The sequence below is a fragment of the Vipera berus genome, assembly GCF_964194415.1.
Source record: "Vipera berus genome assembly, chromosome: Z".
Classification (NCBI taxonomy): Eukaryota; Metazoa; Chordata; class Lepidosauria; order Squamata; family Viperidae; genus Vipera; species Vipera berus.
Genome location: NC_138205.1, coordinates 55,656,091 through 55,757,358, shown reverse-complemented (window position 1 = coordinate 55,757,358; position 101,268 = coordinate 55,656,091). Strand labels below are relative to the sequence as shown.

Sequence of the window (101,268 nt, the reverse complement as noted above, 5' to 3'; positions counted from 1 at the left end):
TATCCCCGTACAAAGAAGTTCCCTGAGGATAGGCTGCAGCACAAATCTGAAAGCTAGGAAAACTAAACCTCCAGTCCCAGTGACCAACTCAGATTGGATCCTGCAACATTATCCTGGAATACATATATTTGCTTTCATTCGTGATTAACTTTTCAATAGAATTCTTGGGGGGGGGGAAATCAATTTTAATGTTTAGCTTCTTGCTTAAAATTTGTTGATATATTCGCCAAGTTCAACTTAAGACTCCTTTTATCTTCACATTAAATGAATTGTCTGATACATAAGTTATTAGTAATTTTAGTAAACTATGCAATAGATAAATTGAAGGAAGAGAAAATCAGAGACCCAAAGAAAATATTCATGTACCTTTCAGCACTATAAATGTCAGGTTTGCCATCTTCAGCTTTTTTGCTTTGCTGGCATCCTGCCATAAAATGAAAAGTGGGAGAAAGGAATTTGGGGAAGTAAAGCTTGGGTATGGAAAGGAGAAGACAAATGTGGGGAGACAAGCTGACAAGAACCAGAGGTGTCAAACCAGAATGAGCCAGCCGCCAAAGAAATGGCTTGGGAACAGAATGAGAAACTACATCAAGATGTGCCAGCATCAAAGCAGTTCCCAAAAATTCAAAACTGAATAATATTGGACATTGTTGAACTGGTCGGGGGAGAGGGGGAGCAGGGAAAGGGGAAAAAGTAACCTTTGTGCAGGAATACCCAGATCTAGCTTTACTTTCACTACAACCACTTAACTTTAGTAAAAGAATCTATTGATGGCTGTTTGCTAAAAGGAAGCCAAGCTATGGCATGCGCTTGAAAGAAAACTGGGATGCCTGTAATTGTGGAATCTGGCAAAAACAAAGAATGTCTATTCACAGAGAATATACACATGTAACACTTCTAACAATTATGGGTGATTAAAGAACTGATAACAGTAACAAAGAGTTAGACATCCTTTTACTTCAACTAGAAGTTAGAAATAGGGGTGGCCTGGAGTAAATAGAATGTGTATTAGGTAACTCCTGGAGCATTCATTAGCCAAGGCTTAGGAATAGGGACAGCTAGAGACCAATAGGACATTTTTAGATCACTAGTAAAATGTTTATTAGATGATATTCCTTATGTATCCCTCCTGATCCTGCCTTCTGCTTTTGTAAAATTGTATAAAGCTTTCTTAATCCTTTGTTTGGGGTCTTTGCATTTTGTTGGCTGGGATCCCTTTGGCTGAAGTGCTTCAATAAAAGGAAACAAACCTGCAACTTGTGTCTGGTGTTTGTTCTTCATTGACTTTCAGCAACAAACTTGAATTGGGGACAACAATCTGGGGGCTTGTCCGGGATTCCATGCCTGGATTCAATTGGAAGACACCAACTACCGCTGGAGGAGGGCACCCGGACAGATAAGACTAGTGGCTGAAAGGTGTGTGATTACTCTGAAATAAAACTCATGGTCGGTGACCAGGACTGTGTTTCTGCATGTGTCATTCTACATGGGCCCTCAAGGCCTATGAATCTTGACGATGACTGGGTACCTTGAAAAGTAAGGGACTTTTCAGAAATTCATAGACTTTGTAAGGGACTTTGCAGAAATTCAATGTACAGATTGAATGCAATAAACCACTGTCTAAATGAACGTCTGGTCTTGGTGACTTCTTAGTCAAACTCAAAGGCTGAAGCCTTAAAGATACCGAGCAGGAGGAGGAAAAGAAAGGCAAAACTTTGGGAGAAGGTAAGGACTGAACAGGAGATGTCCTAGGCGATAAGGGGTATCCGCTTGAGATCCAGCCCTAAATAAAATGCAAAGACTGGGCAGGAGATATCCCAGGGAATAAGGAGAATTCACCTGAGATCCAGCTTTCAAACGGGAAACTAACAGCAAAAAGGCATCCTGTGAAAGGGTGATAGAGTTGCTAAAGGGAAGCTGCCCAAAGACAAAACTGGGTTGTATTTTGGCTAATTTTGAAATATTGGGGGTGGGGTTAGATATGGGGATCAAAGGCAGACTTTCCTCATTATTGTATGTCTGGCCAAAAATTTCCTTGGGCAATATGAGGTGATTTTTGCCCCCTTAGGAATCTCATAGTATAGGGCTTATCGAGCAACTAAAAGCAATTTGGGAGCAATGAAATAGATAAAATATTTGGGTTTATTATGAAACTCATTAATAGTCCATTCCTGTTAGAGGAGTGTGGAGGTAGTGTATATGTGTGTGTTGCTTCATTTCCAAGACTTGGGAAAGCGGCAAGACTCTAATAACAATAAAAAGGCCTTGTTTAAAAAAAGATTTGGAAAATAAAGCTTATTGGCTTGTGAAAACTTCCTAAAATAATAATAATGATTGGTTTGCCTGGAGAAAGTATGAAACAAAATATTTGTATATGGATTTTTTATGCAAGCAGTTTGAATGGAGGACAAATATGTGAGTATGCTGATGTGTAAATGCCTGTGTATGTTGACCCCCCCCAAACCCCAGACTCTGAAAGGGGCTAGTTATTTTGATTCCCTTTCTTACAAAGAAAAAGTAAGTTGCAGGTTTTTATGGTGAAATAAATAGAAGGCCAATAGCAAGTGTTTGCAAGGAAATGGAAAAATGAAATGAGAAAGGCCCTTGGAAGATGTGGGAGTTTGGAATAATGCAAGTGATTTACTGAAGAGAGAGGGAGAAAAAGAGAAAGAGCTATTTTGTTAAAAAAAATGCTGAGTAGAAAAAAGGGGGTGAGATTTCTGTGTAGTCTTTTAAACATTTTTTCCCTATCTTCTCTCGTTGTTTGTTACTTTTCTTTTATTCAAGGGCTTTCTGCCTTGCAAAAAAGAACGAAATTTTTCTGTTCATTTTAACCATTTTTTCCTCTGCTTACTTAAAACTTTGAGCTCTTGCCTGAGAAAGGTGGGGTAAATGTGTCATCTGATACCTGCTTTTGCATTTTCAGTTTGCTTTCAATCTGTATATGTCTGTTCTGGTCAAGTTAGAAAATAACTTGGGATGCCCATCTCCCAATGAGTGGAATCTACTCTAAAGTTTAAGGAAAGTCAGTTTTGCAATAAGGCAGTTGGAAGAAGTAGGCAAGTATTTCAATTCAGAAGAGAGGTGAGGAGGCACTAAAGATAATTGTATTAATAGACAAAAAGAAGTCTTAGTTGAGCAAGAAGAAAATAAAAAATCCAGAAAGCTTGTTGAAATGCTGTCTTCCCTCAGGCAGGAATAGTGGGGAGGACAGGGGCTACAATCCAGGAAAGATGGTGAGGAGGAGGAGTTCAGGGAATCTTAAGTAGTAGAGGGCATGGAAGAGGAAAGGTCACTTTGGGACCCAACCAGTGTGCTGGAGGCAGAAAGGAAGGATATTGGAAGAGTGAATGCCTGGTGGCTTATAACTATGCGAGCAGAAGAATAATGAAGAGGCCATGGGCAAGGAGCCATTGTTCCCCCTAATCCCAAACCTCTGGTGGAAACCCAAATCGGGGGATCTAAACACAAGAGGTTAATAGATACAGGATGAAGTGAATCTATCTATTGCTCCTCAGACTACTGGTGAGATACCTATTCCTGGGGCTTCAGGAAATGCTTTAAGGCAGGCATATCAAATTGCTGGCCCGTGGGTTGGATGCGTCACGCCAAAACTGCGCCCACCCCATTGCCAGCAATGGGGAAAAAGTCGCGATACGTTGTGTGATGTCACATGACATTGCAAGTTTGACATGCCTGCTATAAGGTGTCTAAAACAGCAAAAGCCCAAATTGCATAGCAGGAGATTAAATACTTAGGGCATAGCATCTCCAAGGCTCAGACCTGAATTGGGGACAACACTATCACTTTAACCAAATGGAGTCAAGGGTCTTTCTTTTCTAAATGTCTAAGTTGGGGCAGTAAGGTGCAATAGCAAGTGTTAGAGATGATCAATATATATAGGAATCAGATGTTATTAAATAATTTAAAGAACATAATTATAGCTTAATTTCAGAAAAAATATGACTTTATCAACAAACTGATTTATTTTCTTTCCCATTAAAAGATCTAAAAACACTCAAAATGTCTGCATTGCTACTCTTCTTCAAAAAATATGTCCAAGCAAGGATATTATGTTAATGCAAAGTACATTCATTCAAGATACATACGATATCATGGAAAATTTGAATATTATTTATAAACGATTACAGTTTTTGAGTTAATTCCCCCCACTATTAAAGAAGTTACCTGATTAATATGTTGATATTTGAAACTCCATTGCATCAGTTATTCTGGAACGACGATGTTGTGCTTTAATTAATCTCTTGTAAGACTTCTATGGTCTGTGTAAGCAGATATAATTAACTTTAACAGGTCTCTCCAGATAGTTTAAACTCGTAGAAACACCTTTTATATAGAAATACCTTTATTGCAATTCAGATGACGTTGTACAGCATTTCCAAGATATTCCCGAGGTGTCTCCAAGGTTAGAAGATGATAATGCTCCCAGGGTCTGCATATTGGGACCCCATGTTTTCTGCTAATGAAGCATGGCTCACTAGGGAAGAGGGAGGAGGAAGTCCATCCCAGAAAGGGGAGGGGAAAGGAAATACATCATATGGTAGGAGGGTCTGACTGCCTACATTGTGATTTCTCCACCCAGCCACGTGGTGGCAGCACACTCCCCGTCTGGTATTTCATAATACCACCATATAAATCCCATAACGGTAGTTATGCAAATGCAAATACACGTTTGTGGTTTGTTGTTGTCAGAAAACGCCTAAGAAATATAAGTAATACATCTGAGAAAAACATATAAAATAAACATGCATACATATAAATGTAAACTTGAGGAATATATAAAAAAAATAAACATGATATATGAGGCATAAAAACCTGAGAGATATAAGAGGTAAACATGCGTCCATATAGGACATAAAACCTGAGATATATAAGCAAACATGCATACATATTGCAATAATAAAACTGCCATTTCAGGCTGAGGTTTTGCTTGTTGCGTTCAAGACCTGAAAGATATAAAAGAACATGCATATATATTGCAACAATTGCCTTTTCAGGCTTCAATAGTCTGGATCAGGTTGAAGGCACTTTTCTTCTTGAAGGCAGGATTCAACAGGGAAAGCAACGAGTTCAGTGTTCAAGGGTTAGAGGCAAGACAAGTTCTTTGATAGTCTTATGGAGGTTTTAGTGCCTTTCCATTCTTGAGCTCGTTGGTCCTTAAACAGAACAAGGTCTCTAGCTTGGAGATTGGGTGAAGATGAAACGTTGGTGACTGGAGCATGACATTGATGCTCCCCGCCATGCTGCTCCCCGCCATAACTTGAAGCAGGGTTGGATACAGGTGGTTGCTGTGGATTGCCTGGAAGTGGATCAGGATGCGTAGCTGTATCGTGTTTGTTGCTATCGCATTCTGTGCACTTGTCAAAGGCTTTTCAATGTTTGGCAAAATGGCCATATGAAGCACAGCACCTGTAGCATATTCGTCCCCACCACCTGAATTGCTCCATTTAGGAGGAGGTGGTACAGGATGTGAGTTGCCACCACCTGAATCACTCCAAAGAGGAGAGGATGGTACAGGAAGTGAGATGTCCATCTTTCTTGTAGACACAGCTCCACGTGAGTCTCTGTGTTGAGCTGCTGTGTTATCATACCTTGGTGATGGTAATGGAGCAGGCACACTGGATTCAGCGAAGTCGAAGCTGGGTTCATTGTTCGTCCAGGCATGATGACTTATAAACCTGCAAAAATATGAGAATAGGGGAAAGGAAAAGAGTAGGTCGAGTTCCTTTCTGCCGGTAAGGTTGAGATCACCAACAACCGCTTTGAAGATTGTTTTCCAGGATCTGAAGTCTTCTGGATGGTCATTAAACTTTGAGAGGCTATTGGCAGTGAGCTCTCGACGAGTCGCGTGTTTGGCGTACTCAGGGAGGTCTGATCTCTCACTCTTTGATGCTGAAGAAACTTGTGGGACCTCTTGGGTGTGAGAGTTCTCTGGTGAATAAGGATCAGGTACACCAGGATAGAATGATGTTGCAGGAGCATTTAGCTGTGGTGTAATCTCTAAAATTTGTGCTGGTTGTTGATTCAACCATTGATCATTGCTTGTGGTTACGTAGTCATTGGCAAGAGGTAATGCAATTTGAGGTGTTGGCGCACCTGTTTCTAGGCGTTGAAGAGGTGCTGGCCTTGGCAGGCTTGGGGCTTCAGTGCTGTCTGTAGGAAGCACGGTTGATGCACCTGTGCTGCTTTGTTGAAGAGGTGTAGGCCCTTGCAGGCTCGGGACTTCTGCGGTGGTTGTGGGAAGCACAGCTGACGCACCTGTGTTGTTTTGGAGGAGAGGTGTAGGCTCTGTCAGGTGCGGAGCTTCTGTGCTGTTTGGAGGGAGCATAGCTGACACACCTGTGTTGTTTTGGAGGAGAGGTGTTGGCTCTGTCAGGCGCGGAGCTTCTGTGCTGTTTGGAGGAAGCATAGCTGACGCACCTGTGTTGTTTTGAAGAAGAAGTGGTGTAGGCCCTGGCAGGTGCGGGGCTTCTGTGCTGTTTGGTGGGAGCACAGCTGACGCACCTGTGTTGTTTTGGAGGAGAAGTGTAGGCCCTGGCAGGTGCGGGGCTTCTGTGCTGTTTGGTGGGAGCACAGCTGATGCACCTGTGTTGTTTTGGAGGAGAAGTGTAGGCCCTGTCAGGTGCGGAACTTCTGCGGTGTTTGTGGGAAGCACAGCTGACGCACCTGTGGTCTTTGACTGGTGAGTGGGAAGTGCCAAAAATGCACTTGTGCTGCGGTGTTGAAGGAGTGCAGGCCCTTGCAGTTTTGGGATCTCTATGATGTTTGTGGGAAGTGCAGAAGATGCACTTGTGCTGCGGTGTTGAAGGAGTGCAGGCCCTTGCAGTTCTGGGGTGACTGTGATGTTTGTAGGCAGTGTGGAAGATGGCTTTGCATTGTTGCAAACATTTTGCTTTAACACATATTGACTGGTGCGCTCCATCAGAGCCTTCACTTCTATTGGGATGGAGCACTCCGCATCGGTGTTTTTCTTCGCTGCTTGTTCATAGATCTTCAGCTTTGCTAGGGCAACGGCTTCTTCTCCTTCAATTCGCAGAATCTTTATTTTGGGTGCCATCTCTGCTTGACGGGCTTTCTCCTTTGCTTGACAGGCTTTCTCCTGTGCTTCCATCGCTGCTTGACGGGCTTTCTCCTGTGCTTGACGGGCTTTCTCCTGTGCTTGACGGACTTTTTCCTGGGCTTCCTCCTTTGCTTGGAGGATTTTCATTTCAGCTTCCTTTCTGGCTAAGGAAAGAAGCACGCCCTTTTCTTCTACAAGCGCACGGGTCTCTAGTATCTTGCGATATATCGTTGAAGACCTGGAACGAGAGGATCTAGCAGGGTGTAGTGTGTGTCTACTTGATGTGGACCTATGAGATTTGGTCTCTTGCAGGTTGGCAATACGGTCTACTGTGTGTCTACTTGATGTGGACCTATGAGATCTGGTCTCTTGCAGGTCAGCAATACATTTTTGTGCCTTATACTTTGCCCCTTGCACCAGGAGATCTCTTTGCTGGTTCAGATCCTCAATTTTAATTAATTCTGTTGAGGAATCATCTACATTAGAGTCATTCAAAAAACTTATGTATTTTGTAGACAGCCGCTGGTAACGTTCATAAGCTGCAGATAAGCGATCTTTAGAGTCTTTTAATACAGCAGGATTACCATCAACACTGAGCAAAATTGTTATGGCGTGTGCGGTTCTGTCCCATAACTGTGACAGATTACTGGAAAATTCATCTTTAGATGCCTCATATATTTCTATAAGTTTTTGGGATGGTTTTATTGTACGCTTGGGTCTTCCAACTTCTTGATGCAATTCAGGGTTGTTTGGCTGAACCGGTTCTTCAAAATCAATGAGACATTCCGCCATGGCTAAGACAGATACAGAAATTTTCTAGATATTTTCTGATTAAATTCGGTGAACTTCGCTATTTGACCACCAGGGGGCGCCTTCTGTGTGGTCAGAAACTTCAGGGAAGTTCGCCTGTTGGCCACTAGGGGCACTTTTTGTGTGGTTAGGGACTTCAGGAAAGTTCACCCTTTGACTACTAGGGGCACTCTACACGTGCCTGAGGACAAGCCTTTTAATTGCTGAGCAGCCACTGGAATGCTGCTTGTGTAGGTGAGTACTCCAATGAACTTCACCTCTTGACCTCTAGGGTCGCTGTTTGGATGCAAGCCTGGTACCTTCCCTAGCTTAAGTTGGGACATTAAATGAAGCAAGTGCTCTGCCCTATGACCACAAGCTGTGAGCCGTTTGAAACCCTTGGAGGAACTGCCTCTCCATGTTGAGAGCTAAACCGTAGGCTGTAACTTGTCACTGACAGCGGTTAATTGCTCCCTCATTCCTTTGTTTAAGCTAGTGGGGCTGGGGCACTCTACACGTGCCTGAGGACAAGCCTTTTAATTGCTGAGCAGCCACTGGAATGCTGCTTGTGTAGGTGAGAACTTCAATGAACTTCACCTCTTGACCACTAGGGTCGCTGTTTGGATGCAAGCCTGGTACCTTCCCTAGCTTAAGTTGGGACATTAAGTGAAGCAACTCTTCTTCCCTATGAGCACAAGTTGTGAGCTGGTTTGAAACCCTTGGAGGAACTGCCTCTCAGTGTTGAGAGCTAAACCGTAGGCTGTAACTTGTCACTGACAGAGGATAATTGCTCCCTTCCTTTGTTTAAGCTAGTGGGCTGGGTAGGATTGATTTGCTTACTGAATGATCTCCTTTTTGGAGATTTAAAACATCTATTTTACGATTTTAGATCATTTGCCTATCATATAAAAAATGCTTGCATAGCTTGCTATAAGTGTGAATCAAAGTCTCTCTCTGTATACAAGCTTTTAGATGTGTTTCAAATTTGCAGACAGTTTAAGCATTTCGGATTGGCCACGAGGACTCCTGGACTGTCACTTAGCAACTAATTGCTTAATGGCCCTTTTATTGTTGTTTCTCAGCAATCTTTATTTTGCAAAAGAGAGAGGAAGAGAAAAAAAATTGCTAGCTGGCAAAATTTTGTTTGAGAAAAATTCAACTCTGAAGACAATGGCTATCAATGAATGCTTTTCTCTCTGTATAACATCAAGCTTACAAGCTGTTGCACAGCTCGCATTCCTGAGGTGGGGTTAACCACCAAGAGCTGGTTACCAGGACAACAAATTACTTTATTGTCTATCCTTCTGACCAGTTAATAGCTGGCCAGAGAAGCAGAGTTCTTTTTCAAAAGGTGAATCTCTGAAACTTCTAGAGGAAGACTATTTGAAATGCAGGCAGGAAATTTCTTTAAGCTTTCTTTTGGTTTCACAAACTTGAAGGTGCAAACAGTCATTCTAATTGCAGGCAAGAACTGGCAGAGAGGCAATGAGATGTTTACTAGCCTTTTCAAACAAGAGTTCACAGAATGTTATCTACAAATCCTTTGTTACCTCTGTCTTGCTCAAAACGACATGCACATGAGAGATGCAGAAAGAAGGAATTCAGATTGCATTTCCTGACTGTTTAAACTTGATTGTAGAAACGTTACAGACTTTAAATTGCAGATTTTAGAAATTAAAACACATTTCTCACTGGACTTTAAACTTGATTGAGGTAAACACATGCAGCCAGTAAGGATTAATTGCTGATTTTTTTTTTCACTTAAGCTTTGCAGATAACATGCATACACAATGGATTGCAGGCAGTAAAAATTAATACTTGTCTTTTGACTGAGCAAGGATGCAGAGAGAAGGAATTCAAATTACTTTAAACTTGATTGCAGAAACATTTTCTAACTTTTTGTTTGTTGAGCAACATGCAGACAAGAGAAATTTAAAATCATCTTCTAACTATTCTGGAACGACGATGTTGTGCTTTAATTAATCTCTTGTAAGACTTCTATGGTCTGTGTAAGCAGATATAATTAACTTTAACAGGTCTCTCCAGATAGTTTAAACTCGTAGAAACACCTTTTATATAGAAATACCTTTATTGCAATTCAGATGACGTTGTACAGCATTTCCAAGATATTCCCGAGGTGTCTCCAAGGTTAGAAGATGATAATGCTCCCAGGGTCTGCATATTGGGACCCCATGTTTTCTGCTAATGAAGCATGGCTCACTAGGGAAGAGGGAGGAGGAAGTCCATCCCAGAAAGGGGAGGGGAAAGGAAATACATCATATGGTAGGAGGGTCTGACTGCCCACATTGTGATTTCTCCACTCAGCCACGTGGTGGCAGCACATCAGTGTATACAAGAACTAATTTTACTTTAAAAAAGTATACAATAATGTTATTAAAGGCTATACATGAGGCCCTGGAATGGGTAGTCTATATTTGATAAGGACCCTGATGTATGTGATTCCCTAAAAAAGTCCTGGTAGTAGTAGTATTGTCCTCCTGACAGTGAGGACAATTAACCAGTGGAACAACTTGCCTCCAGAAATCATGGGCACTCTATCATTGGAGATTTTTAAGAAGAGGCTAGACAGTCACTTGTTTGAGATGGTATAGATTCTCCTGCTTGAGCAGGGGGGCTGGACTAGAAGACCTCTCCAAGGTCCCTTCCAGCTCTATTCTATTCTATTCTATTCTATTCTATTCTATTCTATTCTATTCTATTCTATTCTATTCTATTCTATTCTATTCATTCCCTTTTAAAATAAAATTATTTGTTTTTGTTTTTTAACTTTGCCTGGATAAGTAACAAAGAATGAAGTACTTGGGATAAGAGGCTGTCACCCAAAAAAGAAGGGAATATCCATTGAGTCTCTTCTAAATAGGTGGACAGGATTATGGGGAGGCTGAGCTCTACCACCTGTTTATTGGACCCGTGCCCTTCCTGGCTGGTTTATTCAGCTCGGGAGGAGACACGAGGCTGGTTCCAGGCAGTGATATCTGCTTCTTTGAGCGAGGGTGTCTTTCCCGCCGCCTTGAAGGAAGCGGTGGTGAGACCCCTTCTCAAGAAGCCTGCCGAGGTAGGTAAAATGAAGACCCAGATTGTTGGGGGCAATAAGCTGACTTTGTAATAATGCCGCTTGGGGGGGGGGGCGAAAGCCCTAATAAGCAGGCATATACATAGAATGAAGGCTATTGCTAAACACATTGGTTTGTGCTTTAAATTGTAAGCCACCCTGAGTCTTCGGAGAAGGGCGGGATATAAATGGGATTAAAATAAAAAAAAATGGGCTACAGACCTCAGGACTGCCAGCTGAGCAACCAGGGCCAGCAGCTGCAGAACTATTGGAAGAAAAGGTTTTTACCCATCACAAATTTACAGTGACTGAAAAAGAAATACTAATCTGTTATTACAGATCAAGTCTAACAAGAAGAGGATATTTGAAACAAACATACAGATCTGGAAAGAATAACATCCAGAATCAGAAAGAACAGAGTCTAACAAATCAATTATAATCCAAAATAAAGTATTCACAAAAGCAGAATTGGAAGATCTGCAAAGGTCTGCCCAGAGCAAAGAAATTAAAGTCTTGCCAGAAGTAACTCATACTGTAAAGGCAAACCAGCAGGAGTTGACAGTAGAGGAATCCAGCAAAGACATAGAATTGTTTTCATTTGGAAACCAGGCACCCTTTCTTTTGCCTCTAAAGAAGTATAAAATTGAAACAAAGAATAACTGAGCATGTAGAACAGCTGTCTGCAAGGAATATAAATCCCTCTGTTCCCCACCATCCAGTCAGAGCTGAAAAAGCTCTTTGGATGAGAAGCGAAATGTCTTCAAAGAAAAATAAGAAAGTCCAGTTGTCTCCTCAGCTCACCACTCTGCCACTGGTAAAATATGTGTGCTTTCTTGTTATCAAAGCCACATTAGCATAATTACAAAAGTAAAAGTTTGGTTTTCCATTGTACAATCTGAATAGTTGCCAGTAAAGTGCTTGAACATCAGGAAGTTTGGTATGTGTGCACTTGTGAAATGATGTTATGCTGTGATTAAGGAAATGCTGGAGATCATTCACACTGAAAGCTATGCCCAACTTGCTTCAACTTCCCCCACTCACCTATGTATGCCCTTTTAGCCCCTGCACTCTGTAGCTCCACCATCCTAGCTGACCTTCATTGTCTTGCTCCTGTTGATGAAAAGGCATGCCCACTCCAGCTTTTCAAAAGCAGTTTCTAGCTGGTTGAGGCCATTTCCCCCTGGCTGGTATCATGAGGAAACCACTGTGAACAACCTTGGGAAGAAAGCCTTGTGTAGTTAACATCTGCCTCGCAAAGAGCCAAGTGAAGCATGCTCAGTCAATAGCAGGAGCAAGAAGACAGTAAAGGTCCGATAGAGTTGTAGAGCTGCAAAGTGCAGTGGACCAATTCACATAGAGGGAGGAGTTAAAACATCCCTGCAGTTGTAAGTGAAGGTAGACTGCCAACTGCCCAAATTTTGATCACTTGATTGCAGGAAACCATATCAGCCATAACTTACATATAGAAAATCTTTATTTGTATACCTGTGTATGCAGTATCATTGTTTTTAGTATGTTGTTCATAGATCATACTTAAGTAAAAACAATTCATATTGGCTCTTTAGATTCAATTCTGTCAGTGTCTTGAGGCAGAGACTGCAACAATTATTCAATATCAAGAGTTTCCCATTTTTGGTTTATTGTTTGCTATGAAAATAAAAGTTTAATTTTCTTTTGGCTGGGCAGTAGATACCATTCAGCATGGACCACCACTATTTTTATGGCTATAGGAGAAACATGGAAGGTAGTCCTTGACTTAAGCCATTTGTTTAGTGACCGTTTGAAGTTACAATGGCACTGAAAAAAGTAACACTGAATCCTTACACTAAGGATTATTGCAGTATTCCCAGTCATGTGATCCAAACTTGGGCAGTTGGCGACCAGCATGTATTTATTTATATGTTGTCCATCTCACTGTCCTGAGTGGCTCTGAGTATTGTTTCATTGAAACATGAAATAGTCAGAATATTCCAATTGAATTGATATGCCCCAACTTATGAATCATCTTCAGAAGATGATAATTTTAGAAGATTGGACATGAAGAACAAGTTCCAAGCATCAACAGAGAGACACAATCATGAGTTACTGCTCCTGACTCTATCACGGATGATTTAAACACTGAGCTTTCAATGCAGTACACAAAAATGCCATCATGTTCATATAGGAGCTAGAGGGCAGATAAGAAAGGGAAATTATTAAAGAAAGCACACCATACAGGCTGATCTACACAGGAATAATCTGATATCTCAAGTATGCTGATTCTAATTGATCAGTGTTAGCTGGAGTCAGCTGAATGTTGGAAACCTGGAATAGATAACCTGTTCAGATTACTTTATTATACGCTGCATTTTAAACATAATATATATCTGCCTAAAAGTCCAGCCAAATGAATTGGCAATTATAGAGTATATTTAAAGTAAATTAAATGAAGGAACAAATAAAATCAATATTCTTGTTGTTTATTATTATCTGCACAACTATGGAGACATAAGTGATGCCTTCCAAAATCAAAATATAAATCTTTTAAAGTTGCATGAAGAATTGCAATGGGGAATCTGCTGGGAGATGACTTCTTCCTAGCATAATCTTACCAAGAAATTCCTAGCTGAATTTCCATTGCTGAAATTCTCAGAGTGGAGGAGTATCAACTGTTCTTTAATTAATCCTAACCAACAGAATAGATTTGGAAATGCTACAGTAAAACAAATAGCACTATATGGCACAAATGGTGCCATGCCTTGCTACTGGCAAGGGATAGAGTGAACCTCACAAGCAATGGAAAGAATATATTCAGAAAACGACTGGCTCATCTTCAGAAGGGCTTTAAACTAAAACTGAGGGGGGGGGGGCAATCTTCAAGAACTTTAGAACTTCATTCCAACCAAAAACCACTAGATAACCAATCACTGAAGGAAGTAGGGAGTAAAGAGAAAGAATAAGAAAAAAAGGGAAAAACACAGTGAAGTAGAAAGTGATGGAAAGGATGGAAAATCAAGATACAAAGTAAGAGACATAAGTAACATACCCAAGATGCATAAAGAACTCAAATGCCTATACATGAATGCTCAAAGTTTAGGAACAAACAAGGTGAACTTAAAATACTAGGGCATGAAGGTAAATATGATGTAGTTGCCATTACTGAAACATGGTGGGATGAAACTCACAACTGGAATATACTGATGGAAAGATACAAACTATTCAAAAGAAACAGGCCTAAGAAAAGGGGAGGTGGAGTTGCACTACTGTATATATAAAAGATCACTACATCTCTACCGAAATCCACAAAACCAAGCATGAAAACCTCCTAGAATCCGTATGGGTCAATATAAAAGGAAAAAAAGAATGAGGTTGCTGTAGGTGTATACTACAAGCCACCCAACAAGCAGAAGAAATAGATGAACTTTTTGCTAAACAACTAACAAATGTATATAGGAAATATACCATAGTAGTAATGGGAGACTTTAACTACCCTGATATCAACTGAGAGATAAACTCTGCAGCAAATGAGAGATCAAACAAATTCTTAACCAACCTAGCTGACAACTTTGCCATCCAAAAGGTAGAGGAGGGAACTAAAGGAAAAGCTATACTAGACTTAATTCTTACTAACAGAGAAGAAATGACAGAGGGACTTGAAGTTGCTGGAACTTTGGGCAAGAGTGACCATGTCATATTGGATTAAATGCAAACACAAGCAATAGAACATAATTCAGCCAGTGTCTTAAACTGTAAAAGAGCTGATTTTAACAAACTCAGAGCCTTAAAACAATTCCACAGCTGAAAATCTTAAAGGGGAAAACAACTCAAGAAGCATGGGAAACTCTGAAAAATATGGTCACAAAAGCCCAGTCCAGCACAATACCACTGAAAAAGGAAATCCAAGAAGAAGTCAGCATGGTTGTATAAAGATCTCTCTGATAAACTGAAAGGACAAGTACAAAAAATGGAAAGAGGGACATATAACTAAGGCAGAGTATCAGCCCAAATCTACAAAGATGAAGTCAAGAAAGCAAAGGCTTAGAATGAACAAAGACTTGCAACTAAAGTCAAAGATAATAAGAAAGTTTCTTTCAACATATAAATAATAAGAAAATAACAAGAAAAAGGTCAAGGAAACAGTAGGTCCACTTAAGAGAGAAGATGGCAAGGAAGTAACAGGCAGTAGAGAGAAAGCAGATCTGTTTAACTCATTCTTTGTATCAGTCTTCACACAAAAAGAAACTATAGCACAACCTACCAAAAACCAAACTGTAAAAGAGAGACTAAAAATAAAAAGTAAAATAAGCAAACCTATTTGATCTTCATGAATGTAAATCACTGTGACCTGATGGACTACATCCAGAGTTCTGAAGGAGATGACTGGAAGATGAGTGGCTAACAACAACAACAACAAAATAACAGCCAGAAAACAAAATAAAATGTAAAACAATTTGTATAGGTTAATAAATAGAATGCAGAACTTTTATAGAGCAATGTGACTGCAGAAAAGTCTGAAAAAAGCTAGATATTTAGGGGATTTCTTTCATTAGAGGTCCCCAGGCAGAGTTAGAGAGCCATCTGATAAAGAATATTTGTAGCTCAGGGTTTAAATTAGGAGTCCTTTGTGCTTTGTGAGATTGTTTCATTATCCAAAATAAGTAGCATCATCAAAGAGCCATTTGTCTGACATCTTCTTTACTTCCACTTTACTGCTTCTGATGTCAAGAAAGATACAAAGTTCGGGTTCTTGCTCTTCTGGTGGTTTCAATCAATGTTATTTAATGATGCTGTAATGTGTCTTTGATGTTGTCTGTCCATCTTCTTCTGGGTTGTCCCATATTCTTTGATCTTGAAGGGTTCTGGAACAAAGGGAAATTGTTTAGTCTAACTGTTGCTTTCTTGCTTTTTGTAATCAGCTTGTGCACCAGAGAAATTTCATGCAAGCTTGGAAAACGTACATAGACGTGATATACTGAAGGAGGGAATAAGGGAGTGTAGCGAAATGATTCATGTCTTCTTTATGATGTAATGGCTCTGCTGTTTAATTTTCATTGGCTAACAAAGTTTATAAAGCAATGCTACTAACTTTCTAAGTCGTGGCACTTCTGGACATAACTTTGCCAGTGTTTCAGATTGTTGGCCACCCAGCTGCTTAATTTGATCAAGTAAGGTGCTGCTTGATCAAGAAGTCTCTGATTGGGTTATCTGATTAGATTGATATGGTATCTCAAGTTTAAGTAAGGGACTGGGACCTTATATTTCTGGCGAACCAAACAGGGACTTGAAAGGTTTTTTTTCTTCAAGGTTGTTTTTCATTAAAACTCTATGAATGAATAACGTTGTAACTCACAACCTTCAGGCATGACATCCAGGAAAACTGGTGTGACCAAAAAATAAAGTCAAGAGCGCTCTCAGACCCATTGTGTCTGGTGACTTTTAAATTAGCCAGCCCAGCAGACCTGAGTTTGTCTGAACCCTGAATGTTTAAGGAGACTTCCATCTCGTCCCAGGGAAGGTAGGAGGAAACAAGAACACAGAAGAAGTAGAAGTAGAAAAAAACATTCTGGAATTAGGGGGAGGTGGGAAGTGCTGTTTGCATGAATGAAAGAATGAGATGGACAAATTGTTAGAGGTCTGCTCTGGAGCGACAGGGAGAGTGCTTGTTGAGTTTCAGTCTGTTATCAGGCAGGGTCTGTCTGAGATAAAAAGGGGGGCCTAGGTAGCCTCGATCTTGCTAAAAAGACCTAGAAACCCTTTAAGGAAGAACCTTAGGAAAATGATTCTGAATTGTTTTGCTTAGATTTGTAAATATTTTCAAAAGGTTTGATGCTCTAATTTCAGTCTTTGCATACACACACACACACACACACACACAGAGACACACACATATATATCCAGTACATTAACTTAGAATACCTTATTAAGGTTTTCTTTTCTTTTGTGAAGCTGTACTGAAAAATAAGTTTTTTAAATCTCTTCATGAATGTTGATTGTGGAATAACAAAAGGACTGAGCTAGGGGGGAAAAATCAGCTGATTTGAAACCTGCCCAGCTGTTAACAGCACTAAACTAATCTGATTAGAACATGAAGTGATAGAATTCCAGATAAAGGTTCAGCCTGATTGTTTATGGATGGACATAGCAAAGTTGATAAGAGAGACGTGGTGGATGTTGGATGGAGAGAAGAGAATGTTAGTGGAAGCTGGGAGGAGGGTGGGGTTTCCCTCCCTGTAGTTAACCGAATTTGTTAGTAAGAAGGAGAAGAGACTTATGAATAATTTTGGAAGTTGGAAAGAAAGATTAATAGTAAAAGGGGAAAAATTACTCATAAAGTTGATAGAAGAGAATGCACATGGGAGGCTGAAATGGGGCAGGCAGGTACACGAAGGAAATGAATGTTGAGAGGGGGAGAAGTTATGTGTTTTGGTTTTGGCTGATGTTGTGGATGGTACACAATGCCTGGACAGGTTGTGACATCTAGTGGTGAGGCCATTTCAATACAGGCCTCAACTCTGGGAAATTTGCCTTGTCCTGTTTGAAATGATGGATGGGAGGCTTTTGTTACATGAAGGTTCAAAAATGTCAGTGTAGAAGAATGTTACTTAGTATTTGCATAATCTGGAGCAGGTTTTGTCTTCTATTCCAGTACAGGCCCAGGCTGCCCTACTACCTGTCTCTGATCATTGTTCCTGGAGAGTGGGTAGAGGTGAAAATAACTTGTCACCTATAAATACCAGTCCTGAGTGGTCCCAACCATGCCAGTCTTCCTGACCTCAACTGCAAGCCAACACACGACTTAGGATTTTGTCGACTGCTGTTTCTGCAGCGACGTCTCCCGCATGTAGGGGAAACTCTAGCAAGTCTTTTATTGCTAAAATGTGTGCAGCTGGAGCCAGATCGGGCTCCACGTGCAGCAAGGGCAATTTGCTAAGGCCGTCTGTGTGGCCCATTTCTTTGCCGGGTTTGTGAACCAGCCTGTCGTCATAGGCCGAAAGGAAGATAGACCACCTCAACATTCATGGCAACAGAATTTGAGGTGTCTGCTTGTCCATTGTGAACAAGCCTACCTCCCATATAGTCATGGAACTTCTTAACCCCGGCCATGATGGCCAAGGCCTCTTTGTCAATTTGCGCATAATTGCAGTCCACTGAGGACAAGGTCCTCGAGTAATAGGCGATGGGTGACTCTCTTCCATCCGTGACTACCACAGCTCCAACCCTGTATGGGGATGCATCACACGCGATGCAAACTGGCAGCTTTTTGTTAAAGTGCATGAGCACCGAGTTCAAGGACAACAACGCCTTGACTGCCTGGAAACTCCTTTTGTGGAGCCAGTGAATATTTTTGTCTAAGAGCCAGTGTAGCGTCTCTGCCACTGTGGCCTTGTAAGGAAGGAAGGAATGATAAAAGTTTAGGAGGTCCAAGAAGGCTTGAAGCTCTCCCTTGGACCTAGGGCTTGGTGCCAGCTGAATCGCTTTCAGCTTTGACTCTGCAAGATGGATGCCCTCAGCATCGATCCGAAACCCAAGGAATTCTGTGGATGGAACCCCAATCTTGCATTTGTCTTTTTTTAGTCTAAATCCTGCAGCGCGGAACCACTGAAGGATGGCTCTAAGCCGCTCAGCTAGAACTTCTGTGGACTCCCCGGCGATGAGTACATCATCGAAGTAGGGGCAGACCCCCGAATACCATTGAGCGTGCGCTCCATGATCCCTTGAAAAATCCCCAGAGCTACACTCACCCCAAATTGAAGGTGCTTGACCTTGAAGTCCCCCTTGTGCGTAACAATAGTTTAGGTGGCTGCTGTCGCCTCGTCCACTGGCAACTGTTGGTAGGCCTGTGCTAAATCTAATTTAGCGAACATGCAGCCTCCTTGCAATGACACCAGAATATGGCTGACTGGGACAGGGTATGTGTGCTGCTGCAGTGCCCTGTTAATGGTACACTTGTAGTCAGCACATATTTGTACCTCTCCATTGGCCTTGAGTGGCGTTACAGTGGGGGTCTCCCACTCCCCACTGTCCACGAGCTGCAAAACCCCCTGACTAACAAGCTTGTCCAGCTCTGCATCGATTTTATGGTTTAATGCAAACGGCACACAGCGGGGCTTAACCTGAATTGGCACGACCTGGGCATCAAGTTTAAAAGCTATCAGAGGGCCCTTGTACTTTCCCAAACCTGGGCCGAAAACATCTGCGAATTCCTTGCAGATGGAAGACAAATCTGTTGTTTGAGTCCGGTGAATGCCGGTCACTTGGATGCCCAATCCATCGAACCAATTGAGCCCTATGAGGCTTGTATGCTGGCCATCTACCACAACAACGTCTAGTGGGCCTGAAAACCCCTTGAATTTCACTGCAAGGGTGGTCTTGCCCTTGACCGCCACCCTGGAATTCTGGAAATCAGTAAGTAGAATATTAGATGGTCATAGCTTGACCCATCTGTTGCTATGGTTGCAAACAAGCCAAAAAGTTCTGATGGAGATGATGGACACAGCAGAGACTGTGTCCAGTTCCATTTTACATGGAACCCCTTGATGTTTGACCTGCAGTAGCATCTTCTGTTTCAGAGGTCCATGGCACCGGTGCGGAAAATGTTCCAGCAGCGGGAGCAGAACCATAGTTGGTGTTGCCCCAGGGCCCCTGTACCTCTCCTGAATCACTTGTCTGGCTGGCGGTCCCTCTGGCGCCCTCGACAGAGTAGCAATGTGGCCTGGTTTTCCACACGCCTGACACGTGGCTGTTCTGAAACGGCAATCTGCGCATTGATGGCGGCCTCCGCAGCCATCTTGGGAACAGAACTGCCTTGTCAGCTGGCCTCATTCCTCTTTCGTGGTGCTGCTGAATCTTGCCGACTTTGTGGTCGGAGTTGGTGTCTTCCACCCATTCAGCGTCCTCGTGGTGGACTGTTTCTGTAGATGGCGCACTTTTGGAGGGCCACAATGCCTTCATAGCCCCTCCAGTGACTTTGTCCACCATGACCTCCTTTAAGGCCTCTTGAAGTGAGAGAGTCTCCTTCGCAAAGAGTTTTTGTTGGAGCTGTCTGTTCCTGAGTCCACAGACTAAGGGGTCTCTTAGTCGCTCCTCTAGGTCGGAGAAATTCAGAGTTGCAATGCTTGGCAAAGTGCTGCAATGAATTCTGTCACTGACTCACCGGGTTGTTTGCGTTGTTTGAAGGCATGCCTCCACACTATCACCGATAGCTTAGTCTCAAAATGATTGCGCCATTTCTTCTTGAAGTCAGCATACGTGACGGTTTCTAGAAGCGCCAGGGTGACCAAATTCTCAGCAATATCGAAGGTGGCTGGGCCGCACACACAAAGGAGGGTCGTGGCCTTCAGCCCGTCTTCGCTGACTTGATCTGCACGCAGCTACCAACTTTCTAAGGCGTGGGACTTCTGGACATAACTCTCCCAGTGTTCCAGATTGTTGACCACCCAGCTGCTTAATTTGATCAAATAAAGTGCTGCTTGTGTCAATGCTGTGACAATGGATGTTCCTGCTCTGACAACTAAGGGATATCGCAACCATTTTTACTCTGCTTTCAGTGTGCTTTTTCTGTTGTTTAGGAATCAGATGTAGAAGGGGGGATGGGGTGAATGCTTGAGCTCAGCTAGCAACAATAATAATGCAACTCCGTGGGAATTCAAGGACACAAACTTGTAATGTACTGGGCCTTTTATTTGAACTGTTCCATGTGTCTTTGAATACTGTTTGAGATAGCTTAATCAGGGAGTCTATGTAACGGTTGCAGGCTGCCCAGACATGCAGTCTCCAGGACCACCATTGATTGGCTCTGGGGCGGGAATAGGTTCCTTCAAACCTATTGGCCGCTGCCTTGTGGCCAGCTGCATTAAAGAGCTGCGTAGAAGCCTTGGTTACTAGTTCTGTTCCTATTACTACAATAAAGCAATGTTCCTGTTTGAACCTTCTTGTCTCGCCTCCTGCTTCCAAGAAACCCACTACACAACACTGGTGATGAAGGTGGGATCCTGCTTCTTCGGAAGAGCTGAAAGTCACTAGGGGGTGAGGCCAGCCAAAGCGCCTGGCAGGGAAAGCATTCTCCTCCCTCGGTCGGCCTAGCACGCAACGCTAGCGACCACCAGCCCTGCGGACCAGTCCCAGGGCCTACGAAGAAGCAGGAAGAAGCAACGAGAGGCCCAAGCCACAAAGACTTCCTCAAGATGGCGAAAGTCGGAAAGCTTGAGGAGTTTGATGTTACTCACCTGGAGAGATGGGCATCATACATCTCGAGGGTCGAAAACTACCTCCATGCCAACCAGGTCACCGAAGATGGCCTGAAGGCCGCAACGCTTCTGTGTGTCTGCAGGCCTGCAACCTTCAATATCGCAGAAAACTTGGTTGCACTGGTGCAGCTGGAGTCTGTTATGTACGTGGACCTGAAGAAACGGCTCGGCAACCACTTTCAGCCCAAAGTTATCGGTGATAGCTTGGAGGCATGCCTTTGAACAAAGAGTTCAGTAGCCTGAAGAAATGGCAACGGAATTCATTGCGGTGTTAAGACAAGCTTTGTGCCTGTGTCAATTTTTGGACTTAGAAGAAAGGCTTCGAGACCGACTCGTCTGTGGACTTCGGAGCAGAGAGCTGCAGCAGAAACTCTTTGTGAAAGAGACTCTCTCACTCCAGGAAGTTTTGAAAGAAATCATGGCGGATGAAGCCGCTGGCGGGACCGTGAAAGCCATGTGACCCGCCAAAAGCACTCAACACGAGGAGGCCATCCATCACAAGGACGCCAAACTTGCAGAAGACGTCAACTGCAAGCACAAAGTTGACAAAGTCCAATGGCACAACAACAAAGAACCAAGGACTAATTACAAGGCAGTTTCCTTTCCTCAATGTCCGGGTTATGGCGGCCACCACCAACACACAGACTTCAGGTTCCAGACAGCCACATGTCGAGCCTGCGGGAAGACTGGCCACATTGCTTCAGTCTGTAGAGGTCAACAGAAGGACCGCCAATTGGACATTCTGATCAGGAGAGGTCCCGGGGTAGCTTAGTGTAGGGTTTTGCTCAAGCCGTCAGAGCATTTGCCGTACAGGAGCTCGCCACCCTCTTAAGCCCAAGCTGCGACTTCAAGTCAAGCTGCAAGGCGTCCCTTGCAGGATGGAACTGGACACTGGTTCAGCCGTGTCCATCATTTCCCTCGAAACCTTGTTTCGTCTGCAACCGCAGCAAGAGGTGGGCCAAGCTTAGGTCATCCAACATAATCCTGACTGATTTCCAAAACTCTCGAATTGCCATCAAAGGCGAGGCCACATTGGCCGTTAAATTCAAGGGGTTTTCAGGGCCCCTGGATATGATTGTGGTGGAGGGCCAGTGAACGAGCTTAATTGGGCTTGATTGGCTTGATGCTCTGGGCATCCAAGTCACTGGAATCCACTGGACACAAGTGGTGAACTTGGCGTCAGTATGCGAGGAGTTTGTGGACGTTTTTGACACTAGCGCTAAGCTGCCCCGTGATTCAGGCTAATTGGAGAATGTGATTTACGACTGCTTCCAGGGGGTGGGAATTGCAACTCGTTATCTGGGGGAAGGGAATTTAGTTTTGGGTTCAACTATGTAGTGCTGATACTTTGTTTTCTGAATAAAATGTTCTTTATGGAAGAATTCTTACCTTGAAGTTCTTTAATGGGACTCATCTATCAGAACTATGACAGCTTGCTCAAGAAGTCTCAGCTTGGGTTATCTGATTAGATTGATATGGTATCTCAAGTTTTAAGTAAGGGACTGGGACCTTGCAATCTTTTCCTATTTGATATACAGCATTTTAATTTGCATTCCATTCTTGCACTGAGCAGAGAGGAAGGTATAAAAACCTCTTCCAACTCTGCAGTTCTAATTTAGCATTTGTTGCATCAAATCGTCGATCTCTAAAATCAACGTACTGCGGATTATTGAACTCTGCACTAGACAAAAAAAATGCACTCCAAGTGTGCACGGAAAGAGGGGCAATTGGCTTAATAGTACTCTATTTATGTAGAGTCCTTTTCTTTTACACACCAATTAGATTACCGCTGGAAAGCCCCGGCTTTGATCCTCTTGAATGATTCGAGCGTTGCCACGTAAACCCGCCTTGGCTTCCGCCTGTTATCCTAGAGTAGACATTTCGGGATGTTCTTGTCTTGTTCTTGCCGAATGGAGCAAAGCAACATAAAAAGTTGGCTGTTTCCAATTTCATCTAAATCTAATTTTGGAATCCTATACGTGCCCATGTAATTTAAAAAAAAAATTTCAAAATGATTCAAATAGAGTAATTTTTAATAATGGAGGGGAAAGAAATACTTTTTTTCTATTATGAAGTTCTATTTGGTGTAGTTTTAAGATGCGTATGTATTAGAATAATATAGGATAGGATAGGATTAAGATAACGCTGCCTTACGATACGCCCCCACGAATCTACCGTTCCGGCTGCCACCTCTCCCAACTTTTACTCTCTTCAGAGACAGCCACTCGAGCTGGATCATGTGACCAATACATCCGGTCATTGTGGGCGGGAATAGGATGTTCTCTCAAATGGCAGGAGGCGTTGCTGGTTGGGTTCAGTGACTCTGAAAATGGTAAGTTTGGTCTCAAGGCGATGAGCTGTCGGAGCTGACAAACGTGCTCGTTAGGTGGGGCTGTTAACGGCTTTCCCGCCCTGTGGTCGAGAAGCAAGTGGCTGCCAGCTAAATAGAAGCGGTGCTGAAGAAAAGGAATCGAGTTAACGGTGAGGCCTGGGCAGGCACCTGGTGTGGAACAGTGATGTTCGGATGGCACCTAAGGAGTCAGCGTAGATGTGCATCACCCTTTCTGAGGCGATCCTAGTTATCTCTCAGTCGTTGAGCTCCAAGTCCCCATAGCATTTGAGATAGCGAGACACAACCTGTGAGTGGAAGCCTCTGTTAGCGCTGGCGTTTACAAATTTTGGAGAAAGCTGATTCTGGAGCCGTTCTTATTTCCCTTGCCCGCCGCCTGGAAATACTACTTGGCGGAATAGCAGTGACGAAGTCGCTTCTTGGCGACAGATCATCTTGGGTAGAATGAAAATTGATGGAGGTGAGTTTATTTGCATTGTCCCCTGTAACAGTCTCCTTTTAAATATGTTTCTTCTTCATCACAGTAAAAAGGCAAGCTCAAGTGCTTCTAATATACCAAGAAGCATTGTATGATTATTTTTGACAATATATGTAGAAGCATTTGGAGGGTATTTAAAGTTACATCCCTTAAAACTGAATTTCTTGTCACTATGAGTTGGGGGGTGGGAGCACGAAGGGAGGCTCAGCTAATCTCAATGTATACATGGTTGTACTTTGACAATAAAGGTTCATTCATTCATTATATATTTAAAGTCACTGTATGCACTGAGATTTCCATTTGAACTTGAAGACAAGATTTAATAGAGAATGCCAGGACTTGTAAATTAGACTAGGCAATTGAAAAATATCCTGGGAGAAGACAGCAGTAAACCACTTCCTATTGTTGCCAAAAAAAGAATGTGGTTTGTGTCCATGTAATCACTAGTGGTGACTAGTAATTAGAAAGTTTTTATGTTTAAAAAAATAAGATTTCACCTTTAGTCAATTACATGTTTTGTCTCATGTATGGATGGGCAGAATCCATTTAGAGTCCCAATTTTGTAAAATTCTGAATTTGTTGATTCTCATTTTTTACTTGTCTTTGAAGTATATTTTTCATGAGAGTAATCCCATAGGAACATATTTATATCTATATTTATTAAATTTTTATACCGCCCTTCTCCCGAAGGACTCAGGGCGGTGTACAGGACAATAAATATTAAAAAACAAAGTAAAAAAGTTAAAAAACAATTAAATATTATGCCCGATATACAATAATTAAAAACCATGTTAAAACCCCAACCCCCAAACCCATCAAACCAGGCCGGATTGCTCAAATAAATAAGTTTTTAGATCCCGCCGGAAGGAGCAAAGGTCGGGGGCCATCCGGAGCTCGACCGGCAAGCAGTTCCACAGGTCTGGCGCGCCCACAGAGAACGCCCTCCCCCTAGGGGCCACCAGTTGACATTCTTTGATCGGAGGCACCCTGAGGAGGCCCTCTCTGTGGGAGCGCACTGGATGGAGGGAAGTTGACGCCGGCCGCAGGTGTTGCCGTAGGTAATCCAGACCCATGCCATGTAGGGCTTTGTAAGTCATTACCAACACCTTGAATCTCACCCGGAGGGCAACCGGCAGCCAATGCAGCTTGTGGAGCAAAGGTGTAATATGGGAGTATCGGGAGACTCCCAACACAACTCGCGCGGCTGTATTCTGCCCCAGTGGTCTTCAAGGGCAGCCCCATGTAGAGAGTGGTCTTCAAGGGCAGCCCCATGTAGAGAGCATTACAGTAGTCCAGACGAGAGGTCATGAGCACATGAGTGACTGTACGCAAGGCATCCCGGTCCAGATAGGGCCGCAACTGGCACACCAGGCGAACCTGGGCAAAGGCCCCCCAGTCACAGCTCCAATATGATCTTCTAAAGAGAGCTGTGAGTCTAGGAGGACCCCCAAGTTGCGCGCCCTATCTACGGGGGGCAATAACTCACCCCCCATGGCAAGAGATAGAGTAATCTGAATTTCCCGGGATGCAGGCACGAACAGCCACTCAGTCTTGTCAGGGTTGAGCTGAAGCCTGTTCCTCCCCATCCAGACCCGGACCGCCTCCAGGCAACGGGACATCACGTCGAGGGCATCACTGGGGTGGTTTGGGGTCGAAATAAAAAGCTGGGTATCATCAGCATACTGATGATACCCAACTCCAAAATCACGAATGATCTCACCCAGCGGCTTCATATAGATGTTGAACAGGAGAGGCGAGAGGACCGATCCCTGAGGAACTCCACAAATGAGAGGCCTCAAGGTCGACCTCTGCCAACACCGACTGCGAATGTCCCAGAAGGTTGGAGGAGAACCACTGAAAAACTGTGCCTCCCACTCCCAACCCCCTGAGACGTCGCAGCAAGATACCATGGTCGATGGTATCAAAAGCCGCTGAGAGGTCTAATAGGACTAGGACAGAGGAACAACCCCTGTCCCGAGCCCGCCAGAGATCATTCACCAGTGCGACCAATGCCGTCTCCGTGCTGTACCCGTGCCTGAAAGCCCGATTGGTACGGGTCTAGATAATCAGCTTCATCCAAGAACAAAGGGAGCTGCTGCGCCACCACGCTCTCAACAACCTTTGCAAGGAAGCGAAGGTTGGAGACCGGACTAAAGTTGTTTAATATTGCTGGGTCCAAGGCAGGCTTCTTGAGGAGGGGTCTCACCACCGCCTCCTTCAAGGTGGCGGGAAAACTACCCTCACTCAAAGAAGCAGTTATCACTGCCTGGAGCCAGCCTTGTGTCCCATCCCGGGCCGCATAAATCAGCCAGGAGGGACACGGGTCCAACAAACACGTGGTGGAGCTCAGCTTCCCCATGATCCTGTCCACGTCTTCAGGAGTCACAGGGTCGAACTCCTCCCAGATAACATCGACAAGACTGCCCGTGTCCTCATCGTCAGACTCTGCCCAGTCGGAGTATTTGCCTTATTCATCCACCAAACCTTATTATACTTTAATTTACCAATATTTCATTTATTTTTAATCAATAGTAGTAGATTATATCTAGTTTTTAATAAGAGTATTTGCAAGAATTTGCAGTCTTGCTACTAGAATTCATATACTCTAACCCTTAAGTTATAGAAACTTTTTGATTTTTTTTTTAACACTACAATACTAAATTGTGAATTGTACCTTATTTATGAGTAAAAAAAAGAAATTCATTCTTGGATCTTCTACAATAATCTATATGAACTTTATGTCGTTTCAAAGATTCAAGGCACATATATAATTACAGTATGAATTTAAAATTATATAAAAAGAATAAATTATGATTTCACCAATTTGAATTCAATTTTGAAAATATATTTTCTTCTGCTTGCACTTTATTTGAGTGAATTATATGAGTGTATTGTACTTTGTATTTATAATTATTTTCTTCTCTGTTCTAAATTGTGGGTCAGTTAACTGAAAGAAAAAAGTTCCTGGCAGCTAATTCCATTGAGATTGATGAACTAAATTCATGTAAATTAAAATTGTCTTGAGAAAAAATATCTGAAAGTAAAGAATAAAAATTAAGGGTGAGAAAATTGACTTTTGCTGACTTCCAGTGAGGACATTCCAAATTGTCTGAAGAAGCAGTGATGTTACAACTGAAATGATAGAATCATAGGGTTGGAAGGGACCTTGGAGGTCCCTAGCCTGACCTCCTGTCCAACACAGGAACACTCACATCATCCTGGACAAAGAGCTATCTTTTCTTGAAAACTACCAGCAATACAGCACCCACAATTCTGAGAAGCAAGCTGTTCCATTGGTTAATTGCTGTCACTGTCAACAAATTTCTCCTTAGTTCCAGGAAAGGTACTTTAAAAAGCTTCCACCTGTTGTTTCTTGCATTGCTTTCAGGTGCTTTGGAGAATAAGTCAACCCTCTTGTCTCTGTGTCTGCTCCTCAAGTACTGGAAAACTGCTATCATGTCACGCAACTAGAACTAGACTCAATAGTCCAAGTGTGACCTCACTAGTACAGTATAGAATTGTATTATCACTTCTCATGATTTTGATGATATTCCTCTGTTATTGCAGCTGAAAACTGCATTGGCTTCTTTGTCATCTGTGGCACACTGCAAGCTCATACTGAAGTGGTGGTACACTAGGACACCTAGACCCCTCTCACAGCTACTATTGTTGAGCCAGGTACTTTTTCTTTTATACATGTGCATTTGTTTTTTTCTGCCTAAGTACAAGATCTCACTTTTTCCACTACTGAACTGCATCTTATTTGATAGGGCTCATTTTTCTATGCCAGGATTTTTCTGAATCTTGAGTGTCTTTCAAAGTATCTTCTAATCCTTTCTGAAGGAAATTTAAGAATGTTTAAGAATGTTTTTAAATTCAGAATTAACAGCAAAGAGGTAGTTTGAATGTTGATTTTAGAATGTTTTAAAAGAATGAAGGGTCCAAATAGATTTAATAAAATAACATTTTGAAATTAAATACAGCTGTACCTTGGTATTTATGGTTAATTGGTTCCAGGAGGTATGGCAAGTACTAAAAATGATGAATAGCAAACAAACCACCTAACGGTGAAGGGGCCTAGAGAGCATTTGGAGAACCAGTCGGTCCGAGTCTGACCGAGCACAGTTAAGATCCTTTTCTAGATCTTATCTTGTGGCAATGGAGGTGGCAAAGCACGCTTACTTCACCACCCTCATTGCGTCCGCAGATAACCGCCCAGCCGCCCTGTTTAGGGTGGTCCGCTCCCTTTTAAATCAAGGGATGGGAGAGGACCCCTTACGAGGACGGGCCGAGGAATTTAGTAAATATCTGGTGGACAAAATTGCTCATATTCGGGCTGGTCTGGACTCTGACTGGGCAGTATCTGACGAGAGGAAAATGATTAGTTTGGCCGAGAACATTTGGGAAGAGTTTGATCCTGTGACTCCAGATGAAGTGGACAGGATCATGGGGAAATTAAGTGCTGCCACGTGTTTGTTGGACCCGTGTCCCTCCTGGCTGGTCTATGCCTCTTGGGAGGTTACACGAGGCTGGATCCTAGCAGTTATCAATGCCTCACTAAGTGAAGGGTACTTCCCTGCCGCCTTGAAAGAGGCGGTGGTAAGGCCCCTCCTTAAGAAACCTGCATTGGATCCAGCTATTTTAAATAACTTCCGTCCTGTCTCCAACCTTCACTTTCTTGCGAAGGTCGTTGAGAGCGTGGTGGCACGGCAGCTCCCTTTGGTTCTGGAGGAAACTGAGTATCTGGATCCGTACCAATCGGGTTTCAGGCCCGGGTATAGCACGGAGACGGCATTGGTCGCGCTGGTGAATGATCTCTGGCGGGCCCGAGATAGGGGTTATTCCTCTGTCCTGGTCCTATTAGATCTCTCAGCGGCTTTTGATACCATCGACCACGGTATCTTGCTGCGTCGACTTGATTTGGGAGTGGGAGGCACCGTTCTGTGGTGGTTCTCCTACCTCTCCGGCCGTTCGCAGATGCTGTTGGCAGGGGGGCAGAGGTCAACCCCTAGGCCCCTTAGTTGTGGGGTGCCTCAGGGGTCAGTACTCTCGCCCCTCCTGTTCAACATCTATATGAAGCCGCTGGGAGAGATCATCCGTGGCTTCGGGGTGAGGTATCATCAATATGCTGATGATACCCAGCTTTTCATCTCCACCCCGAACTAACCCAGTGATGCCCTCGATGTGATGTCCCGTTGCCTGGAAGCGGTACAGATTTGGATGGGAAAGAACAGGCTCCGGCTCAACCCGGCCAAGACTGAGTGGCTTTACGTACCGGCATCTCGTTTAGTCCAAGAGGTTCCATCTTTGGTTATAGGAGGAGAGATGTTACCTCCCGTTGATAGAGCATGCAATCTAGGCATCCTCCTGGATTCACGACTCAGTTTTGAAGATCATATTGGAGTCGTGGCTAGGGGGGCATTTGCCCAGATTTGCCTGGTACACCAGTTGCGCCCCTTTCTGGACCGAGATGCCCTACGCACAGTCACCCACGCACTCGTTACCTCCCGTATAGATTGCTGCAATGCTCTCTACATGGGGCTGCCCTTAAAGACCACCCGGAGGCTTCAGCTGGTGCAGAGTGCGGCTGCACGGGTAGTGATGGGAGCACCCCGATACTTCCATATTACACCCCTCCTGTGTGAGCTGCATTGGTTACCGGTTGCCCTCCAGGTGAGATTTAAGGTGCTGGTACTTACCTTTAAAGCCCTACATGGCTTAGGCCCGGGATACTTGCAGGACCATCTGCTGCCGGGAACGAATTCCCATCGCCCAGTACGCTCACACAGAGAAGGCCTCCTCAGGGTACCGTCGGCTAGACAATGTTGGCTGGCGACCCCCAGGGGGAGGGCCTTCTCTGTGGGAGTGCCAGCCCTGTGGAACCAGCTCCCCCATGAGCTTTGGATGGCCCCAGATCTCCAATCCTTTCGCCGCGGCTTCAAAACACTCCTTTTCCACCTGGCTGACCTGGACTGACAGGGATTTTAATTATGTTTTTAATTTTTTAACTCTAATTTTTAATTTATTTTAATTTTAATTTTAATTTATTGTACAGAGGCCTTTAATTTTAATTTTATCTTAACTTCTGTATTTATTGTATGTTATTGTTGTTAGCCGCCCTGATTCCTTCGGGAGATAGGGCGGCATATAAGTCCCAATAATAAATAAATAAATAAATAAAATAAATAAACTTATCATGTGACTCTTTGTTTCCACTGGGAAAAGCTTCCTGTCTGGCCCTTTTCCTATGTCAATTACTTTCCAGCATGGTCAATTTCCTGTCTGCCCTTTGTGGTTGGCCCCCACTTCCTTTTGCAATGATCTTCCTTGCACTATCAACTTCCTATCCGTTCCCCTCTTCCTATTGTAGTACATTGAGCACCAAATCAAAGTATTCAAGTACTCAGCACATTTGAGTACTGGGACAACATTTTCACATCAAAATGTGTCAAGTATCAAATTTGACGAGTTTTGAAGCAATTGAGTACCAAGGTACCACTGTATAAGGATCCTTCCCATGGGAAACTATGTTTTTGCATTTAGAAGAAATGATAAGATGGGGCTTTGAAGATTGGAGACTAGAGAATGCCAGAAGCCAAAAATGATTATAATTAAAAAATGGAACTATAGTTGAACTTGATCTGATTATGCAGAACCTTTTAACAATGGATGCATTGAGAGAACTTTGCATTTATTGCCATTATAGATAGAGTAGATGTTACCAAAGAGGGACAAATTTTACTGGACAAGGGTGATATTGATTTAAATGGTTGATTTTTTGATAATGTAAAAAGACTTTTTCTTAATAATGTAAAAAGACATACAAATAGTAGGCCAAAAATTGTATTGGATAATTTTATTTTATGTTGGATGTACAAAAGGGATTTCCTAATATTGTCAGTCAGTTCCGTGAGAAGAAACAAAGAAAAAATGAAAAGAAACCAAGTAGTTGGACACTATTTGAGAGGACTAAAGATTAAGTTAGGAGCAAGGGGAGGGAATGTAAATTGTTTGACCATGGTTAAAATGGAAAGGTTGCTATTTCTGGGAATTTTTAATGTATTTTTATTCTGACCAGGAAGAGATAATGAAGTTTAAATAGATTTTATTTATATATAAATGAGACCTGTGAAAGAGTTCATTTGCTCTATTTTAGATCTATCTGATTAAGGTTAAAACAGTTGTGTTGCTATCCCTGGTAACTTTTATTGGATTTTTCTGAATAGATTTGAAGAGGTATGGGGGATATATTGAATAATGAAATATAAACATAAAAAGGAATTCATGTGGTTCTATTAAATTAAGCTTATAAAGGATGGGTAGTTATTTCTGGTAACACTTAATTGACTTTTATTGATTGGATAGATGAGGTTTTAAAGATCTGTTTATAAAGAATGAGATGAGATATCAGGGTGAAGAGATTCATTGTTGTATTTTAAGAAATTTTGATAATACAATTTATACTTGCTGGGACAAGAGGGGAAGTAACTTCTTTTTCTATTTTATCGTTGCACTTTTTACTTTTTTATATTTTGCATTAGTTTAGTTAGTATAATGTAATATTAATAAAGTTATAAAAAGAAAACAGATTTTTGTTAGTGTAACAATGTATTAAAGAAATTATATATTATTTTTTCTGGTTGTTTTAGCATTTTAAATGCAGGATATTCTTTTAATACCTGGCATCAATATGTGTTTTTTAATAAGGAAAAATATGTCACCTTGTATTATTTAAAAAATAATACTTGCAATTTTCATTACTGGTTCTAAAACCAAGATTAATAAAACAAAATTTAGCAATAAAATTACAATTCAGAGTAGGCATTTCAAATTATTGTTGTTGTTAGCTGCAAAGTTGTGTCCGACCCACCGCGACCCTATGGACAACGTTCCTCCAGGCCTTCCTGTCCTCTACCATCTTCTGGAGTCCATTTAAGCTCACACCTACTGCTTCAGTGACTCCATCCAGCCACCTCATTCTCTGTCGTCCCCTTCTTCTATTGCCCTCAATCTTTCCCAGCATTAGGCTCTTCTCCAGTGAGTCCTTCCTTCTCATTAGGTGGCCAAAGTATTTGAGTTTTAGCTTCAGGATCTGGCCTTCTAAAGAGCAGTCAGGGTTGATCTCCTCTAGGACTGACCGGTTTGATCGCCTTGCAGTCCAAGGGACTCGCAGGAGTCTTCTCCAGCACCATAGTTCAAAGGCCTCAATTCTTTGGTGCTCAAATTATAGACGCATGTAAGTATTTAGTATTTGAGACATTATGAGTTCAAAATTGGCCAATCTGAAGTTACTGGAATTTTTTTGATAATTTCAAAAATATTTCAAGCCTAAAATAATTTCATTTGCAGCTCAAAACAAATATTTTAAGCTTGGATGACTTCTAGAATTTTATTTTTATACATTTTATTAGATTATAAATACAAAATACAAAGCAAATAGGACACGGTGGGGAGGGGAAAGGAAAGTGAGGGGGAGAAGGGAAAAAGAAAAAAAAGACATTGACTTCCAACTTCCTCTGTTGTAGTAGAACAATGCATTAACATCAAGCCTCAACTTTTTATTTTTCCATAATAGTATAAACTAGCCATTTCTATAACAACAAATCAATCTAATCAGTAGAACCCAAAATTAGGTTTCATTTTTTCCACCTCAAGCACGAAGTCCAGAAGTTTTTAGAATGATTGGAACAGCATCATAACATTTCTTAAGCTGGAACAGAATTTATCTTAATGTTTTGCATTCAGAATGTTTAACATTTAAAATTAATTTATTAATTATTTTAATTACTGTTAAAGTTCTGAGCTATATGAATGTTACAATAGCTTTTACAAATTAAACTCCATTTAATTCTTTGCCTTAATCTTTCAGTTTATTCAGGAGGGATGCATTCAAGCAGACTCTGAATTGATGCAGTTTTTACAAGGCATAGTTCTTCCCCAAATCACATATTCTGTGCTACTTTATAGATTTCAAAAGGAGGCAAATTCATTTTTTTCCATGCAATCTAACATCTTATACTTTTATTACTGTAGTGGGAGGGTGGTTTCAGTGCCTTGCATCTTATTGATCACCATCAGCAGAATGGCATTAAAAAACAAATTCAAGTTTCTGTTCAAGCAGGCAGCTGTTTAGAAAAGCTCAAGACAGGCTTGAAGTTGTTTTATGTCCTTTCTTGGCAGGAAAAAAAAGATGGAGGCATATTGAAGAAACAACTCTCTGAAACTTAAATAAACATAACTTCAAAGTAATACTTAATATTTATATCCCGTAGAGTGATGACTAATTCATTGATTTCCAGGGAAATCCAGAATGTTTTATCTCTCCCTGGAAATGATATTCTGGTGTGATTCATTGGAATCTGGAAGCAGATTCTGTAAACCAGAAGCAATTAAAAGCACAGCTCCTAAACATGGTTGCTTCAGCTTGAACCACTTTTGGTTGGAGAATATAAATGTGGAAACCTCTGAAGGCCCCTGGATTTTCACAGTTCATGAACAAGTTCAGCGCAAACAGAACGTTTAATCTTGTATATCTCTTCTGCACATTTCCTTGTAAAAGAATTCCTTTAAAATTAATTGTGGAGAGTCCAAATGTGGGGTAATATGCATAGGAAGATACTACTGCATTGATTTATAGGGTAGGCAATGAAGATCTGAAGTAATAGAACTCTGTTATAATTTTTTCACTCTCTTCTGTTAATTTCTAATGTAAAATATACTTTTATTTCTACATTGAGAATTTTTTTTTACTTTTATAAGGAAACAGCAATTTATTGGTATGATAGAATGCAAGTAAAAGATTATTATTATTATTATTATTATTATTATTATTATTATTATTATTATTATTATTATTATTATTATTATTAATTTTATTTGTATACCGCCCTTCTCCCGGAGGACTCAGGGCGGTGAACAGGGCAATACATATTAAAAAACACGATACAAAAATTAAAAACGATTAAACAAATGCCCATGAATAAGTTAAAACACATTAAAAATAGATTAAAACAGATTAATACAACCCAACCCCATCCCATCAGGCCAGGCCAGCTTGTTCAAAAAGGTAGGTTTTGAGATCGCGCCGGAAGGAGCGGAGGTCAGGCGCCATCCGGAGCTTGACCGGAAGATGGTTCCATAAATCTGGCGCGCCCACAGAGAACGCCCTCCCCCTGGGGGCCACCAGTCGACATTCTTTGACTGGTGGCACCCTGAGGAGGCCCTCTCTGTGGGAGTGTACTGGGCGGAGGGAAGTTGAACACTTGTTTATATTGAAGGCAGCTGGAAAGCAAAAAACATGGAAATACAGAAGGCATTAACAGAGGAGACCACAATCCAATTAAACAGACAGAAATAAGAAAAAAAATAGGAATATCTAGTATTTATGCAAAAAGAAAAAGAAACTTTTACCAAAGTGTATGATTGGGACGCGGTGGCTCAGTGGGTTAGGATGCTGAGCTTGTCGATCAGAAGGTCGGCAGTTTGGTGGGTCGAATCCCAAGTGCCGCGTAGCAGAGTGAGTGCCTGTTATTCGTCCCAGCTTCTGCCAACCTAGCAGTTCGAAAGCACGTAAAAATGCAAGTAGAAAAATAGGGACCACTCCGGTGGGAAGGTAACAGCGTTCCATGCGCCTTTGGCATCTAGTCATGCCGGCCACATGACCACGGAGACATCCTCGGACAAGCGCTGGCTCTTCGGCTTTGAAACTGAGATGAGCACCGGCCCCTACAGTCGGAAACGACTAGCACGCATGTGCGGGGGAACCTTTACCTTTACCTTATGATTGTTTTGTAATTAAGTATGCAGGATTTTATTAATTCATTTTTTAAAGAGAAGGTATATCATTTACTTATCTCATTTAATAAATTTGTTTGCCACCCATCTTGTTGGAAGGCATTCTGGACAACTTACAACATCAAAATAAGACCATGAATATATATACAAATCTGTAAAGTCACAATAAAGTCATAATGAAGGGGAGGGGTAAGGAGGGAGGGATAGGGGTGGGGTAGGGGGGTTTGTTAAAGATAAAATGTATGATAAAACTTTTCAATAAAAAAAAGTCATAATGAAATATAAATTATAACTTAAACTAAAAGATGGGGAGGAAAGGAGCAGAATGTATGGGGGGAGGTGGGAACTGCTATTAGTAGATGCACCATCTCCAATATAATACTCCCTCAGTAGGACCCCAAGTCAACTAGCAAAGCTAGGTCTTTTGGCTCTTGTGGAAGTCAGGAAGGTGGGAGCCAATCTCACCTCAGACTGGCAAGATATTGTACAAAGCTTTCGTAGCAGTGACTGCCATTTGCTCTTTGAGCAGGAGTTGTGAGCCCAGGAGAATTGCCAAGTTGTGGACCAGGTCTGGCTGCGATAGTGCTACCCCATCAGAGCAAAGGATGTCAGACTCCCAGATGTTGACGGTTCATGCATCCAAAGTTATTAGGTCTTGGTAGAGTTCAGTTGAAGCCTGTTGTTCCATCCAGGCTCCCACAGCCTTCAGCCATGGTTAGAAGGCAGCTATAGCATTACTTGGGTTACCAGGGCTAGAGATATAAAATTGAATATCATCCATACACAGGTGATACCTCAGTCTAGGAAAGGAGAGAGTACCGAATCATGTGGCTGGATCTCTCACTCCCTGTCACCATCAACTGGTTGTGGAGAAACGAGCTGACCCAGCATAAGACTTGTGTTAGAATAGAATATAGCTGGAAGAAACCTTGGAGGTCTTCTAGTCCAACCCTCCGCTCAAGCAGGAGAACCTATTCCATCTCAGACAAGTGACTGTTCTCTCTTTGATCAGTTTCTTGTCCTGCCCTCTGGTGCTTTAGAGAATAATTTGAGCCCCTTTTCTTCGGAGCAGCCTCTCAAATACTGGAATACTGCTATCATGTCACCCTTCTTTCTTCTTTTCTTTAGACTAGCCAAACCCAAATCCTGCAGCCATTCTTCATATGTTTTAGTCTCCAGGCCTTTGTTCATCTTAATTGCTTTTCTCTGAACCTTTTCCAAGGTCTCAACATCTTTTTTGTTGTATGGTGACCAATTTTTTTTGCAGTATTCCAGGTATGGTTTCACTAGGGTTTTATAAAGCAGTACTAATACTTTTATTTGCTCATCTAAGTTATTGATGAAGATATTGAAGAGTACTGGGCCTAAGACGGAGTCTTGTAGTACCCCAGTGCATACTTCTCTCCATGTGGATGTAGTACCATTGAGAATTACTCGTTGAGTATGGTTTGTCAGCCAGCTACAAATCTATCTGATGGTGATGTTGTCTATTCCACCTTTTTTTAGCTTACCGGGAATAAATTGTGGTTTACTTTTGTCAAGGTAAAAATCACCTTTGTAGAGGGCGAAGGACCGTGCTTCAGAGAATGCATGATGTGCATGCAGGAAGGCAATAAAAACACGACGCATAATCTTACTAAATACCTTTTACTTACAAAAATATAAAAACTAAAATATATAAACTAAATATATATTATAAAAGAGCTAGCTCACTACATCCTAACGTAACAGACAGTAACAGCAAAGTGAATAAAACAATAAAGATAAACACTGGGAACTTTTTCTAGACATGCGCACTAAACAGACTGAAACCATAACATAACTAGTCATATGGGATTCACTATGGTTACCAGATAAGTTATCACAACAGGTGCAGAGAGCAGGGGAAATGTACAGTTAGAAATGAACTTTTCTGACGAACAAAAAACGTGCAGTGACATTCCCCTTCTTTCGTCAGCAAAGTGAAGACTCAAGTAAGGCACATCTTCTCACGCAGATACTCATGCTGGGCTGTAGGAAGTGGTTTGTTCAGCATATCAGCAATTTGATCACGTGTAGGCACATACTGTAATGTCACAAAACCTTGTTTAACCAGTTGCCTTATGTTTTGATATTGGATGTCAATGTGTCTGGACCTTGAACCTGTAAAACGTGTTTCAGAAATATAAACCACAGATTCATTATCTTCCATCACTGTGATCGGTCGAATCGGATGTGTCCAGATATCTGTGATTAAAGCATCAAACCAGGTTAAAGAATTGCATGCATCAGACACACAAGCATACTCAGCTTCTGTAGAGGAACAAGAAACAAAATTCTGTTTACGCACATGCCAGTAAACAGGACATCCATTCAAAAACATCATATAACCTGATGTACTTTTCCGTGACTTCTTATCACTCGCCCAGTCTGAATCTGCAAAACAACATAACTCTGCATAGTCAGTATGTGTTGGTTCCAACAACAACTTCATGTCTTTAGTGTGTTTTAGATACCTCAATAACCTTTTAACACATGTCCAATGAAACTGTTTTGCCTTGCCTACATGTCGTGATAAAAGATTAACACTAAGTGCAATGTCGGGTCTAGTCCAACTACTAATATATAGCAGCGATCCAATGACTGAGCGATATAGTGTTTGATCTTCGAACTCAGGACTTGGTTCATGTGCCAAAATGTGAAAGTCAGTTTGCATGGGTATACTCACAGGCTTAGCGTCCTCCATGTTACAGTGATGTAACAATTGTTCAATCTTCTCTTCTTGTGTGAGACTAAACCCCTTCTGAGTTTTGGCAATTTGAACACCTAAATAAGTGTTAATACATCCTAAACACTTCAATCTGAAAAACTTTTGTAAAGCTTTAGCAAAAACCTCACTCATCTGCTTATTTGGACCAATATAAACAATATCATCGACATAAACAAGAATTATCTCATACCTATTACCGGATCTTTTAGTAAACACGCATTCATCTGTTTCGGACTTAATAAAGCCCATTGAATTTAGTTTGTCAGAAAGACATAAGTACCACATTAAACCAGACTGTTTCAGACCATAAAGACTTTTGTGTAGAAACCAGGTATCCCCTTCTTGCTCTCAGAAACCTGGAGGACCTTTCACGTAGATGTCCTCGTCAAGATCAGCGTGTAGATAAGCCGTTTCAACGTCGAACTGGAAAACCTCTAGGCCAGGGGTCAGCAACCTGAAACAGTGAAAGAGCCACTCGGAACCGGTTCCCTCACAAAAGGAAAAACTGGGAGCCACAAAAAATGTGTGCACATGCACGTACATACGTGTATGCGCAGAACAGAGTTTGACTGAAGAGTGGAGCCAATGCGAGATATGCACCTATCCTGCATATTTGAATTGATTGGTTGAACTTTTTTAGTCCCACTTTGGGAGCCGCAGGAGACGGCTGAAAGAGCCGCATGCGGCTCCGGAGCCACGGGTTGCAGACCTGTGCTCTAGGCCAAGGATAGTTGCAGTGGCTAATGCAATTTTCACGCTTTCAGTCTGCACTGTGGGTGAGTATGTATTTGTATAGTCCTCAGGATAACGTTGAGCGAAACCCTGGGCTACCAGTCTGGCCTTGTACAACGACTCACCATTCGGCTTCTTTTTGATCCTGTAGACCCATCGAGTACCAATAACTTTCTTGTTTGCTGGAGGGCTTGCAGGCGTAAACACTTGAAGTTTCTTTAGACTGTCCATTTCAGCCTGCATCGCCTCAAACCATTTATCTTGTTCTGATTCAGGAAGATGTTTGATCTGTGTGAACTTCTCAGGTGGAAGTGTAACATTACAAATCAAAGGTACAGGTGTTTTTGTTACTTGCCACGAATAACGTTTTGGAGGAATTCCCTTTGTGGACCTCTTGGAACGTCTCGGGCCAACCATCCATTCTTCTTCCGTGTTGTCCTCGTCTTCATCATTGTCGCCAGCAGCAACATCGGCGGCTTGCGAAGACGGAACAGTAGGTTGAGAAGAACTCGTGGAAGGAACATTATCCTGTGAATCTTGATCATCAGGTTGTGTGGCATCAGCAACATCATCTCTAGGAAAATAAACTCCAGGATCATTAGAATGGATCCTGGACCAGTCAGCATCTTCCTCAAAAGTAGCAGATTGTGAAACCACAATAACATGATGAGAGTCAATGTATTTGCTCCATTTTGAATTATCATCAATGCCCATAAATCTCATCCTTTTTGCTGCAGGACCCCCTTTCTTTCTTTGGGCTAAAGGAATATTGACCATAGCATAGGAACCAAAAATATGGAGATGTGAGAGATCAGGCTTATGTCCATACAACATATAATAAGGGGTCTGGTTTATCACACTACTCCAAGTGCGGTTGATGATATGATTAGCATATTTGATAGCTTCACCCCAGTATGGAAGACTGAGGTTAGCATCTTCAAGGAGGCAATGCATCATGGTTTGCAAAACCCCATTTCTGCGTTCTGCCACTCCATTTTCAGCTGGAGTATAAGGAGCAGATGTCTGATGTACTATCCCATTCTCACGCATCCAGTCCTGGAAACGCCGAGACATGAATTCAGCACCACGATCACTCTGGATTCTGGCAATGTTGACCTCGAATTGGGTATAGACAAGACTAGCAAAGTCTTTAAAGATCTGAAAGGTCTCAGATTTTTCTTTCATAGGATATACATATCCATATCTAGAATAATTATCAACGATTGTCAAGAAATATCTTTTACCACCAAGTGTGGGTGCAAAAGGACCAACTATGTCAGTGTGTACCAAATCAAAAATGCGTGTTGACAGGCGTGTAGCGCGTTTTGGAATTGCTGCTGCCTTAGATTTGGCTTTCTTGCAGACAGCACAGTCCAAGAACACCTTACACCCCTTTAGATCCAAACCTCTTGCGAACTCTGGCATCTTCTTCAGAACACGGAAACTGGCATGACCCAATCTTCTATGCCACTTATGGATACACCTGGAATGCAAAGGTTTACCTGTTAGTGAATTCTCAACATTAGCATTTTTATTAGGAACCTCAGGCTTGCTGTGAGCAACCTGTGTCTTATTTGTCCTTTTATTGGCTTTAGGAGCCTTTGGAGTAGCAGCAGGATCTCTCTCTGGGACGTCTCTCTCTGGGCCTGTGCTTTTTGGAACGTGTATACTTGCCTGCTCTTGCTGCTTAGACTTTGGTTTTAAGTAATAAACACCACCAATCAACATGGTTTCAGCAACAATATCTCCGTCTTTGACTATATAACTTGCTTTTTCAAGATGGTGGACCTGAAAATGAGAAAACCTAGACAAATGACTCTGACTAAGCAAATTACTACTGGCAGACAGAACATAGTAAACATTTGGAATGAGAGCACCGAGCTCTTCAATATAAACAGTTCCTTTTCCCATGACCTGAACAGGATGATTGGAAAAAGAGTACAGTTCACGAAGTTCAGGTTCAGGCTCGTGCATCTCTGTGTAAAGCTCTTTTCTGTAGGTAACATGTAATGCTGCTCCACTGTCCAAAGTCCAAAGTAGGCGTCTGTCATGCTCTGGTTGAGGCTGTGGATCGTTGGTCACAACCAATGTGACAAGTGGAGCTTGTGGATCACGCCTGGAACCACGACCACGGCCTTGTCGTCCGCCTCTACCTCTGCCTCCTCTGGAATCTGTTCCTCTGGGCTGGTACGTGCAGCATCTGTCCACGTTTGAAGTTTGCAAAAGAGCACCTGGATGTTCCACAGCACTACTGGCAAAATATACTGTGGACAGATGAAACCAAAATTGAGTTGTTTGGGAAAAACACACAACACTATGTGTGGAGAAAAAAAAGGCACAGCACACCAACATCAAAACCTCATCTCCACTGTAAAACATGGCGGAGGGAGCATCATGGTTTGAGGCTGCTTTGCTGCCTGACCTCAACCCGATTGAAATGCTGTGGCATGACCTTAAGAGAGCGATTCACACCAGACACCCCAAGAATATTGCTACACTGAAACAGTTTTGTGAAGAGGAGTGGTCCAAAATTACTCCAGATCGTTGTGCAGGTCTGATCTGCAACTACAGGAAACGTTTGGTTGAGGTTATTGCTGCCAAAGGAGGGTCAACCAGTTATTAAGTACAAAGGTTCACATACTTTTTCCACCCTGCACTGTGAATGTTTCCATCTTATCTTCAATTAAAACATGACAACAGCTAATGTTTGTGTAGTATTATTTTAAGCAGACTGTGTTTTTCTATTGTTGTGACTTACATGACGTTTAGAGCGCATTTTATGGCCAATTCATGCAAAAAACCACATAATCCCAAAGGGTTCACATACTTTTCCTTGCAACTGTATGTAGTGTTCTCTTACATATAGTGCAACTCCCCCTCATCTTTTTGTAGTTTTGTTTCTTTTGAACAATTTGTATCCATATTCCAGTCATGGGTTTTGTCCCACCAGGTTTCTGTATAATGCCAACTGTATCATACCCTCCCTTGTGTACTATTGCTTCTAGTTTACCCTGTTTGTTCCCCAAGCTTTTAGCATTAGTATATAAGCGTTTAAGATTTTTATGTCTGTCCATGGATATGTTTCCTGGATCTCCTGATTGTTTGATTTTTTTCTTTTTTTCTCATCACTCCCTACCTCTTTTTGCTCTGTTGCTCTTTTGCTTGTTGCTCAGCCCCAGCCCCTATAGCCGGCACAAAAGAATAACATGGTCAGTTATATTAAAGGTTGGTGAGAGGTCAAGGAGAGCAAGGATTTGCCCCATGCTGCTCTTGCCAGAGATTATCCAGAAGTGTGACTAACAATATAAATAAAGTTTTAATTGTTTATAATTAGCTGGTTCTCTTAAGAAAATAAGCTATGATACTATATTATAAAAAAGAAACATAATTTTGGTGTGATAGCAAGATATTATTTATCCCTCACATTCAGAAGAATTTATGCTATTTCTGACCTAACCGATCCATTGTCATCACAACATCCAACTTTGAAGATGCAAGCACACAACTGTAGATATATCAATATTTTACATAGATTAAAACAGGGGTCTTCAAACTTGGCTCTTTTATGACTTGTGGACTTCAATTCCCAGAATTCCTCAGCCAGGCACACTGCTGAGGAATTCTGGAAGTTGAAGTCCACAAGTCATAAAAGGGCCAAGTTTGAAGACCACTGGGTTAAACAGAGGTAGGTGAACAGAGGTCAGTTGAAAACTCTATTATGTGCCCAGGGTAATCTGTAGAATGACAATAGCAGCGTTGTGGCACTGTATTGCAAACTTTTCCCTTTTAAATGGATATTTGGCATTCTAATATACATAGAAAAAGAATAGGACTTGCATTACAACATTGCTTTTGCAGTAGGACCTCCCCCCCTCCCTTTTCTCACTTGGACTCACCACATGGACCTTTAAAAGTTATCAGTTTACTAATTTAGTCCCTGCAAAGCCATTGGTTTCTAGCCTTATGCCTTAATCACTACAGCAAACTAGTTCTCCTTTTTAGCTCAATATTAAGTATGTTAGGATAGCATATACCAGGTGCAAAAAGTCACCATAATGGTAGCCATTGTTTTCTGTTTTTTAATGTTTTTTTAATGTCAAGTAGAACTTGTTCCTCTTCCATGACATCTTTAAACACATTCTTAAAATGAACTTTTAGGTCCATTGTTCAGAAATATCCTTCCGTATGTCCAACATTAAAATATTTTCTGCTTCGTTCTGTAATTGTAAGTTAAATTAGAGTGTTCTGCTTTAATTATGATCTTTAGTTCTTTCTAGTGTTCAAGTTTTTAAAGAAAATTAAAAACAAAATTATTTTCCTATGGGAAGGATTTTTTTAAAATTAATTCAGTATTATTTCAAATTTACTTGGATCCTCAGTGTGTTTGTAATTTTCTAAAATCAAAATACATGTAGTGACATGACCATTTTTCATACTTACAACCATGGCAGCTTCCCCATGGTCATGTGATCAAAATTCAGATGCTTGGCAACTGGCTTGTATTTATGACAGTTGCAGTGTCCTGGGATCATGTTTTTGAGACCTTACTAATTTAACTGGAGTAATTTCCTTAACAACTGTGGCAAGAAGCATCATAAAATGGGGTAAAACTAACTTAACAACTATCTTGCTTAGCAACAAATTTGGGGCTAAATTGTAGTTGTAAATCAAGGTTTACCTCTATTGATTTTTGCTGTTTGTTTAAAAACCTTTTTTTAGTTCTTAAAATTGTAGTTAAACCTTATTTTGCTAAGAATTAATGGAAACTCATCCATTGCTTTAAACCTGCCCATGCAGTTACAAGCAATTTCCAAAAATAATTAGAAAATGACATTTTGCAATCTTAGTGTCCTTTCAAAGGTGCTGACCATGATTTGAGCAAAATGGCTATTCTCTTCTCTCCCAGAACTCTATATCCACTGGAGACTACTATCTTGTAATCTCCAGGAGAAGCTGTCTGGAGCACATGTGAATGCTCTGAAGCTGTCTCCTTATCCAGAGAGAAATTAATGAAGAACTGGTCCACTGAAGTCTTCAGCTCTGGTTTTCACAGAGCCATCTTTAGTCCATAATTTCTTACCTGGAAGTCCAAAATCACATTTTAATTACTGACTTTCACAATGAAATTACAGTTGTTTTACTATGAGTAGTAAAACTATGAGAATGGCCTTATACTGATTTAAGTTTCACATTCATAGTAAAACTGGAGTGCCTATACTTCAAGCACTTTCCATTTTCAGAGGAGTTTTGTAATATGTAAAAATTGGATATCTTTTAATTTGTCTTATGTTTTGAGCAGAATGCTTTATTATTCCAATCATTTAATATTTTCCTCCTTTTTCCATAGATGTAGAATATGATGGCTGATGTGTGAGCCAAGAAGTGCTATGAAAACAAATATAAAAATAAGTATATATTAAAGTTAAAAGTGTCATGAGGAAATTTGCATATTGCAAGGTGGTCCTTGCCACTTCATTGGTTTGGGTCCTTGTGGATATGTTTATGTTACTTTACTTCAGTGAATGCAATAAATGTGATGAAAAAAAAGAGCGGGGACTTCCACCAGGAGATGGTAAGTATTATCTTAGTTAGAGTTTTCAGGGTCCAGAGTTGGGGGGAAAAATGACACTGATTCAGAATTATTATAAAATATTACTGTAAGATGATTGAACTACTAAGAGAAAAGCATGTTTGCTTTCTTTAAAAGTCATCTAGACCAGAGTAATTGTGAGGTAGATCTCCTCCAACCATATTGTATCATAAACTGAATTCCATTCTTTTTCAAAAGTAATTCAGCATGAATGGCTGCAGCTTTGTTTGTATCCTGCCTTTATTACTTTGAAAGTAGCGCAAGTTGGCAAACATACCTAAATACTACTCCTATTTTCCCCACAACAATAACCTGTGAAGTGAATTGGACTGAGAAAGAATGACTGATCCAAGATAACCCATCAGGGGTAGGCACCAGGACCCGTTTCCCACCGAAAAGAAAACACTGGGAGCCGCAAAACCCTTTTGACATCTAAAATGAAGATAACACTGCATATATTGTTTTTTAACTTTATGCTATGTATAAAAAAACTATAGTGTGCTGCATTTATAAAATCAATGAACTGCTACAAAGAAAACAAATTTTTATTTCTGCATGCAACAAAAGCATTTTGAACTACAAAAAAAAAGATGCTGGGTCGAAGGTTACTTTCAAATAAAATACTCAAATGTCTGTTTGAGTCCTCGTATTTATGAAATAAAAAGCCAGTGCAAACTATAAAACTACAAACAGAAAAAAAATGCAGGGGGGGAAAGAAAAGGACAGGAGAAAGAGGGAAAAAAACCTTTCTCCTTCATCCCAACAGGTAAAAACAATTTTAGTAGCTTATCTACCATCTTTAAATACAGCATAATTATCCCCATACCTCACCTCTTAATTAAAAAAAAGCATCAAAATATTTCATTAAACGTTTTTTACTAAAAGTCCAGTAAGGACAACCACATATATTCATCTCTCTCTCTCTCTCTCTCTCTCTCTCTCTCTCTCTCTCTCTCTCTCTCTCTCTCTCTCTCTCTCTCTCTCCCTCCCTCCCTCCCTCCCTCCCTCTCCCTCCCTCTCCCTCTCTCTCCCTCTCTCTCTTTCTGCCCTTGGTCTGCCAGTCCTCTTCTCCCACTCAGTGTGTTTGTGTGTTGTGTGTATGTGTGTGAGAGACAGACAGATAGACACTTGCGCTTCCCTTCTTTCTCTCTCTCCCTCACTGTTCTGGACAAGGTGACACACATTGGGCTGGCTCTCCTGCCCTTGAGAGCTGCTGCTTTTTGCTGCTTCCTGTGGAGACGCAGCAATAAGGAGCACCGCCCAATAAGCTTGTCAGCTTTTCGGAGGACAGCGTGAGTTTTACACACACACAAACACACACACAGACACACACACACAGAGAGAGAGAGAGAGAGAGAGAGAAAGCGCAAGTGCCTCTCGTGTCTCTCTCTCTGCAAACTGGGAGCCACAGGAGAAGACTGAAAGAGCCGCATGTGGCTCCAGAGCTGCGGGTTGCCGACCCGTGGACTAGATCAAAGTCTCCTGCTTTTAGCTTGGTGCCTTAACTACTACAGGTGAAACTTGAAAAATTAGAATATCGTGCAAAAGTTCATTTATTTCAGTAATGCAACTTAAAAGGGGAAACTAATGTATGAGATAGACTCATTACATGCAAAGCAAGATAGTTCAAGCTGTGATTTGTCATAATTGTGATGATTATGGCCTACAGCTCATGAAAACCCCAAATCCACAATCTCAGAAAATTAGAATATTACATGCAATCAATAAAACAAGGAGTGTACATAGAACAATATCGGACCTCTGAAAAGTATAAGCATGCATATGTACTCAGTACTTGGTTTGGGCCCCTTTTGCAGCAATTACTGCCTCAATGCGGTGTGGCATGGAAGCTATCAGCCTGTGGCACTGCTGAGGTGTTATGGAAGACCAGGATGCTTCAATAGCAGCCTTCAGCTCTTCTGCATTGTTCGGTCTCATGTCTCATCTTTCTCTTGGCAATGCCCCATAGATTCTCTATGGGGTTCATGTCAGGTGAGTTTGCTGGCGAATCAAGCACAGTAATCCCACAGTCGTTGAACCAGGTTTTGGTGCTTTTGGCAGTGTGGGTAGATGCCAAGTACTGCTGGAAAATGAAGTCAGCATCCCCATAAAGCTCGTCTGCGGAAGGAAGCATGAAGTGCTCCAAAATCTCCTGGTAGATGGCTGTGTTGACCCTGGACTTAATGAAGCACAGTGGACCAACACCAGCAGATGACATGGCTCCCCAAATAAACACAGACTGTGGAAACTTCACACTGGACTTCAAGCATCTTGCAGTGTTTTGCCTCTCCATTCTTCCTCCAGACTCTGGGTCCTTGGTTTCCAAATGAGATGCAAAAGTTGCTCACATCAGAAAAGAGGACTTTGGACCACTGAGCAACAGACCAGGTCTGTTTTTATTTAGCCCAGGTAAGATGCTTCTGACATTGTTTGTTGTTCAGGAGCGGAAGCCCATATCCAGGATCCATCTGTGTGTGGGGGCTCTTGATGCACTGACTCCAGCCTCAGTCCACTCCTTATGAAAGTCCCCAACACTTTTGAATGGCCTTTTCCTGACAATCCTCTCCAGGCTGCGGTCATCCCTGCTGCTTGTGCACCTTTTTCTTCCACACTTTTCCCTTCCACATAGCTTTCTATTAATGTGCTTTGATACAGCACTTTGGGAACATCCAACTTCTTTTGCAATTACCTTCTGAGGCTTTCCCTCCTTATGGAGGGTGTCCATGATGGTTTTCTGCACAACTGTCAGGTCAGCAGTCTTCCCCATGATTTTGATTCCTACTGAACCAGACTGAGAGACCATTTAAAGGCTCAGGAACCCTTTGCAGGTGTTATGGCTTAATTAGCTGATTAGAGTGGGACACTTTGAGCCTAGAATATTGCACCTTTTCACAATATTCTAATTTTCTAAGATTGTGGATTTGGGGTTTTCATGAGCTGTAAGCCATAGTCATTACAATTATGACAAATCACGGCTTGAACTATCTTGCTTTGCATGTAATGAGTCTATCTCATATATTAGTTACCCCTTTTAAGTTGCATTACTGAAATAAATGAACTTTTGCACGATATTCTAATTTTTCGAGTTTCACCTGTAGACCAAACTGACTTTCTGAAGAAATGAAAAGAAAATGAAAAATAGTCTTGGATATATAATTGGTTGCAAAGCTGTCAGAGACTGTTTTGTTGCAATGGATATGTTACGCCTTGGAGGTACTTGAGGAAGAAGAAGGGGAAAAGGCAAAATAAGCTTTGCAGAGGCAAGTTGATTTTGAATTTGAGCTTTCAACTGAAGCAAAGATGGAAATTTAAACAGTGTTCACTATTGAGATTTGTGTGATACTGGCTTCTTGCCATGAAGTTTTTACTTGTGGATAGTGAAGTGGGAAGTCAAATGAGAATAAAGCAATTTCTTCTTTCCCTCCTGTCCTCAGTAATAGTGGATAATTACATGTAATCCTCAACTTATGACAACAATTGGAACTGAAATCATGGTAGTTGAATGAAGCAATTTTTGAGTGAGCCACATGATTGCTTTACCAAACAACTGAACTCCTACTTGTGGTTGTTAAGTGATTATTCAGGCTGTTAAGTGACAGAGTCTCAGGTAAGAGGGTGAAGTAGAGGAGACCCTGGAAGGTTCTGCTCAAGAGCTGAAAATCCTCCCTTTTAAAATCCAGATACTCATTTGCAGCCTACTCTGCAACTTCCAAGGCCTCTTCAGCCCTTCTGAAGCTTGATTTAGACTCATCTGCAGCAGAGTAGGCTTCAGTGTGTACCTATGCTGTGTAGAGGTTGATGGGTGAGCATAGGTTGCAGACAGTTGCAGACAGACTGATGTGCACACCTTCAAATCTTGACTACTCATTGTGTGGAGGTACTCATTCTGCATACTGGTAGGTTGATCCTACTTTCTGTTGGGAGGCTTTGAGTACCCCTAGTAACCCATTAACATTTGCAGAAGTATAAATGCAGTAGTTTGCAACCGTCTCCAATAACAGATGCATACTTTCCCTGATGTGCAGTGACACAAAAACCTAATCATGGCTTAAGGCACTCCACACTTTTTACTTTACCACGCTGACTCTCCACTCTCTGCTTGGATTTTGGCTCCCTGTTGTCTATGGGTACTGACTGAAAGAAAAGCATAACTCTATGCATGGAAAAGAATTATTTCAGTAGGGTGTGGAAACAAAGTTGAATTTTTCAGAGTTTGAAAAACTGAAAACCCGTCTTCAAGCAACTAGTTTAGCCAACCCCCAGAAATGAGAGAGAGTCCTCTTGGCAGCTAGTGCAATGTTTAATGAAAAAGATCAGAACTGCAGTATTTCCAAGTCAGTCATAATTCTGGAGGGCTGTTGAATGAAAAGTCATAAGTTGTGGACTACGTACCTGTATAAGCATTGAGAAGCTAAAATGTTTACTGGAGGCTATTGTGATTTAATTTTAATTTTGTTATTGTCTATCCTTTATCCTCAAAAAGAGATCTAACTGCTTGCCAACATTTTTATAAGCCATGATAGAGAAATGGGTATCTGGGAAGTTCTGTCACAATTTTTGATATAATGAAGAACAACTTCAGTGCAAACATGACATCTTTGAAGTGATTGCTTTCTGCATTGCAGCTGCTTTAGACTTTGAGGTTACCAGCCTCAGCCAGTTTTGGGTAATCTTCTGTACAAGTCAGTTCATTCTGCAGCATTAACTATAGCAAGTCATACCTTTGGGACAACTCTGAAAAAATTGTGAGTGATTAGAACAAAAAATACAATCTAGCCCTAGAGCATATTTTTCATCAAATATATTCAGCTTAGAATATTCTGAAATGGCATTCTGGTCAGTTTTATGATCCAATGTATATATGTAATGAACAGGTATGAGAGAACCACATTTATAGATATGTAGCCACTATGTATGGCTCCTATGAATTAATGTTTGCATTTTCCTCCAAAATACTTTTATCCAGTTTCAAGATTTATTTCACATAGTTTTCTTAACCTCAGTGCTGCATAATTCTCCAATATGTATTAAGGTTATAGCACTGCAGTATATTAAGTACAGATATTGTGGTCCTTTTTAATTGTTTAGTTATGATAATGTTTTTATTAGTTCCAGAATTGGTGCAAAAACCTCATGAAGGTCCAGGAGAAATGGGGAAGCCTGTTGCCATTGCTAAAGAAGACCAAGAGAAAATGAAGGAAATGTTTAAAATCAATCAGTTTAATTTAATGGCCAGCGAAATTATTGCACTCAACAGATCTTTACCTGATGTTAGGCTGGAAGGGTAAGTGTATTTATTGTTCACAGAGTCCCTCTGTGTGTGAGATGGACGTTTTCAAAATAAAAATTTTGAATTTTTATTTGGAATGAATGTGCATCAGATGGAACATTGGAGTACACTAAAGGGCACAGTTTTCTTTTTTCCCTGGGAAATGAAGCAACCTAAAGATACTTCTCTCATCCCTAGTTAGAATAAAAGAATAAAAAGACATTTCTATCTCCTTAGCATAGCTCAGTGTCCAACAGCAGCATCCTAGAGACCATCATTTCTCCACTACAAGACAGTGGTCTTCCCAGGCACTAATAACGAACATATTTCATAAGTAAAGTTCAAGTTTTGTGAAGCTGCCTAGTACTTATCACCAGATATATATCATAACTGGTGTCAGGACCCACCTCAATCCACATCTTAGGAAATAAGAACTCTTGGATGCAAGTTTAGTCCAAAAGGAAAATGTTTACTAGGATGGAATCGATTGTGGGAATACAAGACGGAATCTGAGAAAAGTTACATTTCAATCCTATATAAACCATTCCCATTCCAGCCCCTCCCCTCATCCATTTGGTCAGGCTGTCGTCAGTTGCTAGGTGTCAGGTCCTTCCATGGGAAAGGGAACTCTCCTTGGTTTTATGGTTATTGCTTTCCTTTTCAGTTGTAAATGAAGATACAATCCAGACCTGTCTGTCCCCCCTCCCTTCCCCATTAAAACATCCCCTGTTGTTTGAAAATGGCTTTAGTAACCATCCTCTCCCCCCCCCCTCGGAGAGATGGCAGAATCCCCAGAAATAGCACATTGTTCTACCTATACAATTATGAAATGTGATATAAATGGATTCTGACATTCGGCTCTCCTTTCAGAAAAAAGATGAGTCCATCTGTGGGGAAAGAAAACATATAAATGTTAGCCTGGTTTGTTTGGATATTCTGTATGAAACCTCTTAAGCAACTTAGGTGCTTTAACATGGAGTTTGTTAACCCACTCATTTTCTGAGGAGGGGAGGTGTTTCCATGCCACTAAATATTGTATCGTTCCATGGTGTTTTCTGGAATCTAAGATTTCTTTCACTTCAAAATGTTGTTCTCCTTCCACCATGATGGGGGGTGGTGGTGGTGGGATTTTTTCTCGTAGTGGTGATTGTTGTTCTCTCTTTAATAGACTGCAGTGGAAGGTTGGGTGTATTCGTCTAAGATTTTTGGGTAGTTCTAATTCAACTGTTACTGGGTTTATGATTCTTTTAATTGGAAAAGGTCCAATATATTTTGGTCCTAGTTTTTTACAGGGTTGGAGTGATTTCAGGTATTTTGTGGATAAATATACCATCTCTCCTACCCTAAATGGTGTGGGATCGGTTCTTTTTTTGTCTGCCTGTGTCTTGTATGCTTTTCTGGCATCTTCCAATGCTTTCCTAACGATTGGCCATGTATTTTGTAATTGAGCAATCCATTCCTTCAGATCAGGGATAACCGGTTCTTTTGGGGTTAGTTCTGGTATTGGGTTGAAACTCTGGCCTGTAGCTACTTGAAAAGGAGTGTAACCTGTGCTTGAGTGGACTGCATTATTATATGCTACTTCTGCAAAAGGCAGTAGGTCCGTCCAGTCGGACTGCTGAAAATTAATATAGCATCTCAGATATTGTTCAAGTATATTATTAAGTCTTTCAGAAGCTCCGTCTGTCTGAGGATGGTGACTAGATGACAGTCCTTGGGTGGTTCCTAAGAGGGATAAAAATTCTTTCCAAAATGCCGACGTAAATTGCACCCCTCTGTCAGATATGATGCGTTGTGGTACCCCGTGCAATCTGTAAATATGCTGTACAAAAAGTTTTGCTAATGCTTTTGCAGTCGGGATTTTTTTGGCAAGGTATGAAATGTACTTGCTTAGAGAACAGATCTGTGACAGTCCAGACTACAGTGTTTCCATTACTTTCTGGCAGTTCTACGATAAAATCCATGGCTATTTCTTTCCATGGGGCTGAGGGGTTTGCCACCGGTTGTAACAGACCTGGCGGTTTCCCTTGCAGTCTTTTGGCCATCGCGCAAATTTGACAGCTACCCACATAGCTTTCTATGTCCTTTTTCATAGATGGCCACCAAAATTGCCTTTTAGTTAAGTGTAAGGTTTTTACAAAGCCAAAGTGTCCTGCTGATTTTGTATCATGGCACAGTTGCATGAAATTGATTCTCTGTGTGGCAGGTATATATAGCTTCTCCCCCACCCACGGCAGTCCATCTTTAATTGTGCACACATGTTTATTTTTCTGGAACCATTCATCACTTTCCAAAGATTTCCTGAATTCTATTCCAGTTTGGCTATCTACCTTCGGCTTCATTTTTTCTTGTGCCCTGGTGGTGACTGGTGCTGCCAGTTGTTGTTCCGGTACAAGTGGTTTAAAGTCAGTAACTCTTGTGCTGTTATATTGGGGCATGCGGGATAATGCATCTGCCAGGAAGTTCTTTCCCCCCGGTAAGTGTTTGAGAGTGAAATTGAATCGGTGAAAATGTTGGGACCAGCGGGCTTGCTTAGGAGTGAGCTTCCTGGGCGTTTTTAGTGCTTCCAAATTTTTGTGGTCTGTCCAGACCTGGAAAGGTATTTTATTTCCTTCTAAAAATTGGTGCCATGTTAGTAATGCCCACCTCAACGAGAATGCCTCTTTTTCCCATATTGGCCAGCGTTGTTCTGTTTCTGTGAGTTTTCTGGATGTGTATGCGCATGGTTGCAATGTCTCCCCATCATTTTCTTGTAATAGTACGGCTCCTACCGCTACATCACTCGCATCTGCCTGTATTACAAAAGGTTTGTCGGGATCTGGGTGTTTTAGGACAGGTTCAGCAGAAAAAAGTCTCTTTAGCCTCTCAAATGCTGCTTGACATTCCATTGACCATTTCAGAGGCTGGCTGGGTTTCACGGGTGACCCCCCCTTCGTTTTCAACAAATTTGTGAGGGGCATGGCTATTTGGCCAAATGCGGGGATGAATTGGCGGTAGAAGTTTGCAAACCCCAGGAAACTTTGCAATTGCTTCCGTGTGCGGGGGGGTGCCCACTCTAGTACTGCCCTGACCTTCTCAGGGTCCATTTCGATGCCCTCTGGAGATATGCGATATCCCAGGTAGTCGATTTTTTCCTGATGGAATTCACACTTCGATAATTTAGCATATAAGTGGGCAGCTCGCAACTTCTTTAGGACTGCTCTGACTAGTTTGATATGTTCCTCTTTGGTTTCTGTGAAGATAAGGATGTCATCGAGGTAAACCAGGACCCCCTTATATAGGTGCTCTCTCAGCACGTCATTAATTAATTGCATAAAGACTGCGGGGGCCCCTTGCAGTCCGAATGGCAATACTTTGAATTGATAGCACCCCATTGGGCAGTTGAATGCAGTCTTCCATTCGTCTCCTTCCTTAATCCTAATACGGTAGTATGCTTCCCTCAGGTCTAGTTTGGTAAAAATCTTTCCTTTCGATAGGTGGGATAACATATCCTTCATTAGGGGAAGGGGGTACAGATTACATTCACTAATTGTGTTCAAATTTCTATAGTCCACAACCAAACGAAAGGACCCATCCTTCTTCTCCCTGAACAGAACCGGGGCGGCCACTTTGGGTTTGGCAGGCTCAATAAATCCTCTTTCTAAGTTTTTCTTTATGAATCTCTCCATTTCTGCCATTTCCCTTGGGCTCATGGCATACATCCTGGGTTTTGGGAGTTTTGCCCCAGGTTTGAATTCTATGGTGCAGTCTGTGGGGCGGTGGGGGGGAAGCTCATCTGCTCTTTCCTCACTGAAAACCTCAGCCAGGTCCCTGTATTCCTCCGGTATCTCTGGTAATCCCTTCTTTTTCCCCACTGCTGCTGTCTCCTCCCTCTGGGTTGGGGGGGTGCTTTTGGGGTCTAAGTTCTTCTGCCCCCCCTTTGGGAAATTGAGTTCTGCTGTCCTCCAGTTTATCCCGGGGTTCCATTTCTTCAGCCATTCCAGTCCTAGGATCATTGGGCATTCCATGCCTGGGGCCACTATAAACGTTATGTCCTCCTCATGGGGCCCCAGTGATAGGTGGATTGGTAAAGTGGCTAGGGTGGCTGGTCCTCCCCCTGCTATTGTCCCATCTAATTGACTAAAAGAGATTGGTTGTTTTAGCCTCCTCACTGGGATGCTCAATCTCTCCACCAGCGTTGGGCTGATAAGGCAGCGGATGCACCCAGAGTCTATCAGAGCTTTTATTTTGGCTGCTTCAGGCATAGGGGAAACTAATATAGTCACTGTCTTAAGTATGGGTGGAAGGGGTCCACTTACCAATGGTTCTCCCTCTGAGCTGTCTTCCGAGTTGTCCACTGTCCCTGCGGTGCAGGCCGGAGTCCAGTCCCAGTTCCTGGCAGGAATTGTGGACTCTACAGCCTCTGTCCCCTTCATGGAAGATTCTTTTGTGTTGCCTTGGGGCTTCCCCGGCTTCTTGGAGGATGATGCCTCTGGTTTTCGTGGGGGGGCTTTTGAACGACATTCTGCAGCACGGTGGCCCTCTCTCCCGCAGTTGAAGCAACTTGTTGATTTTTTGGCTGTGGCTGGTGGTTTTTCCCCCTCGCGTGTTTGCTTGGGTGGCAGGCGGCCCCATGGTTTTCCTCTGCGGTGTCTCTTCAGTAGGTCTATTTCCACTTCCTCCGCCAGGATGTACCAGTCGTCGAGGTGGGGTGGGTCTCCTCGAGGCAGGCAAGCATCATACAGGTCGTAGTTCAGACCGTCTTTGAAGTGGCTAAGGAGGATGTCTTCTGGCCAGTTCAGCTTGCTGGCAATGGCTCGGAATTCTTGGGTATAATCAGCCACTGCTCGCCTGCCCTGCCTCACCGTTTTGATTCTCTCCCGGGCCTTACGGTCAGCCAAAGGATCCTCGAACCGTCGCCTCAAAGATGACATGAATCGGTTGAAGTCGTTGAGTTCTGGGGCGTTGGAGTCATGCAAGTTCACCACCCAGTCTGCAGCCGTCCCGTCCAGGGCAGATTGCACAATTCGGATGCGTGTTTTGTCACTGGGGATGTCCCGTCCGTACTCTTCCATGTAGCTGAGGACTTGGGTTAGGAAAAATCCCAGTCGTGATGGCTCCCCCTTGAATTTGACTTCCAGGGGCGGGAGTCTTTGGCTGGAGCGTTGTCTGCGCCGTGGCCGGTATCGCTCCTCATCCTGGTCCCCATCTGTGGTTCTGGGGGGGGGTACTGCTGAGGCAGCAATTCCTGTTCCATTGGATGGCCCCGGGGTTTCAGGTGTTGGATCCCTTCCGTTACCTTTCCAGTTGCGTCCCCAGGCGCTGCCTCGGTTGCGATTTTCAGCTCTCTCCTCCCTCAGTGAACTCAGGGTTGCTTTCATCAGATCAATGGCCTTTTCCAGGATCCGCTCCTCCTCGCTGGCGTGCAGGGAACTCTCCATCTCTTGCCTCCATTCCGGTTGGTGGTTACTATGCCTCAGGGTCATTTCTCCCGAAGCCTTTTCCCACTCACTTTTCCTTCCAACGCCCATCGACCACCGGGGTTTTCGGTCGTACTGCTCCACCGCTTCTTCCCCGGGGGAATATGCTGCTTCAGCTTCCCATTGTCTCTGGGATTCCATTTGGGGGGAAGACTCCCCCTCCATGGGGCTTCCCTCCTCTCTTGCTTCGTCGCCAGACATTTTATTTGTTGCAAAGTCCCCCGGTAAGGTTTTCCCTTCCAGGTTGACTCTTAAAGCAGATTCCGTCTACTGTCAGGACCCACCTCAATCCACATCTTAGGAAATAAGAACTCTTGGATGCAAGTTTAGTCCAAAAGGAAAATGTTTACTAGGATGGAATCGATTGTGGGAATACAAGACGGAATCTGAGAAAAGTTACATTTCAATCCTATATAAACCATTCCCATTCCAGCCCCTCCCCTCATCCATTTGGTCAGGCTGTCGTCAGTTGCTAGGTGTCAGGTCCTTCCATGGGAAAGGGAACTCTCCTTGGTTTTATGGTTATTGCTTTCCTTTTCAGTTGTAAATGAAGATACAATCCAGACCTGTCTGTCCCCCCTCCCTTCCCCAGTAAAACATCCCCTGTTGTTTGAAAATCACTTTAGTAACCATCCTCTCCCCCCCCCCCTCGGAGAGATGGCAGAATCCCCAGAAATACTGGCTTGTTTGTTGTCCCAAATCAGAGCAGGAGAAATCATTGACATTTGATTGCCACCAGGGCTATATAGTAAGAAAGTTGATAAAACTGGCAGAAAAGTTCTTACAAGCAACTATTTTCTTCATGATATTCCACATCATAACTCTATATTGTATAGTTCCTTGGTAATCCAATTATTTCGTTATCTCTTATTAAATGAAATAATGTCTTTATGTGAAAATGTATTAAATGAATAGACAATCCCAGGACTCTTTGGGAAGATTTAATTTTGTTTTTTAAATTACTTTTATGGTACATTTATAATGAATTTGGATCTCTTTCCAAATATAAAAAATAGTTCAAAAGGGACTGCATTTTCTCTGTGACCAATGTACAGATCACTACAATTAGCATACGAAAAGCAAAGCTGCTGCCAACTGCATCAGTTTTAGATCCTTGGCTTGATTGAGAAATGAAAATTGCTTTTTTCATTCAACAAGGGTTATTTTTATTTGATCAATGGTTTAAAACTATTTGAAGATTTTATTTAAGCCTCTAAATAGGTGAATATTTAGCAATGTTAGGCTAGATATTTAATATTGAATAGAGAATTGTTACACAGAATGAGAAAATCTTTATAATATATAAATGCATATAGTCAATTTATCACTTCTTGGAATCTATGGAGATTTAATACTAGTAAGTCTTTTTTTAATATTACAATATTCAAGTTTAACTGAATTTACTTTGACATGTTTGAATTTTTGTTTTGAATGAAGCTTGAAACCTCTGTAGAATGCACCATTCCATAATTTTACTGTTTCATAAAAGTAGCAGGCAAAATATTAATATTGAAAGAATACATAATAACATAGTTGGAAGACCTTCCAGGTCTTCTAGTCCAGGGCTTTTCAACCTTTTCATCCCTTGTACCACTTTTAGGATGTGGCAACATCCGAGTACCGCCAGTCGCCTAGCAAGGTGTCAAAAACTTGATGACAAAAAAGGAAAAAAGTGATGAAGTACAGTTAGTCCTCGACTTACAACAGTTTTCTTAGTGACTGTTTGAAGTTACAATGGCATTGAAAAAAGTGCCCCCCAAGCCACAGCCGAGCAAGAAACCTGTGGGGTGGGGGTGTGTGTGGTTTTTATTCCCCCCGATTGCTGGGTGCTTGCAGCAGGTTTTGGTCACTTCACATGACCCTGGGACACTGTGACCATCATAAATATGAACCAGTTGCCAAGCATCTGAATGTAAATCACAAGACCCTGCAGATGCTGCAACATTCCAGCTGATCGGCGCGTCTTCTGGGCTCAGCAGACATGCCGGGATCAGTGCTGCTTTCTAGCTGATTTCTGCTTCTTCAGGGCACAGCAGAAGCACCAGGATCAGTGCCGAGCTCCAGCTGGAGCCTGGCGCTGATCCTGGTGCTTCCACTGAGCCCTGACAGCCCTGAAGAAGCGCCAATCAGCTGGAAAGCAGTGCTGATCTGGTGCTTCCACTGAGCCCTGATGGCCCTGCAGCTCCAGCTATCTTGCTCAGGCTTGTGCGGTGCTGCCACCGGTTCAGCTCATTCCCCTCCCCCCACTACCACTTTTCTAGGATAATCGCGTACCACCTGCCAGGTGCCAATGTACCACAGGTGGTACCCATACCACTGGTTGAAAAGAACTGTTCTAGTCTAACCCCCTGCTCAAGCAGGAGATCCTATATATTCCAGACAAACGATGTCTACTCTCTTCTGAAAAACCTCCAATGAAGGCAAGTTGTTTCACTGATTAATTGTTCTCACAGTCAGGAAATTTGTTTTTAGTTCTTGGTTGGATTTTGTTGCATGAGAAACAAATCAATGTAGTATTAAAACTAAATTATATGTTTTGATTTTGTCCTTCAACTCTTCCCAATTGCCTATTCTGCCCATCTCTGCCCTTTTGGCTGCCTTGCACCCTGCCTTGAGTTACCCCAAAGACACAAAAAGTGCATTGTGGCTTTGGGGCTACAAGAAGCCTTTGAATCACAGTGCAGCATGAAGTCCTTCACAGTGTGATGCCCAGCCCAGCAGCATGGTGCAAAGGGGCTTCTTGGTGCACTGTAGCTCTGAGACTGCAAGAAGCCTCTGAGTCACACCACAGTGCAAAACCCAGCCTAATAGTGTAGTGCAAAATTGCAGCTTCCTGAAAAGCCACAGTTTCCCCAACCACAGTTGCTCATGTCACCCTATCATCCAAGGCCTCTGGTACACTGTACTTTGCCATGCCAGCTCACCTTCACTGTTTTCTTGTCAGTACTGACAAGGTGTGTCCAACCAGGCCCTTTGCAGAGCAGCTGCTGGTTATATGAGGCCAATATCCTCAGGTTTTGTAAGAACGTTGTCATGTGCAACCTGGGAAAGAAAACTTGTGCAGCTGCCTTGCAAAGGGCTGATCGAATAAGCTTGGGCACTTGTGGGAGAATATAACAAAGTCAACGAAGGTTTATAGAGTGCAGGGAGCCAAAATGGCATAGTTGGGGGAGATAGGCAGGTGGAGTTGAAACCCCATTCGGGTTGATGGCCAAAGGCCCAATTTTTATCGTGACTACAGGGACAATGCTGTAATTGTGAGAATCAGTCATAAGTACTAATTGTTCAGTGCTGCCATAATTGAACAGTTGCTGAACAAATTGTCATAAGTCGACAACTACCTGTATAGATTTTACCTAAAACGTTTTCTATCTTAATATTATTATTAGCTCATCTTATCAGAAGGGCTTTAAACTTAAATTGAAAGGGGGTGACCAATCTTCACAACCATTAGGACCTAATTCAAAGCAAAAACCACTCGATAACCAATCAACTATGGAGGCAAGGAGTAAAGACAAAGAAGAAAATCTCAGATACAAAGTAGGAGATGTAGAAAGCATATCCACGGTCAGCCACAAAGAACTTAAATGCCAAAACTTAAACTAATGCTCAAGGTTTAGGGAGCAAACAGGATGAACTTGAAATATTAGTACAAGAGAGCAAGTATGATATAGTTGCTATTACAGAAATCTGGTGGAATGAAACTCATGACTGGAATGTACTGATAGAAGATATAAACTATTTTCTTAAAGGAAAATTGTATTTTAAAACTTTTCAATAAAAAAAGAAGATATAAACTATTCAAAAGAAATAGACCTAACAAAAGAGGAGGTAGACTTGCATTGTATATTAGAGATCACTTCCTCTCTATAGAGATGCACTCAACAAAGGTTGAAAGCTTTGTAGAATGCACATGGGTCAACATAATAGGGAAAAAGAATGACATTGCCACAGGTGTATACTACAGGCCACTCAACCAAGCAGAAGAAATAGATGAACTTTTTGCCAACCAGTTAACCGACAAGAAACACAGCGCAGTAATAATGGGGGACTTTAACATCAACTGAGAGACAAGCTGCAACTAATGGGAGATTGAACAGATTCCTGACTCACCTAGCTGATAACGTCATCACCCAAAAGATAGAGGAGGCAACTAGAAGGACAGCTATACTGAACTTTATTCTTATCAACAGAGAAGAAATGATAGAGGGGACTGAAGTTGCAGAAACATTAGGGGAGAGTGGCCACGTCATTTTAGAATTCAATATAAAACAGACACAAGCAACAGAACATAATCAAATCAGTGTCTTAGACTTTAGTTGATTTTAACAAACTCAGACAAATATAGTTAATAAAAAATAACTGAAAGACAAAGGGGATAAGTATGAAAAATAAAAAGAGGGACTCATAACTAAGGCAGAATACCATCAGATAGCGAGAACCTGCAATAATGAAGTTTGGAAAGCTAAGTCTTTGAACAAAGTAAGAGTTACAACAAATATCAAAAACAATTTTAAAAGTTTCTTTCAGCACATTAAACAAAAAACCCCAAAAGTCAAAGAAACAATCGGTCCACTAATGGGAGAAGATGGCAAAGAATAATGGGCAACAGAGATAAAGCAGAACTACTTAATTCATACTTTGCATCTGTCATCATGCAAGGAAAAAACAACTTATCAAAAACAGAACCATAAATGATAGGTTAGGAATGCAAATTGAAATATGCAAAAATAAGGTAAGAGAACAGTTCTAGATAGATTCAAATTACTGTGTCCTGATGGACTACATCCCAGAGTTCTGAAGAAACTGGCAGACATGATTTTAGAACTATTGAAACACATCTTTGAGCAGCAGGGAACTTCCTAAGGATTGGGAAAGAGCTGATGTGGTCTCCATCTTCAAAAAAGGAAAAAAAACCCACAATGGATCCAAGACAATACAGACCAATCAACCTGACATCAATACCTGGGAAGATCTTGGAAAAGATAATCAAGCAACAAAACTGCAAACACCTAGAATCAAACAAAGTTATAGTCAGTAATCCAATATGGGTTTATCAAAAATAGATCATGCCAAACCAATCTTATTTCATTCTTTGACATAGTGAACAAATTATTAGATCAATGAAATGCTGTAGACATAGTATACTTAGATTTCAATAAAGCATGTGATAAAGTAGACCACAATCATCTTCTTGGCAAGCTAGTAAAATGTGGGATAGATAGCACCACCACCAGGTGGGTGTGTAACTGGCTGGTAAATCATACTCAATGTGAAGTCCTCAATGGAACAACATCCACATGGAGGGAAATATGTAGTGGTATCCCAAGGTTCCGCCTTAGACCCAGTACTCTTCAATATCGTCATAAATTATCTAGATCAGGACTTTTCAGCCTTTTCACAGATTGTACCACTTTTAAGACATGACAATATTCGAGTGCCACCAGTGCTTAGCAAGATGTCAAAAACATGATGACTAAAAAAGGGGGATTTGGGGTTTTACTGATTAGATTCATTTGTTGTTATAGAACTGGCTAGTTTATACTATTATGGAAAAGTAAAAAGTTGAGGTTTGATGTTAATGCATCATTCTTCTGCAACAGAGGAAGTCAGAAGTAAATGCCTTTTCTTTTTCCCTTCTCCCCCTCACTTTTTTCCCCCTTCTTCCTCCCCACTGTCCTACTATTTGCTTTTGTATTTTTGTATTTTATTCTATAATCTAATAAAATGTTATAAACGTTTAAAAAAGGAAAAAAGTACCGTTTTAATTTCTTCAGTGGTAGTTCCTTTTCTGAATCAATTTCTCTTTGCACTGACAAATTTATGATGAATTTATCCATAGTTATTAATATGCACCACTACCTTGGTGATCAGCCCTTCTTCCCCTCTCCTTCTCTCTCTTTTTACTCCCTGCCTGCTGGGCTCTCTTTCCACAGCTGCTTCTTCCCTGTTTCTTCTTCCTCTCTGCCTGCTGGGCTCTCCTTCCACAGCTTCTTCTCTGTCCCCTTCTCTTTTCCTGTTGTCTTTTCCCCCCTCTCCCTTTCTCTCCCAAACCTCCTTTTATATCCTCTCCTCTCTTCCCCTGTCCTCCTTTTCTCTTTGGTGCACCTCCAGCTATGCGCTGCTTCTAGAAGCACCAATCAGCTGGAGTCCGGCGCTGATCCTTGGGGCATCTTCTGAGCCCCGACAGCCCTACAGAAGGGTCGATTAGCTTGTAGCTGCACATGCTGATCCTGGGGGTTCTGATGAGCCCCAACAGCCCTGCAGCTCCATCTGTCTTTCCCTCAGGTTTGTGTGGCTCTGCTGTCACTTCAGCTCATTCTCCTCCCCCGCTGTACTTGTCTAGCACGGTCGTGTATCACCTGCTAGGTGCCAAAGTAACACGTACCACCAGTTGAAAAGCCCTGATCTAGATGAAGGAATTGAAGGGGAACTCATCAAATTTGCACATGACACTAAGCTGGCAGGAATAGCCAACAGGCCTAGAAGTCAAGCTCAAGATCCAAAAAGATCTTGATAGACTTGAACACTGGGCCCTATCTAACAAAATAAAATTCAACGTTGATAAAAATAAGGTTTTACACTTAGGCAAGAAAAAACAATTGTATAGGTATAGACTAGACGAAACCTGGCTTAATGCCAGTAGTTGTGAAAGAGATCTTGGAGTCCTAGTGGACAGTCACTTAAATAATATGATTTAAGTGATTGTCCACTAGAGCCAACAATGTGCGGCAGCAGCCAGAAAAGCCAACATAAACCTGAGATGCATTAACACGAGGGATAAAATCAAGATCACATAAAGTTCTAGTACCATTAACTTACAGAAAATGTCCGATGATTCCCATGGGATTGACAAAGATGTGGCTGTTTGAGTGCAGCTATGCCACTTCACTGCCAATCAATTGTGTTCATATGTTGATCATTTCCAGTGCTTCCTACCAGGTTCCTACAGGAAAGCCAATGGGGAAGCCAATAGGAAGTGTGAAATTGCTCCTGCTCCCAGTGCTTTTTTGCCTACCTGTGGTCATTCTGTTTTTCTATTAAGATGAGGAAATATCTCTGTAACAATGATCTAATTGCTCATGGGTTGTCTAGTACAACAGTCCCGAACTTTTCTGGGTCCATGGACTGGCAGCGGTGGAGGAGGAGGGGATGGTTTTGTGTGCACGCCCCCCCTCCATTTACATGTCCCAGGTCCCAGCGGGCCACAGCCCAGTACTGGGCCATGGACCAGGGGTTCATGACCCCCAGTCTAGCATATTACTAAAATCCTTCTGTCTGATTGTAACCATTTGAGTGAAATGGCACCACAGGTCAATAATTTTTTAAACAATATACCTACGAGGAGCAGCTGTCCTGAATACATGTGGACAATCTCATGATCTGTCCTTTCTCTGGAGAGATTTCACTGGCCAAGCTCCACCTTTTGTCCAGCAATCTCTGTAGAAAGTGTGCCTCAGCTCCTGGAACATCTAGCTTGCCATGTACACACATACAGTGAAAGAAAAAATTATTTGATCCCCTGCTGATTTTGTACATTTGCCCACTGACAAAGAAATGATCAGTCTATAATTGTAATGGTAGGCTTATTTTAACAGTGAGAGACAGAATAACAACAAAAAATCCAGAAAAATGCATTTCAAAAAAGTTATAAATTGATTTGCATTTTAATGAGTGAAATAAGTATTTGATGCCCTATCAGCAAGATTTCTGGCTCCCAGGTGTCCTTTATACAGGTGATGAACTGAGATTAGCAGCGCTCTCTTAAAGGGAGTGCTCCTAATCTCAACTTGTTACTTGTATAAAAGACTCCTGTCCACAGAAGCAATCAATCACATTCCAAACTTTCCACCATGGCCAAGATCAAAGGATGTCCAAGGATGTCAGGGACAAGATTGTAGACCTACGCAAGGCTGGAATGGACTACAAGACTATCTCCAAGCAGCTTGGTGAGAAGGTGACAATGGTGTGATTATTCGCAAATGGAAGAAACACAAAATAACTATCAATCTTCCTCGGTCTGGGCTCTAGGCAAGATCTCACCTCGTGGAGTTTCAATGATCATGAGAACGGTGAGGAATCAGCCCAGAACTACATGGGCGGATCTTGTCAATGATCAGCTGGGACCATAGTCACCAAGAAAATCAGTAACACACTACGCCATGAAGGACTGAAATCCTGCAGCACCCACAAGGTCCCCCTGCTCAAGAAAGCACATGTACAATGATGTTTGCCAGTGAACATCTGAAAGATTCAGAGGAGAACTGGATGAAAGTGTTGTGGTCAGATGAGACCAAAATCAGGTTTATTAAATTTATATGCCACCCTTCTCCCTGAGGACTCAGGGCGGCTCACAACAATAAAAAGTTAAAAGATATAAATACAAAAATTAAAAGAGGATTAAACAATACTGTATAAGAAATAAGAACAATTTAAACCAATAAAAAACCAAATTTAAAAACCATGATCAGTCCAGGCCCACTTGTTGGAATAACCAGGTCTTATCTTTGGCATCAGCTCAACTCGCCGTGTTTGGAGGAGGAGGAATGCTGCCTATGATCCCAAGACCAATATCCCCACCATCAAACCTGGAGGCAGAAACATGCTTTGGGGGTGTTTTTCTGCTAAGGAGACAGGACAACTTCACCGCATCAAAGAGATGGGGCCATGCATTGTCAAATCTTGGGTGAGAACCTCATTCCCTCAGCTGGGGCATTGAAAATGGGTCGTGGAAGGGTATTCTAGCATGACGACCCAATACACATGACCAAGGCAGTGGCTCAAGAAGTACATTAAGGTCCTGGAATGTCCTAGCCAGTCTCCAGACCTTAATACCATAGAAAATCTATGGAGGGAGCTGAAGGTTCATGCTATCACACATCAGCCTCGAAAACTTAATGACTTGGAGAGGATCTGCAAAGAGGAATGGGATAGAATCCCTCCTGAGATGTGTGCAAACCTGGTGGCAAACTACAAGAAATGTCTGACCTGTCTGATTGCCAACAAGGGTTTTGCCACCAAGTACTAAGTCATGTTTTGTGAAGGGGTCAAATACTTATTTCCACTCATTAAAATGCGAATCTATAGCTTTTTTGAAATGCATTTTTCTGGATTTTTTATTTTTGTTATTCTGTCTCTCACTGTTAAACCTACCATCACAATTATAGACTGATCATTTCTTTGTCAGTGGGGCAAATGTAAAAATCAGCAGGGGATCAAATAATTTTTTCATATCTTCAAGAAAGAAGTATACCTGTTAAAAACATTTGACATCCTATGTAAAACAGTAATTATAAGGGTGAATTGATAAAAGGCATACTTACAGCCAGATTTTCCTGTTCGCTTATTAGAAGCGTGTGCTTTAAAGTATATATATTTAAAATCCCAATGTCTACATGTACCTACCTGAAGCCATTTTCTAGGTATTTTGACTGATTAGCAAATAGTTATATGGAATAAAACATCTTCTGAAACTGCATCTGATATGTGAACTATTCTACAATTTTGGTATCAGAAAAAATATTGTTTCAGATGTGCTTTTATTAAATATTAGGACTTTGTATGCTTTATTGGTTAATTTATTTGTTTTAAATCTTTTAATCATTACTATAATTTGCCCTTACTGTATGATTGTAAATGGATGGATGAATGAAGATCAAGAAACTGTTTTCTAGCTGCCTCAAAATTATTATTCTAGTCTGTACCTGCCAAGATTGATTAGTATAGAACACATGTGGTATAGAACACATTTTATATTCTATACTAAATTGCTGTACAAACATATTTATTGTAATTATTGTTTTAATTATTTTTATATTTTTAGCTGTAAGACAAAAGTATATCCTGATAATCTTCCTACAACAAGTGTTGTAATTGTTTTTCATAATGAAGCTTGGAGTACTCTCTTGCGAACTGTTCACAGTGTAATAAACAGATCACCAAGACATATGCTGGAAGAAATTGTCCTGGTAGATGATGCTAGTGAAAGAGGTAAGAATTTATCATTGTTTGCATTAGTTGTCATTTGGACATACTTCCTAGATTTAGACTTCTCTTGGTATAGTTTTAAGACTAGATTCATATAAAGTAGGTTTGTTACCCAGAAAATATTGTGTGTGGTAGGAATTGTGCCTTGGTATTTGGAATAAAATTTACAAATTTCTTTCAGAATAAACGTGTATCAGGAGAATGTTTGAAATCTTGCTTGATTTTGGTATCAGGGCAGATTGAAAACCAAATATATATTATTTCCAGAATTGCTCATAGTGCAGTATATTATCCATGCTTGCCTGCACTAAAAGAAAAAAAATCAGTCATGCTGTTTCTCTTCTTTCAGTTAAATTTTATTGTAAGATGATTTTTTTCTAAATGGCTAAAATCTTGCAAGATTGTCATTTTCCCTAAGATTCTGGGTTTTTCATCTAGACCACGGGTCGGCAACCCACGGCTCCGGAGCCGCACGTGGCTCTTTCAGCCATCTCCTGCGGCTCCCAGTCCTCCGCCATGTGCAGTCTGAAAAAAAAAGTTCAACCAATCAATTCAAATTTTTCACAAAAAAATATTTCGAATTGATTGGCTGAACTTCTTTGGTTTGTGGGACTGTCCACAAACCTCTTCTTCAGACTGAAACTACTGTAATTATATGGTTGCTATTGCCTACAATTACCAAATCTCCATGAAACATTACTAGTGTTTCTTGTTAAGCAGTCTAACTATGATGTACTCCTGTGACTCTAGGACGTTTAGACATCAACACTTGACCATGCTCACTTCACCCCCAGCCACCCGCCTCAGCTGATTCAAAGCTTTCCTTCTCTGCTAGTCATCCCTGGCCATTGTCCACTGCCAATGGCCCCCTGGCCCTCTGCCCTCTGCCCTTAGTCCCTGCCCATTCACCCAGGTGCTGTTTGACCCGGGCATTTTGTTGCACAGGACAAATAACCCCCATCTAATCAGGTAGCAGGTAGAAACGATGCTGTGGGGGTAGTGTGCAATTGACAGTGGGCAGGATGATGGCAGGGACTGTGTGGGGGAGCCAGAATGCGATGTATTTTTTTTTAAAAAAAAAACCTGCGGTTGCTCCACAAGTTTTTTTTAAAGGAGCTGCACTTTCAGACCAGTTGGGTAGCTCCAGAGCCATGGTTTTGACAGGTTGTGCAGAGGGGGACAGGACACGAGTTATAAAATGTTGTCGGAAACTACAAAGATGCAACGGAAAGCATTCTACTGCTTGGGCCATGTGGATCTGTGGGAAAAGAAAATGCATTCTGGAGAGAGAAAAGAATGGAAATTGTTCATGGGGGACATATGTGCTTAAGTGTGTTAAACCAATGCAATGTTTACCTAGTGTTATCTTCATGTGTAAGTCTCCCAGTCTGCTCTTGCTACCATTTCTTTTCGTAAAAAAACTTCCTAAGAGACACCCAAAGAGAACCTTACTTTATATTTATTCCCAACTCTTAAGATGGCATGTCTAATGAAGTGAATATTAAAATCATCATTTACTTTAACCTTATCATATCATAAATAGTCATCCTGTCCAAATCTTAATTCATAGCCCTCTAGCTTGAGTAACATCTTATTTTGGAGGATCACCCACTCTTAGCCAGAACAAAAAACAGGCATCAAATTACAATTTTAAATGTGGTAAATCGAAACCTCTAATTATCTTAGCAGCTTGCAATAATTTATATCTTCTTTATTTATTTTTCTTGCCATATAAACTTAGAGATACCCATCTGCCATTGTTTAAATGGAGTATCATAAGTATTGATAAAGCATGAAACAGAAAAAGTATCTTTGCTAAAACATCTTAATAAGTCTTTTTAATATTCCAAAGAGGCACAAAATTGTTTTGAAACAGTTCAGCATTTATATTTGTCAATATAAAAAGGTAAAGGTTCCCCCACACATGTGTGCTAGACTCTAGGGGCTGGTGCTCATCTCCATTTCAAAGCCGAAGAGCCAGCGTTTGTCCGAGGACGTGTCCGTGGTCATGTGGCCGGCATGACTAGATGCCAAAGGCACACGGAACGCTGTTACCTTCCCACTTTAGTGGTCCCTATTTTTCTACTTGCATTTTTACGTGCTTTTGAACTGCTAGGTTGGCAGAAGCTGGGATGAGTAACAGGCACTCACTCTGCTACGCGGCACTCGGGATTTGACCTGCCAAACTGCCAACCTTTTGATTGACAAGCTCAGCGTCCTAACCCACTGAGCCACCGCGTCCCTTCTATTTGTCAATATAGCCCCCAGCTATTTCACCTTTTTCTCCGCCTTACAACCCAACTTTTTAGTCAGTATGTCACAATCATAAGAGGTCATATTCTTAAAAATCATTGTTATTTTCTATTTATTTTAATGCCCACTAAAGCTCCAAACTCATTTAGTTTCTTTATCAAATATTCTATATTAGTTTTGGGGCGTTTCCAAAATATAATTAAATCATCAGCAAATGCTTTCACTTTATAAATTTCCTTTTTGATATTTATACCTGTTATTTTCTTATCTTGCCTAATATCCCTATTCAAAGCTTCCAATACCAATATAAACAGCAGAATAGATAAGGGGCATCTTTGTCTCGTACCTTTTTGAATTTCACATGGTTTAGTTAAATCTCCATTAATAATAATCTTTGCTTGCTCTGACGAATAATCTGCTTTAACCCCTTGAATAAATTTCTCCTCAAAAGCCATATCTTCCAAAACTTTAAATGCAAAACCCCAATTTAAATGGTCAAATGCCTTTACTGTATGCAAAAACTATTAAAGCTGCCTGTTTCTCATGATATTGCAGGTATTCAATAATTTTCAAAACAGTCATCACATTGTCTCTTGTTGGCAAAAAGCCAGATTGAGCTTAATGAATATATGTCTGTAAAACCTTCTTCAATCTTTCTGCCAAAATTGCATTGAAAAGTTTATAATCATTATTTAATAATGAAATTGATCTATAGTTTTTTTTACCCTTTTTTGGTAATAACACAATATTACCTTCTTTCCAGGTTTGAGGTATCTTTGTTTCCTGTAATACTCCATTCATTATATCCTTTAGTGGCTGAAGGAGTTGATTCTGAAAGCATTTATAACATTGGCTTGTGAGACTATCTGGATCTGGAATTTTACCTGTTTTCATTTTTAATAGTTTCTGGTATTTCAAAAGTAGTTACTGGTTCATTCATAAGTTGTCTCTAAGCTTGTGAAAGTTTAGGTAAATATTGTTTTTGCAGATATTCGTCTACTTTATGCATATCAAGTTCCTGCTTCTTGTAAAGGCTCTACCTTCTTGTTAACTATATCACTTGCATATTCTGCATCCAGAAAAATTTTTATGGTGAGTCAAACTTTCTGTTTCTTCAGAAAGAATTGCCAAAAAAAAGGAAGGACAACTTTGCTGAATTGTCTTGTCACTGATCAAATTGAGAGGTAATTTAGATCAAAGTCAGCCTACGAATTTGACTAATACAATTAAGGGTTTATATGCAAGAAACTTTTAAGTCACTTTTTGATTGACACTGTTTTTCAGACTTCTTGAAGAGACCATTGGAGAACTTTGTGAAAAAATTACGAATACCAGTGTATGTGATTCGAATGGAGCAGCGTTCTGGACTCATCAGAGCCAGATTGAAAGGAGCTGCTGCCTCCAAAGGCCAAGTCATTACCTTTTTAGATGCTCATTGTGAATGCACTGTAGGTTGGCTTGAGCCTCTGCTAGCACGGATTAAAGCTAACAGGTGGTTATTTTATAAAATGTGTTAAAAGACTAATATTTATTAATTTAGTTAAATGTGTTTATAACAATACTCTTTCAAAACAATGATTAAAGTTTGCAGATCCTTTTGAGGGTTTTGTTGTGCAGTAGAGCATGTTTTGACAAAAATAAGCAACAGAACATAACCTTATTTAAATGAGTTGTGTGTATATAATGGATTGAAATTCCTATAAGTTCATCTATCACTGCTTTTCCCCAGTCTTTTTTTTAAACACAAATGCTTTTTTAAAGCGAAGAAGACTTTAATATGGATCCATCAAATGTTAATGCTGTAGTTTGTTACTATTTTACTTTGAAAACTGTAGAGCTTCAAAGAATCTTACATGTTTTGTGTGGAATATTAGTTTGTTAAAGCCAACAGGATATAATCTTTGTAATATTTCATCTACTTCTGAATCTGAACAAGTGTCCAGATGATTTAGTGACATATAGGGCTCTAATAGGCTTGTCCTCATTATAGTTAGTCTCCAATGTTTAATAAGTAGGATGAAAATCAACTAATAATAAGCTGCATAATTGCTCCCTGCAGTGAATAACACATAGCACTGTTATTATTTTTGTCTATAACAATCCATGTCATTTATTTCTCTAGGAAAACTGTAGTTTGTCCTATCATTGATGTAATCAGTGATGACACATTTGAATATATGGCAGGCTCTGATATGACTTATGGAGGATTCAACTGGAAGTTAAATTTCCGATGGTATCCTGTTCCTCAGAGAGAAATGGATAGAAGGAAAGGTGATCGGACTCTTCCAGTTAGGTAAAGAAAACTGATTCTTAATTAAACTGAATACTTTAATAGATATTCAGTTTGATGGATATTCCTTTCAGATTTAGAAATAATTACAAGCCTCTGTGATTAATGAATTAATTAATTATATTTCTCAGAAGATCACAGTCAAACAGTCTGAAACTGCTAGTCCATTTCCGAAACCAGAGGAAGATGGAAACTATTCCTCCACTCAGAAATAATATAACCTTTAAGCTGTTACACTGTTTAAACCAATAAGTCATGTTTTATGAGATGGACAATATGAATATGACAAATAAGTAAATAAAATTTGAACCATAAGTTTACCATAATTATGCATTTGATACATGGAAGTCAGTGGAATTGTTTTGTAATGGCTTCATAACTTTTCTATGATTTCCGTATCAGCTTCCCTATAATCTCCATATCATGGCTGTGGAAATTTATTCCTGCCAATTTCTCATCTAGCTGGTTGAGAAAAGCTGACAAACGCCATGCCATTCAGAATATTTTTGAAGACAGTATAGCAAAAAACATGTTGGTTTATTTTCAAATTAAGAAGTTATTTATTCATAAAATTTATATGGACTTGCAAGATACTCAAGAATTCCTGTATTAAAACCAAATAATACATTTGCAATAATTAATGCCTTTGTGTTTTTATATAGTGATGAGAATAGGGAGCTTTAATGAGTTTGTTTTAAAAGATCATTTATAAATATATGAACGTTATAATGAATATGTAAATAATTAAAAGTTTCAAATATTTTTGGAATAGGTAGTCCTCAGGTTGTGACTCTAATTAGGACTAAACTTTCATTGCTAAGCAATGTGTTCATTAGTGAAACTTCACATGACTGCATTATTTAGTAGTGGGAGTTCCAATAGTCCCAATTGTGATTGTTAGGCCTGGACTTCTTTCCTATCATACTTACCCACAACTTTTACTCCTCTTCCATCACCTCCCCCACACCCCGCCATTTCTGCTGTTTTGGCCACCCTGCACTCCATTGCTGCTGCCTATCCCTGTGGCTCCTCCATGTGGCCTCCCCCCAAGGCCTCACTGCAGCTTTTCAAGACTTTGGAAAGTCCTTACAAAGGGTCAGCAGCTGCCTCTGTTGGGCACAATTTATCAAAAACAGGAGAAAGAGGGCAGCAAAAGTCAGGTGGGGGCAGCTGAGGTAGAAGTTAAATTGCAGAATGAGCAAAAGGGAAAAGATGGAGGGAGATGGAAGAGAAGTAGGAGTTGGTAATGAGTGGCAAGGGATGTCAAAAATATAGGCCAATTGCCATGCATCTGAATTTTGATCATGTGATACTGGGAAAGCTACAATGGCTGGAACTTCAGAGACTGGTGGGAACTATTATTCATTCAGTACCTTTTAACTGTCACTGTAGAAATGGTTGTAACCGGAGGACTATCTATAAAATAATTGTAACTTGAGGTTAACAGGATAGTGTTGGCTTGCAAGATAATCTCTTGTTTAGATATTTTGGCATGTATTTTTTTTATTTATTTTAATCCCATTTATATCCCGCCCTTCTCCGAAGACTCAGGACGGCTTACAATTTTTAAAGCACAAATCAATGTGCTTAGCAATGTATAAGGTAGTATGAATATTTTTGGGTGACATGAAGTTTCAATACATTTGTGGCATACTGGCCAAAATGTGATCACATTGGTAATTACTTTTCCAAAATATTTGCAGGGGATGCTGCATAAGATACAAGTATGACTGAGGTTGGTAATCTAGTCAGTAACTTTTCTATTTTACCAAAAAGTGTTACTGTAATATAAAACTCTTAATTGATCATAATGTTATATGATCAGTACCTGTGATATCATCTGTTAATGACAACATATGGAAAAAATCCTAGTTGAAATGTAAGAGGGGTAAATGGCAAAAAATAACAAATGAAAGAAACAGGAAATACCGTAGGCAAATTAAGCATTTGTGAAGATAAGAAAAAGGAAAAAGAAGTGATAGATCTGAGTGAAAGTAAAATAATGTAGAATGAAACTGAAAACATGTTAAAATGAATATGCAGCTTATCATGAATGAAAACGCAAAAACATGTTGGAATTGGTATCATTACATTTTTTTCTCCTGGCATATGGAAGTAGAAACTCAATTGGTGAAAACTGTATGCTGATAACAGAAGAATCAGAAATGTGTTTGGGAAAAACTAAAAAAAAATCTGAATCTATGTGATATGGGGAAAATGTTACTCTGTAATTGCATACATGAATAGATAGGAATGTAGGTAGGAGTGTAGAAAATGTGTCTGATCCATTTGAAGATCTAAGAACCCAGATTTTTGTTAAAATTGTTTAAACGTGTCTATTTTTATTTTATTCTACCTTAAGTATTTTTATAAATCGCTCCAAGGTGGCAAACATACCTAATACTTCTTCCTCCTCTTATTCTCCCCACAATAGAAACCCTGTGAGTCAGTTGGGCTAAGAGCGAATGACTGATACAGAGTCACCCATCCAGCCTTCATGTCTAAAGCAGATCTAGAAATCACAGTCTTCTGATTTCTAGTCTGGTGCCATAATCGATAGACCAAACTTTTATTTACACATAGAAAATAAATGAACCAATAATTTATTTTATTTATGATTAAAGATTGAAATAAAGTGGTAGGTGATAGTTTATAATAGTTTTAAGAGAATTTGGGTAGAAAATAGACCTTGAAATTAGAATAACTGCAGGAATAGAAAGTACAAACTCTATAAGAATTAGGAAATATAGTGCCAACAGAGTGGATGGAAAGAAAGAGAACATGAAAGGCACTGAAAGACACATATGAAAGTTAGATATCATTGAAGTTCATTAATGCCCTATCACTGATAACTTTTAAGAAAGTTCTAAGACAAACGTTCTCTGAAGTCTCTTACTGAATTAGAACATAGAATAACAGGGTTGGAAGAGATCTTGGAGGTCTTTAGTCCAGTCCCCTTCTTGAGCAGGAGACCCTATACCCTTCCAGACAAATGATAGTCCAGCCTCTTCTTCAAAACCTCCAGTGAAGGAGTACTAACAGCTTCTGGGGACAAGCCATTCCATTGACCTGTTCCATTGTTCTCACTGTCAGGAAATTTCTCCTTAATTACAGGTTGGATCTTTCTTTAAAAATCTGTTACCTATTACCTCTTGTACTATCCTCAGTTGCTTGGGAGAATAGGTTGACCCATTCTTCTTTGTGAGAGCCCTCAAGAATTGGAAGAATGTTATCATTCACACCTACTCCTTTTGTTTGTTAGACACTGGACATACACATAGATCCCACAGCTATAAAATGAAATAGGGGATTTTTAACTTTTTGACTTATAAGTGTTTTATTGATTTCTTTTACGCTATTTATTAAGGATATATTGAGAAGAATTTTGTCCTGAAAGTTGACTTATTAATATTTAAATCAATAAGTATGCAATAAAGATCTGGCATAGTGCCTAAAACAGATAGCATACCGTAATAAGAATCAATCTATACAGACATTGTTCCTAACATGAACAGATTTATAGCATCTTTGTAACCCATATATTTTTCTATAGCTTAATATAAAGGAATCATTTCAGGAACCAGACCAGTCTGTGTGTAGCTGATTGAACTTAATGTGTCTTGGCTCAATATCAGTATCATATTTATTTCAGTCAAAGATCAGCATAAAAAATCAGTAAACAGTAGCACCTTAAAGCACCATCCATTTTGATGAGTTTCTGTGCCTGGGCATATGCTATCCTAATATATTTAATACTAAGTTAAAAAGGAGAAGCCAGTTTGGGGTAATGGTTAAGGCATTAGACTAGAATCATGAGTTCTAGTCTCCTCTTAGGCACAAAGCCAGTTGGACCAGCCACTTTCTCTCCTCTTAGGAAGAAAGGAATGGCAGCCTCTTCTGAAAAAATCATGCCAAGAAAACTGTAGGGACTTGTCCAAGCAGTCTCCAAGAATTAGACATGTATGAATGAAAGGGCGAAAAAAGCTAAGACAATCTAAAACCTGAATTAAAAATAATCTAAAACCTGGGAATTATTGTGTGGTTTAAAGCTAAAGCTATATCCATAACCAAAAACTAAACAATTATATTCTCTTATTTAAAATTCTAAATATAGAGCTGTTAGATGTAGTTAATATGTTAACAGTAAGGGGTTTTGCATCCTGTCACTGAAAGTTTTTGTTTCAGTCAACAAATGTCAACGGTTGGAGAATGTCATCTCTTGCCTATTTTTAATAACACTATGATAGAATTTGGCAACATTGGAGTGGTAGAGAGATACCGTAGGTTTATACTGTAATAAGAATTCATATACACAGAGTATTTGCTATGGGAGAGTAAATTATAATTTCATGAAGTATGACCAGTAATTTTACAGTGCCTTTGCTCTGAGGGCGTAAATGGGTAGCATAGGGTATCTTTTAATACCTGCAGTTGGTAGAACATTGCCCTGGCTTAACATTAAAGCCCTTTGTGATGGAATTTACAGGTAGTTTTCAACATACAACCACAACTGCAGGGCTTTTTTTTTCATAGAACACTCAGAACGGAGTTCCGGCACCTTTTTTGGATGGAACCTTGTAGGGTAGGCAAGGCAGGTTGTATGACATGTGTGAGTTCCGGCACCTTTTTCTTTTACAAAAAAAGCACTGCACAACTGAATCTGAAATTTTTGGTTATTGAGCAAAGCAGTCATTAAGCAAGATATAACATGACCTTTTTGCTAACAACAGCAATCGTGGCTCTCCTGGTTGTTAAGGAATCACACAGGTTGTTAAGCAGAGTATGAGCTTCTTTATGGAGCTGGGGGAGGCCTGGCAGTATGTGGCCAAGGCCTTCCTCACCCCATGAGTCTGTGGAAACCTGCCATGGGCCAGAAAGCCCAGGCCTTCTTCCCATCCCACCACATCCAGGAAACTGGTCTGCTTCCCACTTCATGCCCAGGAGGCCACAGATGGTTAAAGGCCCAGCAGTATGCATGAAGTATTCTACCTACCTTTATGTTTTTCTGCAGCTGCTGGCAGGTGTGCCCAGCTGATGTGAAGCATGGTCTTCCTACAGAGGCTGCCTTGTACTGTTCTGCAAGCGAGTGCCAATTCTTGCAGTTGTTTGGAAGGCTCCTCCAAATTGCATGAGGAACCTTTGAACAATTGTGAAAATGGCGCTTGCTTAAAGACAGGTGTAAGGTGGACTCTATATAGAAAGGCTGCACCTCACATTGTCTGGATGTGCCTGTCAGTTCAATAAAATACAAAAGGTAAGTGAAGCAATTTAATGCTGCTGGCCCCTATAACTGACTAAGGCCTTCTGGGCCTGATGGAGTAAGGAGAAGACCTGGTATTCTAGGGCTGCAACAGCTTTATGCTTGCTAAGAGTGCTCAGATAGGTAATGGGGATAGCTGCAATAGTTCTGTGGCTGGTCTTAAACCAGGTAGACTGCCTAGTGCCCAAATTCTTATCATGGGCACGTTACAATGACCATAACTTGACAACTGCAATGCATTGCTTAGCAACATGGCAAAAAATAAAGTAAAATTGAACGCTATTTATTTAACAAGAGTTGCTTGAGCCACTCGGAGTCTCTGGATAGTGAGATGGGCAGCATATAAATTTTAATAGATAAATAAATAAAACCACCTTGCTTAGCAATGGAAATTCTGATCCAATTGTAATCATAAGTCAAGGAGTGCCTATAGTAACCATTAGAACCTAACTGGGAGCACTCTTTAGCAGAAAATAGCTTTAAGGTAGCAGAAATAGATAAAGCACTCTTATTAAAAAAATGATTTTCTGAATTACATAGTATAAGCATTTTTCCCACTGGAAGCTTGAAAAAATATTCCAAGATATTTTATATTTTTGGGTTTCTCAATTTGAGAATTCAAAACTCTTGTTTTTTCATATTTTTCTAATTCTTCATCCTTGCAATAAGTGGCAAAGGATCTCAAAGCACATTTAAAATTTGTTGATTATCCTTAATAAATTATTAAACAATTATCTAGAAAATCTCTTTTCTTTTTTAAAAATAGGCATTATTGTTGTTTCTGATTTTCAGAATCATTATAGTCCAATTAATAAAAGAAGAGGGAGGCTGGAATTGGAATCTACGAATAGCTCAGAATCTAGCTATTTTGCTAACCTTTTTTGTAAAAACTTCATAAAAATCATCCCCACAAAGTTTAATACACCCAGGAGGTTAAAAAAAGTTAATCCTATTGAATTATTTGTATCTTAAATAAGAAAGAAAATTATTTTATACTATTTTGGTTATAACATTATAAATATGCTTTAATTTTGGAGTAATACAAATTGGATGATAATTGGCAATCCTAGAAAGCAGATACCACAAGAGACCAAAATATATTTAGATTGGTTATTTAGATTTTGCAAGTTTGATTATTCCTCCCCTCATCTCTGTATTGCATTCATGTGAATTGCTGGAAGGGGGAATTGTCTGCGTCATTTTCATAATCCTCCCCTATTGTTTTAATTTAAGCAGTGTTTCACTTTGTTGCTTTTGTAATCTCCATCAAAGTTATTTTTATTACTCTCTACAGTAGGGCTTCCTGAATCTGGGTATATTACCCGAAATTGGGAAACAGTGGTTTTTCTTTGGTAACAACACAAAAAGCCATTATTCAATGAAAACCAGGAGTTTAAATAAGGACTCTCTGATAAGCAGTAAAAAGGACTTTTCAATAACCAGTTTGGGTAATGAAAAAAGTTTGTGCTGTACAATAACAGAATGTTGTAGTGAATATCCCCAAAGCTCTGGAATAGGCCAATGTCTCCTTGTTTCTTAGTGGCCTGATTTATCTCCATTTTGACTGGACTCACCATTTGAGTTCATTGTTAAACATTGATAAATATCACATTTCTGCTCAGAAAATTTTATTCTTGTTTTAGGACACCTACAATGGCAGGAGGCCTCTTTTCCATAGACAGAGATTATTTTCAAGAAATTGGAACATATGATGCTGGAATGGATATATGGGAAGGAGAAAACCTTGAGATTTCATTCAGAGTAAGAAATATCCTTTTAAATTCCATGTGTTTGGGTACATTTTTCACTAGAAACAGAAGAACTTTCACATAAATGTTTCTGCAGTGTTATTAAAGGCATACATAAGCCTTGTTCATATGCCAGAATGGAGTGATACAAAGGGAGCACCTGAGAATTCAGTCTCTACAGGTCAGGTTTTAATATACAACTATACTTTATTTTGAATTGTATAGGAACTATATTTATTATTTAAAATGATTTTTAATAATGGTTTTTTGGCATTTTCAGATTTGGCAATGTGGAGGGACTTTGGAAATCGTAACTTGTTCACATGTGGGACATGTTTTTCGAAAAGCCACTCCTTACACTTTTCCAGGAGGCACTGGACAGATTATTAATAAAAATAATAGGCGACTTGCAGAAGTTTGGATGGATGAGTTCAAAAATTTTTTTTACATAATTTCTCCAGGTGAGCAAGGCACCTTTAGCATAGAAATCCCAATAATTGAAACTGAGCTATGTAACTTGATACCGATATGATATAATTTTATTTTGTGTTTCCGGTTATTTTTCATTCTTATTTGGGTAATATGTAAAATTTTCTTCAATAACACTTGGCAAAGTAGTTTCTCTCAGATATGGTGGTTAATTACCCAATTTGCCTTTTTGCAGCTTATGCTGAATATACAAGTATACTAATTGATATCTACTACATTAAGTCCTCTTTATCTGTCAAATTAATAAATTATGGTACTATTGACTTGATGAGTTATTGGCATATACATGTATATATGTATGTATATGTGCATGTGTGTATGTATGTATGTATTGTATATTATGACAGTTGGAAATAGACCTGTTTTAAAATGTAATATTTCTTTTAAAGGTCTAACATTTGTTTGGCATATCTTTTATTTCCTGCACTGAAATTTATTTCCTATCACTTTCATAATACTATTACTTTATTATACAACTATGTTTTAAAATTAACGGTACATATATACTGTTGCATGTATATTATGCATGAACAAACACACAATAGTTTATACACCCACACGTGTCTATGTGTGTGTGAGATATTACTTAGTCAAAATAATGTTAATATTGCCCATTCATATAGAATCCAGTTCCTTAACAACTTAAAAACATCAACATAATTATCAAAGAATGCTGAAACATAAGTGCAATCCCAACAATTTTAATGCTACCTGGGCTCTACTGAAAAAGAAGAATCTTTGCTATGTTCCAAAATATCAGATGGGAGAGAATAAGGCACATTTCATAAAACTGGGGCCACAACCAAAAAGTCTGTCTTTGTCCCACTTCTCTCTTCACAAGGGGATAGGAGCCTAAATAGATTTTCTCTGCACACATATCTGTACTTCTGTTCTCATTTTTTTGTTTGTACTTCTATACCTCTGGTCTCTGTACTTCTAGTCTGCATGTAGCTACATAATAACATGTGGAGACATACAGTAGGTAGTCCTTGACTTACAATAGATCACTTAGCAACTGTTCAAAGTTACAGTGAGCCCCCCCCCCCCAAAAAAAAACTACTTATGACTTGGTCTGAAAATTACAGCTGCTGCTATGCTCCCCCAATTGTTTGCCCTTACTTGACTGCAGGGACATTACAGTTCCCCCGCCCCCCCTCTCTCCTGCCTCCATCTCTCCCCTGAGTCCCCTCAGGCCTTGAGCCTGCTTTCCATCCCATCAAGCCCCACACACTCCTCCTCACTTTGCAAAGATCTCTGAAGCTCAGGAGGCCAGGGTAAGGTAGGAGGACAGACCGCTCTCTTGCTGAGCAACATGACATGATCCTAGAATTAGCTGCCATTTTTCTGAGTGGTCGCTTCTGGGATTGTACTACTTTGCTTTGTTTATCTGAGAAATGCAAAGTAAAGCATGCTGCTCTGTTGCTGGGCTGTACAGCGCAATTCTGAAAACAGTTGCTTAGAAAACTAGAGTTGCTTGTAGGATTGAACATGCAGCCCAACAATAGAGTGCTCTGTCCTCCTTCTCTATCCCAACTTCCTGAGCCCCAAAGATTTTTGAAAGGTAATTGAGGAGGAAGGTGTGGGGCACAGGGGAATGGGAAGCATGTTTGAGGCTTGTGGAACCCAGTGAAGGGAAAAGGCCAGCAGGGATCCATTTGGGGAAAAGCAGGTCCAAGAGCTATAGGGACCCCGAGGGTTGATAAGCAGAGCATGGGTGTCTTAGGATGTGGGAGTCCTTGGGAAGCCCACGACAGGTGGGCGTGGGCCTGGGCCTGTGCTAGGCCTCCCAGGACACCCTATGCTCCTTCTAAAAACCTGCACAGTTGTTTAACAACTGCATCAGTGAGAGCAGGGACAGAGGGTTATTTAACAAGACAATCTTATTTAATAACCATCACCACTTGCAAATATAATGTGAGTCTCCAATGTGGTCATAAGTTGAGGACTATCTGTAATCACTTTATGCAAATGTCCAAGTTAGAGAAACTTTTCTTGCACAAAAAAGTTCCAACCTAACAATATAAAAAAGTAAGAAACATTCTGTATACTTAATCTTTTTAAAGAATGTCACTTTCTGCACTTTCATCTAATTTTAGTAGCTACTTAATATACAAGGAGTTGAATTCCAAAATATTTGGATTGAAGTTCTAAGTCAAATCAGGGAACGTCCTAGCTATTTTTAAATCAAAATGGCTGTGTCAGACTGCTCTCCCCATCACTTGCGCTGCAGCCTGCCACAAGCCAAAGAGGGAGGGGGATATTAGTGGTAAGAGGGCCTGTTGTAAAAGGGGAGAAGGGGGGGAGACCAGTGAGAACAGGAAACAGGTGTGAACCAGTTTCATCCAGACCTGGGAATGGAATGTTAACTGCTTTCTGAAGTGTCCTGTTCTCAAAATATCCAGCTACCATCCTAGAAATTTGTGTGGGTTTTCTTCAGATTTGGCCTTGCTTTCACTGCATACAGTTAGTTGTCTCTAGTAAAAGATCCCTGAAATCTTCAGATGGAAGGTTTTTTATTTTTGTTTCCTAGAAGTCAGTTGCGGCAAGGCTGACATTAGGCCAGATCTGCAAAAATGGTCAATCTGGAGCCACCAAGCTACCGTGGGGACTATGCCATAAATGTCGTCTCATGTGAGTGACTAAGAGGAGGAGGATGCCTGAGGAGAAGGAAATGCCAGGCCCCATGGCCAGGCAGACCCTTGGAATGGGCAGGAGAGGTGGAGGCTAGTGACGAGCAACTGAAACCCAGGTGGTCAATGGGCATCAGCTGGAAAGAAGAATGGGACAAGAACTTCTCCGGAGTGACCCTCACCCGGGGAGGTAAAGGAATCCACTGAAGAGAATTGGGCATGGAGCTTGAAGATGAAGGGGCCCAGTGACTCAGACCTTGATGGCATGCTGATTGAGCAAGCCATGGAAGCATTGAATGGGACTGTAGACAACTTTTCGGTCCAAGAAGCCCTGGTTCGCATTTCCTTGCAGGCTGTTCCAGCGTCGAGAGATCAAGGAAGGAATGGAGTGATGATGGCTCCTGCAGTGGGGGGTGGGGCTGCCAGGAGCCCAAATCCAAGCACCAGAACCCACACTCCAACAGGTGGCTGCCCAAGCTGCTGCAGCTCCACCACAATTGTGGGCTAGCCAACCCAGATGGTGAGACCTTCTTCACTAAATCGAACTTGTGGGAAGCCTATTACAGAGTGAGAATTAAAGAAGGGGATGAATGAAAAACTGCATTTAACTGTCTCTGGGATGTTTCCAGTTCTGGATCTTCCCCTTTGGGCTCCAGGGCGCTCCCTGATAAATGAAATCCTGGATGAAAATCTATACAAGGAGTACTTTGTATACAAGGAGTACCTAGTGTACTTTGACAACATTCTGATTTATGCTGACACCCTGACAGAGCATGTGAAATTGGTGTGAGCAATGCTAAGAAAACTCCATGCTGCCCAACTATATGCTAAGTTTTCCAAATGTGAATTCTACAAAGACAGAATTGACTATTTCTGTTATCATATATATCCCATGATGGCATAGAAATGAACCCTGAAAAGGTTCACATGGTCCTTGACTGGACCCAAAAGCATCTTCAAAGTGTCTTGGGGTTTGTGAATTTCTATCATCAGTTCATATCTTCTTTTGCACAAATAGCTCTACCCATTACAAACTTGCTAAAAACGAAAAGGGAGGGGAAACCTAAACTCAGCCAACCTTTAAAATGGTCTATGGAGTGTGAGGCTGCATTTGAGATATTAAAGCAACTGTTTACCACCGAACTGGTGCGTCAGCACCCCAATCCAAATGCCCTTTTCATCATCTAAGCAGATGCTACCAATGTAGCCATGAGGGCTTATTACTACAAAAAAATGAACAGAGAGCTTTAAAACCCTGTGTGTAGAAAGAAACTCAAAGAAACAGAGCAGCAATGGGCAGTATGGGAACATGAAGCTTACATGGTGCAATGAGCACTCCTGATCTGGAGACACTTCCTAAAGGGAAGCAAAAGTGCATTTTGAGTCTGGACAAACCATAAATAATAATTTAAGTGATTTAAGTGCTGAAATCAGCCTTAAAAGATGATGACTGGTTTAACAACCATAAGAATGACTTCACTTTGCATGAAGCATGTGCATGGATTGGAGGAAAACTATATTTCCCAAAAAAGCCAGCAGACTGGTCCTGGAAAAGAATCATGACTCAAAAACAGTAGGACATTTTGAGTTCATGAAAACCCTGCACCTGATAAAACACCAATTCTGGTGGCTATCCCTAAAAAAAGACATTGTGGCATATGTGGCTAGTTGCCCAGTATGAGCAACAGCAAAACAACATCCAGGAAAAGTGCAGGACTGCTACAGCCTGTATCAAGACCCCAGGCTCCTTGGAAGGAAATGTCTATGGAATTCATTGTTGAGCTTCCTGAAAGCTCAGGAAACTCCATTATTTAAATCATGACATACCTGTTTTCCAAACAGCTGCACGTCATACCTGCTGAAAGATCCTCTCAGCCCTCATTCTAGCTAAGCTCTTTGTATAGCACATCTACAGGCTACATGGGGCACCAGAGTACATAATCTCAGACCAGGGAGTTCAATTCATTTCACTATTTTGGTATGCATTTTTAAAATTATTAGGCATCAAGTAGGGACTCAGCAGTTCCCATCATCCACAGACCAATGGAGCCTGTGAACAGACTAACAGGGTTATATTTAAGATATTGTATTAATTACCAGCAGGACAGTTGGTCGGATCTCCTCCCATTTGCAGAAGTAACATATAATACCTCCCTGCATAGTAGCACTGGCTTCATCCCTTTTAAAGTGCCTATGGGACAAGAATTTGTGGCCATGCTGGAGCTGCCCTAAAATACATCCCAGACCACCTCATTGGCTGATTGGATCACTCAACTACAAAACACCTGACCCATGGTCCATAGAGTGCTAGATGACACACGTACACACAGTACTGCTGACAAAAAATGTACTAAATCAAAGGATTTCAAAATTAGAGACAGTCTATCTGCCTTTCCACTAAATACCTCCAATCTAGACAGGTCCAGAAAACTGGAGCCCAAATGCATTGGCCCTTTTCCCATTTGTAAAATCATCAACCCTGTCACAGTACAGCTAAAGACCTAGGACAAATCCTTCTAATATTTCATTGCAGCTTGTTGAAACTGGCACTAACCTTTTTCCTGTGGCCAGAGCCAGGAGCATCTCCAACCCCATCCTGATGGAAGAGGAACAGCATTTTGAAGCTGAAAAATATTCTTGACGCCCGGAAGCACAGAGGAAAAGTTCGATACTTAGTAGCCTGGAAACATTTTTGCCTTTTGAAATAGAGTGGGTAGATGCATGGCATGTGCCTGCTTCCAGACTACTCAAGAGATTCCATAACCAATATCTGCATAAATACTCTCTTTCTCTTTTCAGGACTAATTTTATTTTATTTTATTTTAATTCCATTTATATCCCGCCCTTCTCTGAAGACTCAGGGCGGCTTACAAGCTTAGCAGTAGCCTTCATTCTATGTATATGCCTGCTTATTAGGGCTTTCACCCCCCCCAAGCGGCATTATTACAAAGTCAGCTTATTGCCCCCAACAGTCTGGGTCCTCATTTTACCTACCTCGGAAGGATGGAAGGCTGAGTCAACCTTGAGCCTGGTGGGATGCGAACCTGCACTAATTGCAGGCAGCTGGTGTTACTTAAGGAGGCATTAGCCCACTGCTCCACCAAGGCTGGGAAAAGGGACAGCACGTCATGCTGCCTTCCCCATCACTTGTGTTGCAGCCTGTCACAATCTGGAAAGGGAGGAGGGTGGGGTGTGTGTAAGAGGGCCTGTTGTAAATGGGGCGGGGGGGGGGAGAGACTATTGCAAATAGGAAGCAGAGGTCTGAGCCAATTTTGGATACCCAGGACCTGGGAATGGAACTACTTCTTGAAGTGTCCTGTTCTTAAAATATCCAGCTACCATCCTATTGGTCACTGATGAACTAGTCAAAGAGGGGAGGGCTAAAGGTTTGGAACAATGTAGCAATTTGTGTGGGTTTTCTTCAGATTTAGCCTTGCTTTCGCTGCATCCAGTTGTCTCTAGTAAAAGATCCTTGAAACCTTCAGATGGAGTCAGGCGTTTTTCTTTCCTAGAGAGCCAGCTGGGGCAGGGCTGACAGGCTGATTATAGAATTACTTTTTAAGCCAAATTTGTATCCATGCCTAATATTCAGTTTAAAATCCCATTTATTATAATTTTTCAGAGTCCTTTTTTAAAGATTATCTGTAAAGATTGGTGTTTTGAACTAATATGATTTACACTGTATATTTTACTAAAACTGTACAAAAGAAAAAATAATATTGTTCTCTGGCAGACTTTAACAGTAATATATACTTCTTTAAAGGAGTTACAAAGGTGGATTATGGAGACATTTCTTCACGACTTGGACTAAGACAGAAGCTACAGTGCAAACCTTTCTCCTGGTATTTAGAGAATGTTTATCCCGATTCCCAAATACCACGACACTATTTCTCTTTGGGAGAGGTAACAATTTTATGTACAGTATCATATACTGCAGACCTGGGCATTTTATGGCCTGTAGACTACATTCGTCCCACAGGCGGTCCTAGCGCATTCAACAGCAACTATGGCAGACAGAGCATTGGCAGTGACAGGGTGGTAGGGCAGTGGCCCTGCACAGCAGTCTCTTTCACATGTGGCTCATTGCAAAAATTAATTGCCTATATCTGATATAATGTTTATAAAATAATTGTGTCATAACCAAACTCCTAGGCTTTTTCATGTGGAAAATTATAACATTTGGAACAGTGGGATTGAGACACAGTTTTTCCTTGGTGCGAAAATCTATCTGTAATAGGAGCATATAGGACTATATAACCATTTTTATGTTAGCTTTGAAGTAAGCTTTCAAAAAGGGACGTGGTGGCTCAGTGGGTTAGGACGCTGAGCTTGTCGATCAGATGGTCGGCAGTTTGGCGGGTCGAATCCTGAGTGCCGCGTAGCAGAGTGAACGCCTGTTACTCATCCCAGCTTCTGCCAACCTAGCAGTTCGAAAGCACGTAAAAATGCAAGTAGAAAATTAGGGACCACTACGGTGGGAAGGTAACAGCGCTCCGTGCGCCTTTGGCATCTAGTCATGCCGGCCACATGACCACGGAGATTTCCTCGGACAAGCGCTGGCTCTTCGGCTTTGAAACGGAGATGAGCACGGCCCCTAGAGTTGGAAACAACTAGCACGCATGTGCTGGGGAACCTTTACCTTTAAGCTTTCAAAATTTACTTACTTTATATTTCATTTTATTGTAAGATAAAAATATAAAAGAACAGAGAAAAAGAACAAAGCATTTATTTCCAAGCACTAAAGATGTCCTAGTTTATATCATGCCATTGATAGATATTTTGTCATAGCAAACCATTTTTAAATACAAATAATTACAAATTATAAACAAAAATAGAAAATGTTTTTATTCTCAAACTTAGTTTCATTTAATGCGGTTTGAAAAATTAATATACAAAATATAATTTAACATTCAATTACAACATATATAACATTAATAAAAACAGATACAAAGCATTACAAAAGCTAACTAAATACAAATAGTAAACCAAAACAATATTTTTATTTTTTGTAAAAAAAAGGCTGAGCAATAATGAGTAAAATTATGTTTTTCCTGTCTTCCATATATCTTGTAGAATCAAAAGACTTTGCTAATTTATCAGAAAGCTAGCTTCTGTGGAAACTATATTGCCTTATATCCGTGGTGGCAAATCTATGGCACGTGTGCCACAGGTGGCATGCGGAGCCCTCTCTGTGGGCACGCGTTCCGTTGCCCCAATCCTAGGCCTTCGCCACCGTGTGCAAAAAAAAAAGGTTCAATCAATCAATTTCAACTTCTCACGGGGAAAAAAAAGATCTCACAAAGTTGGAATTGCTTGATTGAACTTTATTTTCAGTCCCACACAGCAGCGGCGGAAGTGATGCATTGGAGCTGGAAAAAAGGTGCCGTGGGAGGGTGGGGGGAGCGGCGGGAGCAGGGGTGGGGCGGGGCCTATTGCTTCCCTCCTCCTGTCAGACACTTGCCGAAGTCGTGCAGGGTAAGGTTGCTGCCCCCACCCCCACCCAGATGCCCTCGCCTCCCCCAAATTTGGGGCTGTCCCAGAAATGGTAAGGGATCAGCCCCCGCTGCCCCAGCCCTGGCTCACCCCAACCCGGCTGGGCGCCCTCCCGGGGCATGCACAGGAAACAGTGAGCTCTTGGGGGCTGATGGTTTGCAGCAGCAGCTGCAGCAGCTCTAAGCCTCGCCTGTCACACCTGGCCATTCCCTCTCCTCATCCTGTTCTGCTGCACTGCGCCTTTCCTTGTTTGGGCCTTGGTGTTCTGTAAGCCTAGCGCCACAGTGCACGCTAGGCCTGTGGGATGAAAGGCACGGAGATGGGAGTGCGCAGTGTCACAAACCAAGCATCAGCTGGCTTCCATTAGACCTCTCAGCCACGTTGTAGGGTTGGAGTGGGGAATCAGCAGTCATGCAGAGCTACAGCCTGGAACTGCTGATGGCCGGCAACATGTGGTGACTGGAGAGAAAGGGTGATGAGGAGAAAGCAGGAAGGGTGTGTGTGTGTGTGTGTGTGTGTGTGTGTGTGTGTGAGCAGTTCCAGGCTGTGTCTCTTTATCCGGCGTGAATGCTGCGTTCCCCTCTCCAGCCCTACCATGTGGCTTGTGCCTCCGTGCTCTCCCATCTCCCTGCCTTTCATCCCATAGGCCAGGCGGTGGGTGGGCTGGGCCCCTTCTTTCGATCCCCCTCTAGGGCGGTCCTGAGCATCTAAAACAAAATCTAAAACTGACCACATTCTGGATGGCTGACATGAAGTTTAGATCAGCGCCGCCCCCGCCACCAGCACCTCCATGGCCTACTGCCTGGCATCACAGCCTGTGAGTGCTTCTCTTTCCCCACCAGTGCGGGGAAAGCCATGGCCACCGGCAGCAAAGAGAAGCAAGATGACGAGACTAGATGCCAGGCAGTTTGCAGAAGGCCAGCAAGAAGGTGAGGCCATTTGCGGGGTCGGGTTAGTCGCATTGCAATTCTCAGAAAAGTGAGAGCCCCGAAAGAAATATATGGCAAAGGACTTCTGGAGAGATGGCTTGGAGCCATGTGCTGTTCAGGGAGGTGGTGTGCAGGCAGGTGAGAGAGCAAATTCGCAATTTGGCTTTCTGGTCAATTCTTGCCATCTCCCCTCCCTAAAATCACAGAACTCTTTGGATCAAATGGGAAGTTAAGAGTCAACTCCCCCCCCCCCAATTATTTTGTCAGAGGCATGGAAAGTGTTTCTTGCTTCTACTTTCGCTCATTTGCTCTTTTATAATTTAATCCAGCCTTACCCAAACTAATGTCTTTTGGGTGTCGTGGACCACAGTTCCCATAATCCTGTGGCTATGCTGGCTAAAATTCAATGCCTTATTTTCTCTGCAGTATGCGCCTAGGAGGCAGTAGGTCTGTGGGATTTAGATGTATTTAAACATTTGTTTCTTTTGCCTAATTTATTAAATCAACATCTAATTCCAAATTAAATGTTTCTAAGAAATCCAGAGTGGTTTACAAAAAAACTTTCAAAGACAGCTATTGTAAAGCATCACCAGCACTGCTTAAAACAATATTAAAAGTGTGTATTTTAAGAAAGAAAAATATTAATTTACTTAGTGCTGTTTGACCATAAAATGTGGTGTTGTTCTACATATGCCTGGCTGAACAGTGTTTGGAGTTGCCTCTAAATGGGTGAGGGGTGCACTGTTCATATTTTCCTTGGAAGAAAGTTCTATAATTGGGGTGCTGTCTGTGAGAAGGCTCTGTTTGTGGCCACTGTTCTATAATCCAAACCAGGGGGACCATCTGGTATAAATGGATGGTAAACATAGATGATTAGGGGGCTGGAGGCTAAAACATATGACAAATGTTTGTGGGAATTGGGTGTGTCTAGCTTAGTGAGAAGGACTAGGGGTGGTGACATGATATTCCATTGTCTGGAATGGTATCCATCCCCTGCTTGAGCAGGGGCTTGGACAAAAGACCTCAAAGGTCTCTTCCAAATCTCTTACGCTTTGAGAGGTGCTGCCAACCTCTCCCCCTCCCCTCATTCCTTCCTGGGCACAGAGGGAGGGAGGGAGGGAAGGAAGGAGGGGAGAGAAACAAGAAGAAAGAAAGGGAAGGAAAGAAGGAGATGGGAATGAAAAGGAGGGAGGCAGGGAAGGAAGGAAGGAAGGAGAGGGAGGGAGGGTCTGAGGGAAATCCTGCCTTAGCAGTTGGCCACCAGCAGCCCTGTTGCCCTTTTGCCATCCCCTGGTGGTTTCCCATCCTATTGCTGAGGATGCTTTGGTTACAAAGCCAGGTCTCCTCGCATGGAGAGGGAGTGGGTCTCCCTCTGACCCATGCACTTTGCCCTCCTGCACCTACCATGAGCAACCTGGCCAAGGAGAGGGAGCACAGCAGCAGCAGCCTTGAAGAGGAGGTAAGCGCAGCTGGGCACCCTCTCAGGGAAGTGCAGCTAGGGTAGGCAAGGCTATGGGATCCTGGTGCCATGGGAGCTCAAAGGCTGGGCTGGGTGCCTAACCTCCGCTGCCCAGGGCTCCAGGCATCCGTGCCACTGTCCAGGGGTTCACTGCATTGCCTGAGGCTCAGTGAGGCTCCTCCAGTGGACCATGTCCTGGCGCTCGCCCCAGTCCCACCCACCCCTCCACCAGAGAGCCTCAGATCCACCCCAGTCCTGCCCAGGCCCGCACAAGTGCCCCTGGTGTGAGTGACGTCGAGCTGGCCACACCCACCCAGTAGGCCACACCCATGCCAGCCTCACCCACCCAGTAGGCCACGCTCACCCAGTCGGCCACGCCCATCCAGCACCCGACGATAAATAAGTGGGGTTTGGGTTCCAGTTTGGGAACTCGGGCTCTAAAAAGGTTTGCCTTCACTGCCCTATATCAAGGAAAAAGCAAAAGACTCTAATAGATTCTACCCAGATTTTTAAACAAAATATTGGCATTATGTGTCTCAGACTATGTGAACTTTAAGATCAAAACCAAGATCACTTATGACCCTGTCATCAAGTAGTTAAAGAAAAGATGGGTAAATTGGCCTTCTTCACAATTTTTAAGGCTGATGTGCAAGTTAGTTAATATGTAACTGGTGTGTGAGGGTGTGTGTGTTGGTGTATCTTACCTATTTGTCTGTCTGTTTTACTTTTATTTAGGTACGAAATGCGGAAACAAATCAATGTCTAGATAATATGGCACGAAAAGAAAATGAAAAAGTTGGAATTTTTAATTGCCATGGAATGGGTGGTAATCAGGTAATGATGTACAGTAAATAATTTAACAGATATATTTAAAATCTTTATTCTTATTGGCCTTTCTCATTATAATCAATAATGGAGCTTATGTTGAAATATCATGAATCCGTTTTCATGGACAATCAGCATCTGATCAGCTTTAAGCAAGTCACTGATATAAATCTCCACAAGGGTAGTGGATAGATTAAAGAGTCCATCCCAAAGTAATTCAAATTGTTTCCAGAGTTAATTTGGCAGTATTGTTGTGCTCTCTTGAAGCCCTGACTGATTTATGGAATATGGAAACACAGCATTTTAGCCAATATTTTTGTGGCATTTCCAGCAAGATAATCCATGTAAGCCTTCATCTCGTGTGAAACAACTTTTAATATTTTAAATAAACCCATGCAATCACATACTATTGCATCATTAATATTTAAATCAGTTTACCATATCAAATAAGTAAATGCAACTATATGAATCCCGATTAATAGTCATCATTTTCTAGTAGTAACTGTCATCTCTGATGTCTACAGATACTGATAAAAAAAATTCCACTTTACACAGTTTTTTTTTATTGAAAAGTTTTAAAATACATTTTAACTTTAACAATCCCCCCCTCCCCCTCCCCACCCTATCCCTCCCTACCCCTCCCCCCCCTTTCCCCCCTCCCCCCCCCCCCCGACTTCCCAGAGCTAAGTACAGGGTATAAAAACAAAGAACAATCATAAACATCCATATGCTACCAACAATAAATTCTTAAATCTATCACTCTCTAGCTCATATAAAATAACTACAAGCAATATTAATATTACATATAAAAAAGAAGAAAAAAGAAAATAGAAAGGAAGACTTATTCAAATGCTAAATGAAACTTTTTAGTCCCGTATTTCTTCTGGATATATTCAATCCATTTTTTCCACTCCATAATACGTATAACGTTCTTGCGAATGATCTTTCAAATAAGCCGAAATCTTTGCCATTTCTGCCAGGTCAGAAACCTTTAAAGTCCATTCTTCTATAGTCGGCAGTTCCTCCTTCTTCCAATACTGACCTATTAAAAGTCTTGCTGCTGTAACTAAATTTAACATCAACTTAGTGTCCACAACAGTAGCATCTGTAATTATACCCAACAAAAAGAATTGCGGACAAAACTTTATCTTTTGCTTGAAGATCTTCTGCATATTCCACCAAATTTTTATCCAAAAAGCCTTGACCTTTTTACAAGTCCACCATATGTGAAAATATGTTGCATCTTCACCACCACACCTCCAGCATTTTGGCTGATAGTTCGGATACATACTTGCAAGCTTTTTAGGATCTAAATGCCATCTATAAAATATTTTATAAAAGTTCTCTCTTAAGTTTTGAGCTTGTGTAAATTTTACGTTCCTCACCCAGATCTTTTCCCACGTATCCATTGTAATAACTTCTTGGATGTTCTGGGCCCATTTTATCATACAGTCTTTAACCAATTCTGTTTCTGAATCAATTTCTATCAATGCAAGATATATCTGTTTGATATGTGCTGGACCCTGATTTCTAATTTGCTTTATCAAATTTTCATCAGTCATTGCAAAACCAGTTTTCTGATCTTCTTTCCACCTGGCCCGTAATTGAGTATATTGAAACCAAGTTTGAACAATCTTCTCATCTCGCAAGAAATTATACGATTTTAAACACCATACACTTCTTTCCAAGCTTAAGATCTCCTTATACGTAGTCACGTCATGTTTGAAACCAACATTTATGTTTTCTATTGCGTGTTTTGGAATTGCCCACAATGGTATCTTACAATCTAACTTGTATCTATACTTCTTCCAAACTTTCAACAATGCCTGTCTTAAAATATGCACTTTAAACACATTATCTACCTTCTTATCATACAACAAATATGCATGCCAGCCAAATAACAAGTCGTGGCCCTCAAGATTTAATAATCTCTCTTGTGTCAAATTAATCCAATCACTTATCCCTGCTAACGCAGCAGCTTCATAATATAATTTAAGATTGGGCATTTTAAGACCACCTCTTTCACGAGTATCCTGCATAATCTTAAGTTTAACTCGTGGCCTTTTCCCTGCCCAAACAAATTTATTGATACCCCGTTGCCATTCTTCCAAATTAGAATCTTTCTTAAGAACCGGTATCATTTGAAATAAGAATAAAAATTTAGGCAGGACATTCATTTTCACTGCTGCGATTCTTCCCAACAAAGACAATTGCAATTTTTCCCAACTCTCCATTTCTTTTTGAATTTTACCCCATAGTTTTTCATAGTTATTTTTATATAACTTTGTATTAGAGGGTGACAAAAACACCCCCAAATATTTGACCCTTTTAGCAATCTCAAATCCAGTTAATCCTTCTAAAAGAGCCTTTTGCGATACTGTCATATTTTTGGCCAGAATTTTAGTTTTTTGTGCATTAACTTTAAATCCAGAAACCCTCCCATATTGCCTTATTATCTCCATCAGGTCCACAACAGAATTTTCTGGCTGGGTCACTGTAACAACCAGATCGTCTGCGAACGCCCTCAATCTATAATCCTGATCTCTAATTTGAATACCCTTAATTTTTCCGGAGTTCCGAATTTTTATCAATAATATCTCCAATGTTAAAACAAATAATAAAGGTGATAACGGACACCCTTGTCTTGTGCCCTTCTCAATATTACATGCTTCAGTCAAACTATTGTTAACTATTATTCGGGCCTCCACTTTACACAGTTTGTAACGTACTATTTTTGTTCACAGTGAGTAAACATAATACAATGCAATACTTTACAACAGCACAATTGTGCTAATAGAATTACAGTTTTAATATAGTAGAAGAAAAAGTAAATCTAGACAAACTTGGGAAATTTGAAAATATTACGTTATTGCCACTGGAAATTTCATAAATGCCATTGCTTACAAAACTTTTTAAGTGACAAAAAAGAGATTCATTTGACTGGTGTTTTCCAAATATTTCATAGGAGGAGGTTTTATACTCAGATTTTGTAATGAATTATCATTGCTGTAATCAAATGTGGTTTTCTCTCAAGGTTTTCTCATACACAGCTAACAAGGAGATCCGAACAGATGATCTGTGCTTAGATGTCTCCAAACTTAATGGTCCAGTCACAATGCTCAAATGCCATCATTTAAAAGGCAATCAACTTTGGGAATATGATCCAGTGGTACGTTTCTTTATGGCCTCAAACTCAACTCTTGAGAATATCTGGTTATAAATAGAAAATAGAAGGAAAACTAATGTAAGACATTCTGTCAATTTATTTCATAGTTTCATATGATTGCCATTTACAGCATTCCTTGCTGGCTTCCCACAAACAGTCAGGGAGGAAGTAGATTACAAATCACTCTTGTAAGATGCTTTCCCTCTTGTCATTTTTTCTCCCGAGGAGCCCCCAGATGGTAGGGCAAGTATAAGATCCAGGCAGCTGGCTGCCTGTCCACCCACATTTGTAGCAACCCATTAGCATCCATTACCCACCTGCCCTCTGGGCTATAGCATCTATCCACTCGTACACATATCAGACTATAGGACTTGCACTTCTGCCTCTCCACTGGACTCAACCACCATGCTCACCCAAACTCACTTGCTTGCCAGCCTGCTTGCAAGAAATCTAAAGAGGGGCTTGTCATGACTGGGATTTGCAACTTCCATCCAGGTTTCCCATTGACTTTGTTTGTTGGAAGCCAGCAGGAAGACATAAATGGTGATCATGTAAGGTCCTTGCTTGATAGTCCACAATCTTTGCTTAACAATGGCAACAGGGTCTACAGAGGTTACTGTAACAATGGAAATTCTGATCTCATGTATAGAATATAGAACATAGGACGGGAAGGGATCTCAGGAACCTATATGCTCAAAGCAAGACACCTCATATTATCGCAGTCAAATGGTCCTCCAATCTTTTCTTGAAAACCTTCAGTGATAGAGCATCCACAACAGCAAGCTGTTCCATTTGTTAATTATTCTCATCATCAGGAAATTTCTCCTTAGTTCCAGGCATGATATCTCTGTACAGTAATAACCTTCCAACTGTTGCTTCTTGTCCTGTCCTCAGATGCTTTGCAGAACAAATCAGTCCCCCTTGTCTCTGTGACTTCCCCTCATGTCACTTCTGAGCCTTCTCTTCAGTGGCCTAGATATATCTAGTTTCCTTAATTATTCATTATAAGATTTAATCTCCAGATCTCTTATCATCTTTGTTGCTTTCTCTGCATTTTTTCTAGGGTCTCAGCATCTTTTTTGTATCATGGTGACCAAAACTGTATGCATGTATTCCAAGTGCAACCTCACTAGTGCAGTATAGAATGTACTATCACTTCTCATGATCTTGATGCTATCCCTCTGTTGATGTAGCCTAAAAATGCATTGGCATTTCTGGCAGCTACAGCACTTGCTGCCTCATACTTAAGTGGTAGTCCACTAGATCCCTCTCACAATTGGAACTATTGAGCCAGTTACTACATATTCTGTATATGTGCATTTCTTTTTTCCTGCCTTACTTTTCACCACTGAACTGCATCTTGAACAGGGCCCAGTGCTCAATTCTGTCAAGATCCTTCTGAATCTTGAATCTATCTTCCAAAGTGATAGCAATTACCCCCAGCTTGGAGTTGTTGCAAATTTAATGATCTCTCCTAATCATCCATATCATTTATGAAGATATTGAAGAACACTGCGCCAAAGACAGAACCTTGAAGTTCCCCACTGCATGCTTCTCTCCGTGTAGCTGTAGTTCTGCTGAGATCTACATGCTGAGTGCAGTTGCAGTCAATTGTCAAGCCATCTGGTGGTGGTACTGTCTATTTTACATTGTTTTATCTTACCAAGAAGTAGGCTGTGGTCTACTTTGTAAAATGCCTTACAGAAGACCAAGTGTACTAAATTCACAGCATTTTTTTGTTTCCTAATTTAGTCACTAATAAAGAAGTGAGCCCAAAGTCTTGCCATCTTCTTTCATTAGTGGACCTAATGAGTTAATGGGATATAAGAGGCTTGTCCTATGATAAAATTAGGAATCTTATATTCAGCAAACTCAGTATACACCAGCTGATAATTCCAGAAGACTACCAGCAAATTTTAAAAGTTTTGTTTCCACAACATTAGTACCTCTCATTCACTTACTCAGTCATTGAAATGTTACATATGAAAGACCCTTCTTATCCCTGGCTAGATGATACCAAATGGTATGATAGCTCTTGTACCATTCTTTTTCAGATGAAGGTAAGATTTCAAACTTTTATTTCTTCTAGCTCTCTGTTAGAAACAATGCTGAATTATCTCAGCTTGATTGCTGACTTATCCAACATCACACATTGGTTATGTCTGTGAAGATTCTCAGTCATCCATGTAATAATTGTTTCAAAAGGCAACTGGACTGTTTTTTCCTTGAGGAAGAAGAATAAAAATTTTTGCTAGTCATCCAAGAAGCTTCATCAGTTTTGATGGCGGGGGAAGGATAGGTACTGACTCTTGAGACTGAACGGTGGGGGGATGGAAGGATAGTTCTGGCCAGATTGAGGGGGGCGGAGGAAGGATTGTATTTCTTTGCAGTCACCTAGTCGTTAATACTTTCCCTGAGAGCTCTTGAGGGGACTTGGGAGTTTATCATTTGTTATTATCTTCATCAATTTCTGGTAGTTGTCCATCTTGTCAACATTCCATGACTGTTCTATGACTATGGGGAAAACAAACTTGATAGAAAATGTTTTCAATAATTCTCCATTGCTTCATAATGTCTAACCATAAGAGACTGTTTTGTGTTTAACAGTATCTTAATTATTTGGTCTTATTTAGAAATGTTGGGTTAACACATTTTCTCTCTCTGTCTCCTCTTCTTTCATTCTTCTCCACACATGCAATAAAGAAATTAATTCTGTTGCATGTGAACAGTAACCAATGCCTGGATAAAGCTACTGAAGAAGACAGCCAGGTACCTAGTATCAAGGATTGTAATGGTAGCCGTTCACAGCAATGGCTTCTTCGTAATGTCACCCTTCCAGAAATATTCTGAAATGTTTCTAAGACAAGGATTGACTGGACTACCTCAGCAAGTGCATTTGCTATATTATGTTCCAAGCAAAGGCTGCAAGTTGTTTCGATCACTGGAGCAATCTGTTCTAAAGTTCTAAGAGCTGTGAACCAGCTATCCTGGTGTTTAAACATGGAGCTAACTAAAGGAGTTACTTATGATGCTTTATGCACTAATGTTTACAAGAAATCATTTTGTAGAACACATGAGCAGTGGAAATATAATCAAGGAAATATGCTCTCTGGAGAACAGCTCAGCTTAGTTTGCTTGTATATCAGCAACCTCCAAAATGCTGTTAGAAATATTCTTAAAATGTATGTGCAAAGTTCAATATTTACCCAAAGGTCATATAAAAACATAAATGGGACAGATTAAAAATAAAACAGAAAAATCATTGATACAAAGATGTATAAAACAGGGTTTAGAAAAGAAAATCAGAACTGTTAAAACTTATAATTCCTTACTTACATCAAATGTATATAATTAATTTGATCTCAGTGGAAAAAAGGTGACCAACTGAAATAGTAATTCTTTGTTCAATTGCGTGCTGATCCATTAATTATTTTTCTTACAGTAAAGGCCTTGAGCTTTTTTTTTTAAGAAAAACCAAAATTCAGTTAGCTCTCTAAATGTTGGATTAAATTTTAAAACTTTTGATTTTGTCTTGTAGTTTTTCAAAACTTGTTACTCCTTTTCTCCCCAATTATCTGAAAAATGTTTTTTACTTGTTTGTGTTTTACTTGGTACTTAAGTTAAAAATATGTCAGATATCTTTGATCTGACAAGAATTTGTGTACTTTATATTTCTTAACTGATTATGTTTATGACTAAATCTCTTAATACTGTATTACAGTTTCTTTACAGCAATAATTATTTCATTCCTCAATTCCACACACCAGAGCCTGCAGATAACTTATTCAGTAATAAATAGCTGGCATCTGAATGTTCCCTTAAAGCATATTTCCATTCAATATTACAATATCACTCATATTTTTGAAATGTAATGTTCTACTTTTTTCTAATAAAATCACGGGAAATTATTAAATAATTCTCTTTTTTAAAAGTAATAATTTACCAGCATATCTGGAATAGGCCTACCTGCCCTGTTAACATTGTAGTTGTAACACATAACATTCTAATCTAAGGGGTGTTCTCAATTCTAGCTCTGTTCCTCATCTATCTTACAAAGTCTCCTCCGGTTGGGCATGCATAATATTCTGGTTACCCCATCATAATACTGTGGTTATCCCATCATTTCTTTGGCATTATCAACCAATTAAATACTCTTTTTTAATCCTGGAAATTGTGAACTTGTCAACTATTTAATGATCAGTAGATAGCAACAGAGAATTAATGATTTCATATTTCTATGTTGCCATCTGGTGTTCATATGGATATGTGCAGCCACAATGTTGCTGAGAACATTTGAGAAACGGAGTTAGTTATCTTGGGATCAACATGAGAGTTGAAAATCACCGTAGAACATAATGTGAGGAGAGGAAAAAAAGTAACCAGGACTTTCTTGGAGCACTCAAGCAGGGTTACTAAAAAGGTAATTCCCAACCCCATAAGCCAGAGATCTTCAAACTTGGCCCTTTTATGACTTGTGGACTTCAACTCCCAGAATTCCTCAGCCAGGCATGCTGGCTAAGGAATTCTGAGAGTTGAAGTCCACAAGTCTAAAAGAGCCAAGTTTGAAGACCCCTGCCATAGGCTATGGTTCTTTAGTTACTTTTTACATACATTTAGCCAGGCATCAGTCAGTCAATTTTTATGGGTTTGTCCATAGAAAGGTAGATAATTTGCCAGTGTTTCCACATTCCTCCATTTCTTCTCCAGGACACTCCCTCACAAAAATCAAATAGAAAAATAACAATGGTATAATTTCCCAGTTTGGCTATAAGGAAAATGAATATAAATAAATATGGCCCAGGGTACAACCCCAAATGGTAAAAAGATTGCATGACATTGGTATACATATAGATTGTTCCATAGTGATTGCTTAACTTGTAGTTCAGTCTAGGCCAGGGGTAGGCAACCTTGGCTCTTTTATGACTCATGGACTTCAACTCCCAGAATTCCTGAGCCAGCCATGCTGAGGGGAAAGATAGGTTTCCAAGCTGAACCATGCTGGCTCAGGAATTCTGGGAGCTGAAGTCCATGAGTCATAAAAAAGCCAAGGTTGCCTACCCCTGGTCTAGGCTGTGCCTTTAGAAGTCAGAAGTCTGGTATATTTTCAGAGCTGAGAAAGCTTTTCTAAATTACACAATGTCCCTAGGTGCTCTGTCGCTGGAGATTTTTAAAAAGAGACTGAACAGTCATTTCTGTGAAATGGTATAGGGTTTCCTGCTTGAGCAGGGGGTTGGACTAGAACAGGGGTCCCCAATTAACAGGCTGCAGCCCACTACCAGGCCGCAGCCTGTTCAGAACCAAGTGTCTATGCACACAGCGGGTGAGCATACACACACATAGCTCTGTTTGTGCAAGTGGTGCCACTTGAACAAGTAGAGCTGACGCATGGGTGTGCTCACCCCTCACACAGAACCTTCTCCTCTCTCCCTGCCAGTCCATAAAGCCAGAAAGGTTGGAGACCACTGGACAAAAGTCCCTTCCAATTCAGTTATTTTAAGAATAAACATTATATGAGTATTGTTGCCCCTACTGGCAATTTAACTATAACCATAATACCAATAAATCTTAACAAAGTATTATTCAAGAGAAAGAAATATTTTAAGATCCATATTCAATATTTCAATTAAAAACAATATACAGGTGGGTAGAATTTATTAATGAAAATACCAATTTTGACAACATTTTCTTCATTGTATAATTTGTTATAGACTACTGAATTTTATTGGCAATTTTTTGGCCAAAAAAAAAATTCCAAAGAAAATGCAGTATTTTGTTTTTCACAGTATACTTATTTTTCTTTATGCACAGCTATTTGTATGTTAGACATTATTATGTTCAAATAGAGTTCAGTTAATTTTGTAAATGTGAACCCTATTTAGATTGCAGACATACATATTGCCTGACCCTGTTTTTTCTCTTCCAATGTCAGTTTTTGGCAGGAGTATATTGTTATATACATAAGTACACACAGCTGATATACAAGTGTCATAAGCCTAAAGGATCCATAAGAAAGAGCTAAAGAACTAGCTATACAAATATATTACCATCATACTCTTTTCTGTTCATATAAACAATATTGTACAATACTTAAATGAAATATGAAGCAAAATGATTTGATCGAAGAGGAATGCGCGGATCTGGCATGCATTACGGAAACCTGGTTGGGCTCAGAGGGAGGGGTCCCTCTGACCAAATGCCTCCCAGGTTTCCGTGTGCTACACCAGCCACGGGCTCAGGGTAGGGGTGGTGGGGTGGCAGTGGTTATTCGGGAGACTTTATGTCCACAGGAGACCACCATTGTCCAAATAGGCGGGAGTGAGTCCCTCCTTGAGATGCGGCTCTCGGGTTCAGATGGGCTTGTTGCTCACATACCTGGTGCCCAGCTGTGTGGCAACAGCCCTGCCCTCTCAGGATTGGCGGTGGAGTTCCCCAGGCTTATAGTTCTGGGTGACTTCAACCTGCCTGCCCTGGGAGGGTCATCAGAGTTAGCTCGGGAGTTCATGGCTTCCATGATGACCATGGACCTGTCCCAAGTAATTCATGGCCCGACTCATGTGGGGGGTCACACTCTCGACCTGGTGTTTTTATCTGGACAGTGGTTGGATGATCTGGGAGGGGGTTTGCCAACTATTATCCCCCTATCATGGTCCGATCATCATCTCCTGCGACTGGTCTTCCGTTATGCTACCCTCCGCTGCTGGGCTGCGGAACCGACCAGATGGTTCCGCCCCAGGGGCCTAATGGACCCAGAAGGGTTCCAAATGGCGCTTGGGTCTATACCCATTGCCCTCACTCACAACCCGGCCAGTGCCTTGGTGGATGCCTGGGAAAAGGCAGCCACCGAAGCACTCGACCGTGTTGTACCCTTGCGACCCCTGACTCATCGCAGATCCTGCTGGGCTCCATGGTTTTCTGTGGAGCTCTGGGTGATGAAGCGTCGGAGATGGGGTCTAGAGAGCAGTTGGAGGTCCAGCCGATCCAAATCTGACCGATTGCAGCTAAGAACCTTTATAAGGTCTTATCTCGCCATGATGAGGACGGCGAAGGCTAACTACTTCGCTGCCCTCGTCACGTCCGCAGATAATCGCCCGGCCGCCCTGTTTAGGGTAACTCGCTCCCTTCTTAACCAGGAGGTGAGGGAGGACCCCTTACAAGGACAGGCCGAGGAGTTTAGTCATCGTCTGATGGACAAAATCGTTCAGATCCGGGCCGGCTTAGACTCTGACTGGTTGGAATCTGACGTGGAGGAATCTGACGGTCTTGAGCATGTTATCTGGACTGAGTTTGATCCTGTTTCTCCTGATGATGTGGACAGGATCATGGGGAGGCTGAGCTCCACCACCTGTTTGTTGGACCCATGCCCCTCCTGGCTGGTGTATGCAGCTCGGAAGGAGACATGAGGCTGGTTCCAGGCAGTAATAACTGCTTCCTTGAAAGAGGGTATCTTCCCCACCGCCTTGAAGGAGGCGGTGGTGAGACCCCTCCTCAAGAAGCCTGCCCTGGACCTGGCTGTTTTAAATAAATATCGTCCGATCTCCAAACTTCGCTTTCTGGCGAAGGTTGTTGAGAGTGTGGTGGCGCATCAGCTTCCTCTGTTCCTGGAGGAAACTGATTATTTGGATCCATACCAATTGGGTTTCAGGCCCGGTCACAGCACGGAGACAGCATTGGTCACGCTGGTGAATGACCTCTGGCGGGCTCGGGACAGGGGTTGTTTCTCTGTCCTAGTCCTATTAGACCTCTCAGCGGCTTTTGATACCATCGACCATGGTATCCTACTGCGGCGTCTCAGGGGGCTGGGAGTGGGAGGCACCGTTTTACGGTGGTTCTCCTCCTATCTCCTGGGCCGCTCGCAGTTGGTGTTGACGGGAGGGCAGAGATCCATCCCGAGGCCTCTTGTTTATGGAGTTCCTCAGGATTCGGTTCTCTCTCCCCTTCTGTTCAACATCTATATGAAGCCACTGGGCGAGATCATTCGTGGTTTCGGGGTGGGGTATCATCAGTATGCTGATGATACCCAACTTTTTCTCTCCACCCCGAACCAACCCAGTGATGCCCTCGCCGTGATGTCCCGTTGCCTGGAGGCGGTCCAGGTCTGGATGGCTGCCGCATTCGTCCATGTTTGATGAGCGTGGCAGGTCTCCAAACGGGACGGCGGCGGTTTGGAGAAGTGCGCGCGCACTCTCCAAACCGCCGCCATCCCGTTTGCAGAGCTGCCGCGTTCGTCCATGTTTGACGAGCGAGGCAGCTGTGCAAACGGGACGGCGGCGGTTTGGAGAGGTGCGCGCGCACTCTCCAAACTGCCGCTGTCCCGTTTGCACAGCTGCCGCGTTCGTCCATGTTTGACGAGCGCGGCAGGTCTCCGAACGGGATGGCGGCAGTTTGGAGAGGTGCGCGCGCATCTCTTCAAACCGCCGCCGTCCCGTTTGCACAGCTGCCGCGTTCATCCATGTTTGACGAGCGTGACAGGTCTCCGAACGGGACGGCGGCGGTTTGGAGAGGTGCACGCGCACCTCTCCAAACCGCCACTGTCCCGTTCGGAGGTCTGCCGCGCTCGTCAAACATGAACGAATGCGGCAGGTCTCCAAATGTGCCCCGTTTGCACAGCTGCTGCGTTTGTTCATGTTTCTTTCAAACGCGGAGGAATGCAGCAGCTCTGCAAACGGGGCAGCGGTAGTTTAGAGAGCTGCGCAGCTCCCCAAACCTCCGCCTCCACATTTGAAGAGCTGATGCATTCATCAAACGCAGAGGTTTGGAGGTCCCGGGAGAGGGGGAGGGCGCTCAGGTGGCTCCGGCGGTGCCCGGGCTGAAGGCGCCACCGCAACCCAGTGCCCGTCGCCTGTGAGTCCGTCTCTCCTCCCCCCCCCCGCGTAAGCTGGCGGCACTGGGCAGCAACAGGTGCGTGCAGCTCAGGATGCGGTGCGGGCGTAGGGGGTGGTGTATTTTTTGCTTGTTTTGCGCATGCGCGTGTGTGCCCACATGCGCGTGCACATTTTGCGGCTCCCACTTTTTTGTGTGTATGACGGAACCGGTTCCAAGTGGCTCTTTTGCTGTTTCGGGTTGCTGACCCCTGCCATATACCCTCGCTTGGCATAAACCCACATTGCACGCTTTCCAAATATTGTTCATTATTATTTCTTTTTCTTTCAGAGTTCTGCCAAACACTCCCAGGGACACTTAACGAACTAATTTCTTTTAGTTTTTGTATTCACTTATTTTTAAGTAAAGGTAAAGGTTCCCCTGCACATACGTGCTAGTCGTTTCCAACTCTAGGGGCCGGTGCTCATCTCTGTTTCAAAGCCAAAGAGCAAGGACAACAACTGCATTCCTCCAATGCTCAAGTCTTCATGCATATTAAAGTACTCCAAAAGCAAACCACATGCCTATTTTGACCATTGTAGAAGTGTGTGTATATGATCTGATGCTGGTTCAATGCCTGAAAGTTGTAAGGAAAGAAAGATGGAGCATTTGCTGGTTTTTGTTCACCCATGAACAGGAGAGTTAATATCTCTGACACTGGACAGGATCACACTGTCCTATACAGATCTGATTGCAGCTTGGATTCATGGCTCCAACAGGAAGATGTGGTACTGTGGCCAGAGGAACCTTTGCACAAATCAATTTTATGTACCAATTGCAAGTATTTCTGGAACTTGGAGGCCTAGCTCAGTCACAGAATGGAGTCTTAGTCACCTCTATTTTACTGGTTTACTGCTTCCATTTTACTCATTTACTGCAATGTGTTCTAGGTGGGTCTGCCCTTGAAGATTATCCAGTGGTGGGATTCAGCCAGTTCGCATCAGTTTGGCAGAACTGGTAGCTAATTTTTTTGTTGCCCAGGCCCAGAATGGACTTCTGGAAGTGGCATCCACACAGAGAACTGATTGTTCACATGTTTGAATCCCACCACTGAGACTATCCAGAACCTGAATACAGCAGCATATACAGTCTAGGTCCTAGGATATCAAGCAATTCACCTGAGTAAGACCAGTGCTGTGAAAGGTGCACTGGCTTCCAATTACTTTCTAGGTGCAATTCAACATACTGGTTATCACCTATTAAAGCCCTGCATGGCCTAGGGCAGTGATGGCAAACCTTTTAGAGACCGAGTGCCAAAACCCGCCCCACCCGCCCCCATTCGGTCCCCCT

The 101,268-nt window shown here is 41.4% G+C and overlaps 1 protein-coding gene across 2 annotated transcripts; it reads left to right on the top strand.

Annotated features, from left to right (window-relative positions):
* The first annotated feature begins 23,458 nt into the window (after window positions 1–23,458).
* GALNT1 (polypeptide N-acetylgalactosaminyltransferase 1) lies at window positions 23,459–95,012 on the top strand. Of its 2 annotated transcripts, none has more exons than XM_081344132.1 (13): window positions 23,459–23,979; window positions 27,565–27,675; window positions 43,620–43,844; window positions 48,972–49,146; window positions 64,414–64,580; window positions 68,115–68,322; window positions 68,953–69,123; window positions 76,024–76,141; window positions 76,409–76,589; window positions 83,011–83,150; window positions 87,864–87,962; window positions 90,988–91,122; window positions 93,823–95,012. In XM_081344132.1, exons 3-13 carry the CDS (start codon window positions 43,706–43,708, stop codon window positions 93,967–93,969), a joined length of 1,680 nt encoding a protein of 559 aa, XP_081200258.1. In that variant the 5' UTR covers window positions 23,459–23,979; window positions 27,565–27,675; window positions 43,620–43,705; the 3' UTR covers window positions 93,970–95,012. The 2 variants fall into 2 exon arrangements, with proteins under 2 accessions (XP_081200258.1, XP_081200259.1); XM_081344133.1 differs by having other exon boundaries at window positions 23,469–23,501.
* The last annotated feature ends 6,256 nt before the right edge of the window (window positions 95,013–101,268 follow it).

What these genes read in the sequence shown, in the direction of transcription:
- GALNT1 (XM_081344132.1), top strand. Translation starts at nt 43,706, where the DNA reads ATGAGGAAATTTGCATATTGCAAGGTGGTCCTTGCCACTTCATTGGTT. An exon ending in GATCGGACTCTTCCAGTTAG is followed by an intron (nt 69,124 to 76,023) that starts GTAAAGAAAACT and finishes TTCTTGTTTTAG; the next exon opens with GACACCTACAATGGCAGGAG. An exon ending in TTTTTACATAATTTCTCCAG is followed by an intron (nt 76,590 to 83,010) that starts GTGAGCAAGGCA and finishes ACTTCTTTAAAG; the next exon opens with GAGTTACAAAGGTGGATTAT.